Here is a 144,179-nt window from a genome sequence, read left to right as displayed (position 1 = left end):
TCTTGGTGTGCTCCAGAGCCCCCATGCTGAGGCACACTGCCCCCCAGCTGGCTGAGGAGTACAGTGTGCCTTGAGACAGGGGAGCAGGCAACCCTTGGCTGGTGCTTCTCTCTCTCTGCATGCCTCAGTGCAGGGGCTCTGCTGCAGAGTCCCCATGCTGAGGCATGTGGAAATGGGGGGAGCCTCTGAACTAAGGCACATTGTGCCCCAGCTGCAGCAGAGCTCCTGCACTAAGGCATATAGAGACTGGGGAGCGCTAGCCCAGGCTGCCTGCCAGAAGCGCCACTCCAGCCAGCCACTCCATACAGTGGGCCTCAGTGCCAGGGCTCCACAGCACAAGGAGACTAGGGAGTGGGGATTCCTGGGCTGCCTTCTCCTCCCATCTCCACATTTGTTCTGGTGCATGTTATTTTGATATGCTTTGCGCTACTTTTTTCCCCTGGGTTTTGTTTACCAAATGGGAAATCCCAGTAGCAAATTTTGCCCCTGTGCCACACACAGTTGAACATGCACTGCATTCTGTTTGTGGCACCACAAATTGCATGTGCCTGCAAGTCTGGACATGCCCTAGGAGACTATTTGGTCTCTTGGCCACTTTCTGGGCAGCTATGACAAAATTTAGCTTTCTGAAATAGATGTGTGGTCACTTTTTGGCTTGTTTTCTACAAAGACTTTTTTCTGCATTCCTTCAATATTTAAGCGGAGTGGATGGAATATAAATTATTGCCGAAGCAGTGTTGTTTCTAGTTTGAGCAAAGGACTGCTGACTAGGGCACTGAATTCTATTGCCAGTTCTATGTTTTGAACTGTTGTGTTTCCTTTGACAAGTCTCCTAAGTTTATTGAGCCTTAATTTGAAATGGGTACAATAATGCTTACTTTGGATTATCATAGGTGTGTTTGGAACATTAATGTATTGTGTATAATGCTTATGCCTGGGTAGCAAAAGGCACAGTTCCACATTGCCCTGTTTGCAGATGTAAGGTTTTGTAGAGAGCATGGGGCAATGGACTTACCTAATAGACAATTTTTTTTTTCTCAGAATGATCCTAGTTATAGCTCCATTTCCTCAGCATGACCCCATTTCCTCAGCATAGCCACTCACTCCCAACCCATAGACCCTCACTCCCGTGGCCTCATTCATTGATGTTGTAACCCCATTTGGGGTCACAACCCACAGTTTGGGAACTGCTGGTAAGACATCTTTGCAAAGAGAGGCCAGTTCATGGCCAAGTGACTTCAGCCTCCCTTACCCAAAGAATGCCAGAAGCTGTTTTAGCTTTCAGTACTAGTTAAAGCTCTTTGTTAAAGATTCAGTAACCTCACATCTTCAGCTAACAAGCTTTGAAGCCCCCACCATCAGGGTCCTCCAGAGACAGGGGGAATAAAAGATTCAATATAACTGATATTTCTTAAAGGAAGAAAAAAGTTGGTTTCTTTTTAAGTGATGGAGAGAAAACAAAAAGCAACTGATAGACTTTTCTTGTACATTGTAAGGAGAAAAACAACAGAGACACTCAATGAAGACACACCCAGGTTCTGTCTTTTATGGTCAACTATAGAAGAAGGAGCCAAGCACTATGATTTTGTGGCAAAACAAAGACTAGAAGTCATTTCTGAGCCCTAACCCTATCCCTAGTATTAATTCATATTTTGAATCTGCACACAACACATCCTTCCTGTGCCACGGTTAGCTGTTCTGAGAAACAATTGACGGATGAGGGTTTTTAATTAATGTTTACCAGATACTTTGAGATCTTTGGAAGCCAGCTCCTAAAATATTATTAAGTATGAAGGTAAAAAGTATGACAAGTCTTATTTCACGGGACTGGGTAAACCCAACTCGTATTTTAAAAGTGGCTTTACTGAGGCAACTGACAGCTAACTGACAGTGCATAAATACCAATATTCAGAAGCAAAGTAGGGCATTTAGAGTCTTTTTTTCCCTTTCTATGTACAAATAGTAATTTTCTAGCAATCTGGATGCTTTGAGGCCTGAATTTATGCTGTGGATACGCAAGTGTGTACATATAGACTGGGCATGCACAGTATGACAGCACATTGTCTGGGTATGTACGTGGCTACATATGCACATACCTGAGTGTAAGTCCTGGAAAGGCTAAGGAGGAGTGGGCAGAGATGAGAGGGGAAGAAGAATGACATCCAGAAGGACAGGTCAGACATTACCCACAGCCCTCTCCAGCACTCCTTTTGAGGCTAGCTAAGTCACTGCCCCTTGCATTAATAGCCACTGGATAAAAGCAGCATTGCAGTGCCTAACATTTAGGTTTCCTGATGCTTAATGAAATCCACAAGCCCAGTTTGATGCCCAGACAGCTTATAAAAGCCCAAGAAGATTTAAACACAGAAGAATGAAGTTCACAGAAGCCAGAAAGCTGAATAGGGAACTATTTAAATTAGCTCACAGGAAATGCTGAGCAGAAGGCCAGGACATACTTCTCAAAGGTAAGTAGGTGCCTAACACAGCTCTGGGATGAAAAGGAATTGATTACCTTCACTTGGGGATTCACAGCTGTGACATTTTTCTTGAAATTAGGCACATAAGCCTAATCCCTTCCTCCTGAGAAACCCAGTAAGAAAGGAAGGTATTGGTGCCCTTATGTTATATCCAGGATTCTAGTAATTAGAATACTTGTCCCAGAAAACTCTCTCCTCCTCCTGCTTTAGTTCAATATATATTAACCTGGCTATAAAAATGAATGGCTAAGGAGGAGGGCAATAGTCCCCCTCCAGGGCTGGGCAGCCCCCAGAGTGGTGGCTGAGGTAATGGGGGAGGAGGAGAGAGTTGGAGTTGTAGGGATTAAAATTCATTTCTTCCAGGTAAACACACCTCCATTAGGCTGTAATACATTCTTGGATGAACCTCTTTTCCTCGTGTTGAAGCTATTATTTTTTTGTAGCATAGTTTAATGTATATTGAACTAGAGACCATGTAAGGCTGTTTTTCTGCCCACCTGGGAGACCTAGTTCTCAGCCCCTTTGCTAAATCAAGAAGATTAAGAGCCTAAATCAGGTATCCTACACTCTAAGGCTACGGATAGACATTCACAAAGTCCGAGCATGAATTGACTCAATCATTGAATGTTAATCTAACCTGCAGAGATTGGTTCCCAAGTGGACAGATGTTCCCTTTTCATTCTGAAAAGGCAGTGGCTCAGGCCAGAAGCCCAGGGGCACTAAGGCAGCCCTTCCCTTCCCCAGGTAAGCTGAGCTGAGGGGCGGCATAGCCAGGCCTGAGTAAGACTGATGAGGGGTTTAAACCTGAAACTTTGGCGTATGAGGGAAGAGGGAGCGTGGCCAGACCACTGTGGCAGGGCAGGAGGAGAAGGGGAAAGCTCTCCTGCCCCAGTGGCTTCCTGACAGCCAGGAGCAATCCCAGCACACTGTGCTGCCCAGCCCCAGAGGGGCACTCTTCCCCCTCCTCCCTCTCCTCCACCAGACAGGGTGAGGACAGGGGCTCTGTCACATGCTGAGGGAGGGCCTCTTCCCCCTCCTTCTCCCTGACGGCCACCATGGGGTGGGAAGGGGGCTTTGTGTTAAGCTGCCCGGCCCCAGAGGGGGACTCTTCTCTCTCCGCTTCCTCCCCCCGCCCCTGCTGCCTGGGGCATGGAGGGGGACCTCTGTGCAGTGCTGCCCAGCTCAGTCAGGGTGGAGGGAGTGGTTGTAACTGAGCCGCAGCTGCTGGGGGTGGCCCTGCACCCACAGCCCAGCCTGGCCTCGCTCAGCCCTGGTCAAGGCAGCTGCATGGTGGGGCTGGGCTCTGGGTGCAGAGACATCCCCTGCAGCTGCAGGTCAGTGATAGGGACGCTGAGCCTTACCAGCAGCACAGCCCTGCCCGGCCTGGTGTGCGTGGCCAATGACTGGCTGGGCAGTGGGCTAGCCGGACTAGCTTGGCGGCACCAGAGGGCCCAAAGCCCTGTGGGCAACCTCCACAGGGGTAGTCTGCAAACCCACAAGTCCTTGCAGTGACTGTGAGCTGGCCTGGTGAGCCATGATACAATCTCCAGTTTACGTATCATGTTGGGACTAGGAGTGAATTAGGTCTCAGAATAACTCAGGTACTGTTAGGTCTTAGGCAGTTTTGCATATGATTACTGGCCAAAATTTGGTAGTGCATTACTGATAGATTTTACTTGAAGAAATGTAGACATCTCCAGGTTAGGGGAAGCTAAGCAGAGGATCCTCAAAACAAGGTTAGTGGGGTAAAAAAGTTGTACTTCAGTGTTAGATCTAATGAATGATTTTAAGCTGGTCTACACTGCATCATCCATGCTGCCACTGGCATCCACACTCAAGAACAACCCTTCACTAACACTGGAAATGTAATGTGCAGCTGCTTTCAAAGATGTCTCCCATTCCCCATTGCTACTTCTGAAACATTTGTCTATTGACACCATAAGAATCTAGATTATCTGCAGATATGTCATAAACTGAATTTACAGCAAGTCTTCTGGTGGTTGTTCTGCCATGTGGAGTTCGTGGTCACCTACTCAACCAGGTGCCAAGAACTGGAAAATGGATATAGTTCCCTTAGGGGTGAGTATTACAAGTTTCATCTTGTGTCAATACCTGGCTCCAACAGATCCATGGAGGACTGAAGGTGTCAACATTGAAAAGGTGGATAACAAATTGACTGTTAATCAGAACTGTCAGTCTGCCCACATTTCACCTTCATACATCTCCACTAAGAAAACAATGTAATCATTTGCAACGCTGGATTATTGGTACATAGAGCCATCTGACAGCATCCGACAGCTAAATCCTGTGGCGTCAAGCTCCATCTACCTGAAGTTTTAGAAGTGCACCCTATATTTCTCCTTAAGACATGTGACAAGAACCCCTATCCTCATCAGCTTATTCCATCCCCAGTACATGTAACTATCAAAGGACACAAGGACACAAGGGCTGCATACAGACGAGCATGGCTGTTTGTTTCCTTGAAGACAAATAGCAGCTGGGAGCCTGGCTTGCAGTCAGAGTGTGGTTTCTGCTGGTCAGGCTCTGGTTTGGGTAGTATGCAGTACTGCCACATGGACCACCATGCTTTTTTTTTGCTATGGATTTTTTTTGACCCTGGGATCTCCCAGGGTCAGCCTCCCCTTGCTGCCCCGCACCCCCTTCCGCTGCAATGTAGCAGCATGGGGCGCACCTGCATGTGTGATATGTGGCAATACAGACAGGTCTGCGGTGCCAAATACCACCTGTCTGTCTTGTCTGGAGGTGGCCAAGGAACATATAGTCAAACAGTCCTAGATTCAAAGCATACTTAGGAAAAACCTTTATTTAGTAGATTGGGAAGGATGCAGAGAAGTGGAACAATTTTGAGAATGTATAGATCATGTTCATACCCCCAATTTAGTGCCTGTGTTTTCTGAGAACTCCAAACCTGGGGTTTGTCTTTGGATGGGTAGCATATTGTCAGAAATCCTAACAGTCAGCTCCCACACAGTCTGAGTGGCCAGTTGGGATATGTCAGGCTTCTTATGCCTACCTGCTGCCTATCAGGCTGAAATGGCCAACGGGGCCTCTATTTAAGTTCACCTGTGGCAACTGAATGCAGATTTCCCAACATATATGGGGCCTATAAACGTGCAGGGAGGCTGCTCCAATGCACTATAATTATAGAGTGTTGGAGCAGACTAGATTAATTGAGTCTCCTGGAGTGTGGTAATTATAGTGCTCCAGCAGACTCCAGCATCACATGTGTCAGTGTCCCCACACTGAAAAATGGTGGTGGGGGTGTTTTGACTAAAGCTCATTTGACAAGCTTTAGTTAAAGTGCCCCGGCACCATTTTTCAGTGTGAGGATGCTGATAAATGTGATGCTCCTGGCTGTTTAATTAGAGCAGCTCTCAGAACCATTCTAATTAAAGCATCTCTCCGCCCCCCACCACACTCCTGGAGCACACGTATAAATGCCTTATGTGCTTACTCCTTTGTTCCTGATCACCTATCTCCTGATTTTTTATTTCTTCCTTTGGTTCCTGCCTTCTGGGCTTTGGACTTCAGGACTTCTGACTTTGGACTTCTGGTTCATACCTTCCGGTACCTTATGTCTCCCACTCCCAGTCCCTGGCCCTGGTTTACTTCAGAACCTTGGCCATTACCACTAAATCAAATCATGTATGCCCAAGTTCCCTAACAATCTATGGACAACATTCAAACAGTTGGTTTAAAACAGAAAGGATTAATTATCTCATTTCCTATTTCCAACCACTTAGTCAACTCAACTACCCTCTAAATTCTTAATTAAAAAAGGCCTAAAATCCTTATCCTACATTTTATTGTACTTCATAATCATTCAAACCTTTGACAAAAGTGTCCTTTGCAAAAAGTTAATATGTTCTTGCATGAGCCTTTTAAACATGATTCATTTAACAATTGCCATATTAAGGCTTTGATCAGGTAGTTTAGTGTTGCTGTTGCATAGGAAACATGCTCCCTCATTTTACTACCAAGACGTGCCTGGAAAAGAAAACTTTATAAAAATGTAATCAATTACACACTCTAAAGGTCACCATTAATAAAAATGAACGTGTAGATTATTAAGCTCATAGAAAAAAAATCACTAGTGATACTTCTGGGTGTTATTAAAGCCAAATATTCTAAAATGCAAGTATAATGCATTGTCTGAAAAAAAATCAGACTCCTTGTTCCCTGTCGTAGAGGAAAGACCTTCATAACTTAATGTGGCTACATCACTATTTGAATTATGAGATCTTTGAGAAAAGTTGCTTCGTAAATTTTCATCAATGTAGCTGCTCATAATGTAACCTTCAATGCTTCACCAGGATAATCCATTTTTCCAGGGTTATTGTGATGCTGCCTCCCTTTCCAGATAGCATTATGAGATTTAAGAAATTCTTCAGTTCTTTCAATTTCTCTTCTTTTCCACACTAATCATCATAAAAGTGTTATTGGCAAACATTAATATAGGAACAGTGCAAGGAATGACAGAGACATCATTAATAACCCAACTTGTCTATTAAGAAGAATTCAGAATTGCTAATTACGATATTTCTAATCAAAACTTTGCTTAAAAAAATCCAGTCATTTTCCCACTCGCTTAAAAATTCCATCCAATTGACCTACACAGTCTTACTTCTTTTATACTTTAATGAAAATAAGCTGTTGGATATATATTGCTGATGTTGTTGATCCAGAATTGGATTCTGATACACTTCATTCATGAATAGTCCCAGAAGTCAAATGTTAGGACCTAAATTTATAGAAAGATTTCCAAAGAAATATAATCCCAAAACACTGAACCTGTTCTTCATTTATATAAATCCCCCTTTACAGAATTCTGGCAATATAAAATAAGCCTAAACTATGTTTAAATATAATTTGTGCTTTAGTTAAGATCTCTCAATGCTGCCAGAGATATGTAAATGAGAATCAGGCCTAATATGTCTGAGTTCTATATATTTTCTTTTGCAAATGTTGCTTTGTATGGATATAAAATCAGATATTTATATTTATGTAGTTCCTATCTTAACCTTTCCAAAGACACTTATCAAAGCCAACAAAACAGATCAACGATTTATTGGTTAACTCATTTTGGAGAGAAACAAGAAAAATATTTGACATATAATGAAAGATAGAATATCTTACATAATGCCAGCTACTTCATATCATCAAGGGGCTTTTTTCGGGGGAGGGAAAGAGGACAGAGGAAAGGCATTGGAAATTTCAGGAAGGAAACACATTTCAGGCCTAACTATAGATATGTTATGGACATTTTTTATTAAGAACTGAAAATTGTAAGTTCATTATTTGAGTACAGTACTAATACTTACAGAAGTATCTATGTGTGGTGTTTATATAAATGTCTTAGAATTCTTTGTGAGGGCACCTTTTTAATGCTTTTTCTATATAGTTTTGTTCTAATAGGTCAGGACTGGAGCTGTGTGATACTACCATGGCAAATTGTATATATGGAATATAGTCTGTTCCCGTGTAGTAAAACATATTGTTTTCTACTGCCAGTTGAGTCTGCAGCCATAGAAATAGTAACCAAATTTACTTTGATAAGAAAGTTCTTTTTCTGAATCCCTTTGCCTTCCATAATTATAACCATAATTATAGTGAACTTTACAGTCTACTTTGAAGTCTGAATGGAAACATATTCAGTTCCAAAGGAGTTGAAGTCCTTTAGCACGTCCCAGGATATAGGTGTAGATTACTCCCTGTATTGGTAGAGGCACTTACTCTGAGACAGAGAGGAACTATCTGTCCTGTTCATTGACCTGTACCCCAGTTACAATGGATACTATGTACTGCAGTGTACAGAATTCCTGTGCTGAAAGTCTGACGTTCATTTTCCTCCCATCCATTCTCCCACCTTAAGCTTGTTTGGAATGGCACAAAGCTAATAGAGTTAGCTCTCCACTCTCCACTCGCCTTGTGTTGGAGAGTATTCATTGTGGGGGAAAAACCTCTGTCCTCCAGCCCCTTTGCATCAACATGAGTGAACAGGGGCCAAGGTTTCCATGCAAACATCAAAGTGGACTGTAAAGTTCCCTGAATTTCAGTATGGGTCTTCTGCATCTATTCTTCTGCATAAACTGATTGAGAATTGCTTCCGGCTCAACATAAGAAAAAACTTCTTTGTAAGTCAAGTGCCAAGGGTTTGGAACAGGCTCCCCTAGAGGTTGTACAGTCATCCACCCTGATGATCTTCAAAAGGCGTTTTGATACACATCTTGCTGGGGTCATCTGATCCCAGAGGTCTTTCCTGCCCAAGTGCAGGGGGGCTGGACCCGACGATCTGTATGGTCCCTTCCAGCCTCTAACAACTATGAAACTATGAAACTATGACAGTGAGTAGCTAGGCTGTTTAACACAATAGTCTACAAAGTTATTGGTAAAACACAGATTCTTTTCCCAACTATACTATGTGAAATTTATTCTGAATTTTTTTCTTAGCGTTTTAAGAAAACTGATTTGCTCTAGAAGTCTCACAGCAGTGTGTGAAAAATAGACACTCATGAAAAGAGCGCGGAAAGTTTGTCTCTAAAATACAAATAATTTTGATCTTCATGAAGACAGAGACTCACGGAAAAATATTTGAAATGTCTTGGAGGAAATCCAGTTGGGAGCCTAATACTAAAGGGAATGATAAATAGGCACACCAAGAACAAAATATTCAGGCATAGTTATAAAAAGCAGATAGTTTTATGTGTGCATGTAAATCAGGAACATCCAAAATGGAGACTTATCTTACAGTATCACATGGAGACTTTACTACCCTGTGCTTAATATGAATATATCCTCTCTCTCTCATTTATCAATTGGATTTTTTTTTCTTTACCTTTCTTTTCTTCCCCAGTTTCTATTTTGGCTACTTTTTAATCATCATGGTTCCAATAACAGCAAGAACCTTGTTTTGACCAGCTTTTAGCCTCATGGATCAGCAGCTATGCTCCATCTCGGTTAATGTATACTGTATATCATAAATCTGATCCTGCTAGGGACAGAAATTACACATAAACCAGTATCAGTGTTCAGAAACCAGTTCCAAGCTGTAACACAACAGAAATTCAGTTCACAAAAACTACTTTCAAAATGGCCAAAATCCATTTAAAATAAACCTGGATGGATATAGTATAAGACTTAATTGATTTAGATTAAATCATTTTACTGAACTTCCATCCTAGATCTCCCCCAAATTGAAGGTGATTTACATTCTCCCAGCATCCCAGATTGCTTTGTACCTCCCTCACAATCCCCCGCCTCCCTTGCAAGGTAGGCAGGCTAGCCTTGGGCCAAGGTGTCTGCTCCAGCAGAGCGAGAAGGTGTGATGTAGCACCCCTGACTTCAGGCCTGAGGCACTTCAGGCATGTGGCTGCATTTCTAGAATCAAAAGTGAATGTCTCTTCACTTGCTTATTACTTCAATCTACACAGTTTAAACTAACCTGCAAAGCTTGAATTGATTCAGCCTTATGCATTTTGACTGTCTGTACTTAGGTGAAGTCAATGGGAGTGTGACCACTCACCTCAAGCAGTAGGGTTAAGCTTTCTATTTCCAGATAGGCATGAAATACGTTCACTTTTCAAACAAAGAAATAAGACATTCATTAGTCTGTATTTAACATGTTCTCTTTTATGAATGATCTGTACAATTTATTCATCAGTTTAAGCATGAAACTACAAATACTTAAATTAGTTTGTGTGAACTATATGGATCAGGTGTATTTATAATTCTGCTCAAACTTACTACATTTTTATCACCTATTCAGTTGAAACTGTAACTGAAAAATATTCCCATATAATATACTTTGTGGGTGAAGCAAAAGAGGAATACCTACACAGGGAATTATCACTCTAAGGAGATTTCAGCTTTGTTATCATGGGCATGAAAGGTGGAGTGCAAACTGTTAAGTAATAAAATGGGATTTCAAACTAATTTTAAAGGATTTACATCATACCTTGTTTAATAAATGATGGAAAGGCTTTATTTACTATAAATACTCAAGATTAAATGAGCCCAAACTAAATCAAAGTATTTAGCTATAAGGTCATAATTTCTCACCAAACAGGTGGCAGAGAGATGGTCTGTTTCTTTTCAGCTTCTCAAGACATCTGGGCACATCCAGGGCTAGATTAAACTTTTAGTGGGCCTTACGTAAATAAACTTGTGGGCCCCGGGCCGGTCGAGACCCCATTCTCCAACCTGTTGCTGCTGCCCGTGGGGAGCAGAGCTTAGAGCCACTGCTAAGTGGTAGCCACTGTGGCAGTGAGGCCAGCAGAAGGGAAGGGAAGAGAAGGGAGGCAGATGGGGCCATTCACGCCACTGCCACAGAGGCAAGAACCCCGGACTCCACCCCCCACAGCTCAAGGCCCTAGGCATGTGCCTTGTCTGCTCATTATTGGTTATCAGAAAGTTCCAACATGAATGAATTACTACTAAGTTTAGAACACAGCAAAAAACTAATTAACAAACAAGGAAAATGCAAGGTTTCTGAGGAATGTCCTTGGAAGAACAAGGGAACCACTAAAGCAAAACAAGAGTAAATCAGGAGGACATATCTATCACGTATGGAGAATGACTCTTCCTGCACATAAACATGAGTTAATTGCAGAAGAAATATTTACCATACTAATTAATCAAGGATAAACATTTCACACAGCTACATAATAGGCAACTAGGAGCCTCCTTAAAGTTATCATGAATACAGTAAGATAAGCTGTCAGTGTTACCTCATTATTTCTTCTCAGGTGGCCTAGCTGCAAACTTTGATCCTCTGACACTATACAATTATCATCAGTATTTTGTATTTTAACTTTTATGAATAGGCCCCAGCTTAGTGTGAGTTTCACAGTCATCAACATACCTAAGAGTGTGAACCTTTAGAACTGGAATACAAATAATAAAGATCTTATTTAAGGGCCATTCAGGTTACTAGAAATCTTCTTTTAGACTTCAGTGGCCTCTAGTTCAGATCTTAAGTTTCTTATCTGGCAGTTGTAGCAGTTCCATATGCTCTGGGGGTTTAGCACTAGGTAGATGTGCAACCTATATTGAAGACAGGGTTACATTTGCACTGTAGGGCTAAGCACACAGTCAAAAACCCTTAGGCTGAATTGATTCAGTCTTAGGAGGTTAGTCTTAGGTGCAAAAAATTGAATGAATAAGCAAGTGAACAGACATTGATTTCTGATCCAGGAAATGCAGCCACATGCCTGCAACGGTTCAAGTCAGAAACCAGGGGGTGATAGAGCATGGCTCTCTGGCACGTAGCCAGGATGGGCTGTGTGTTCACTTCCTCTTCCTGCTGCCCCCAAGATCTCTGGGATTTGCTGTCCAGACTCACAGGAGCAGGATGCTGCAGGTTGATCATCACTTCTGCTTCCTGCTTCCTGCTTCCAGGTGCCTCGGGGATTTGTAGTCCACAGTCACAGCCAGCACTAAGAAAGCAGGGCAGGGCAGCTCCATACTCGGGAGAAGGGAAGTTTAACACCCCCCACTTCTCTGACCGCAGACCCCAGTAGGAGTTTGCCTGAGATGGGGCCAGTGGGCTATCCATCACTGCTCCTTCTAGAGGCAGGGCCATCCCTGCTCTCTGGACGGGACAGTACAGCCCAGCTCAGGACTGCAAAATACTTGGATGCTGGGGGACTCTGATTTAATTTGAACCAGGAAGGGGTCTGGATAGAAGTTTTATAAATTGGTTTGACCTAAATCAGTTAAGTCTGATACTAGGTTCAACCAGGTTTATCTTAAACCAGTTTCAGCCATTTTGAAACTGGTTTATGTGCACTGAACTTCTGTTCTGTTACAGGCTTAAACTGGTTTCTGATCACTTGAAAGAGTTTATGTGTAACTTCTGTTCCTAGTCTAGAACTTGTATTTTTGAATGCATGGATAAGTAGCTACCCAGGAGGAAAAATTCATGTCTGGCAGTCCATGTTTTGGAAAGGAGAAGAAGACATGTGAGTGTTGTATCAAGGCTGCTAAGTTCTGGGCTCCAAAGTCTTAGTTACATTTTTTTTTAATATGCAAGGATATATGTCTCTAAATTGGCTTTCACAAATGCAAAAAACTTGTTTCCATTAGAAGTTGATAAAACTACTAAATTATGGCAATTACAATACAGGGTGCTGAGTATTATTAACCCAGTGCTTTTAGTTGCAGATCAGCTTACGACCTTTTAGGAGGCACTGAGTATTTTGTGTGGCCAGACACTTTGTGATAAGCAGAACCAGAATCCAGGCCCCTCATGATCACATTTATGAAGTTCCTACAAAGCTCACTTCCCCTTTTAAAAAAGCACATCTCGTGTTCTCTGATGAATCACTTCAGGACACCTTATAAAGGTTCCATTTCAACTATCTTTCAGGTGTAAGTGTTCACCTGAGTCAATATATCTAACACAATTAATTGAAACAAATCTATAGATATTAGCAGCTGCAGCTTTTGAAAAATGCTTCATGGACAGAGACCCATTATCACCCCCTGTGCAGTCACATTTTCACCTGCACATATAAACACACAGACACTCATACACAATTCTGCAGCCGTTCTCAATAGCCTTCATCCTACTTTAAGCCACCTGTCAAAACAGCCATTTAATTAGGTTAAGCTGTCTGGCTTTGTGAAAAGGTTTTACTGTACTCTGTTCTCCTTTCCATAAAATTAATAGTTTGACCAACTTCTAAGGGAGACGGGTTTTCATACTTATGAAAGTAAAATTAAATCCACCTTTGCCAAACAGGATTTTTTTAAAAAAACCTCTCCGTGTCTGAAAGTTTGAAAGAGGCACTTTATTTGTTATATTTTTTCTCTGGTCCCAAAGTACAAATTATGTAAATGAATATAACTACAGCTGCAGGGAAGCCAGACTTGTAGCATGTAGCAGATATCACCCCTGCAGTTGGTAGCAGTGTTGCCAGATAATGAGCTGATCAGAAGGGTCACACTGAACATTGCACAATCTATGTACTGTCCAACTCTGTGAAGGATGGACAAGTTCTGCAACTCATTCTGATCCCACCTACACCATGGGAAACAAGGGGAGTGTTTTCTGTGGCTGTCTAAAGAAACATTGTGTAGTTTTTTTTGGCTCAAAAGATTTCCTAACACCATCTTAGCTGGTGATGGTAGTTCTTTGGTGGCATCAGACTGTTGACTTGACATGCACCAGATCAACACTCAGGATCTCAATATTGCGCTGTTAGACAGGAGGGTGTGATACAAAATTATATACACACACACAAAATACACAAACACTCTATGGGTTCATACACACATGCACATACATAAACACACTTCTGTGGCTGTGTCAATACTAGGGGTAACTTGGTGCTCAGGGTTACTTGAGGTCCAGGTGCCCTGGGGTTCCTTAGGGTCACTTGCAGCCCCAGGGCTACTCGGGGCCCCAAGGGTTATTCAGAGTCACTTGGGGCTCTGGGTTACTTGAGGTTAATTGGTCAAAGGAAAAGCTGAGAGGTGGCAGAGCTGAGGAGCAGTGCCAGGGAGAAGCCAGTATAGAAGCCGGGACTGGAGGCAAAATAGACAGGCTGTGGGGGAGCTGGGGAAGCAGAGAGGTATGGGGAGAGGGAAGCTGGGGCTGGGGAAGCCAGGGAGTGGATCAGGGAAGCTGCAGGTGCCAGGAACCAGGTCGGGGAACCAGCCAGAGAAAAACTGAGAAGAGGCTACAAGTGCCAGGGAAAAGCTGTGGGGGCTGGGGAGAGGCTGTGGGTCCTGGGAGATGAGTTGGGTGTCAGGAAGACACTGTGGGTGCCGGGGCAGAGGCTGTGGGTACCAGGGAGACTGGGAGGAGTGGTGGAGCTGGCTGGGGGTAACAGCCAAGGCCATGGAGAGCCGAGAGGATGGAAGACAGTGGATGAAAGCAGGGGCTAGAGAGAGAAAGTGGAGAGGCATTAGAGTGGAGACAAACTGTGAGAAGGCAGGGGGATGAACTGGGATGTGGCAGAGTCTGGAGACAGCAGAGGAGCTGCAGAAGCAAGACGGGAGGGTGAGGCAGCTAGCTAGGAGATCCGGCCGGGGAGAGAAATTGGAGGTAGCTGGGCAGAAACACAGATAAGACTGAGAGAGAGATAAAGCCAGGAGGTGGAGCTTGGGGAGGGGGGAAGGGAGGGAGTGGGGGTAGAGGGGAACAGAGCCGAGGTGAGGGGCAATGGAACAAGCCGGAGGGAGACAGCAGGGATCAGAGGGCCAGCTGGGGGAGGCAGCTGGGAGATGGAAGCAAAAATGGAAGTGGAGAAGATAGCCAGGGGAGATGGGGCAAAGAAAGACTGGAAAAGCAGCAAGATCTTCTTCTTAAAGGTATACTGCATTATCTTTCTCTGCTTCACTCACTGTTTTGCAATCTTACTACTCTAAGTCTTCCCCTACTTTTGCATCTTGTCCTTCTGAGAGAATTGTTCTACAGGAATTTCTCTTCTGGGCTTGAATTTTACTTTCAAGTCCTACCTTTGTAACTTTAAAATCATTCTTTGAAATCCTGGCAATTTGAATGTTCTCTGGGGATTCATGATCCATTTACTCTGTTATTCTGTGGCCATATGCAGACAGATGAAATTTCTGATATCTAGTAACAATGGCAATTCCTTTTCTATTTGATCATGATTTTCCTGCTTTGGTGTCAATGCTTTCAAAACCAGCAATGCTGCTCCAACTGTCATTGGTGAAGGATCTACTTGCAGAGGTTTTTGTTTTTAATTATTTTAAGGCTTTCAATTCCAATATTGGCTTTTTTGCCATATTTATTACCATTTATTATCCTTGCCATCAGCCTCAGTTTGTTGAATTAAAGGATTCCCCAGCTAAAACAAAGACAAATCAATGTAATAATCTAGTTAAGTGCAATGAACACGTCTGATTGGCTAGGCTAATTTGCAGCAAAAAGCCTTAACCAAATTCCCAATAATGACACTGCCAGATGGGTGGTCTGTGATTTCTGCAATTCTAGCTCTTCAGGCCTAACACACTTTTTCTTGAAGGTTGGTGCTGAACCCTGTATCATTTTTTATCCTTGCATGCTATTACTGTCCATCTGCAGCCAGAGATTCCTGGTGGTCAGTCAGTATCCTGCTCTGAACAAGGTGGATCCTTTGTACATCCACACCACCACGAACACCAACCGCTTATCAGTTCTCCATAGAGCAGCTGCATAGGCATAAACACAGTGCTCAAACATGAAATACTATAAACCCAGTGTGGTTCACCTTTATTATCAGTAGTTCAGCAATGCAGAAAATTCAGCCTATTCAACCTCAGTCAAACTTTCTGACCATCAGCATGGAATGCAAGAAATGTTCCTGGATGTACATCTCTGGCCTCCAAAAGCCTTGCCTGAACAAAGTCCAGGTTCTATGAACTGAAAAACAGTAAGAAACAGCCTCACAAACTTGCAACTACATAGACAACATCATTCCTTTTTTAATTCAGATGCTCTTTGTCCATCTGACAAGGGCTCCATTAGCTTTCAGGATGTAAGAAACAACTTCCTCATTGATACAAATCAATTACATCATTGCATTAATTCCTTTTATCACTGTGGCTTTCCCTAAACAGAGTAAATACTCTCCATATCCTTCTCATCCAGTGGTGCTCAAACTTTTTTGCCTGGAAGGTTGGGTTGGCAGTGCCCAGTCCATCTGCAGGCCCAGTCCAGTCGAGGTTCCTGATCTGGTGCCTGGGCAGGCACAATAGGCACTACCTGGCCATGTGGAATGGGCCAGGAGCCAGGCTAGGCCCAACATAGCCCTGCAGAGGAAAGCAGTTTGACCTAGCCTCATGGAGAGGGGAGGAGATGAGGCCCATCCTTGCGGGGTGTGTGAGGGGGAAGCCGCATCGCCAGGTCCTAACCAGGCCTCATAGGGTGGAAAGGGCATAGCCCACCACAAATGTGTGAGAAGTTGGTGTGACCAAGTCCTGGTGGGGGCAGGGTGGAAAATAGAATGGTCATGCCCTGACCATGACACACAGAGATGATGGGCAAGCCCTTGGGGGGGAGTGGCAGGGTGTGGCCAGGCCCCAACCTCGCCCACAAAGCAAAGCAGGTGTGCCCCCACCTCAATGAGAAGGAAGGTGGTATGGCCCAGCCCTACAAGCCCTCCCCCTCTACGCAACACTGGTCAGGCCACAGCTGGAGTACTGTGTCCAGTTATGTGCATCCCACTTCAGGAGGGATGTGGACAATGTTGACAGGATCCAGAGGAGGGCCACTCACATGATCCAGGGACAACAGGGCAGACCCTACAATGAGAGACTGAGGGACATGAACCTGTTCAGCCTTCACAAGAGAAGGCTGAGGGGGGACCTGGTGACTGTCTATAAACTCACTAGGCGGGACTAGAAGGGTTTGGGAGAGACTTTGTTTTCCCAGCGCCCCCTGGTGTAACAAGGAATAATGGCCATAAGTTGTTGGAGGGTAGGTTTAGATTAGACGTCTGTAAGAACCACTTCACAGTTAGGGCGGCTAGGATCTGGAACTAACTTCCAAGGGAAGTGGTGCTGGCTCCTACCCTGGGGGTCTTTAAGAAGAGGCTTGATGACTACCTGGCTGGAGTCATTTGAGCCCAGTTTTTCTCCTTCCCAGGCGGGGGGACTTGAAGATCTACAAGGTCCCTTCCAACCCTACTTCTAGGATTCTATAATGGAAGCGGAGTATGAGTCAACCCTGATCCAGAAGGTGGGGTTGTAGCCTAGTTGCATCAGGGAGAGATTACAGGCTGGCCTAGCCTACCATGCCTGGCTTGGGGTTTGGGAATTTGGCGGGGGGAGTGTGGCCATATTAATGGCCATTGCTTCCCCACCACATTTCCTGACCCATGGGGAGTCCCATGGGCTAGATGTAATGTCTCCCTGGGCCACATTTGGCCCAGAGGCTGGAGGTTGACTGTTTGGTCATACATGTCTTCTTCTTCCAACACCTTCTCTCTCATGTCCCTTTCCATTATATCTCTCCATCTTATCTTTGGTCTTTCTTTTCTCCTTCTCCCTCATAGTGCCATTCTGATAATTTATTTTCACATGTATTCTTTCACATTCCTCTGAACATGCCCATACTGTGACATTCTTCTCTCCTGTACTTTCTCAGATGCCTCCACTACCTCCACGGATCCTCTGCTGGAAGTATTCCTCATTTTATCCATTTTCATCACTTCACACATCCATTGGAGGCTTCTCATCTCTCTCACAATCAGTCTTCTTTATTGAGTTTTCTTCAGGCACCATGTCTATGCTTGTACAGTAGAGCTGGATGCACATGTCTTGTAAATTTTCCCCTTCAGCTTCACTGATACTGTCCTGTAGCATAATATTCCTGTCATCAATTTCCAGTCCATCCACCTTGCTGTTATTCTGTAGCTCAGCTCTTCATGTAACTCTGTATTCTGCTGAATGGTTGACCCCAGATACTAGAACTTGTCAATTTTTTTAACATATTGCTCAATCATCACATTTCCAACATCAGGTACCTCAGAGAAATTATAGTGCATATATTCCATTTTGAATCAACTAATCCTCATTATTCTTCCCTCTTGCACTTCTCTTCATTGGTCCAAACCAGCTTCCACTTCTTCTAGAGAAGAGGTGGGCAAAATATGGCCCACAGACTGGATCCAGCCCACCAGGCCATTCTATTTGGCCCACAGGGACCCTAAAAAAATTAGAAAATTAATATTTATCTGCTCCTGGCTGCCTGTCAAAGATGAAAGGAGCCAGAGGCAGTAGGACCCATGGGAAGCTGGCAGCAGAATCCAGCAGCCAGGCCCGCCTGGGCTCACCCTGCCTCCCAAAACCACCACTCCTGCCTCCTCCCAGCTGGAAGCCTCTGCCTAGCAGAGGCTTCTGGTCCGGGATCATGGGCCTGTTCCTTCTTCCCTGTGCCAGAGAGTAAAATTCAGATAAGAACATGGGGAGTGGGGGACAAAGGGAGGCAGGGGACAATTGCCTCAGTCCTTGGGGCTGGGCCAGCTCCTGCTGAGTCCTGTGATTGTCACCATCTAGCCAGGAACCATGTGGAGCCAGAGCCCTGCTGAGGCAGGCAGAAAAGCAATGGAAGCAGCAGTGGGAGGAGGGAGTGGCAGCAAGTGGGCACATGGAAGCACAACAATAGCTGGGTGGGGACACGAACCTTTACCAGTGTCCTGGGGCTGGTACAACTGGGGCCCAGACCAGGGCAGCAGAAGCACGGGGCATGGGTGGTAGGGGTTTATGGAGCTCAGCTGTGCTGTGTCAGCAGGGAGAGAGGGGAGCCAGCTAAGCTCCACAGATCCCCTGCTGGCTGGGACCTTGTGCTGCTGCTGCCCCACTCTGGGCCCTACTGGCACTGGCCGCAGGACACCAGCATGGGTCCCACGCTCCCTCCCAGTTGTTGCTGTGCTCCTGTGTGACCACTCACTCCTGTCACCACTTTGAGCACTTCTCTGCCTGCCTGCTGGCTGCTTCTGCACCAAGTGGCTCCCAGCTACATGGCCAGACCATGGGACCATGAGGCCTGCACTGGTAGCCCAGGGCGAGGAGCAGGAAAGGTGTGTGTGTGTGTGTGTGTGTGTGTTTGCATTTGCGCAATGACGGAGGGAGGCAGAGAGGGAGGGGGAGAGAGAGAGAGCAATGAAGGAAGGATGGAGTGTGTGTGCGCACACATAAGCGCAGTGGGGGAGGGGGAGAGAAAGAGCGAGAGAAAGTGTATGTGCATGTGTGTGTGTGTACATAGGGTGAGTCCCACCTGCACATCCTACCATACAAATGCACCTACACACATCCTTGCACTGCCATACATACAGACCCCAAACTCAGACCCCCTCATACAATGCCCCGAGGGGGCAGGATTCAACAAAGGTTGAATCCCCTCCCCCCCACACATACAGGCCCCCCACAAGCCCCATATCCACCCACACCGCACATATTCACACACACAGACCCACATGCTCCCTCACCACCTCCTACACTTATCCATCCCATAACCCCCCCACACCCACACCCTTTATCCCCCAGGCACCCACAGCCCCCCAAAAACTTATACCCAACCCCATTCCCCCACAATATACAAGAGTAAGACTTAATTTTAAGCTATTGTGCAATCACCTCTATGTACACTACACAAACACATGTAAATCAGGACAAAAATATATATTTTTAAATCAAATTAATGAATGTTGTAGATGTTTGACTTTTAGAATATAATTTAGTGTTTTTCTGGTTCCGAGATGGAAAAAACCCTTGCTGAAAGAAGTACTTCTTGGGGAAAGAGGAGGGACTTCTGATGACGATGGTTGGTGGGCAGGGGGCAGGACTTCCGGTCAGATGGTGACCAGGGGGCAGGGCACGTGTCAAGGTGTGGGGCTTTCCATGTGGTCCTTGACAGCTTGCCAAAACTCAATAAGCAGCCCCGAGCCTAAAATAATTGCCCACCCCTGCTCTAGACTCTCACTGCAAATACCCACTTTGTCTACAAACATCATATTCCAGGGTGGTCTCCTCCTTATTTGTTCCATAAGTATATCCATCATGACTACGAACAGGAATGGGCTTGAAACTGACCCATGATATATGCCCACCTTCACCTCCAAGCTCTTTGTCTCTGCTAAACTGCTCCTCATTTTTCTTGTACATTTTCAATATGTGTCCTTGATGGTTCTGACATATTTCTCCATCACCTCCATAACTCTCAGGCACTCTCATATTTCTTCCCTGGGTACATGATCATAGGCTTTCTCCAGGTCAATACAAATGAAATGGATATCTTTGCAACTTTCCCTGTATTCCTCCATAATCTGTGTTCTTGCAAAAAACAAATTCATGGTACTTTTCTCTGGCATGAGTTGATTAGTGGAACACTAATACCATTAAAAAGGAGAGAGGGGATCATTAACACTTTGGAGTGAATAGTTTAGAAGGTATTAAGCAAATGATAATGAGCCATGAAGTCAATTGACTCCCTCACTGCTGCCTGAATAGAAATGCTGCTGCCCCTCCCAAACAGTTAGCTTTAAATTTTGCCTGAAGCAGGATTCAAAGTAGAGTCACAAGTACATCAGTACTGCATTTCTCTCTCCCTCCTCCCTCCACTGCCCCATTTCACTCCTGAGGACATGGTAGTTTCATGGTATGGGCTAGACTCTTCCTATATTTTCTCTACTGGAAGCAGAAGTGCTCCAGTCTCATCTGATTTCTATCTGGAATTATCCTGAACCTATTGAGATAGTTACATATAGTTACATCCTTTTCCTTAATCTGGACCGTAGCTAGAAAGCATACAAGTATAATTGCTTCTGAGGGGCTCGCTGGCAGTGACCTAGCCCAGGGGTTTTGAAAGGGCAAAAGATGATTGGAGGGCTTGGGATTCTCTTTCCTCACCAATCAGGCCCCAGAAACTCACCCTCTGTGTCACCTGATTGGCCCCTTGGGTCACCTGGAGAGAGATAAAAGGGGCAACACAGCTGACTCAGGGGAGACCAGTGAGGAACCACAAGGAAGGAGCTTCAAAGAGCTGGCAAGAGCTAAGCCAGCAGGGCAGGAGCAGTTGTACCACAAGATCCTGAAGGAGCAGGACCTGCAGGCAGCAGTTGGACCCTCAGCAGCACAGCGTATGGCCCAGCAGGAGAAGCTCCCCGCTGGGCTCTAGGATTCCCTACGAGAGGCTCCCCACCTCCAGCAAGGATCTGAGCAGCAATCTGAGAGGTTCCCAGCTCTGCTTCCAGCTCCTCCAATCAGAGGCCAGGCAGCTCGACATGAGGCCGGGGCTCCGGGAAGGTCAAGATGCCTAGCAGCCTAGAGCAGCATCAGTATTGGTGGATGTGTGGTAGTGTTTCTGCCTACCAAGTGGGAGAGCTGAGTTTAAATCCTAGCTTGGGAGATTTGGGGTGAATGAGCTAACAAGAAGCAAATCTTCCTGCAGTAGAAAGGGGCCATTGTGTTTCCCCCTCCAGGTACCTTGGCCCTACATTTCCCTTGTCATTTGACATTTTGTGCCTCTTTATATTTCACCAACCAGTATTGTTTGTTCTGCTGTTTGTATTTTACATTTTGTTAACCCTGTCTTTTGTCAATGATTGCAAGTGTCTAACCTTTGTTGAATCCTGCCCCCTCGGGGCATTATAGTGTTCCCTATACCCCCTGGTTTATACTGGCTATGTTCCCAGTACTGTTCTCTCATTAAAAGGTACATGGTTAAGTCCCCATTGGTGGTCTGGCTCTGCTCTATAGGGGGAGGAGAGTCCCTACACCTCCCACAGCGCTTGTGCACCTGCTTTGATCCCTTCAATTGGAGAGGGGGTACCTCTTGGAGTACCGCCCAGGTTACATGCTGTTTAATTACTTTCTTTGGGGCGTTTCCTCAATTGCAGCCATCCTGTACTTTTCTGTTGGTGTGGCAAGAAGGAGTTATTTTGTTTTTATTGAGGTGCATTGATTTGCAGGAAAAAATTAGCCTAAAATAGGTAAAGCAACCTGCTTATGTTTTCTCTTTTTGATATGCTTGACACTAGACAGCTATTCTCTACAGTCCTTCTCATATAGTCACCTGATTCTCATATAGGAATGGGAATGATTTCTGGGCTACAGATTACTTAATTGAGGAAGTAAGTTATCTCTTTCAACTTATTCCACTTTCCTGAAATACTTTTAGTTTCAAAGTCCATATTTCTTACATTTTTCTGCATGAAAGCCATAGTTAATTGGTTGTTTTTCTTTTTTCTGATGCCATGTAGTTTCTTGATTTAGAATTCTCCCACGAATGTCCCCAGGAGAAAAAAAAATGAAACAGGATTTTACTAAAAGGTTTTTCAAATATACATTTCTCTCAGCAGTTCATCTCCCCCTACTCTGTCATACACACATGAAGGAGAATAATCTCTGTCCCTTACTTATACAAAGAGTGTATCAGTTACCTAACTGTGCATGAATAAAATACACTGACTAGACCTCTTCTTCTAAATTTATGAGAACAGAAAAGTTTCTATCCAGAGTTTGAGCTACAGGGTATATTCTCTGCAGAGATCGAACCGTATAACTTTTATCCCCTAGTTGTCCCAAATTGCCACTTCCAGTAGTCTAAATTTCATTCACTGTCAATAAAGAGTCCTATGCAGGATGACATGACTCTAGATATTATTCTGTTTTCTTATACTGCTGCATTGCTGCATGGTGCTTTTTCTTCATTAGTCACTTAATGGATGTGCTCAGTAATATCTCGAATTTAAAAGGGGTTAATTGGGCACACAGGTCTCTGTGAGTCACGCACTTGACTGCAAATCCAGTGATAATATAAACAAGAGCATTTTTTCATTACAAAATCCCTAGTCATCATATAGTGTACAAGCCACGTTGGCATTTTTATGACAGATGTGGTATTATGTTAGGCTATTATTATAATCTATCCATAATTGTTGACAAAAATGTGTTTAACAATCTGTAGAGTACTTAATTCATTCTGCTAATGATTCCTTTTAAGTCAGAGAAAGAAAAAGACAGAAAGAAAGAGAAAAAGAAAGTGCACTTTTCTCTCAAACACTTTACAGGCACATGACTTTTTTTTATAATTCATTATAAAAATGGGGGTTCCCCTCACCTATCTCACATGTACCCGAATTGAGGCTCTGGAGAGTTACAGAGAAACTACAGGCTGAGGTGAGCAGGCTTTGGGAGTCAGGGCTGCAGAGGATTAAATTGATGGGTACTTTCATTCTCCCCAGAGCCAGACACCTAGTGCAGAGACATCACCAAGGCAGCCGAATGGAAGACAGTCACCTCCACTGCCAGACAGCGTGAGGCTGTGACTGCCTCCACAACACAACTGGGGAACAGATATGAAGCCCTGGCAGCACTGAAGGATGATGCAGCAGAGGAAGTCGCTGGGGAAGACACATCTGCAACAACCATGCAGGCTGAGTGACAACCAGACAGCTGTAAGAAGAGACATTGGGTCATTGTGGTGGGCGACCCCCTCCTGAGAGGCATGGAGGTTTGCTGCCTTCCTAGTGCCAGGATCTGAGACATCACTGCGAGGATTCCTGACCTCATCCAGCCCTCCAGTTACTATCCCATGGTCCTCGTCCATGTGGACATGAATGTTGTGACCAGGAGTAGTCAGACCACATCATGAGTGACTACATCATGAGAGACTACAGCTCTGGGGGCTGGGCTTAGGAAGTTGGAGGCACAGGTGGTCTTCTCAACAATCCTCCTGGTCAGTGGTCACCATCAACATCAATACACCTGCATCAGAGAAGTCAACCTGTGGCTCCGGAGTTAGTGCCATTGTGCGGGTTCTGGCTTCTACAACCATGATCCGCACTTCCATGAGAGAGGTATCCAGGGATGAGATGGTCTTCATCTTTCTTCTAAAGGTAAGAGTCTGTTCTCTTACAGGTTGTCTGATTTCCTCCAAAGGGCTTTAAACTAGGTTTGTCAGGGGATGGAGATGTAGTGGACAAACAGAACCTAGGTTCAGAGAGCCATGAGCCGTACACTGGATCAGCCCAGGTAAGCACTAAGGGGCCCAACAGACATCAGGATTTAGAGGTACCAATGACACCCATTGGGAGGCTTAAATGTCTCTACACTAATGCTAGGAGCATGGGTAACATACAGGAGGAACTTGCATGCCTGCTTTCAAGCAACATCTTTGACCTGGTTGGACTAACTGAAACCTGGTGGGATCTTACTCATGATTGGACAGTAGGCATTGAAGGTTATAGCTTGTACAGATGGGTTAGAGTGGGGGAAAGGGCGGGGTGTTGCTCTCTATGTTAAGGAGCAATATACATTTAAAATCAAGATAGGATCAGAGGAGAGACAAACTGAGGTACTGTGGGTTAGTATGCAAGGGGATATGGGGGAAAGGGACTTGGTAGTGGGGGTCTACTATAGACTGCCACACCAGGAGGATGAGCTAGATCTGGAGTTCTCCAGACAGCTCACAGAGGCTGTATGGTCAAAAGATACAGTTATCATGGGTGACCTAAACTAACCTGACATCTGCTTGGAGGATCAGTCAGCCAGAACTAATCGTTCATGTCGGTTCTTCACCTGCATACAGGACCTCCACCTAATGCAGGAGGTATACAATCCCACTAGGGGGAATGCCTTGCTGGACTTGGTGCTGGCTATGGGGGATGACCTGGTGAGGGATATGCAGGTACAAGGTAACCTAGGGGATAGTGACCATTGATTGACTGAGTTCACTATCTTGTGAAGGGTGGGAAAAGTAACCAGCAGGGCGGAAGTGCTAGGCTTCAGAAAGGCTGACTTCAGTTTTCTCAGGAAATTAGTTAGTGGGGCATTAAAGCTGAAGAGCATTGACAAAATTGGGGTCCAGGAAGGCTGGTCGTTCCTTAAGGAAGCAATCCTTCGGTCACAGAAGGAGGCAATCCCACTGTGTAGAAAAGGGTGGGTTCATAGGAGGTAGATACTTCCTGACTAACCTTGCTTCTTTCTATGACCAGGTCAATAAATTATTAGGAGTTGAGGTAGATATCATCTACTTGAACTTTAAGAAGCCCTTCAACATGGTATCACATCCTATTCTCATAAATAAATTGAATGGCTGTGCCATAGATGATTACACAGTCATGTGGGTGGCAAATTGGCTTAAGAGTCATACCCAGAGAGTGGTGGTGGACATGTTGCTATTGACCTGGAAAGATGTGGGAAGTAGGGTCTCCAAAGCTCGGTCCTTGGGCCAATTCTGTTCAATATCTTCATCAGCGACCTGGATGAGGGTGTGGAAAGCACTCTGTCTGAATTTGCAGATGACACCAAACTATGGGGCAAAGTAAACACACTGATGGGAAGAAAGTGAATCCAGGTGGACCTGGACAGGTTAGAGAAGTGGGCAGAGAACAATAGGATGCAGTTCAACAAGAACAAGTGCAAGGTACTGCACCTAGGGAGAGGGAATCACCAGCATACCTATAGGCTGGGGGATGAAGTTCTCAGCAGCACAGCAGCAGAAAGAGATCAAGGAGTCATTGTCAACTCCAATATGAGTCGTCAATGTGATGAAGTAATTAGCAGAACTAACCGCACTTTAGTAGGTGCATCATGAACAGGTCCATGGAGGTGATGCTCCTCTGTGCAGTTCACAGCTAGAGTACTGCATCCAATTCTGGGCACTAGAATTCAAGAAGGATGTGGACAACCTTGAGAGCATCCAGAGAAGGGCCACTTGTATGGAAGGCCCTATGAGGAAAGGCTGGGGGACCTGGACCTTTTCAGCCTCTGCAAGAGAAGGCTTAGGTAGGGATCTTGTGCCAGTATACAAATTTATTTGGGGGGTGGGGAGGGGAGAGGAATCAGGGAATAGGAGATGCTCTGTTTACCAGAGCGCTCCTTGGTATAACCAGAAAAAATGGCCACAGACTGATAAGAGAGTAGATTTAGGTTGGGCATCAGAAAAAAATTTTTCATAGTTAAAGTTGCCAGAATCTGGAACGGGCAAAGGAGGTGGTGCCATGCTGTGGGGTGAGGAAAGCTGCTGCAGACCATGACAGTACTGTGGAGGCTTCAGAGGGCTCTGATCCCCTCTGAATCCTGATGCTGTTGTGCTCAGTGCAACACATCTCTGCCTACCCCACAGCAGAGCAGGTGGGGTAGGCAGAGGGATTATTTCCCCTCCTTCTGACATCCAATGGAAGGGGCAGCAGGGGGCTTATTTCACCACTTGCCCCAAGCAGGGAGTGAGAGGTGGTGGCAGCAATCGAGGTGGGCAGACCTGACTGCAGTCCCCTCCCTGCCCGCTGTGCCCCAGGGGCCATGCTGACCCACCACTGGAAGACTAGCTCAGCTAGCCCTGCTGTTGGGACAGGGAGGTGGGATTAAACCCCTCTCTGGCCAGTTCAGCCAAAGCTACTGGTCAGGCTGGCCACGCGCCCCCCCCCTCCCCCCCGGAGAGCTTCTCTGCAGCCAACGGCACACTCTAGTTCACCCAGCTCCTGGCCTGAGCAACTGCCTTCATGTGCCCACATTTCCTCAGTCCACAAGAAATATCTGTGAGTATTTGTACATGACACAGCATTTAATCATTAAATTTACCATGGCTTAAAAATGTTAACCCAGGTTAATTTGGTGCGTTGTGTTTGTGTTTGCATGACACACACTTTTAAGTGACTTAAGTCCCGTGTGTCATTCCCCGCAGATTCCAGCAGTGGTAGCCAAATACTTTTCTAGCTTATATCCCCACCCCACACTCCCACCAAATGAGTAAAGCAAGATCCCTGACACTTCATCAGGGCGGGGAGGCAGGAGCAGAGGCAGGGCTGCTACAAGGCAGGAGGGGTGGGGGTTGCCTCTGAGGGCAGTACAGGGGCTTGTGCTTACAGAGGCTAAGTGGCAGGAGATGCTACCAGGTGGAAAGAGTGGGAAGGGGAGCTGTGGCCAGCCTCATCCCTGTGCTACGTCCAGGTGGGTTTTTAAATGCAAGCCAAATGTCTGGGATTTCCTCCCCGGGTTTGTTGTCAATATGGTTGCTGCTAATTAGCACTACAGTCTCCAGAATACCATGTGAAGTGCATGCCTGATTGGGAGCTGAGTTTGACATTTTGCTTTGCTCTGCTGGAAAAGCAGGGATGACTTCCTATCAGAATCATAAGGGAGGGCTGGGGAGGGGGAGTAGGGGCTTTGGGTCAGGAGTGAGGGATACCATGGGGTTGGGGGGTGGGCAGAGGGCTGCATATCAGGATCGTGTGTGTGTTCTTACAAATATCTCCAATGCAATAAAGTTGCGTGTTGGCCTCTGGGTAAGAGAACAAAAGTGATGGAGCTGTGCCAGAGAGAGGTGATAATTGAAATGTAAAAGCTTTCCACAAAGCCTGGGCCTTTTAGTGGATGACAGACTGAAGGACTTTCAAGGTAGGTAGCCTGCCTGAGTGGGCAAATCAGGGTTTTTTTCTGTTCAGGGAAGTTCACCAACACTTGAGAAGTGATGAGGTTTTTACCTACTTGCCTGTGCTTTTGGCTGCATTGTGTGTGCGGCTGCTTTATCCTTTACCTTTGTAAAGGATATAAAGAATCATAAGGCAGGGCTGTGGGGGAGGGGAAGGTAGGAGCTCCTTGACATATTAAGAGGCATGAGTAATACCATTAAAATTTTAAGTCAGATGCTGTATAAAACATAAAACAGTATCTTTAGTAATGTCACATTAATAGTTATGGCTCAAAGCATATGAAGTGTGCATTAAAAGTTAATGCAACTTTGTCAATACCAGTCATATTTCAGTTACCTGAGGCATTTGGACTTGGGATTCGATATTAAAGTTAGTGCAAAGTAGATGTCCAAATCTCATAGCAGCTTTGAATCTCTCAGCTTAGGTCACTAAGATTTGAGTAAATAAAGCAGCATCAAATATAAAAAATTCATTCAAACCTAGCTGTAGTTGGCGATACGATCCTTCTCATTGACCTAAGCGGAGACATGCTTTGAACCATGTTATTAATTAATCACCTGCCCACTGAGCCCTGCAAGTACAGGCACTGGCCCCTGTGCTGCCCTCAGAGGCAACCCCTGCCCCTCCAGCCCTGTAGCAGCCCCGGCCTCCACCCGCCGTGGGAGCAGGGGGAGGAAGGGAGGGATGAGCAGGAGCCTAAATAAACAAATAAATAACCCAGTGGCCAAAGGCCTGAATTACAGAAACAGCGCAGCGCCCCGTGGTGGCAAAAGACAGTAGTTACAAGTCTTTGCGTCGATTACTATCTGAATGACATAAATCCATAGATAGGGTGACATAAGCAGGGATTGCCACAAAATAGAACATATCCAAGTAATGTTAGTGTAACATGCCAAAAAGACTTTTAAAGTGGAAGGAAATCCCATTCATGGAAATACAAACTCAGTTGTGGCAGCGTAAATGGGAAATCACATATGATGTACTGATGCCCTGTGTTGTTACAAATCAGTTCAGCCTAAGCTGGTTAGATTAACCTGCATAGATTGAATCAGTTTAGGCTCTGGTTTTTGAACGTCTGTCCCTAGCTGAGAAAAACAGTCAGTTTCTGCAAAGGATAAGACATTGAACAAGTACTTGGCATAATATGACTGTCATGCTTGTAGATAGAGATCTGCCTGGGCTCTCAGTCCAGAGGGTTTTTTTGAGTTAAAAGTCTTCAAATGTTCTACTTGAACTTGATAAAGGGCCAGATGTTTGCACACTTGCTCATACCTATAGTGCCTTATTCCACAAGGAAAGCTGACATCAACTAATATGTGATAGAAACACTTGTTGAATACTGTGCTACTCCATGAGAATAAAAGTGTCAATATGATTTGCTATAATATATGTTTTTTGTCCTGGCTGTGAGCCTTTAGAAAGTAGGTGATGTTGAAGGGCTTTGAGCAACAGCAAAATGTCATCATGGCTTCAGGAATCCCATGTGCTAGAGAGAAAGAGCTGTTCACCTTTCTCTGGTAGTAGAGAATCCTTTATTTTAACCCTTCTGGGGAGACCTGAATCCTGCACACAGATGGGTTAGCAGCTAAGCCCTGTTTCTCTTCACACTTTCAGCTTCATACCAGACAGTCCACCAAGGAAGTCCTGACTTCATCCTCAATAAATTGAGATGAAATGGGAACCAAGTTCTATTCTTAACTTCCTATGATGTGAATACAATCACGTGCTTGATACTTGAGAGTCATTCTCTGAAGTCTTCCTCATATATCTTCATTTTCAGGTAGGCAGGGCTACAGCTGTAATTCATTAGGGAGGAACACCAGAATACTAACACTGAGGTCTTGCCTTCCTGAGGGAATTTTTTGCAGCATGGTAACTACAGCTATATAAATTTAGATATATGCGTAGTAGAGGAACAAACCAAGACTAAGACAAATGCTAAATTTGGTGTGTAGGAGATTAAACTATTCTGATACTAGCCCTACTATGTGCTTACATGCAGAATGTCTGCATTAGGGATTTGGACTGACTTAACCATATTGCCACTAGCACAATTTCCTTAATATTGATAAGGCTTAACTAACTTACATATTTAATCCTAGGGAAAAAGCAGTTGATGTGTTCTCCATAAAAGTCAAAGCATTGAAAAAACAAAATTAGAAATTTTGTGTAGTCAGTTGACCTTAGACGGTATTCAATAATAAATTATTAAGGGAAAACAATCTTTTTCTAGTCTGTATAAACTGCTATTTAAGTTAGCATCAACAGAGAGATGGTAATCAATGACATGTATATATTTTCCTTAATGTAATGCTCTCCAAACATGGTAGAAACATTAACTAGCTAAAACTCTGAACATTGTATTATTACTACCCATTTTATAAACACAGAAAAATGAGTTACAAATAGGCTAGTAACCTACTCAAGATAACCCAAGGGAACAGGAGGAAATTATGGAGACTGGTCCCTTAGTCCCCTGCTGTAAATAAGGCATTCCATCTGTGTTGAAGAACAAGAAATGCTTCTGAAATCCCAATAGGTGCACCTTCTGTTATATGCAAGTGTATATGTAAATGGATAATAAGGAAGTTCATGAATTTTCAATCTTTTCTTTGGCTATAGGGATGCTACAACTGTTAAAATTTACATGGACTGTGAGAGTATTGAAAATAATTTGATGTCAAATTCTTACCCAGTTGCTTATCAAAAATAAGTTAAAAGTAACACTAAGGACTTTGGAGAAGGGTAGTGTAGGTAAGCATAGATGCTGCTGGCTGATGAATAGGGGACTAGATGGAGCCATCCTTTCTATATCTTGAGTACAGAGGCTGCAATTCTGCCTGAGCCTGATACAGAAGTGGTAGAAGTATCCTTACCTCCTTTTCCCAAATGTATACCCAGAAGAGGAACAGAAGTAACTGGCTTCAAGTGAATATTTTGTGTAAAAAGTTAGATATAGGATGTTCAGAGGCACATGCATGCAAATGAATGACAACTTTATTCAAAATATGCATCCTGGCTTATTTCAGAATTGCATCCTCAAAATTTTCAATAGGAACTTCCCAGCAGAGTATTGAAATAGATGACAGAGCTATTACATCATCTAAACATCTCATGAGCTGAACATGCATTGTAAATACAATACTAGTTCCTTACATGCTTCTGATTAATGATCAATATTTTTAGGGCTGCACAGTAAAGAACTAAAGCATACTCTATTGCTCTCTCTCAGAGTTCTTTTATGTGTAATTGAAAAAAGGAAATATTTTCTTATACTATTCCTTAACATTAATGTGTTGATAACACAGAGGGAAGAACATTGCCTATTAAACGAGCAATGCCATATTCTGTGAAACACTGGTGTTTCCTTATGAGTCTCCAGTTCAAATGCTGTTAAACCTTCCCTGTTTATCTGAGATGATTTGACAAAATCATAGTCCAATGCGTCCTGAATGGCTTACTGTTTAATATATTTTGCTTGGACTGAATTCTTGAAGGTTATTTTCGTTGTTCAGATACCATTTGAATACATGCTTTTGAATCCTAGGTTCCCAGTGGTCTTAAATAGTCTCTCTCAGTTACCCATGTAGCGATGTTGACTTGAATTGTTTACACAGTTCAGTGTACAGTGAAACTTGTCTTAAGTACTGCCCTAGAGACCAGAAAGATGTGCTGCTTCATAGAAATGGTCTTTAGGTAAAGGTCAGGTAAAACTGTATGAGAAGCCTTGGGGATGTTCTAAAGTCATTGATTTAGACAGGTTGCTGCTTACTGGGCATGGGTTCTTCAGAAAAGTCAAGGTTTAGGTAAGGTAAATTGTCAGCAAAGGGGAATGCAAACTTTATCAGAAAGCTATTACATGTACCCGTGGGCCTCTGAGGTATAGAACAGAAAGCAGTCCAGCACAAATGTGTGCAGAAATGATGCGGGGGCCCCAAGAAAAGCTGAACAGATCTGATCTTTCAGAAAGAGTAGTACTATATCCCAAACTCCTTAGGCACATCTACATAAGATGCTTAATGAGCAGTAGCCTAATAACACTGTGCAGTAATGTGATGAGCAAAAACCATGCTAATATGCTATTGTGCAATAGTATTAAGCTATTGCACAATAAGCACCACTAAGAAACTATGCACCAGCGCTAATGCGCAGTAACTATAGTTACTGCACAGTTAGTTAGTACTTCATTAAGCAAATACTAAATTAAATGCTCAGTAACTACTGTGCATTAATGAATCTGTAGATGAACCTCTTGTGAACTGACTCATTCTCAAGAAACCAAGGTAGATATGCACACATTCTTTATTAATATGAAAAATGCACATCTCTGAAAAGACATGGTCTGGTGCTGCTAATAAAAGTTCTTCACTCCTTTAGACATATGCCAATTACAAGTTGCAATCTGTCTTCATATAGCCATATTCTTGCTAACCTAATGAGAAGGTACTCCCCACTCCTCTCACTAGTTTAGATTATGCATAAATGAAGGTGGCACTGATTGTGCTTTGGACAGGACCAAGATGTTTAAGTGTTCTTACTTTCTGGTAGTCCAGAGAATGATGACCTAATAATTCTTCTCATCTGAAATTATTGTGAATATCTCACTTTGTGTCTGTGAGAGCCCCACGTCCAGTCTCCACTACAACTGCAAAGCCCTTAAGACTCAAGGATACAAGCCAATGTAGCATTTAAGGGAACTCTGCTGTGCCAGCATGTACTCTGTGTAGCCTGAGATGAAGCCTTATGCCTTTTGTGCATTCTGAATCACTTTTGTGTGCCTTTGAAGCCAGTGTCCATAAAATGAAAGATTAATGAGATCATCTGCAGCCATCCTTCACGCAAATAACATTCATCCCGTCATCACTCTGCTTCTACAGTCATGACATTTAGTCTGCTTCACACAGCGCACTCTGATATTACAGATTGTGCGGGGTCATTTCTCCCAGCATCCATCTAAAACAAAACAACAACAGTGAAACCAAGAACCAGCAGGGATTTCTGAAAATGCTTCCCCTGCATTATGTTCTCAGCCTAACTGCTCACTGGGGTGAGCTTTGAAAGACAGAATGCATGTTCCACTAAGGATCTCCTCTAGCTTTGAAGGAGTTAATTTCTTCAAACTCTGTAACATACGTTTTTAAACTTTACATTTAACTAGCCACATCAGACTGACAAAGTAATTTGTTTGAGCAAACTACGTTTGCAGAAGTATTTCCTGACTCTTTTTCCCTCCTCATTCCAGTTTTGCTGGAAATTGATACTAAACATAACTTCTCATACAAGGCTGCATAAAGGGCATTTGTGTAGCAAGAAAGAGCAAGGGGTGGGGGGAACTAACAGAAACTGACTAACTTGGATCAGTACACACATAATACAGTCTTTAATGTACAGGAAACTGCAGGCTCCTATACATCTATTGAACTCTTGTGTTAGGTGATTTATATCAAAGATAGCATTGCATTCAGGTAGATGTTCACAGGGGCTGCTTATTTTGGTTAAAGAAAAGTTTACAAATCTTCAACATATAGATACTTGTTTCTTAACTGACCATTTAACACCATTCTTCAGTTTTTTATTGCAAGTCCCTTGATTAGAGAAGCCCTGTGATGGCTTCACGGAAAATAAAGGGAATCAGTCTGGTCTCCTCAGTCACCTGAGACCCATAACTGCCTGTCACAATTCTCGGTCCGTGCTTCACCCCCCTGTCTTGCATGCCACACCTTGGTCTTACTGTGTAGGTTTGGGAGGCAGGTTGCAGTCAGTGGTTACTCTCACTGGATGTATAGTTCACCAGGTTTTCGCCCGTTGCTGTTTCTGTCCTATCCCCAGAACAAGTATCCCACTCTGTTTTCTCTCTCTTTTCTCCCCCACCCCTTCAGTGGCTAGCCTTTCCCTCATGAGCACAGCCTTGTTGGGATTTCTACTTTATCTGTCTAGATCCCAGTTCTCTGAAAGGAGCCATTAAGTTAAAGTCCATTGACTCAGTTGCATAATCTGGGTCCAGCACCCATTCACTGTCCTTCATGGGCCAAGGCCCCCCCGGCCACACCTCTGCCTTGCCCAGGCTCTTCTGGGACCTCCTTCCTTCCATCACAGACCTATCCCAAACCACCAGATTTGCTTTAAAACACAGGGTCCCAACCACAGGGTTGGCTGCCGGGTCATGGCTTCCACTGCTGGCAGTCACACGCAGAATTATGGCTGGGGGGTGGAGCAGCCCCAGGAGGGAGGCAGCCAGCTCCATACACCCCACAGCCATGGCCACACCCAGCAAGGCGCTACCCACACAGCAGGTACTGGGGCCCATGCCGAGTTAAGCAGGACCCCCACCCCCACAGCCCCACAAAATTTGTGTTTTGGCTGGGAGTGGGGGGGATGTAGGCGAGAAAAAGCCCGGGCCAGAGGGCGGGGAGGCAGCTCCACTGCTTGCTCCTAGGAAGGACAACAGAGGCCTTTCTTCCCAGGCAGCCACAGCTGGGGTCCCCCTCTCTTTAAGTGTTCCCTGTTGCCTATGGCTGTGGTGCCCCAACCCAATCCAATCCTTGCAATGCCCCTGCCACATAAAAATTAAAGTTAAAAATGCAAACTGAATGTGAACATGTAAATTAAATTTAAGTAAGTATGCAGATTAAACTCAAATATGTAAATTAGATAGTTTGCCAGTGCTCAGTATAAAAAGGTTGGGAAACACTGCTTTAAAATTTCCAAGCAAAATAACTTAAGCATTTGCTCAACAACAGAACAATCTTCTGCTTCTAATATGGTGGGGGGAAAAGGGAAAGGGAACAACAAAATTGTATCCTGTTTAATAAGTCTTCTCTTATTATTTGAATCTCACCAGTAGGCTGCTTCACCCCTTTTCACATTCTCCTCTGAATCCCCTGCAGCTGTCTCACCCTTCTTCAAGATCAAGAGTCCCTCGCCTTGGCTTCACTGGCCTTCTTCAGCTTCTTCAATGGTCCCTGACTCCAATCCTGCTCAAACACTCTTCTCCCATCCCCACCCATCCTCCAGTAGGGGTTTAAGTAGCCAGGTATCTCTCTCTGGTCCACCTCCAAGCACCTGTGAGGGATCTGCTAATCACTTTATTGGTGAGTCATTAAGCCACCTCTTGTTTCATCTTTGAGGATATCTGCCCTCTATACTCCAGTCCGTGACCCCTTCTCTTCTTCCCTTCTCTTTAACCCTTCTGCCCTCTGTACCTCTGTTTCTTTCTCCGCTGTCTAGTAAGAGGGCTAGGCTTCCCTCAATAGACAGGGAAATTAATCTTTGCCTCATGGCCCCATTTTGTTGGCTGCACCAGTATAGAGTGGCTGCAAACCAGCATATAATCTCCATTCATGGGAATATCTATACTAAAGCCAAGGGATAGTATATCCACTTCTCTTTCCCCATCCAGAGAGCCTGTAGCCTTAGCATAGAAGTTAATGATCAGCAGAGATCCTAGAAAGATGTTTTCCACAACAAAAGGTGAAAAATGCAAAATTTGTGTTTTTACAGAGAATCTTCAGAATTGCCCCGGGGGAAGGGAAGGAAGGGGAGAAATTTACTGAAAATAAAATGCTAGTTCCCCAGTGGGAGCCAGCAGTCTTTATATCCCTGCAGCAGCCCACCAGGGGAGAAAAGCCACTGGCAGGCAGGGAAGCAGCCAAGATGGCAGCTGCTCCCTCCTCTTTCTGATGCTGATTGGTTGAGAGGACTGCTTGTCATGTGGTCCTGCCCCTCTCTGACAATCAGAGGCAAGGGGTGGGGCTGCATGATAGAAGCACTCTCAGCTAATCAGTGGCAAGGTGTGGGATCACTGAAGGGCACCCCTCAGCCAATCAACATTGGTGGGGGGGCTCACCTTAGAAAAACACGGCTTTTTATGGGGGTTTTTTATTTAATCTTTTATTATTATTATTATTATTATTATTATTATTATTATTATTATTATGGAAAACTAGGATCCCTGATGATCAGGCATAATTTTTTCTGTGTGAATCAATACTGGCTGTTTCTGGTTATCTTATTTTCCTCTAGGTAGTTCACAATAGATTGCCTGAGGATTTGCTGCATGATCTTTCCAGGTATCAAGTTCAGATACCTGGAAAACACAAAGTAAAAAATAAAAATAACTCTAGATGTGTATTCTAATATGTAGCATTGACCCAGGTACCACTGAGCACCTTGGGATTAAACATTTATCCAGCCTGGAAATTCTGCATTTATGGCTCTTTTGTCATTCTCTCTCATTCATATTCCTTCATTCTATATTTATCTTTCTTTTGGGGTGAAAACTATAAATAAGGGTGTAGGTTGGACAGATAAAAAACAGATAAACAGCCCCACACACCCTAACACCTTAAATGCACATGTATTAGAACTGAAATTGTATCCCTCCCTCTCCCTGAATGTATTTAATAGAGTAAAGCAAATGTAGAGGGGTTGTATGGAAGTGGAAAATAAAAATAAAATAATAGGTGGGGACTGGGTCATCATTAGAGACTCTTTTTTCTCCTTCAATTCAGTCCCAGCTATCAAGTCCAGTGAAATGGGTCTTGGTAATTGCAAAGCTGATTGCTGAATTGGTTTGGTGAAAATGCATACTTTTATTATGGCTTCTCCCTTTCTCTCCCACTGCTACGGTTCTCTCTCTCACTTGTTCACTCATTGAATCCACTGAAAAGACCCATGGAAAGCTGTTTTCAGCTAGTATGAGAGGGTTTTAAAACTAGTTCTTGACATTTTTGTGGCCATACAACAGTTGTGGTCATAGAGCAATTTTTTTCCATACTGTGATACTTTTTTCCAGATGACAAAAGGAAAACATCTAGTCCCAGGAAGGAAACAAACCAGACACACCTGCCTACAACTTTATGTCAGAAAGGGAATGTTTAGAGACAACAATACAGTAAGATGATATGGGGAACTCGGAACTAAAGTGTATTCAAATTGAGCAGCAATCTTTTAAATTGTTTGTGAGCCCCCTATTGGTTGTTTATTATATTTCAGAAGCCACAAAAACCATGCTAGGAAAGCAGTATATCTGATATCTGAGATCCAAATGTTATGTTAAGGGATTGGCAACCTACAATTTGTGATCCATAAAGTGACTGGATCTGGCCCTCAGCAACTCATGGGATTGGCAACGCTCTGCAGCCCAGGAAGAAGAAGGTCTATCATTCCTTTGTCCTACTACGTGCTTCCTTCTAGCTATTCTATCCACAGCAGCCAGGGCCTCAGAAGAGGTACCCTCAGGGTATGTCTGGATGAGCCTGCACATACCTCTTGCGACATTTCAAAGCAATTTTAAATGCAGAAAGCGGCAAGCTGGGAACAAAAAAAATGTTCCCTGCAATGCATATTCACAGCACGGACTCTAAATTTGGTATCTGGAAATCCAGGTATCAAAAAATAACCTATGGAAAAAAGCCTGAGGCAAACAAGTGGTGGGTCCTCCAGGGACACTCTGCTATTGGGGCAAAGCATCTCTGTGGTGCTTCCATTCCCCATGCATGCACCCTTTGTATGTGGGGCAAAAAGAAGCAGAGCAAGGCAGAAGTGGAACCCAGCCCGGGCAATGTCCTAGGTAAGCAGGGACGGGGTGGGGGGCTGTGTGGTTAATGGAGGGGTTGTGGGTGTGGGGTGTGGGGAGCAGCAGGGGGTGCATGAGGGTGGTATGGGGTATGAGGGGGATGTTGGGTTTGTGTGGGAGCCACAACATGTCCACCCCCCTCCATCATCTGCTGTGCCAGCCAGGCCATGCTGGTGGCAGTGCTGCTGGACTCATGGTCTGTGCAGGGAGAATGCACCTGACCCGACCCAGCACAGCATGGCCCACTAGCATGCCTTTCCACAGGACCAGGATACACAGCTCCAGCACCCACAGCTCCTGTCCAGAGACGCATGCTAGCTGGCTGGACCGGGCTGTGTCATGCTGGACACGTTCTTCATGAGGGTCAGGCAGTGATGCGTGGCCCCAGCACTGTGCCTGCAATGGGCCATGGTGCATAACTGGCTGACCCTCATGGAGAATGTGCCCAGCCAGTCCAATGGGATCTGGCCCACTTAGTGCACCTTTGGACAGGAGCCATGGATGCCAGAGCTGCATGTCCCAGTAATGTGCAAAGACACACTAGCAGATCATGCTGGGATGGGTTGGGACAGGTCCAGCTAGGTGTGTTCTCCTAGCAACCTCACACCACCCCCACACCTACCTACATGCCCCCAACCAACCTCATAACCCCCACTCACCTCCTGCAAACCCCACATCCCCCCATACCCACCCACACACCCCACACCACCCTCACTTCCACCCACATCCCCACACATCCCCACACCTCTACCCACCACCCTCCTGCAAACCCCACTTTCCCCCATCATGCACTCAGCATGTGCAGCTGCCAGACCTGCTGGCACAAGCTGTGGCTGCAGGGGCAGCTGTCCCCACATCCTGGTTAGTGAAGGGGTCAGCGGGAGCTCTATTTTTAATATGATGAGAAAGCCAAAAGCAAACATCAAAGCATATTTAAAATTTATTTTATTGTGATGATAGAGACACTAGTAGGCTTCCAAATTGCTTTAAAATGGTAAATATATCAATAAAACATTGCCCAGCTGATCAATCTCTCTATCTTTCTCTTGCTAGATAGATAGATAGATAGATAGGTAGATAGATAATGGTCTTTTGTTTTAATTTTGCAAGAACATAGGTTTTGGAGTATTTTAAAGAGTGAGTTTGGGATTTTTTTATCAGAGATTTTGCAGTTTTTAAGTAGAGAACACCTGGATTCCTGCTAGTAAGCCAAATGGCAGGACCCAGGCATAAGTGCCTGCTCAGGGCACTCGGGACCCAGCAGGAGGGCAAATGAAGTAGTTGAACTCCTGACCATTTGGGGCCAGGAGGACGTGCTTTGACAGTTCAAAGCAGGCTGCCACACTGAAAACATTTTCCAGGCAATAACTGCCCAGATCACTGGGCGGGGCACACATGGCAGCAGTGCCACACAAAGGCCTACTGTTTAGCCACAGCCCACTGGCAGTTGGCCCAGAGGTGCAGATGCCTCTTCTATGGCCATGTGGTCACCATCCACATCCGGCAGGAGTGCAGCCTTGAGGCTTCATGCTGTCACAGTTGGCAGCAGGTCATATCCAAGCAGCAGCCCCACTGCTAGACTGCTGCAGTGGATAGAGACCGGTGCAGGGAACTCTTGGTTAGGACTACTTCAGCAGTCCAACAAGGGGCTAATGTCCCCAGATACCAATTGCCTGGGTCCCAGAAGCTCCTGAGAGCAAGTAGCCCTGAGCTGCTCATCAGGGTACCTTTTTATACTGCCTACTCCCCTGGCTGCAGATCCAGGAGGAGCTGGGCAGGGTCATTTTTCCCCCAAGTGGCACAACTTGCCCCACACCAGAGTGCATGTCCAGGCACATGAGCTGAGGCAAAAATCCCCAGCATAAATTTGGGCTGCTTCTTTTTGAGCTGCTGCAAGCATATGTTCCTGCCTGTATGGATGCTCCCTCAGAGTCCTACAACCTGCCTTATTCTGTCTAGTGACTCTAGTCCCTCCACAGCATCTGCTGAGCCCCTAGCCCTCCTTCTCTGTTCTTATGGTGCCACCAAATTTAACCCTTTCCCTCACCACTGGCCATTTAAATCATTGGTGAAGGTAAGTGCAGGTGGCTTGGGCACCATGGGGATGGGGTGGAGATTTGTGGCCTGTGGCCTGTTCCAAGTCATATGCAGTGGCCCACAGTTGCCACAGGTTGCCTCCCTCCCCATTATGTATGATTAGTGAACACATTATGTGGTCCCCCACTGTGCCTGTATGCTTAGTCATCAGTTTTTTTCAACCAGTTATTCATTTATTTAATGAAAAATAAAATGGGAAATGGGAACCATTAGTGTCATGAGGTAAGTTTCAACAAAGTACCTGACCCTAAGTATTACTGAGGAGAAAAAATTTTTTAATTGTGACACAAAAAGCATCCATATTTTAAATCAAAATGATTTTTTGAGTTTAGGTTCCAAAAACATTTTTAGGGGCTGAATTTAACCAAAAAAGAATATTTAAATTTTATGGAAACAAATTATTTCACTTCTTGTTAGAATCTGGGTATGTGAAAATCTTGAGATGCTTAATTTCACCACAATTTGGGACAGGGATATTTTTTTAATGTCTTAAAAATGTTCTCGGACTGGTGAACCATTCCTACCTAGCCCATATTTTTTCTTCATTGTAAACACCAAAAGTCGCAACAGCAGCGTATCTCCCCAAATCATCCCTCTCAAAGTTGCTGTAACTTTAACAATTTCCAGCTAAAGTCTCTTTGGTAGCTTTCAGTGGTCTCAGTTTACTTAATATACATGTAGTACATGGCACAAACCGCAGCCTAACTTTAATTGGTAGAATCAGAAAAAAGCAAATTACCAAGGGTTGACTGCCACTTTGACTCATGGGGCATGTCCATACATGGAAGCACGTGCGCTTGCTGCAGCTCAAATAGAAGCAGTGCAAATTTGAGCCAGGGCTTTTTGCCTCAGTGCACTTGCTTGAACATACACTTTGTTGAGGAGAAAATCGTGCCACTTGGGGCAAAATAACCCTGCCCGGCTCCTCCCAGATCTGCAGGCAAGGGGAGCTAGAGTCCCGGGCCAGTACCTGTGCTGTCCTCCGCAGTATAAAAAAGCCACCCTGGCAAGTAACTCAGGGCAACTAGCTCTCAGGAGCTTCTGGGGCCCAGCCAATTGGTACCTGGGGACACTCTGCCTTGAGCCAGCTGGATTGCTGAAGCAGCCCTGAGAGTTCCCTGCAACTTTTATCCATTGCAGCAGCCTGGCAGTGGGGGCTTCTGCCTGACTGTGGCCTGCTGCCCACCTGCCAGACCTGGATGGGGACTACATAGCCAATAGAGGCATCTGCTCCTCTGGGCCAGCTGCCAGTAGGCTGTGGCTTCAAAGCTGGCCTCTGTGCAGCACTACTGCCATGTGTTCCCCCTGTACAACCATCTGGGCAGCTATCACCTGGAAGATGTTCCAGGTGTGATGGCCTGTCTTGAACTGTCAAACCATGTCCTTCTGGCCCTATTTGGCCAAGAGGTCAGCCACACCCAGCTGGGTCCAAGGTGCCAGCTCTGAGCAGGCAGGGTCCTGCCACTGGCCTCCCTAACAGGAATTCTGGCATTTCCTATTGGAAAATGGAAAAATCCCTGATAGAAAAATCCCAAAGTCAATGTGTAAAGCACCCCAAAATCTATGTTTCTCCACAAGTAAAACAAAAGGCTACTATAAAGAGAGAGAGAATGAGACAGAGACAGTGATCAGTTGGACAATGTTTTATTGATATATCTACAGTGTTAAAGCATGTCTCTTATCATAATAATAAAGTGAACTCTAAATACATTTCATGAATTCATGAATACATGAATATATATTTTCTTGCCCTCCCACAGTGGCTACAGCCCCCCAACAGGGGTTATGGCCCCCCAACAGGAGATTTGGTCCCCACACAGGAGTTACAGCCCCTCAACAAGGGCCAAATGGCTCCCACAGGGGCTACCATCCCCCCAAAAGGCCCACATGCCCCACCCCAACCCCCCGATTGCTGCCCCACCTGGCCCCATCCCCTGCCAGCTGCTGCAGCCTCACTGATGGCTGCACCACCCAGCCCCACCCCTGCTCCCCCAGACCCCTCAATGGCTGCCGTGCCTAACCCCACCCCCACTTGCACACCCAGTCCCTCATGGCTGCCCCCACAACCCCCAGTTGTGATGATTCTTTAAAGAAAAAAGAAGGAAAAAATAGAAGAAAAAAAGAAAAAATGGGGGCGGGGAAAGCTTCTGCTTACCCTAGAAGTAGGGGTGGGGGGAGGCTCCGGGGCCTTCTGACAGAAGGCCCCCAGGCAGCACAGGGCAGCAGGGGGCAGGAAGGCCTGGTCTGGGGCCACTGGGGCTGTCTCTCATCTCCACAGTGTGCAGGTGGGGCTGCAGTGACACCAGGGCAGCCAGACTGCTGGTAAGTGCCAGGGTTTGTTTTTATTGTTTGTTTGTTTTTTAAAAAATATGGGGATGTTGGGGTGGGGGAGCAGGGATCAGAGGCCTTGGGGGGGGTGGCAGGGGTGGGGCCAGTCAGAGAAGTGATTGGGGGGAGTTGGGGGAGCAGGCAGGGAGAGGGGCTGGGCAGGGAAGTGATCAGGGCCCGGGGTGGGGGGGTTGGCAGGGGGTGGGGCCTGGCAGGGCAGGGGTTGGGGGGGCTGGGGGAGCAGGCAGGGCCAGCAGGGGTCCCCCCCATGGTCCCCTTCTCCCCTCCTTCAGCCCCCCCCAACCCCTTACTCATCGCACTGGAGCCCTGGTGCTGAACACGCTGCCTGGCAAGCAGTGCATTTCAGCACCAGTGTGAGGGGCCAACCATAGAGATGCTGTGGCAGCCAGAGCTGCCTTAGGGGACTGTGTCTGGGACCATTGCCCTGCCCCACTTTTTTTAACTGTTTTTTTTTTAGACCCCTGGATATCCAAGGGCCAAATTGTCTCCCTGCACTGCAAGTTTGCACTGCAGGAAACATTTTTTTGTTCCTGCACGTGCCTCTTGCCCCATCTCAAAGGGGTTTGAGATGGGGCAAGAGGCACGTGCGTGCTCATCTGGACACGCCCATGCTGGGTTAATTTGCAAGTAGGCTGTAGGATTTCTTGTATAGAAAGGTATAGAAAGGTATACATTAGCAGGCTGGTCAGTGAAAACACATCCTACTATTGCTCATACTAGAATATGTGTATTTCAGCTGTTCTTTCAAAACGGTTTATAGCCATTAACAGATTTAGCAACATAGCTGTTGTAAATTATGTATTGTCATCCTGAATTTACGGGTAAGAAAACCAAGGCAGAGGCTATAATAAAGGTCCCTGTAGGCATATAACATAACAGGGTTCAATATCTATATCACTAACTCTAGAGCTTACTGTTACAGTAGAAGGTTGAGTGGCTTGACTATGACTACACAGGAAAGCTATAAGATAAACAGGGTAAGATCACAGAAAAGAACTTTAGCAGAAATTCTTCCGATGCCAAAGGGAAAATGTAAGGGTTAACTCTCAATCTTAAATCTATCACCTTTCACTGACACAGGCTTTTAAAAATGAGCAGAGAATGGTGGGTTAGGATCAGGCTGATAAATGGTCAGGAAACCTATAAGGAGTTGATTTCTAAGAACTAGGGTACTTTCTGAATCCAGCCTGATTTTAGTGGACAAATTGGAGAGAATCCAGCAGAGGACAATGAAAATGGTTAGGGGGCTGGGGGACATGACTTCTGCAAGGAGGCTGAAGGAACTAGGCTGATATAGTCTGAAAATAGAAGACTGGGGATGGAATTTAATAGTAGCCTTCAACTACCTAAAAGGTGGTTGCAGAGAGGAAGGTGCAAGACTGTTCTCAGTGGTGGCAGATGACAGAACAAGGAGCAGCAAGGAAAGCTAAGGTTAGATAGTAGGAAAACTTTCTCACTAGGAAGTTAGTAAAACACAGGTTACCCAGAGAGTTTGTGGAATCTCCACACTTAAAGGTTTTTAAAACTCAGGTACACAAAGCCTTGGCTGAGATGATGTAGCTGGGGATGGTTTGCTTTGAGAGGGTTGGACTAGTTCAGTATTTCTTGACCCATGGGTCTCGACCCAAAAGTGGGTTGCAAGAATATATGAAAGGGTAATGAACAAACTTTAAAAATGGATTCTCCTTTAGAGGAGAAAGTGTGGGAAACCATGGCCTTTTCCTTGCAGGTTGCAAAGGGCTGTTTCAGGCCCCCCATACCCTACACCCCCTCTTCCACACCCCCCACACACTGTAAAGCTGGGGCCTGGGGGCAGGAGTCATCAGGTAGGGAGTGAGGGGCACTGGGTTGGGACTGGCCACTAAAGTTTACAAATGGGTCCTGATACATAAAAGATTGAGAACCACTGAATTAGATGACCTCCTGAGTTCCCTTCCAAACCTAATTCTCTATGATTCTATGATTCTGAATCTAAAACTCACATCTATTGCAATAACAGTAAAGTTCTAGTAAAAGCAATAAATGAACTCAACATTCTTCCACACCATTAAGATATATTCCAAGCCACCAGCTGTTGAACTAGACAGAATGGTTTTCAACCTCCAGGGATATTAGTTTTGACCTTTAAGAACTTTTGATTTAATAATTTTGTGATGTGAATGAATTCTAATATTCAGGTGTCTGAGCAGGAGAAGCGGATGTTGGTTTGGTACTGCCTAGGTTGAGCAGATGGCAGGCACTGTGTCTGGGAAGAAGCAGTTGATATTTCATGTTAGTTATGTTTGCACTATGAGTTGCAATTAAATAAATGCAGTAGAAACGCATGCCCTGTTTTTTTAAAGAAGAAGCAGATTCCTCACCTGTTCATGAGAGATAAGCTATAATGTATTTTTAATGCACACTTTTTATCTCTGTTCAGCAATAAAGATGGTTTACAAAAGATATCCCAGCCATAAGGTAAGGTAAGATAATAAGTCTGATTTGTAGGTAGCATATGGGTCCTAAGATTCAATCTATTTCCCTTTTTTTTTCTTCTTGTATTTGCCTAAGGCTTTTGCTCTGTTTATTTGGGGTTTATTCCAAAAATGAATCTTAAAGACACCTCTTTAGATTGTGCATTGCTCCTATTATTAAAAAGGTGTAATTCAGACATCTGTTTAAAAGTCCCCTAATATAGCCTTAACAAGGACAAAACTAATAAAGCTCTAGACAATTATTGTGTTAATTTTACAATGTGGAATTTTCTCAGCTGTGTTAAATGGAAATGTGCTATTAATGGAAATACCATACAATTTGAAACCAGCTCCTGAAACTCAGTCAAAGACCTAGAGAGAAGCTTGCTTTTGTGTATATATAAATGCCAGTTCTCTCTCTTATGCCATCCCTCTTTGGCCATCTGCATAGAGAAAAAAATAGGCCAGCTTTTGTTTGGATTTATTTTTAAAAGACAAAGAGTGAAGCTAAGCCAGCAAACACAAATGGCTGTCACTGCAAAAGGACAGACATTCGTAAATTCCTGCCTAGTTCCCACTATAGGCACCTAAGTAAAAAACCATGGGCATTTATAGATGTGCTCTGGAAGGCCAGAGAGCGGGGGCATGGGGGAGACTTAATTAGAGTGGCTTTGAGAACTGCTCTAATTAAAGTGCCCAAAGCATCACATGTATCAGCATTCTGGTGCTGAAAAATGGCAGTGGGAGTGCTTTAACTAAAGCTCACTGAATGAGCTTTAGTTAAAGCGCCCCCGCTGCCATTTTTCCACATGGGGACACTGATATATGTAACACTGGAGTCTGCTAGAGCGTGGTAATTACCATGCTCCAGCAGACTCAATTAATCAAGTCTGCTCCAACAAATTGTAATTACAGACCATTGGAGCAGCCTCAATGTATGCGTATCGGTGCCCTGTGTTTTTCAAAACCTCCACTCAGTACTTGGTGCCTGATCCCAGAGGTACTTGGAAACCCTAGGCAACTCATCCTGAAAAACTGCTCTGGCCATTAAGCTGTGGATAAAAGGTAATACCACCTTTTCTTCTGGCTTTTAATGAAAGAAATGGCTTTGGTTTTTGAAGGCTATATCTAAGGTGCCTTATTCAGGAGAGACCTTGCTTCATGAAACCTGAGTGATGGGAGATGCCTCCCCATAGCCCAGAATAAGAGAGTGCAGGGTTTAATCATTCTTTTCCTTAGTGTTTCCTATTTGCTAGCCAAAGAGGCTCCCCAGGTCACATTCTGGCATTTGTGATCCCTTTCTTACGTTTCATATTACATATGGAGACAATGTGCCTAACAGGACTATAGGGTTTTGTTATAGTGGCAAAACACCTATAACACAAGTGCAGTAATACTGAGACTTGCTCTGCCAAGGTCCTTCCGTAGACTTAATACAGAAGTGTGTTTTTTCTCAGTCTAGGTTGCCAGTTTTTACTTTCTTTGACTCCACTGAAGTGCATGGCAACACTTCCATGGACCCTAGCTTTTTACGATGTTAGACTTCACTACTAGAATACAGAATTTAGGTTACCTTTCTTTCCAATTATAAAACAATTGGTTCCCCTCTCTACTTCCTGCACTTAAAATTCTGCCAGTAACTGAAAACTGGGACACAAGTTATGATTGCTATTTCTGACCCACACATAAATCAAGGATCCCACAGGCTGGAGTTTTTATTTGTTTGCTTTTTTTCTTGATCATTAGAATCTGCATGTAGAAAAACACAACATCCTTCCCTACTGGACCGATCAGAATCAGCAGGCAGACCCAAAAAATGAGATGCAGGAAGATAGGAACTGTACTTCCCTCCCCCTCTACTTAACAAAAAGTTTCAGATGTATATTTTTATGTGTCAGGTGACTATGTGAAATAAACACAAGAACTGGATTCTAAAGGAAAAATGATCCATGCTCCAAAGCTTTTAAATCTCATTAATCTTTCTGCTCGAAAAGCAGTAACTATACTACAGGTCATCACCTTACATCCCCATTGTTAATGAAAGCTGTCGGACAGGCAGGTTCTGCTAGCTCATTAAAGCTAATCCAGGAGGTTTAGGGAAGATTTTCCAAGGCACAAAGGGCAATTAAGTGCTTAATTCCCATTCCCACCTTTCAAAATTCCTTCATGTAAAATTACTCCATTTTAACATGGGCGTTATGCAGACTGCTTCCATACAATAATGATGAGGTTAGGTCAGTGATTCAGTAGATGATGTTCTCTGGGCCAGTCCTGGCTAATCTCCTTTATGTGTTAAAGTGACTGAGCTGCTGCAAGTCCTACCTGTCAGATGAGGCATTAAAACTGAAATCCTGGTCACTTATGGTAATGTGCCATTCCATGGCATTTTCTCATAAAAGGGAGGGGTCTTAGCTGTAATTTTCTGTTCAGGTCTCCAATTTCTGTTATTCCATTTTGTTCACGTAAATTCTCTTTGCAGTTCAATTACACATCTTCCCAGGTAGCAAATACTGCTTTGATCTAGATAAGTGCCACATTTCAAACTCAGACAAGGATGTGTCTTGTGACTAGAGATATATGACTATATTTATGTCTTTAGGATCAACATATGGGTTCCTGCCCATTTGCTGCCCATGGCTTGAAGGATTAAAGATTAGGGGCAACAAAGAAAATGCCAGGCTTTATTTCCTATAAATCATGCTTCCAAGTCCTTCTACTTAAATAGCCCATGTGAAGTGTTGTGCATTTTACTTCAGTCTTACAGCAGTGCTGATTTGGACTCACTTAACTATAGCCATATTTTGGGCTGATGCAGATTCACTGTAAGCAAAGTGGAGCAACAGCTACTCCCCAAGAATTCTCTGGTTGTTCTGGGGATTGGACGGAGGAGCGCACCCCTTGTTATATGGACACCCAGCTCTGTGACACAAACCACAGAGAAGGGCAGCCATGGTAGGTCTGTTCACTCCCATCTCCTTCTGTGCAAATTGTTCCCAAAGATGAGCAGTTTGATGACAACCATGGGTAGATCCAGGATCTTGGTGTGTATGCTGCTGAAGGGGGTGGGGCCTCTGTGGTCCTGAGAGTCAGTGAGCTCCCAGAGCTCCCTCCTGCTTTCACTCAGCTTTGGAGCTAGAGCCTAAGGGCTGCATGTTGCTGCCACTCATCCTCTCCTTCCCTCCCTTCCCCTGCTGCTGTATTTCTGGGTCGGGGACAGAGGGAGGAGGAAGACAGGGAACAGCAGCAGGCTCTAGTGCTACTTCTAATGGGGATTTGGGGCAGTCCTGCACCAATCAACAGGTGAACTCATCAAGTTCCCAGCGCATGTGGAGCTCTTGGGAGGAGCTGCAGTTACATGCTGGGAACTACATTGTTCTGAGAGTTCACTGAATGTTCGCCCCTCCTGAATCTGCCCTGTTTGCAGCCTGTGCATTTCCTCAGTCAGAGGCCTTGGCTTCTGTCTGTCTCTTGTGCGAAGTGTGAAAAGCAAGAGTGGGCGGGTAAAGGGCGAGTCCAGTTCAGCCTACTCTGACCCTCTATCATTTAGGTAGATTGGAAGTGAGGACTAGCGAGGTGAGGTGAATCCCAAACACTCTGGTGTTGCTGCTAGAGTATATTTCACATTATTTCCAAAACGTTCTAGTATATTGCTGCCAGCATTTGAATTACAAAGGAGCTCCCAGTGGCTGAGCACCACCCACCCCACCAAAAAAAAAAAAAAAGATAAAAGCCTCCCAGTAAGATTTGAAAATCATAACCTGGGGGTCTCCAATTTTATTAGAGCATTGTGATGGACAGCTCAATTTTTTCTGCAGACTCCCCACAAGTCAAAATGTAATTCGAACCCTGATTGCAGCAGCCCTGAAAGCCCTGATCCCCTCTTGCATACACTGGTTTTGAGGTGGTGTGACTATAACTGGTTAGCAAATTTCCAACATAATGTTGTTTCCATGAAGATAATTACATGGAAATGGATTAATTTGATCTACATTCCATAGGAGTATATTAAAATGATTCATTTCCATTAAGATGTGATGCTAAGAAATTCAACATAAGATAAAAAAATCAAACATCCTAACCATATTAAAACAAGACAAGGTCAAGGAATTATTTAAAGCATTTTATGAAAAAAACCAGACCAGAAATTCACTCCTAAGCAACGACTTATCACAATGTCTGTGTATAACATCACTACCATTTAAACAGGGATTAAATGGGATTTGAGTGATACCCAAGACTATATATTGGGAGAATTTTATCATTAGTCACTACTTGCCTGAATTTTTTCCCCTTTAATAATGTTTAGTGATTGCCAAGTGAACAGTTTGACTTGAGCCTAATAATTTTCCATCCTCTATTTTTTCCTCCATCCTTTTTTTATTTTGTCACATTATTTATTTTTCGACATAGCATTGTGAACTGTGGAGCAAAATTCTGATATCTGGTTACCAATATGTGGACACTCCTACACAAGACACTAAATGCTAATAAACTAAATGCATAGTATTAGTCTAGTGTGCATTCATGTCATTAATTTAAAGGCGTGCTCCGGTGCTACTGTGCAGTAGCACTGGTTACTGTGCATTGATTTAGTATCTGGTAATACAGGTACTAAACTTAATGTGCAGTATCTACAGTGCATTAATGTACATGTAAATACATCCATGTTGTGTAATTGGAAGTCATTAGAAGAGCAACAAAGAAGCAGGGGATTCTGAACGGATTGTTAGGAAAGATGAATGGAAATAATATATAACTTGTCTAAGAAAAAATGAACACTGCCTGATAGTATTTATAGTGCCTGAATGCCAAGCATTAAGGGAAATCAGATATGGAAGTAAAAAGATGAAATTAAGATGATTTAAAAAATAGAGTAGTTTAAATATGATCAGGGAAAACTTGAAGCCAGTCAGATACAGTAGTGTGATATCAAATTATTTACAACAAAATGCTAGAAAATATATTTTTAGGCACAATCGTGCAGTGGCAAAAGAAATTGACTTTAGATGATCTAATGATGTATGTAGAAAGGTACATGGGAAGGTCAAGGCAGTGTAACTAAAATGCATTCTTCTGCTAGATAAAACAGAAACTCTCTGAACTAAAAAAAAAAAAAGTGTCTTTGTACCATATCTGGAGCTGGAAAAAAAGTCACATTCAAGAATAAAACAAAAAAGACATATGGAGAACATCCAGCTGAGCAGATCAGAAGCAAAATGCAGAGCATATTCAAAAGTTTGTTTTTGCTATATTAACTTCTGTTTTGTAAATACATTCAAATCGTATCATTTGATCATTGAAAGAAAGAGAAAGACACTCACCACTGTAGAAAAAGCCTATGGATTTTGACAGAAAATCCCTTCTTTAGTCTTTTTAAATTTAGTTATGAGATTCTGTGTCAGCGATATAAATATATATAAACTTCTATCTGTTGGGCTGAAAATTTTACAGAAAGGATATTATTCTTTATTAAATGCTATAGGCTACTAAAAAAAATCTTGTTTTTATCATTATCAAAATCTGTAGGTTATTTACCTGTAGGAAGGACAGACCTTTTTTGGTCAACAACCAATTTAAAAATAGTCTGGAAGATCCTCTATTTTGAATCCTTGTGGTTTTTATCTTTGTGTATTATATATATTATTTGTTATGGAAAATAGTTTATTTTAAGCATTCAATAATACTTGATTACAACAAAACAAGCACACTGAACCTATAGCAAACAGTCAAATACATTGCAGCTATGTAGTTAGAGAAGTGATCCTCAACAAGGGTGCTGTGACACCCTAATGTGCTGTGAGATTCTTTAAGGGGAGTCTCTCAATATTAACTCCTACACATGATAAATGCAGAGCTTTAAAATAAAAATACTTAGCATCAAAAACATTCTACCCTGGTCTTCCTAAGTTCTTTGCAACAGAAGAATTGCTTTGTTATTTTTCCATAGTCAAGAAATGAGTGAAAGCTGAGAGTTGACATTTTCTGAGGAGTACCTTGAGTCTAAAAGGGTTAACTACTGTGATAGTGGTACAATTCTTGATACTATATGAGACAGAAGGGAAGAGCACCTTTCAAACAGGAAATCTCACACTTGCTATTTTTGAGAATGCCCTTAATTAAAAGCCTGGGAACTAGACTTTGTTCCACCTAAGAAACTAAGAGTTTTATTTCATTAATAGAAATACACAATACATCCTATAGAATGCAGGTGCATTAATATATCTTCTTTAAAGATAAGCATGTAATACATGCTTTTTATTACATTTGATTTGATTTGATGGATCCTGTGCCTTTGTAAAGGAGTGAAGATTTAGTCTATAAAATATCACTGAGATTAAACATCTTTCTTAAAATCAGAGGATGCGAAGATGATAATGACCTTAAGTATGCACCATTTTAAGAATAAGTAAAGATTGACCTCATTTTTATTTTTTACTGGCAGGGAAATTTCTCAATACTAATCCTAATCTATTGCTCTAGATATTTATCTTTACAGGAAAACTAAAATCTTTTGAGATATCTATCTATCTATCTATCTAGATAGATAGGTAGATAGATATTACATGAAGAAAATTCCAGCCAGAATATGGGAATAAAACTTCAGCAAAATACTATAAAACATTTGGCCCTAATAGAACACAAAAGCATCTTATTGGAGAAAGTGATTTTTTCTAAAAGAATCGAATAGCTGGTAACAGCTGACCAATAAAAGAAAAGGATTATGGAAAGTAATCTTGGATGAGGGGGTGAAAAGCACCTTGTTCAAATTCACGGATGACACTAAAATGTGTGGGGAAGTCGGCTGGAGGAGAGGGACAGGCTGCAACTAGATCTAGAGAGATTACAGGGGTGGGCGGATGAGAACAGGATGGGATTCAACACGGACAAGTGCAAAGTGATGCACCTGGGGAGGAACAATCGGCACCATACCTACAGGCTGGGGAACTCCCTTCTAGTCAGCAGAGAGGCAGAAAAGGATCTTGGAGTCATCATTGATTCCAAAATGGGCATGGGTTGCCAATGTGGGGACGTGGTCAGGAAGGCTAATCACACCTTGTCATGCATCCACAGATGCATCATAAGCAGGTCTAAGGAGGTGATCCTCCCCCTCTATGCAACACTGGTCAGGCTGCAGTTGGAGTACTGCACCAGTTCTGGGCACTGCACTTCAGGAGGGATGTGGACAGCATGGAGAGGTTCCAGAGGAGGGCCATTCGCATGGTCAGGGGGCAGCAAGGCAAGCCCTATGAGCGGAGGCTATGGGACCTGAGATGGGATCTGGTGGCCATCTACAAGCTGGCCCAGGGGGACTAGCAGACTATGGGAGAGTCCCTGTTCCCCTGAGCACTACCGGGAGTAATGAGGAATAATGGCCATAAGTTGACTGAGAATAGATTCAGGCTAGATATCAGGAGGCGCTACTTGACAGTCAGGCTGGAACCAACTACCAAGGGAAGTGGTGCTCGCTCCTACGCTGGGGGTCTTTAAAAAGAGGCTAGATAAACACCTAGCCGGGATCATTTGACCCCAGTACTCTTTCCTGCCCATGGCAGGGGGATGGACTTGATGAACTGCTCAGGTCCCTTCTGACCCTACCTACCCTACTTAGTATGAAACGATGGAAGTAATCTGTTTTCCTGTATACATGGGGGTGGATGAATCATTACTGCCACACAAAGGCTCAGGCCAGAATTTCCACTGTAATCTTCTCTTTCTGAAGGATTTATAAAGAGTAACATAAGGACCATGGGCAACTGGTGCCTCCTGAGTCTGGGGGAGGGAGGCACTCACAGAAGCCAGTCTCAGTGTTGGCAGCACCCACAGAAGCCAGCAGTGGTGGCAGCAGCAAGGATGGGGCTGGCAAGCACCTGCAGAAGCTGCTGGCAGGGTTGATAATGGGACAGCCCTCTCGGGGGGGCACATGCCCCCTTGTGCCCCACTACCAGTCACCTATGATAACGACATAGGTTCAGTATCAGTGGGTACATCTACAGGTGCAATTAGCATGTAGCAATAAATTCCGGAGCAGTTTGTGCGGGAGTTCATTGTTCCCAGTTGCAATATTTATGTGTGCCCGAGATTACAGCATGTTGAGCTGGGGTGGAGCAATGCTGCCTAACAGGGAGCCGAGGCCAGCATGGTTGGGGGTGCAGCCTGCTGGCCTACCAGCCCAGAGTGGTTTTGCCATGGCTCAACACGCTGCAGAGGGGCTAGCTGGGGCATGAACATGCTACAGTGTGATGCTAGGTGGCAGGCAGTCCCTGCACTGTAGTACCCTCATGTTCCAGACATTCCTGATCACTACCTATAGTAGTGACAGGACTATATGTATATTTTGCTCTCTAAATAGCTCCCCCATAGGATAGTACTTGTCCCAAATAGTACTGTTCTACAGCAGAGTTAATTATTTTTTTGTGCTCTGATAGGGGCGCATATGTAGACAGTAATGTTTCATTGCAGAGCTAATTAGTAAACTACACAGTAAAGTACACATGACGATGCCCCCAATTAGAAGTAGTAAGAATTCTAGTAAGAACTAGTAAGAAACAGAATCTGTTTCTCTGAATTCTAACTCTAAACTAATATTTTTAGTCCATTTTTTAGCCCAGACTAAGAAACTTTATATGTGTTCCTACAGCCAAAATATTGTTTGAATTTCTAAGATGGCATGTTTTATTTGTGATTACTATTTCCTATTCTAACTGCCACATTAGTGACCTCTAAACAGGGTCTGGGAACCATGTACAGTGACTTTCTGTTTTCATAATTCTTCTGTAATCTAATGAACTCATACATTATCTATAAGGATATTATAACAACACAGCTCCACATAGCTGAGATACTTTTGGAGCCTGAAAATTCTGTTACCATGAGCAAATTTTAATAGCTATAAAGGATTTGTATTTCCATTTAAAAAAGAAGACTACTCAAAGACAAGGGTCAAATCTTCTTTTTTACTCTGAATGTCCTTTGCTTTTTTGAATTTGTTGGACTTTCAACTTTATCTAAGAACCACCCTGAGCTCAAAATTTTGGAAAAAGAAAACATCCATAGACTAGACTGTGCTAAGATTGGTCTCATTAGAGACTTTGAATTCTTGTCCCATTGCTTAAACTAACTTTTATAACTCTTAAGGCTATAAACAGATGCCATCTTTGATGCAGGAACAGCTGTGCCAGGACATCTTGATCTGCTTCGTTGATGTCTATAGACATTGATTGGGGCCGTTGTTCCATACAGTTGGACCCTGCCACTTCCAGAGTTTCAGGGGCCAAATTGTGTGTGACAGTGGCTCCAGGTGCCATGCCCTGACCTGCAAAATGGGGAATCCCCTCTTTCCCCTGCTTATAGCTGCATACCATGAGTCAAGGTGTGACAGCATGATACGCATGCTTCCAGAAACCTGTGTAGGGGGATTCTCAGACCTCACATCTACAAGTGCACAGGGAAAAACTTCTACTTGCATACCACACCCCAATCGGGGGTACAGCAGTGTGAAATGCATGTCCTGGGTATACCAAGAAAATGGCTGCATGAGTGCATGACATTGATACTGATACATTTCTCTAAAGCATATAAAAGTTGAACCAAAACATTACTGGTGTTAAAAAAATAGTATATGCACCAAAAAATAAATTGCCAAGGCCAAAATATAGCAAATATAGCAAGCGAAATAGTGAATTCTAACATAAGGGATTTCCTTTTATTTCATATACATAAGCCATTTGTGACAGCCAAACAAGATTATTATGTAGTTTGCTTGTAGCTTCTCTATTTGCTGTGGTCATTTCAATCTCATTCTTGTAAAATTCATCAAAATCCAAATCCCATTTAAAGCAATGTTATATGTTGGAATCAATTTGGTTAAGGACCTCATCTGACAACACATTTATTCATAATTTCAAATTAAGATCGACCTTTGAAACTAACCAATACATGTCATCTTCTGATCAAACTCCTTTTGGTGGGTTATTGGAGCATGCAACAATTTGTCTCCAAAGACAAATACTGTATATAAAAGAAAAGCAATGTAAACTCTGTAGTTTGTCTTTATATACATACACAGTGGTGTGTGTTTGTGTGTGTGTGTGTGGTGTTCCCCAAATTTCCTATAATTTTTTTTTTTCATGAATAACAGCAATATCATTTGAAGGAAATTAAAATGTCATTTGCAATGAAGGCAATTACAAATTAAGCGCTCAGCAAATGTGAGTAGCAAATATTGAAACTTTTCTTTGACTACCTCCAGATACCATGACCATGAGTATTAAAGAAGTATCTAAATAGGGAGAGAGGTTGTTATTTTTATCAGTTTACTTGGTCTTAAGAATGTCTGTCTAGCATCTGGAAAACAAGGACAATGGAGATTAATATGCAGTTTGTTAGCTGAAGTGTTTGTATTTAATATATATATAGTATATGCTTGCAGCATATATACATATGTTACATAAATAAGTTGCAATATTAAGCACTTGAAATACCACATTTAAGGTTTCCTGTTCAGTGTTACTTCTTCTCTGTTGTCTTGAGTACTGAATAAGGCAGGAAAATTAGTATGTCAATTGACAATTAAGGATTGTTTCATAAGGCATGTGCAGGACTTATGAATCGCAGGGATGTGGAACTCCATATATTTAGTATTTCCAAGCTTTTGAGGGTTTGATTTTGCAACTTAACAGTCTTTTGCATGTAGTTTGTATGTATTTTCCTATTTTCCTAGTACATGACTGTGCACCACTCTCCCCATAATACATCATTATCACAGCTGGCACCCAAAATCTTCAGTACTGCAGCATAGACAACATCCATTTCAAATACAGGTTTAAATACACTATCTGGTTGCAGGGGAAAACTGTTATGGTTCACAGGGAGATGGACTGCAGGGTTTTGAGTGTGGTCAGCAGTGGGGTTATCAATATTGTCTAAATAAAATCAAAACTTATGTGCAGTAAAACATGTAAAAATGAAACTTGCCAGGTATAAGTATGAAATATTGGATTATATCCAGGGCAACACCCCACTACTCAGTGTTATGGAAAGGAGGAAGCTGTGGCCTTTTCTTATGTTTACAGAGATGGAAGTGATATGCTACTAGGAGTAGTGTTGTGTCTGAGGAGGAATGGACTTAAACTCTATTTCCTGTCCCAGGTGGCATGCTAAGAGAGGAAGGTGCATCTCTGGGACTAGGGAGCCTGGCTTTCTGCCCATCAGACACATAGAAACTGCTGCTCTGACAACTCCTGTTTCTAGTACATTTTGGTCAGCACGTGTTTGTCCTTAGATTGTTCATGGTCACTTATTAGTTTGACATGCTGTCACAATTACTCTACCAAACAAAAGCAAAAGAAAGAGAAAGAGGCACTTTTAATAACGTCTCTCTCAGAAAAAGATGAAAATAATTTTTCAAGGACAAAGAAAAGGCACTTCTGCAGCCTGAAGGCTATCTCCTTACCATGTATTAGAGATTTGCTGCAAATAACTGAGGTGTGAAAGCTTCTAAAAAATGTGGGAAAGGATCTTTATAAATAAATACAATGCCATTATCAGTTCCTTCTATAAAAACACAGTGCGTGACATTCTATTCTTTTATAAATTCCTAGGCATACAGAAATTGGTCATCTGCATGGCATTGTTTTAGTCATGTAAGTGCTAAGAAAAAAACATGCACAGGTTGCATTCTATTCTGTGCACATCGTCCAATATACCTGGATAGCTATGCACCCACTCAGACTGGTCATATACTCTGAGGACAAAATGGAAGAGATAAGCACTTATATCTCCCCCTCATCCCCAGCCAAATGGCTCAGGCCTTACCTTGAAACCATAGGTCCTAGTTTCTGGACCTCTCAAAATAGGTTAGAACCTGGGTCACTCTGACTGTCTAGTATGCCAGACAAACCATCATTAGGACATAGCTTTTTTGGAAACTGTTGCCCTAGGCAGCCAGGGGAGAGAAGTCTGCTGAAGATATCTGCGGCCAGAAGGAAGCCAGAGGGTGTGTGGCTCCGGAGGTGACTGCTGGCCTGGAAAAAAAAATCTGGGGTTTGCTGATTTCCTCCTGTTTTTCATGGCTATGAAAAAAATAGCTGACCTGAGCTGTGGTGGTTAGGGTGCTGGGAAGCAAAAGAGGTCTTGGTTGTACCCCACTGTGTTTGAAAACCCTAGAACTCAAGACTTCCAACATAGCATCACAGGTAGTGATGACTATAGTAAAAGAAAGACACGCAAGACACCAAGCTCCTTAAGTCTGGCAGGCATGGATTTTGGTCAACTACATTTCTAGGTTTCTAAGGCTACTACGTGTTCACAAAAGGTGAGTTTATTGGCCCTGGCCAAAAATGCATGTCTTCAGTTGACACACCTATTTAGTTGTGCTTATCTGATCATGTGCATAGGGATATGCATGAAGAAATACAATACTAACCTATGTGTAAGTAACTTGGGATGTAACACAACAAAAAATGCCATGTAGATGACCCAAGTTGGATACCTGGCATCCAAAAAAGAGTAGAATGCCACTCAATGGGTACATCTACATGAGACGCTATGTCACGGTTACATTGAGCTATGGTGAACAGTACATCGTTATGATGACATAATGTTGGTGGGCACTAACCATGACACCACCGCTACTATGCAGTAACAATGAGCTACTGCACAGCAGGTTATTGCTACTGCACAGTAGGGTTGGAAATGAGGTGTGCAGCACCAGGACTGCACAGTACTGGTGGGTGCTATGCAGTCATTTAGTGCTTGCTTTAGTGCTTTACCTTAGGTTTGCAATATGCAAATGAGCTGAAGAGAAAGGCAGACAGTCATTGAGACCTGGCTTAATTCTACAGTCAAAACAATCATATCAATCAAGAAGGAGCTCTCCATACAATAGAATCATAAGAAGAAACATTTTTTTGTGGAAAAGAAAAGGATAAAAAGGCAAGCTGTAGAAAACCAGGATAGAAGAGTAAATGGAAGAGATAAAAATGAGATTAAGGAGTGGCCCATATGTCATAATCCTACCAAGCATTTTTTCCAGAATCATCTGTCTGTTTATAGCTGAGAGTTTATCCATACATCCTACTAAAACAGTGTCTATGCACTTATTGAAAAAAATATATCTACGAAACAGCAATGATAGAATAGAGACCATATAGCAATTCACTACCACACAAGAGCCATACATTTATCCAGGTAGAAAACAGTTTTTCCTTCTTCCTTTCTTTCTAAATTGTTCATATATTTTAATTTTATCCCTAATAGCTAAATCAATCAGCAATATATTTTCTAAACCAATCAGGAGGCTGATAAATGAGAGACTACAACCGTCAGTCACTTCAGCATACCAAAATCCAATCTATAAAAATGATTGCATTTATGACTTCAATATGAAGTAAAAGAAGTAATATAACTGCAAGAGAAATTGTGAGTTAATCAGTATCTTTTCAGATTTGTTATACTTTGGAATTGATACCAAAGTTGGAGAACATGACGCTGTGACAAATGTTGATTACATTAAGTGTGTCTCTGGCTTTCTTGATGTTGTCATCCTCAGGTTCTGGGGCTTCAGTTGCTTTCGATATATTTATTTCTTGTACAGTGAAATGAGCATTAGATGTCTGTTTACATATGCTTCCAGAAAACCTTCTAATTTTAAAAAGGAGAAATAGAGAAAAAGAATCCCAAGAACTGTATATATGTTAGACCCCATCCAAAGCCCGCTGAAGTATGTGGAATTATTTCTAATGACCTCAAAAAAGTTTTAATCTGACTTCTAATTTGCAATTACACAGCTAGTATTTGCTATGTAATTGTAGAATCATAGGGCTACAAGGGACCACAAGGGCTATCTAGTCTAGAGCACCTCAGCTGGCAGCCTCCAGGCCTCATACAGCTTATGAAGGGTCAAATTATGACTCGCACGGCTACTGAAGCTGCTGTGCTGGTGAGGAACCGAGGAAGTGAGCACTGCTGCCATTTGCCCTCCACCCTTTTCCCTGCCACTGAATTTGGGGTCTTTGCTCACTGCTGCAAGTCAGATTTGTAGCAGGGGAAAAGGGAGGCAAGCAGCAGCAGTACTTGCCACTGGGTTCCAGAGCCTTGGCAAGACAGTAACTCCAGAAGTTGCACTGACAGGCTCCTGCATCACTGTTGGACGTGAATCATCTGGCCCACAGGGCTGCATAAATTGGACAGCCCTTATCTTGTCCAGTCCCCATAAAGAGAAAGGTTTACTAAACTATCCCTCACACAGATGCCTAGCTCCATTATTTTGGAAGTTTTTCCTGAGGTTTGGCAGGAATCTGCTTTCCTACTTCACAGTAATTCATCCTCATCCTTTCTTCAGTGGCTAAGGGAGGAAATTGTTCACCAACCTGCTTATGGCACTCTCTCAAATATTTAAGAACAGTTATCATATCACCCCTCAAAATTAATCTCTTCAAGTTATACATTCTCAGCCCCTTCAGCCTTTCTTCACTGATCTGCTTTCCAGATCCCCAGCCACTTTCACTGCTTTCCCTCAGATTCTCTCCAGTTTGTCCACATCTCTCTCAAAATATGGCTCCCCCCGAATTTGATACAGTACTGCAGCTGAGGTCCGACCGATGCAGAGGAGATAGGTACTACTATTACACACATCTTGGGTTTGACAGTTTTGCCAAGGGAATCCAAACTGACATCTACTTTTTTGCTAAACCACCACACTGCTGACTCATATTTAGTTTGTGATCACTGTAACTCCTGCTACAGCTCAGCATCTTTGCTCTTGCTTTCAGCTTGTCCGTCTATTTTTAACTCACACTTTTGATTTATTTTTTCTCTGAAGTTCCCAACACTTGTCCTTCCTAAATTCCTTTAGCATTCATAGCCTAGCTGTCCAACTTATCAAAATCATATTTCATTTCAATTTTGTCTTTTAAAGGTTTTGGTGCCCCCTCTGTTTTCTGTCATTTGTGCACAAACTTAGTAGGTTCTCCATTCCTTCATCTAGTTCATTAAACTAATTTGAAATTGCTTAATTAGACAAGCAATTAATAAGACTTGTATGGTTAAAAATCCTACAAAGCAAAGCAAAACCAGTGGGGAGCAAACATGCCATAGAGATACCTTTTAACACAGGCTTACTGTATTGCACTATAGTGTTGCAATATAGTGTGCAGTGTGCTACATTCTCTACATTTGCCATGGCTGACATATAGGTGGCAAAACTAAATCTCCACCAACCTTCCTTCTCTCCTATCCCACTTATTTCTCAGAAGTCTCTAACGTTCTCAAGTGCTGGAGGCCACAATGGGGACAGCCTTAATATATCTGAACTAAAGAAAAGGAATCTTTTTTTTTACCTTTTCATTTTTGAGTTATGGAAATTCAGGTTCTGATCCTATAAGCTTCTATGCATTGAAGTCATCTAGCAGCAGTCAATATGATGTCTTGCTGTGAATATTGAGGGTGCATCTATACATGATGCTACATCGCCGTAGCAATGCACTATGGCAATATAGCATCCGTGGACATCTATTCGTGACCTGCAGTTATGCCGCTGTAGTGATGTGTTCCCCCCCGTGTAGCATGCTGCTAAAAATAACCATGCACCACAGGTATGGCACAGTATGGGCTGTTACTGCACTGCTATTTAGTACTTCTTAAATGAAGTACTAAATCATGGTGCGGTAACAATGTCTCCATAGCAAGACGTGTAGATGCACCCTGATGTAAACAAATGTTAGCAAATACAATAGCCAGTTTTCTTGAACTGGTTTTGGTGGTCAGATTGTGTGGTAAATACATAATTGACTAGTTTTAGCAGATATTAGTTTACATTGGTTCTATTGACTCTCTCCATTTTCTTTTAATTGTTTTTAATGCTCATGTATAAGTCATACAGATGTAACAGAAACTAACAATGAAACGGCAATACAAATTTTGCATGAATGAGAATTGACACAATCTAAAATAAACTAACTGTCCCTCAGAGTGTCATGGATGTCGATGTTGAAATGCATACAGAATGATTTGCAAACGTGCATCAGTATCTGGAAGACCAGAAGATATCTAAAGAATTTGATGCAATACCCTTTCTCAGGCAAAAATTCCACTGACTTCAGAAATATGCCTATAATGTAAAGGGAGGTAAGCAGATGTTTAAGTGTGCCTAGGCACGATACTTATGAATGGAAAATAGTTAGAATGCATGTTCGGTAGCAACCGTTCAATATCAAATGCTTCAGCAGTTTTATGGGATTTTTAAGTGCTCAGTGGATGATAATAGAATGATTATAATCACCCAGAGTATCTTTCCCTCCTCAGATTTCTATTTCTTTTTCTTTTCTTGCCAGATAAATGTAATTCATATATGCATGGTATAATGTAGTCTTCTGATTGCCTGTGGTTCCAGTGGTGCATATCCATGAATGAGTGAGGTAGCTAATATCATATTTCATATATAAAGGGGCACTAGAATCCTTAAGTAAGAGGAGCGGTACAGTACATTTTTTTACAATCAGGTGCAAAAACAAATTTGGCTAAGGTTAGAAAAGTACCCTAAAAAAGCTTATATTTAATATACGTTAGCCTGTTCTTCTTCTGTCATATAAGTCATGATAAAGTTTCAATGAATAAACACTGGGACTGCTCACACTACCATGCATTGTAATATTGGATTATATCAACTCATTTATTTTCTGCAATTCCTTTTTTAATTGGAAAAACATTCAGAATATGTAAAGCAAAAGAATTGTACCCTATATTGTTCATAAACACATTTTTCAAGTAAATTTGGATTCCAAAACATTTATTGTTAGCAAGTGAAAGTGTGAACATAAGAAGCAGTTTATGAAACTGATACCAGGTGAACTTATAGTAGTGTCATTATGAGTGGAATCAGGTTTTGACTTTTAAGTGAGTAGGTAGAAGCTACACTGACAAGTGTAACCAAAAAAAAAAAAAGCTGGCATAAAGAGGTTTCACTTTTACAGTCTCCTTTTTTTACTCACAACCACACAGCCTGCATTTTGCTCCAGATGATTAGGAATTGTACATATTCTGAGATCAAGCTATAATTTTATCACTGCACTGACCAGAATATATTCACTGAAAAAAGAAAATTATCATTTATATTTTACAACAGGGCTACCCAATTGGCATCCCATGGGCTACATGTAGGCAGTAAGCAGTTAACATGAAACTCATGGACCTGACAGCTTCCTTTTCCACTGCTGCAGCAGGGAAGAGCCTATGGGTCTGAGTGCCACTACGACTGCGGAGGAGAGGGGATGGATCCTGGGAGGGTCTGCCTTGCCTGTACAGCCCATGCATCAGGAGTGGGGATTGTATGTTACTGGCCCAGCCTGTGTGGTGGAATGGGAATCCCATGGGATGCACCCATGTAGTGTGTGGCCATTATAGTATACAGCCCCTGGCCCTGCCAACGTTGGGCAGCAGTGCTTTACCAAAAGGCAATCCACTTTGAACATCCTGTGAAAACTCCATTAACTGTAATTTGTCATTACAGTTTTATGTACCAAAGGTAGATTTCACCTGAACACTGGAGAAATGTTGGGAAAAATTTTGAACCAAAGCAGGTCTATCTTGAATGACTATATATGCTTACAAAATATGTGTGCACACAATTTCATAACTATAGAGTGTACAGGTATATTTCTTTTGATTTGCACATTCAATAGAAAGAAACATTTCTACCTACGATGTATTTCATCTCTGTGGGACAAAATATACTCTTGTTCTTGAAAATCACAGAAATCACATTATTTCATAGGAAATGTGCTTTCTTCATTTCTTTGGAAATATTCTTCTGTCTCAGTTGCTGTTCCACAATCACACTTTTTGTGATTGTTGGCTTATTACGTGGTGATGCAGATCTACTTAAGCTGTTCAGAAAATTTGCCTTTTTAATGGAATCTTTACAGCAATTGTGCTTTTCCAACCAGATTCATATTCCACTTGATACCTTAGGCAATATTCATTGTTGAAAATTCTAATTATATCACAGAGTTTATCAAAGTAGTAAACACAGATACATATTTGGGGTGAATCTTTGATCTAGATTGTGTACACAGTTTAGTCCTCAAAATCACTTTATACTTATTACAAAAGGATCATATTTGATAAGCTGAATTGTTGCTTTTCACTGGTTAATCATAATGGTCTTTGTGAAAATAAAACATGTATAACACCCCTATACACAGAGAAAGAATGTACTCCATGATATACAGAGTCAAATCTGATTCAGGGTGTGGAGATGAACAAATTACACTGCATTAAAAGAGGGAGCCAGCTGCTCTGCAGTAATTTTTTTTTGTGCCTGTTCTATCCCAGAGTAAATGGAAGCTAAAATAGTGGCAACTTAACTGTATCATATCCAGAAGCAATTTGCCTTCATTTACTGAAGGACAGAAGTGCAGGTATGATATTATTATCAAACTGAAAAGTGCCACTCCCTCTTTACTTTTAACTTGGTATAATTTGTTCATCTATCCATCCACTCAGTGAGAAGTCTCAGACAAGTTACACAGGTTTTTTGTGTGTAAAAAGATAGAATTTGGATTGTATACCATGTACACCAAACTTCCAACATGAATTTCAGTTGTTTTCAGAAAATGTGTGCACCTGTACAAGTAGAGAATGCTTGGCCAGGTTCTGAAGGCATAGACATACACTATGTACTTGCAGGCATGCATAAAACTGTATTCACTATATGCTTTCATCTCTATATGCACTTTATGTGTTCAGCTTTAAAGTTGAACATGTGGCTCATTATGAACTTTGTGTTTTTCTCTATACAAATTTTATGTTGTTTTATTTATATCTGTATGTGTATGTGTGTGTCTGATGAAGGCATATGGAATTACTCAGTCTTAAAAGTTTGATTACAGGGTGCAGACAGAAGTGCAGATCCAAGCAGATCCAGGTTTAGCCCAGACCAAACGGAAGTTCACTGTTGGTTCCAGGGGAAGGGAATCTAGTGTTGGCTGGGAGCCTGCAGCCAGGCACATATAGCAATGGCCATAGCTCTCTGCCAGTGCTCGCTGTTTCCAGAATGGGAGGAGCGAAAAGCAGTGGAGGGAGTTCATTCTTGGGATCCCCAGCTGGTGCTGAGGGGTGGGATGGGTGAGTTGGAGCCCCCCCACCTCAGGTACCCCACCCTGTAGGGGAGCTGAAAAAAATGCAGGCTGAACTCCTTTGACTCCCTTTCTCTCTTACCATTCTGAAAACAGCAACAGGCCGGGAGCTGTACAGACACAAGTTACAAAAGACACTATATTTTTAAACATCTTTATCTGATACCTCATTCAATGACGGGTCAGACTTTCACCTGATAGGCCATTTTTGAAACTATCTGCAGCTGTGCACTTGTGTTTGGTCACAGGTATGGACTGCTTTCTGTGACCGGATCAGGCAAAAATTATGACTTCTGTCTGCATCCTTACTATTCTACATTAAGCAGAATTAAAATCCATATATTATAATTTAATTGAATGAGTCTCCAAATTTGATATTGGAAGAATTCACAGATAGCACAGCTACATTTCAATGGACTTTTAAGAAAACTGTTCTCTAACTTCTGTTAAGAAAACATTGAAAATCTTCCTTCTTCAAATGTCACCCTTTATTTTTCATTTCTTTGGGTTCCTCTAACTACTGATCATAAACTAGGAACTTTATACTCATGCATGCATACACACATTTGGTTAATATACCAGGCAGTTTTATAATGTTTAAAACCAGGCATGTGAGGATTAAATTAGTTTCTCAGACTAATACTTTTGGACAATTCCAAAGTTAGGTAATTGAAGAGTCAAGAACTACTTCCATTATGAAAAAAAAAAAAGGAAAATATGTTAAGTGCTTGGTTTTGTTTCAATTTTTGGTCAAAAACTTTCATCCAGATGTTCACTTTAAGGCAGTGTACCAATAGTCGGGGAGGTTAGGGATAGGTTAGGTTGAGTTTAAAATAGCCACCCAGTCTAAGGTAAGTTGTGATGTGGAAGGCTAGGAGAGGGGCTGTGGGAATTGCGGGGGCAAACAGGAACTGAGGTGGGGAATCAAGACATCATGGGGGGAACAGGAGGAGGGCATGTGGGGGGTATGTGGGGGGGTTGTCCATCCAGGGGTGGAATGAGGAGTTGGGAGGGGATTGAAAATAGCCTGGTGCCAGGCGGGAGGGTAGGAAAAGCTCAGACCCTGAGCTGGGGCCAGTGGGTGGGGTTTTCCAGTCCTGGGGCTGCACTGGGACCTTTACAGAAATTTGGGGCAGATAGATCAGGCTAAAAATGGCCAGCCTGATCTAAGTTAGGTGTACCTTGGAGGTAGGGTTAACTTAGATTACGTCAGCTATTTTTAGACAGCTGTAACTGTCCTGAACTTCTGTCCAGTTTGAACTTAGATGGACCTAACTAAGGATCTAAGTGTGAGGTCTACCCCTAGCTGAACTAAGTTAGATCAGGTGGTCATTTTTAATATGATCTAACCTCCCCCTAACCTCGCCAAACATCTGTGTGCACCCTAACTCCTTTGCTGTTCTCTCCACAGACCATAGTTGGAGAAGAAGGCAAGTTGATTGCAAGGAAGTATAAGAATAAATTCTGAGGAATCAAAGGCTCTTGTGAAGCAAGCAAGGACATGGGTGTGTTAGTTATACACACCTTTGAAGCAGTATAAGTACGGAGGGCTTAAAGAGAAAGAAAAACTCATCAATATAATGTCAAACATTTGAAAATGACTTAGTCTCTAAGCATAAAAAGTGTGCAGTTTTAAGGCCTGATATACAACTAATGCTATATATAGCACTGCAAGTTGGATGTCTTTTATCCAATGCATAAAGTTCTTGTAGACACATATATTTAGTCATGACTTATGCAAAAGATTTTACAGGCCTATGACTGAATCTTGTGTGTCCTGACTCTAAGGTAGGCATAATTTTGTGGGATTTTGAGAAAATTCAAAATTTTCAGGGGCAGAAGGAGAAGTATCTCATTCCCAGATAATAGAGTAAGGCATAAATGGCAGGTGACAAAGTAAAAAATGTATGATATATTACATGGCTCTACAATTTTTCACCTGAACTGGATATCACCCCATAATGCATATATGGTATGTGTGTATGTGTGTTGCTACTTTCATGTGCCTGTATTTAAATACTGTTGACACTCCTGTCTTGTGATGTAATAATTTCCTTCTTTGCACATCAAGATGAGAACTAAGATTATCTTTCAGCAAATGAGACCAACAAATATTTCTCATTATAGGGCAAAACTGTTTTGAACACAAAAAAATATATAAAATGAAGAAGTTGGTCTATTAGAATATGAAGAGAGAGCAGATGCACAGCAAAACACATAAAAATATGCAAAAATTAGAATTTAGAAGCTAGGATCCCCTCCCTTCCCCTTCCCTCTTCTCCCATTCCTATTTCCCTTTTCTGGATCAGAAATTCATGTCTGCATGTTAATTAAATTGCTCATATAAACACAGAAGGATTTCATTTTTTAAAGACGTTTTTACTGAATACGTCCACAAGGTACTGTATAGCGTAGAGTGAGGTTTTGAAGTTAACAATGTGTGTAACATGGCAGGTCGCAGAAGATGGATGATGCAGGCTTCAAACCACTTGCATGCCCATGTTACAGATAAAATATACCAAGTACAAAGCAGAACCAAATTTGCATGTTTCATTTAAAAACAGTTTTATGATAATTATTTTTCAATTAATATACTTGATGCCACTATATTTGGGACCCAATAATGGTAGTAATTTATTCAGTGCCTTGTCTCTTTCTGAAAGGATCAGAATTTAACTCCAAAGGGAATGTTTCCCTAGAATCCCCAGTACAGTCAATACTTTTTTCATTCCCTCTGTGCTAATTTGCTGTGCTAACTAAAAGAACCATCTTACTGAAGAGCAGAGAGTACTATGTTTGTGCAAAAATGTCACCAATAAATGTTTTACAGGTATCCCCTACCATCCCCTGGGATCAAAACTAACCTCTCCTTGGGAAGATGTGAGTTTCAGTTTCCTAGAATTATTCTTTGTGTAAAAAGAGGATCAGACAGCACCCAATGCTAGTTACTTTAGTTTTTGGCGCTAGCTTCTGATTTGCTTTTCCATGTAGCTGGAAAGATAAGTCATGAGTAAAACTACTCTTCTCATATTCTAAAGTAAAACTTTAATGTCTCTTTGTTGTAAGTTAGATCAAAGAAATGCTATAAACAAAGGATGCAATGGAAATTAACCACTTCACTGTCAAAAGCCTAAATTGACCCTGCTATTTAATGTCACTGATAAAGTGCCTTATATAGTCCCCTAAAGGTTACACATACAACATACTGTAAATCAGGTTTCCTTATTTTCAGTATTACAAATAATTCTTTCCCCAGAGGGAGAAATGTTCTCACTCAAAAGAAGGATGAAAATGTTTGAGGGAAAAATAATGAGCTATTCCAGCAGGAAATGGAACTATGTCTTGAGCTACTTTATTGCCATATTTTATGTCAGATTTGCTTTTTTTCTTTACTAGCCAATGGGAAAAACTCCTAATAGGTTTTCAACCAAAGGGAAAAAAAATCAAATATCCCTACAGGTTGGCAGAGGGTAGGTTTAGGTTAGATATCAGAAGGCGCTACTTCACGGTCAGGGCGGCTAGGGTCTGGAACCAACTTCCAAGAGAAGTGGTGCAGGCTTCTACCCTGGGGGTGTTTAAGAGGAGGCTTGACAATAACCTTGCTGGGGTTGTTTGACCCCAGTACTCTTTCCTGCCATGGCAGGGGGTCGGACTAGATGATCTGCTCAGGTCCCTTCCGACCCTAGAAACTATGAAACTATGAAACTATGAATCTGCTAACTTCCTCTCCAGTGCAAGCCCTATAACATAAAGACGTGTGTACCAGGTGTTTGTTTCTGCTAATAGGTTACAACATGCCATGAATCTTTGTTACATGGGGAATAGCAGAACCAATTTGCAAAACAAACAACTCTTCAGGAAATAAAAAGAGTAAAAATAGCATATTCTGTCATGTTTTCAAGGTATTTAGTTTACATACATTTAATTTAGCCTCTTAGGCCCTTTTTTAATTCCCCAGGGCAATTTCTTCCATACATTAATGTAAGGCAGTGTTGTTCAGCCTTTCAGCCCTGTAGCATGGATGATTGGTACGGCGCCAGATCCCATGGCCGGGGTCAGTTTGCAGGCCAGATCTAGTATGAGGTTGGTACATGGGGTTAGCCTGTCAGTCTGTACACACTGGCCTGGCCTGCACACTGAATCCAGAGCATAGGGCCATGTCATTTAGCCCACAGGGCTTTCCACAGGACTAGAAATCTGGTGCCAAAGAAGCAGTTACAACATTTGTTGTCACAGTTTAATTAACACTGCCCACAGCTCCCTCACCACCAAACTTCAGGATGTGTAAGTTTGATGACATAGCTCTGTGTGCTGGATTCAACCTCCAGGCTGGAGATTGAGCACCACTGATGTTGCTTTATGGGTATATTATAAATTATGGCTAAATCCTATTCCAGCTAATCAGCACCTTAGTGGACTTGTGCAGTCAGCTATGAACCTATTCTACACTGTCTGATGTACTGAAAAACAGTTATAAAAAGGAGCTTCCTCCAACTCTTTGCCTTTCATCACATAGTCCTCAAGCTGAAAGGGAGATGTGTCACAAAAGTAGGCATGTTTTTTTCAGGGACTTGAGAAGGGTGGAATAGGATAATAGGATTTCACTTATGTACCTAAGTCAATGTAGGTATCTTCTAGGTGGAACAGGATCAGGCACAATGGGTCATATTTTCAGCAGCATGCAAGTCAGGAGCAAACAGATTTCAATGCTCATGTAAGATCCTGATTTGTGGAAATCAGGAGTTTCACGTATACATTTTCAGAGTCTCTAGATGAATTTTATGTGTAGACTTATGATACTTCTCCTTAGTGTGTGCTAGCTAATTTTCTGTTTCCAGAGCTTACACTAACTAAGACTACTCCATGCTATGCAGTTTTACTGTAGGCTTTTGTAGTATATTCTGCATTAGATGAAAATTAGTCATACCAAGTTAATATTAAACTTCTAATAACAAAAGTATCTCTGTCAATATTTTTTTAGCATAGGCTCTTTTTAGATGTTTTATAAGACTCAGACTTCAGCTAGTTTCCATTCCTGCTCATTCAGATACATGCAGAAATTAAGCTTAAACTGTTTGAGTGATCATGGCAGCTTGTATGAAACAACTCAAATTCTTCTGTAGGTTAAAGTGCATTAAATTGTTAGGAGGTGGCTAGCAGAGCTGGATAATATACTTTCAAAACACTGTCTGAATACTTGTGTGAACAAAACTATGAATTGTATAGACCAGTGGTTCTCAACTTCTATAGACTCAAGCACCCCTTTTTTTCCCCCTCTCCCCACCTCCCTAAAAAAACAAAACAACAACAAAAAAAGAAGCTCTAAGTTTTCACTAATTTTTTTGATCCTGGAAAAATAATACAGCAATTCTTCTGTAGAAAAGAACTCACAAAGACCAAAAAAGCTCAGAATGTTTGACACTATTAATGAAATCTCTGGATCTTGTGTGTATGTTTGCTCACCTAATGGTGTTAATATTGCATGGCACCCCCAGGGTACCCTTAAAAGGATCGTTTTTGAAACCCTGGTTGAGAATCACTGGTGTAGACAATATTTTCACCTCTTTTCAATATGTATTTGTCTTCTTTTGCACAAGGACAATCATAGAAAACGAGTTCAAAGAACATTCCATGCCAATATGTATTTGCACAAGTTTGTTTGTTTTTACCGAAAGTGCAGGCATTGCCATGTTTGAAGTCTGATTTTCTTCCCTCTATTTGTAAGTGGCTCTATAATCCATTCATACAGCATAAGAAATTGCTTAAGACTTAGGTGACCTGTTCCTATGCCTCAAATAGTAATAGTCTAGACATAGCCAAATTGAATAGTTCACTCCTGGGTTGAATCATATTTACATGGATAGTCGTATTTATATAGGAAGAATATGTATAGTATTTAAATTTTTTTTGTAGATTATTCACAAATAAAAGGGATAAGTTCACTAAATAGGTCATTTGGTATGACTTGCTCACCTAACTCTAGTACCTGTGATGTCTTGAAGCCTAGCACAGATGATTGTCATTAAGATAGGGTGATGGCCTTATGATGTCAGTCATCAAATCATAAAATACCAGTACTGGTTGCTGCACTAGAGGTTGGGACCCACAGTCAAATATGTGAGATAGCTTTGCAAATCAAATGTACAGCTAGCTATTGTAGTGAAATTAAATACTACATCCATGCCCAGAATGAATTCACTGACTCCATCTAAACAAACTCTTATGTATATAGCATGCCACATGCGTGCATGTCTCACTGATTATCTTGTGGGGCCTTGCCAGCTACAACATATTAAACACACAGATCAAAAATACCAACCTTCTCTCAGTTCTCTTCGGTAAATGGGTCACACAATAGCAAAAACACTTTGCATAGACATTTCTACCTAAAATTACACAATTTGAAATCATATGGCAGCCTTTTATTTAGCAAAATTTTAGTGACTTTACTATTACAGTAGCCACACAGGTTGCCTAAAATACCTGTTATAGCTGGAGAAAATAGCAAATATACAGAATATAGATTGGAATTCCAAAAGGTGATTATAAAAGGGGTTGGAAGGGAGGATGTAGATCCTTATATAATGATTGTACTATGCTCTCTATCATCAAGCGTCTGATTCATCTCTTCATTGCAGAATAGAAATGTTTTCATACCACTTTTGGAACTGTACACTCAAAGACTCCTTAGGCTCAGGGATGGTGGGTATGACAAAATGCACAAAGGAAAGGATTGCAGACTTCTCTCCTAATATCAGCAGCCAACTTAGTGTAACCCGAAGTTTTCCAAGTTTTAATTACAAGCCCACTTTTAATAGACAGCAACTTCCATTGGTCCCTTGTGTGGTCACTTTAGCAAGCTTTCTCTCTGATTACCTTCCCTCTCAGACAAGCTTTGAAGAACTAGCCTACATGGGTCTTTTTTTTAAGGAGCCTTATTATATTTGTCTAGTCTTCTTCCTCTGTATTATGAACTTTTGCTTGTCCCATAGGCTCAGGAGAAAAAGTGAGCCAAAGTGGAAAAAAACAGGCAAAAAAACCCAACAACCTTGGAGAATCAAATCCCACCATTGAACCGGCAAAAGATCCAAAGCTCTTGGCATGCAGAGGAGTCAATGGAGCTGTTGGAATGCAATGCGACTTTCAGAGCAATATCGTGTTTTTAATGTAGCATGATGGTCTATGGAATATGTGTAAAGTTTAGAGATGCAGAAGTGATTCCAAGTGATAAACTGAGAGAAGAAAAGAGCAAAATCTAGGCCCAAGTACTACTTATTTTGGAAATAATCCAGAAGGACTCTGGATAAAAGAAGAGGGAATGAAACACATGGGGGAGATTTGTTTCCATTCAAATTTCTTAACAAATCACAGGCTTAATTAGTGCTCAAGTATATACACCTAAAAAAAATGTGACTTTGAAATGTTCCCCGTGCCCCAAACTGAATTCAGGTTATAGCATGTCTGAGGAATGATCTTTCTCAGTTACTATATTATTTCCTCTTATTTCTCTACACTGAACTTATCTGCAGTCATTAAACCAACCTGGGCCTGATCCAAAGTCCCTAAAAACCTGGAGACTTTTAATTGAGATAAATGGATTTGGGATCAGCTGTTTCAATGCACAACAAATCCTAAAGAATTTGGACATTGGTTTTCAATAGAGGCAAGGATTAGCATCTCAGAAGTTCAGGTTTTATTCAAACATGACAGGTGAGCAAATTTCTTCTCTTACAAGAGAAAGTGACCTGATACCTGATAAGTATCACGGCAACCTGATAAGCAGTAAGTACTCTCATCTTCCATTGAACTTGGCCACACGTGTCATATTCCAGTTGGCTGAATGCAAATCTATATGATAGTGTGGGGATCTTTTCAGAGGAATTCTTGCTAATATGAATAGTGAGCACTCAGATTTACTGCTGTAGGTTTGCATTTTCCATTTTCAGACATGACAGGGAAAAACCCTATAAAAGCAGTACTTTAGGAATACAAAAAAACCCCCAAAATTTAAAAAAATTAAAGAAAAAACTAGTTGGAACCATGAAATATAGAGGCAGGTTTAAGTGACAGATGGGGAACAGAGCTATTCCAACTTGCGTGCATGTCAGAAGTCCATTATGAGTTTGGGTCTGAAGCATTATACTCATATTATCTGAACTGTCTTGGCCAATCCCTAACAACCCTATTTTAATATGCACTTATATCCTTTACTACAAGACTACCTAGGAACCCACATTCCTTAAACAGCTTCGACAGCAAAGTGGTTAATGTTTGAAGAATGAGTCATTCTTTCCTTTGCCATGGCATTGGGTTCTTATTGTACAACCCTGTACAGTACTTCAGCAATATATTTTTAAAGATTTAAAAAGCAAAATGTTACAAAACCATTTGCAATTAACTTGAAATAGAAAAGATAGCACTTTTTTAAAATCCCATTATATAGTACACCGTATAAATTACAGAGTATTCAAATGCACAAACGCATCTGTGTAATATTTATCAAATGTAATTTTTGTGTTTGTGTGTGGGTTTATTTTTTTTCCAGAGTTTTTAGTCACAGTTCTACATGCCTCATCTCCCCTCACTATCACGTATGACAGTGCTCCAATTCTGAGACGTTGCTGTTGCAGTATCTCATGTTGTTGGGGATGTGGCAATCTGTGTAGTTAATGCCCCCATTTGGGGTATAAATGGGCTGCAGTCTGAAATCTCCTTTAAGGAGTTGATCGTTATTTAAGGAGACAATCTGGAAGCTGGTTTCCGTCATCTCCAGGATGGAGTTGTCCTTCTTGGTCCCCGCCTCGCAGTAATCATCTTTCCGCCGGCCCCGGTTATATTTCCACTTCTGAGAGGTGTAGCGCCCCTTTTTGTGCATATGCCAACAAAAGATGCTGAGCAATACCACAAGGACAAATATCACTGCCCCCCCAATCAACCCTGCCAGCAGAAATGGAGAGCCCATGTTTTGAGAAGTTGTCTGCTCATGGCTGGAGGCTGTGTTGCTGCCATTGTTTAAATAAGAACCCTTGGTTGTGGCTTCTGAACAGACAGTGTCTTCTCCAGCCCAGTAATTATTATAAGCATACAGTGGAACCAAACAAATCCGATAAGTGGATTTGGGCTCCAGATTTACCAGGCTTAAGTGTTGTTTCTCACCGCTAACTTTCTGTTCCTGAACAATGCCCCCTACTGGACTGTGACCCATTTTAACCCATGTGAGTTTGTAGGACATGACAGTAAAAAAGGACATCCAGTTTACTTGAATACAAGTGTCATTCACAAAATGAATGAAGAGTTGAATCCGTTCGGAAATGGGAGGTGTCACCCTTTCCTTGTCCTCCCTGGTAGGCACAGTGGGGAGCGTGGAAGTGGCGGGTGTGAGAGGGGTGTGTTTGCTACTCAGGGTTGGAGTTGATGAAGTAGGACCCAGTGTGGTTGGCAAGGTTATACCAGGAGCTGGGGTGACAAGTGGCAGACCAGGAGTGGTGGTTGGGCATGACAACATATTCATATTGAGCTCCCTGACTGCCATACCTCGGACCTGTTCTGGTCCCTGGCACATAAAGCCCCGGACATTGATGGATGAGGGAATAAATTTGAGCCACTCAGTGACCCATTTAATACTGCAGTCACATAACCAGGGATTATTCCTCACAGTAAGTTGCTTCAGGTTGTGGAGGTTATCAAAGACCCCTCTCACCAGCATCCGGAGATAATTGTTAGAAATATCAAGCCGCTCCAACTTGTGTAGGTTTGAAAAGGCTGTAAGTGGTATGTGGTTTATCTGGTTGTCCTGCAGGTAGAGCCTCAGCAGATGTGTACCTGGAAGATCAGGGGGAGGGTAAGTTAGTGAATTCCGTACTATTGAGAATTCCTTGAGATTCGACAGGTGGCTGAAGGTGCCCTCAGCAATGCCTTTATTGGTAAGGAGATTGCCATCCACAATCAGACGTTCCAAGCTTGTAAGATTCTGGAAAGCCAAGTCTGAAATAATGGCAATTCTGTTTTCGTCCACTCGTAGTTCTTGTAAGTCCACTGGAAGGCCTACTGGTACACTGCTTAAATGATTCTTGGACAAAAACAGAAGCTTGAGGCTGATAGCTTCCCGAAATGCCCCATCCTCAACACCTACAGTAGAAATGGAGTTGTCATCCAGATGCAGCTCTTCCAACTTCAAGAGCTGAGCCAGGGCAGCCCGAGAAATAGTCTGAATGTTGTTTTCCTGCAGGTGGAGAACCCTGACATTCTTGGGCAGATTCATGGGGAATTCATCCAATTGGTTGCCATATAGGTAGACCGTGTGCACAGACTGGACATTATGCAACTCTGCAGGGAATCCAGCATTATTAATTTGGTTATTATGGAGGTAGAGTACGGTTACACCCTCCGGTATCCCAAGAGGCACTGAGGTCAAGCTTCGTTCATTACAATAGACAAAGTTTCGATCACAGCGGCACACTTTTGGACAGGCCAAAGTTTTGGAAACCTGCATGTAGAGCCCCAAGGAAAATATGAGCCATGATTTCAGGAAAACAGCCCAATCTGAGGGCCACATTCTAGTCCATGGGCCCATTTCTAACTTAAAAGAAACAAATTTCCAAAGAAGGAGAAATAACAACAATGCTAAAGCACAGGTAGGAAAAATGTAGGTTGGTGAAATTGGTTTCTATTTGTGTCCAGTGTTCGGGCAAGAGGTAAAGTCTTGGACGCTAAATGCAGAATAATCCTTTTATAATTGGTCTACCTCCTGCTTTTCATAAGAAAGCCACAGTCTTATTAGCCAGGGTTACATATTTTGCTGCCTTTCTCCATGTGTGTTGAAAGAAACAACAGCTGTGCCTTTGCAGGGGAGCAATTGGATATTTAAAGCTACCAAAAGCTGTCTGCATATAAGTCGGTAGGGTAGACCAATACGTCCTTTCTCTGCAGTGAAGGGGTGGTGCACTCAGCTTTCTTCAGTCTACAAGGTCTTCATTTCAGCCTGGTGCAGGATCTAAGAAGCCTGTTAAAAGTAAGAGAAGAAACTGAGTAATATGAAAGGTTCACCTGCAGAGAACAAGCTTTTGGAAAACCTTCTGTGTACAGGATGTAGTTATTATGGCATTTTGATAATAGGTACAACTATTAAACAATGGATTGCTACTGCTACAGAAATATTCTCATCATGGATTTGTTCTAGAATCCCTTGAGGTAATGGAGAGACTGATTTCGAGGGAGGTTGAATGGATTCCTTATTTTTATACAAATCTTTTGTCCTACCAAAATCTACTTAAAATATTAAAACTTTTAAGTTTTACTAACAATTGTTAAAACTTTTAAAGTTTACTAGAAATGTTATCATAAGTATTTTCTCCATTTGAGGGAAAAAGATTATTCTCACACCACTGAATATGAGGAAAGTTATAACATAGATGTTAGTGGGAAAAGGATGTGGTCTAAATTATTTAATCACATTGTATGTCCTTTCTTTCCACTTAATCCTCTTCTATGAGCTACTGTTTCTGTTACTCCATGCTGCCCTGCACATTCTCTTCTGTTCCATTGCCCAAATCTTAATTATTGTACCTAATGTAAATGGATTAGCTGCCTATGGCCTGACATTTCTATTAACACCATTATCAGTGAAATTATTAATAATGATGGTATGTACCATGCAATCATTAAACTTCAGCATTAAAATGCCATAGTAAGGAATAAAATTGTTTGCTCCTATCACAGCTATGCTTTCAGCGTGTCAGCAAAACAGTAGCATCTGATATTTACAGGTTTGGATTGACTAGCAAATCCCTTAGTCTTAACTTACATGAGGTCCTGAATATATCTTTATCTCCCTTGTTTGTGTCTCTTATTTTTCTTTCTGATATTATTTATTATTCAACTTTATATCTGGTGTGCCATATGTCCCAGTTGGTGCCCTTGGGAACTCTGTGGATCTGGAGTTTACTCTGCTTAGGAGCCAAAATATTATAGTCTTATGATGGGAACACTTGTTCTTCTTGTATATTATTATACTTATTTGAAAGCTCATCAGGTATTACCCCAACGCTGAAACAGTTTGAGGTAAAAAACAAGCACTAATGTAGTCTTGTAGTCTATTATTATGCATCCAAATGGTACATTTACCTTATGTCTGTACTGTACGCTGTGCTCCTATAGAAATCAAAAGATTAGCAAATGCACTGCTCAAGGCTTTCCTCTCCAGCAGACCTCTTTCAGTTAAGAGTCATTGCTTTCCAATTATATAAAATGACATGATACTGTAGAGAAACTCTAACAGGATTCTAACATGAGTTGAAGTGTGACAGTTCATCCTCTTTTAATATGGCTGAACTCCCATCTAGATCATATTGTCCTGATTGGTCATGACATTTGTATTTAAAATGACAAAAGGGCTTGCAAGGCCTTCTTCAAGATACTTGGGACCACACAGAATGGCAGCAGCTTCCTTACTCCTACTCTGTGATTAGAAATACCCAGTGTCTCTCTAGTATCTAAGGAAAAGAACATACTGTAACATATAGTACTGTCACTATTACTTCAGTTGCTGAAAAGATAAGTCTTAATTCAACGGGCATGCTGAACAGCCCATCTGAGGAAGGGTTGCCAGATAACCACATCTCCTATATGTCCAGGAAGGATACAGTAGGCCCATCTACACTATTTTAATACATATTAGCCTATTTTAATATTCATTAAAATGTAACTAATGCACATTTTTCAGGTACCTCACAATGGAGATCCTAGATTTAATATTCTTTACCTAAAGTGCATTAATGAGCATATAGACGCATCCTGTGTCACCCTAAATTGGGTTTAACTGGTACCTAGGTCTTGTGCCACTCTTCATCATAGGAATGAATTTCATCCTTATAGAGAAATTATATGAAAAAAAGATTGTAATTCTTCCCTAGAAAAGTGTTTCAGCACACCTAATGCTATTAATACATAATACACCATTATGTATTAAACTGAGAAGATCTTTGACTGTCCCGTCACTTGAGGACCAGCACTGCTGCACTCAAGAGAAGCAAGTGCCCTTGGGTTTATCTCAAAAGTGCTCTTTTGTTTGTCAGGTTTCACATTCATAACTCTTTTTAAAAGTTTCCTGAAACACGGTTTTTCACCTCATCCTGCTGAGGAAGTGAGTCATTTTATTAATTCCAGTATCCTAAACTCCAGCTAGCAATGCTTAATAAACTAAGACTATAAAACCCAGAATACAGAAAATAGGTATTGTCACTCTGTAACCACTGTTGATTGTATTAGCAGCAGCACAAGGACAAATCTAATCAGACGTTTATGACTTCACTGTTAACTATAGTGTGAACGAGCAAAAGGATAATAAGGATGCAAGGAAATGGTTGTTCTGCAATGTATTCTTAGCATTATAATAATAAAGTATACTAATAATAATTTCAATTATTACTACTTAATGAGTAGTACTTAATGAGGATACTTATTATTAATAATAATATTCATATTATTACCCGCCATCCAAATACATTAGAGCTGCTCCATATAGATCCATGTGTATATTTGCTTGCCTCTACCCAAAACACCATGACAGCTAAATCAGATTTACCCATTAAAGAGGTAGGAACTTTCCTTGCTTAAACATGTTAATACTGCAGGAGATGTAATCAAAGTTCAGTCTAACACTAGGCAATCATGTCCATGATTTTTTGTATCCAGTAGATGCATGAAGTGATCAAAGATCATGGACTAAATATAGACAATGGATTTATGGCAGATTATAACCTGTCTACCATCTGATACCCCAGGTAACCTCTCTACAATTTACCACCTACATTCCATCACCAGATCACCATTCCCCTTACCACCACCCTCACCTCTCTCATCCATTGTCTCTCACCCCCCCGACACTCACTGCCATGCATTTGCATTTTCACAGACCTAAATTCTTTCATACTGGATTCCACCCCATCCAGGAGAGCACGATACAACTGCAGATGCTCCCTCTGCCTGAAGAAGGGTGATTGTAATCGAAAGCTTACACAGAAGAATATTTCCAACTATTTTAGTTCATCTAATAAAATATATCACACTTACGCAAGGAACCTTGTCTGCCCATGTCCTTATGACAACATAGCTACAGCCAACACCCTCAAAAGCTGGAATGTACAAGAAATCGACTGACTATCTGCAAGAGAACTGCTCGCTTTTGGGTTTAGCATGCTGGGAGGGAAGAAAATCCTGACACAGTATTATTAGCTCCTATGATGTTATTTAAATGCAAGTTGTGATCTGAGTGAGGGCTGTGGCAGAGGGGAATGGGTTATATTTATGAATTACAAATGCCATTGGTTTGCAAGACCCAGCCATTGGATTTGAAGCTATGAGCCTCTGACAGGAAGATGAGCAGGTTGAATTGTGGAAGGAAAAGAAAATCTATTGTATTTATCTTAAAAGAGAATGATCAACAAAAATATACCTCACACATAATACATGTGCCCATAATCACTTAGATTAGTGTTTCTCAACTTGTGGGTTGTTCCCTCTCCTCCCTCCAGCCTGTGCCAGGCCAGATTCACTTTGCTACCACCCACAGGAGATGGAGCTGCCTCAGCCTGCGCTCTGCCTCAAGTGGGACAGGGGCAGCTGGGGGAGTGGGGGGAGGCAGGGGGCAATGGGCCAGGAGTGAGGGGCCCCAGCATGGCCAGCGGGGAGAGAGGGGGACACGGGACTGTGGGTCACGCACCAGCAGGGCCAGGGGGTGTGGGTTGGGACAAGCCGTGTACCTTTGCAAATGGGTCCCCATTGGAAAAAGTTTCAGAACCACTGACTTAGATAACACTGCTGTTTCATTTTCTATAACCCCAGATAATTTATCTTTGTCATTTTAGAATGTGCTGTCTGTGGCTTCTATAAAGTAGCTAGCACATTTGAGACCCTATACAATAGAAATAATAAATACTAATTAGACTCAAGGGTCACATAATAAGGGCTGAGTGACCTAGTTTGGAATAGATGAGACTACATGCCTACATAAAACAGATACCTTCATTTGAAAATTGTAGCTTACGATCCTGATTTGGTACATTTCCTGATAAAGAAAAGTGCCTAATTGCTTCTCAAAAGCATTGTCTCCTTTCAAATACCCCTCCTTAAAATTTCCTTTTTGTTATGACTAATATTGGCTGGAGAGTACCAATTATGTTCCATGGCAGCTTTTAAGGTTTCAAAATCTGCTTTTGTTCTGCATTGGAATAAAACCTTTATAACATTTGGACAAAATATATTTAAGTGGCAATGTCTATTTTGGGATTGAAAAGATGAGGTTTGTATTTGATTTTTTCTTACTCTCTTATTAGATATGACCAAAGAGCGCTACATCTCACAAACGTTCCCACTGAAAACTTCATCAAAATCAATATGGAGATATAGTCCACAAAACACGTTTGCTTCAATGGATCAACATAGTTCAACAGAGAGATATTTGACTGAAAATGTTTCAAGCAGCTCAAGCAAAAAAAAACTATGCAATAATTAGGCAGCAGGTGAGCTAAGACCAGTGTTTAGCTTGCTGACAAATATTCCTGCATATTTTTGTGTTTTTGGATGAGTCTGCCAGTCTCTCTTTTCTCTTGTTTCATGCTTGAGTTACAAGCTTTTTCTGATCTGAAACCATATTTTTGTACCATGCAAGTAGAGTTTCTAGTGCACTGGGATTCTGGTTCAGTGACAGGATTCTTGAATACAACAGAAATAATAATAAAAATAGTAATAATAGCCATGAAAATAGGAACCTAGGAGTTCTGACCCCTTGTCTGATATAGTATCTACTCAGCAGCAGTTTGCCTAGAGATGCTAACATTTTTCTAAACCTGAACCTTGCCCATTATAAGTGAAAATGTAAGCAACAGAAAAAAAAAAAGACTTGACAATAATCTTCCCTTTTGTAGATCTATTACAAATGGTTCAATCCAGTTGTGCATAAATCTATGCTAAATAAATCTATTCCATTTTCCAGTAGAATAAAGTCATTATCAGGCCATGATTTTCCCCGCAATTTTAACAGGGATGGTAAGAACAAGGCTACTATTCACAGAACTGAATAACAACAAGAAAAAGAATCTGATGACATTCCTTTGAAGCTACCATAGTCAGTGTTACAGCAAGCTGGACCTGTATTCATATTATCTAATAACAGAAGATAATTATGGAATAATACATGGTATATCCCTCTGTCTTCATAAACAGAACTTACATATGCAATTCCCAAAGTACATCTGCAAATGAATGAACATTATGTTCTGCTTTATTGATTAAAAGCCAAAGACTATGATTAATTGTATATCTTACCATATGAGTTATTTGATTTTGAAGTTGGAATTGAAAAATGCATTGCATAAGACTATAATCCATGCATCAAGGGCATAGATCAGAATATAAATGGCAACATTACTCAAGGCAGTGGTGTGCATTTGCAATAAGCCATCTATGGTCTGTGTGTGGGGTGGGGAGGAAGACAGTTAGAGAGGGAGAGGCCTTGTGCAGACATTCAGTTTTTCCAGGGAGAGTCGCTGGTCTCCTAAGACAAACCACATGTGTACAGATATTCAGGCTTTTATTCATAGGGTAAAAATGGCTACTCCAGGAGAAAAATAACCTGGGAACAAACAGGGTTAAATCATTCTGTTTATCCTGGTATAACAAATGTGTGTATATGCTATGGCTTGTCTCAGAAAAGAACACCTTCTCCCCACCCCCTGCCAGTGAGACAGTGGTCACATCTACACAAGACTCTGACTGATCAGTTGTTACTGTATGGTCATTTAGTAATCACAGACCCACATACTAAATGTCTGCACCATAACTAGAGCTACTGCACAGTAGGATCCCTGCAAAGCTTCCTAGCAATGCTGACTGCGCAGTAGCTCATTACTACTATGCAGCAGTGTTGTGCCATGGTTCATGCCACATGATGCTACTGCGCAGTAGTAATAAAATACTGCGCAGGAAGCATTTTGTGTAGATGTGGCCAGTGTGTTGCTTGCTGGACTCTGTTGGTCCAGAACACTGTCTTGGTAATCCCTACCTTGCACTGCAGAGAAACACAGGCTGACCTGTAGAGCATGCTGAGAGGTGTGCACAGCCCCGTTGCCCCCCAGCTGCACAGTGTCAGCACTTCAAATTCTCCATTCTTTAGGGCCTCCGCATTCAAATGCCTGTATGTGCAGCTCTGGGTAAGTTCCTCTATACAGACAGCAAGCCTGAGAGAATTCTCCCAAGTTATTTGAATGTGTGTACACAACCAGACAGAGAGACGTAATGAGAGATGATATAAAGGTAAGAGCCGAAGGATGATTTCACCCTTGAACTCCTTTTATTATAAAGGATACATCCCTTTTTAGATCATCATGGCATCTTTACACATGCTGTAGGGATGGGGTGTGAGGTGCTTTATTAGAGAGCCACTCTAATTATGCGCCATCAGCATCTCTTGTACTTCAAAATGGTGGCAGGGGCACTTTAACTAAAGCCGCATGATGAGCTTTATTTAAAATCCCCCTTGCCACCATTTTGAAGCACAGGGATGCTGAATACATGAGATGCTGAAACTTCTGGAGCACACTAATTAGCATGCTTCAGCAGACACGCTGTAATTATGGTGCATTGGAGCAGGTATCCCACATGTCTACAGGCATGCCATGACTAGTTGCCAGGGAAAGAAAAACATAAGCTTTCATCAGGCAAGTTCTGTAGACACAATGTAGTCCATGGGGGCAATGTTTTTGCAAGTTAAGGATTTCCAGTGAAATACTGAGGCTTTATCAAAGTGACTCATTACATTTAGGTAGATAATTCCCCCTTACATCTTTCTTTCACTCTTTGTTCATTGATCAGAACATTTCTACTTTTGCTTCCTAATATGAGCTCATAAACATACATGAAATGCAGACCTGGATGAATTTCAAAAGTGTCTGGGCCTGCACTGCCATGGAAAGGTTTGCATATTCTTGGGGAAAGCTTACAAAGTGGTACTGGTGACAAAGTATATGCTTAAGGAGGCTTCAGACACTGCATCCTGCTATAGCTCTTTGATCTATTGTCAACTAGAGCCCTACAAATTAATAAAAAGAGACTTTTTCTCATCAGAACACAAGCTTCAGGAAATCCTTTAAAAACATGATATCATCTCAGGAAAGAGCTATATCTTTCAAAATTCAGATTCAGATTCCTTCAAGTTGACAGTAGCCCATGGAGTTCTATTTCTACTTGTCATTAGGGGATGTTCAGCCAGCAGTAAACCTTCTCCCCCCACCAAAAAGGGGCAGAGCAGGGAAAGCAATGTACTGTAGCTCATTACTATGGTGCAGTAGCATTAGGAAAAAAACTGTTTGGTGACAGTACTGAATAGTAACACCAGTTACTGCACAATCATTTAGTACTTGCTCATGTAGACACAGCTGGTAAGCATCTGCATGTGTAGACGGTGACACTTGCTGCACAGTAATTAGCTCTAATCTCAAGGTAAAGGGTCTTGTGTAGATGTGTTCACAGTGTGGGAGGCAGTGTGGCAGATGGGAGTGCCAGCACATCGAGGGGCCTGCACAGTGCATGGCTTGCAGGACCCACAGATTACATAGATGTTTCCCACACAGAATGCAGCTCTCGTCCACTCAGAGGTTGAACAGCCCTGCACTACATCATTGTAACTAATGAGTGTCAAGACTTCATTTGCCATTGTCATCACTCCTTAGCTGATAGATGGGAATAAAATGGTATTAAATACCAAAGAAGTATATTGCTTACTGTGAACAATATGTATTGTCATTCACTATTACTCACCCCAGCTTCTCCTTCAGATATCCTTCATATCTTTTCTAACCTAATGTAAGTGTTTGGGTGTAGAGAGTCCAGGCTCTGGCAGAACCATAAGATGGTTCTACAACTGAAAATCATTCAACAAGAGGTTTATGCCTATAGCTTAATTTGGGGACTATGAACAAGAGGACCTCGGCTGATCTTGGTTGTTAAAGCACATAGATATAGTGAAATGAACAGCATATATATTGCTTTTCAAATAAAAAACAGTATCTTCTACTGCACTCATGAGCAGAAACGAAATCAGTTCAACATGCAGGGGCCAGAAAATAGGCTGTCATCTTTTGCATTAACTGAAACTTCTGCATGGCCTTCAGTGGCAGCCCCAAGTCTCTGATAGCTGAAGCATCTATTTAGGAGGAGATATCTATATTCTCAGAATAAAACTGCTGAGTGCTGTTTCCTCTACCAGACATACTCCAGATGGTCACCACCATGACATTTTCACTCCAGAGAGAATAGGGGAACAGATGATCCCCTCCAGGAATGATATTAAATGGAGTTCCACATCTAGTAGGAAAATGCTACTGAGCAGACCAGTTGGTGTCTTTATTAACCTTCCCCCAAGGCCAAGTTTCACAGACTGTACCATTTTAACACTGAACAACTCTAAATTTTACAAAGGTGTGTGTGGGTTCAGGATGTTAAAAGAGTGACTTTTTATACATACACATTTAAACTCTGATTTCAAATCATAGGTAAAATGGCTTGGATGGGTGTCATCTTAGTTTTTTGCTTTAAGTACAACTCAGAATTAGATATATGTGGCACCTATACACTTTCCCAAAGAGTCATGTATATCAGCCTTCCTGCACAGAAAACTAGTGGTGGTGGCACTTGAACTAAAGCTCATTGAACAAACTTTAGTTAGTGGTCCTGCTTCCATTTTTTATTGCAAGGACACTGACACATGCGATGCTGGAGTCTGCTGGGGTGCGGTAATTACCACACTCCAGCAGACTCGATTGATCAAGTCTGCTTGGACGCACTGTATTTGCAGCATGTTGGAGCAGCCTTGATGCACTTGTATAAGTGCCATATAGTATGCGTGTTAAGACTGAGGGGTTGTAGAAGTGGGCTGAGAGAGAAAGGGAATTTAAATGTTAAGCCGGTTAGAACGTTTTCAGCAAAATGTGTTTTCACTGAAATACACTGTTTTGATGAGAAGGTAAGATTTCAAGGAGATGCATTGATTTTGATGAAGTATTTAGTAGGATTGTTTCGGAGACTCTGGGCTCTTTGATCACCTTCTCACAGAGTGTGAGGGAGAATTAAAAACCTGACAGTTCGGATTCAAAAATGGATGCCTTCAGTTCGGTTCCATTTTATAGGAACTTTCAAAAGATTTTAAGATTTTATTTTCATTCCATTTTGAAACCTTGTAAGTTGTTGCAAAAAATGATTATTGGCTTCCCACCAGTTCCACTTACATGGCAAGAGAGAAAGAGAGAAATCCCTTGTTTGCATTCTTGACCCTTCTCCAACAGATTTAGATCTTTCAATGACAAAAGATGGGCATGTCTGGTAAAATTAATAACTCTAAATTCATTAAAACAATTCCCTTTTCTGAACACAAATGCTCTGTACTACATTTAGCATAATGCATTTTGTACTGAGGAAAGGGAAGGCAACCTGCTGTTTCTTTGGAAGCAAATTGGTCTCTACCTATAAATTATTCTACACAGTGAAGCAAACAGTTTGCTTTTATCTAGAGATATGTGGGCAGCCTGGCAAAATGTCTGTGGATAATTTGAAAAAGCTGCTTTTAGTGACCTAAGTGACTAAACATTGTTTCTGTGGAGACAACATCTTGACATATTTTAAATGTATTTAATGTTTCTACATTGTTGATGAGATTCCACATTGTAATGAATTAGTTTGCATAGGGGTATCATTCACTCAGGGTCTCAGGAAAATGAGGATGGGCTGCCTGTTTTCTGCCTATTTGAGGCAGATATATGGGAGGGGGCAAGGGTAAATTTTAACCACATCCCAGCCCTAAAGTAGCTTGATATGTATAAGCCATATTCACACATACATCCTTCCATCTCAGCTATAGAGTTCTTTCCTGCTCTTTCCTGCTTTGCATGCAGCTCCTTCACACCTTTCATTATTATTCCATAAGCACTGCTAAAGGGTTATTAAGGAAGATTAATACTGCCTACATCCTAATTGCTTCTGAATATTGAAGGAACCGATCAGTGATGCTCTAGGTATCTTTAGGCCAGCTAGAACCCAAACCCAAAAGCACACCGCAACCTCTCAAGCCAGGAAGATTTAAGTCTTGAATAAAAGAAATATGAAGCGGGGTGGGAGGCAGGAAGAGGGACGTAGAAGTTGTTTTTGTTTTGTTTTTTAACTTTTAAATCATTATAATCAAATAACCACTTGTCAGGAAAAAATATTGATGATGAAGAATGTACAGCTAGTCTTTTGCGATACCCACCAGCTTCTGAATGAGTGAATTATTAACCATCTGTACAGTACCTCAGCACCAAAGGTTTCGTTTTGCTGTTTTCCCCAGTACTTTTGCACCTCCACATTATATAAAATACAATATTCTCTCTATTTCAGAAGCAACCCTCCAGAGCCTATCACTGTGTGAACATGGACCATGATTAGATTTCCAGGTACTATTGGACTAAACTAGGCAATAATAATGCCTCTTTTTGAATCTATTTTGTAGACACATTAATTCATTCTGTGGAACTCTCTAAAACCCACTGTTTCTGTGGACCATACCACCAGCAATAATATTCATTGTAACACTGAGGTGAAGAAATCAGGGAAAGGAAGAAGTACATCGGTTTGCAAATTGCAAGGAAAAATCACTTTTAATAGAATTCTTCTAATCCTATTAATAACTTTTTATATAGTTTAAAACAAAAAAGTGTTACATTTTATATACAGAGGGTTTTTTTTTTCTTTTTTGTTTATCAATTTTATTTTTTTACTTGTTTTTTAACTGGTTCAGTATTTTCCCATTTTCAAACAATCCTCAATGTACAGGAGATTTCAGTTCATTTCCTGTGTCCGCCATGCACTATTGCTATCTGTGAGATATGGGGCAAATCACATAATCTCTCTTTGGATCATGGAGGGTAATAACGTTTCCTTTCCCCCAGTTTTTGTTTTTATTGTTTAAATGGTAAGCTCTTTGGGCAGAGACTGTGTATGTACACAGGTCAGTCTAATAAAACAGAGCTCTGATCTCAGCATTAAATACAACAACTAGCAGTACATGCCTTCCTGCTCCATCCTGCACAAGGCAGCATTGTTCCTCCTTTGTTACTTTGTCACATCTAGTATATATATAGACAATACAGTAAGATAATAGGTCTAGATATTTGTATAGTAGAGAGATTATGGTAACACAACAGGTAAATATCTAATTTTCTAATATCTAAATATCTAATTTTCTCTGTCAGCTGTACTGAGCAAGAAAAAGGACCCTGCTGTCCATGCATATTTATGCATAAGCATCCAGCAGCAAAATAAACCCCTGCTATTCAATTCTAGACTTTTAAACGATTGTTGTGTTTGCCCAGTAACAATTGTAAAACTGTTTGCTACAGAGCCCTGCTAGGCTCATCTTGCTTGTGAAAGCAGAGACTTCACAATGAATCAATGCTGACAGAGACAGAAGAGAGCACAAAAAGCAATTCGGTTCTGTCTTTCAACTTCTCCCTCCACCCTGGGAGATCTGTGTGTGGTTGCATTAGTGAGATCAAAACTGCCAGCAGGCCCACAAACAACACCTCCTAGCAGTAGGAGAAGGAGTATTCTACAGTTAGTGCCTCGCAGCGGGTGAAATTCAGTTCTGTGCACCAGGCCAAAGTGAGGCTTGTGCACCACTTGTACTCTCTGAATAGCTTCTAAGTGAGACTTAAATGGCACAGAAACCTTGAGATAACCTTCTGTGCAAGAAGTGCAAGAACTGCACCCTGCACGTGCCAAGCATTACAGACAAATGGGCTAGCTGCAAAGTTGTGCTGCCTTGTCCCATTTTCCAGTACGATGATTATTCCAAGGCATCATAATAATAGTTAATATTTTGTATGTATGTAGTGCTAGACATATTCACATCTCAAACTACATAATAAAACCTGGGAGTAGCTGCCTAATAATACCTTAGAGGTCAGACAAAGGGATATAGTAAAAAATGGGAGAGGTGAGTTTTCCCAGGTCCTCTGGCAACAAAACAGTTTAGGGCTTCTTACCTTCTTGTAAAAGATATGTGTGAATCATAATGAAAAGGAAATAACCATTGGTTGTTCACGTGTTCCCCATCAGTTCATAATATAGGCTTGATGATACCATGTGATTTTTGAGGGATTTCTGTCACTTTCTTCTTGCAGGTGTAAGAAAAACAACCATAAATAAAAAACGGGAAGCAGGAGATGACCTTTTAAAAGCAGAAGCTTGAAATATGCCCCCCCACCACCCCTTGATTGACAGTAGGTTTGGAAACCACCAAACCAGCTTCAGCCAGCTCAAGCTTGCTCTGTTCTGCATTCTGTAACCCAGCAACAGCACGTAGAAGGACCCCAGACTTGTGGAAATTCCCCAAAGATGCGTGTGCATATATGCCTTATGTCTATGTATACTTATATTTGTATATGTATGACCTGTTAACATAAAGAGTACTATCAAACTCAGATTGGGGGATCTCTTTGTTTCTGGACGTTGAGTACCCCTCTGCAGAGCAATAAACTTGCATACCGGACACTCCCTCGTTCTCTGCCTAATTGATCGCGGCTAGAACGAGCCCAGAGACAGGACGTGGCCAGTGGTTATCGGTGTATGAGCACACCCTTCGTTGTATGGGTGCTACGCAGTAGCTGGCCAATTTGCCTGACACAGGATTGCGGGAGAGAGATAGAAAGGTTGACGATAGATTATCAGGGCCTTCTTGGATGTGTATCTACACAAATTTTTGTAGTTTGGGCACATGATCTTCATTTCTATTCTTATATTCAGTGCTGTCAAACAGTATTACTCCGTTGTTACCAATGGAAATATACTGGTGTTAAACTGCTGTGAAGTATTACTCAGATCCATAGCATGCTTCTAACCCCATCCAGTTCTGAACCTGCTCAATCTAAAACACTTTTCCTGTGGCATTATGGGTTATAATGTAAATGCACCACAATGGCCAAAGGAAAGGCCCCTCACTCAGGAACAATACATGGTAAATGTAAGAGCTGAGATAGGAGGCATAGTACATTCTGGTCAAAAGTGGGAGGTTGTGTATGGATGTAGGAGAGGATTGCCACAGCCCTATAGAGATTTCAGGCTATAGTAATGCCCATGAACAGCTTGATAAAGACTAAGGTAGCCATTGGTGCCGCTAGGGAGAGAATTCTGTCGCTAACAGCAGCCCCAAAACCCAGACCACAATGTGTCAAAAAGTCACTTACATTCTTTGCTCTCCTCCAATCAGGAATTAGGCACTGTGTTACTAGGCATCTTATCTGATGATTTACAACTAAGTGATATTTCAACTCATATTCTGAATGTTGAAATTCTTATATAACTGTTAATGATCAAACAAAGAAGCAAGAAAACAAACAAAATAACTGAACACACAATATACTATATTAATTATAGGCAGTTAAGGTTTGTTCATGGTTATTCCATAGGGGGAAAGGGGGAAAAACATTAAGGAAGAATTTATCACTTTTGAGATTAAGGGTTTGTGGAAAAAAAGAATAAAAAGTAAAATGATAAAAGGAAGCTTCCAGTTTTGCCTTGAGTTCTAGTTCCTTATATAGCAACTTTTTTGGTTTAGCTTTAGAGAAAAAAAACCTCGGTAGAATGAAGTGGTGACCTCAGGAAGAGTTGGAACATATCATTATGGCCTGGACTCATGTCTTCCATGACCTTTGAACCTTCCCCAGAGAGAATAAGCTAAACCACAAGTCAAATTTGAACTCCCTTGCAGAATAAGTTTTTGAATGCGGGGTTGGGTTTGAGCACATCTGTAATTATTAGACTTTCTAAGCTTTAAGAAAACATCATTTAACTCTTTACTCCATTTTCTGTCTAATACAGATGCGACTTTTTTCTTCATTTTCCTGCTCAGACTTTGGAGAAAAGGATGCTGGAGCTATCACTAAATAAAGTTTTAGTCTGCTAACTTGTTAACTTATGTCTTTAACTTTTCAAGGTTGGAGGAGATTTTTTGTAAGAAAAACCATCCCTTCACCTCCCTGAACTCAGATATTTTAAAAGTCGAATCTCTGACAGAACAATAGGAGCTATAACTGAGGACCTGCCTCAGTATGAAGGAAGGTTTCAGAGCATGCCAATCCTAACTTCAATTCTGTTGTCAAACTTAAATTAAGAGTAATTGAAATCACTCTAAACACTTTCTCTCTCCTCTTGGTGAATAAACCCTTCAAATCTTTATACCTGTTATGGTTTACTCAAGCTATAACTATTTCAGTCTTTTAAATCTGTCTTCTCAAGTCCCAAATCCATCCTACCAGGCCCTTTAATCATCTGAGCAGGCCCTTTTTGTTATTCTTCTCTGAAATCCTTCTAATTGATCACTATTTTTTCTGTTATTCAGACACCCAGAACTAAACACATTATTCTAGATACGGTCTTGACACCTGTAGTACAGTCAGTCAATAAATGGAGAATAAAAATACCAACTGATTTTCTCCATATCCGAAAAACTCCACTAATCCTGCTTTAAAAGAACAATTCCCCTCTTTTCATGTACTTCCAATTCCTTCCTGTATGAATCAACCCAAACCTTCCTTCAGTAACTGAAGCATACTTGAAACCTGATCTAATTTACAATGGCTCAAAAACTGCCTTGTCACTAAAGAATAATTGGTGACTGGTATTTCAGCACAGTTTGTAACAAGATGTTGTTTTTCACCTCTGGATCACCATTTCTAATCCAGTGTGAGCTAGTGGTATCCAGCCAGAACCCATTCAAATAGATGACTTGTGGCATGTGTAGAATGAGATAGTGAATTCAGTCTATTTTTAAGAGAGACCAGTTTAAGCTCAAAGGAAGAGTTAATGACTGACAGTCAGGAGATAAGACATCTTTTTCTAGCTCTGATACAGACTGTATAATGCAAAGCAAATCATTCTGAGGCAAAATGTGGTCCTTCCCCTACACAGATGCTCAAAGGAGTAGGCAGGAAGAGCACTCCCTTTAGGGCTAGGGACAGAAATTACACATAAACCGGTATAAGTGATCAGAAACTGTTTCAAATCTGTAACACAACAGAAGTTCAGTGCACATAAACTATTTTCAAACTGGCCAAAACCAGTTAAAATAAACCTAAATTGATGTAGTATCGAACTTAAGTGATTTAGGTTAAATTGGTTTATTGAACTTCTGTCCCGGATCTCCTCCAGATTCAAGCTAATTTACAGTCCCTCAGCATCCCAGATTGCTTTGTATCTCCCCCACAAACCCCCGCTCAAAGGATGGGCAAGCTAGCCCTGGCCCTAGCTGTCTGCTTCAACAGAGCAGAGAGACATGCACTATGACCCCCAGCTTCTGGCTGGGGCCACTGCAGGGATGTGGCTGCAGTTCCAGAATCAAAAAGTGAATATATGTTAACTTGTTTATTGGTTCAATCTATGAGGCTTAAACTAACCTGCAGTAATTGAATTGATTCAGCCTCAGGCTTTTTGACTGTCTGTACTTAGCCTACCAGTCACAGAGAAGACTGTTTCAGTCCCTATTATTTCCACTGAATATTTTACCCTATAGCTCCTGAGTCAAAGGCACCCCAAAGAGTGCAAGAGCAGTTGGTAGAGATGACAAGGCTCAAAATGACTACATCCTTTCCTAAGCAATGAGCACACTCCCCCTGAACTTCAAGAAGCTCTAAGCAGCATTATTTTATTTCTGTATTAATTTCACTTTCTAGTCGACACTGTGCTCCAGAACTGGGCTGGGATCAGGCAAGTTGAATTCTCAGCTTGGCCTGACATTTATCTACTGTGTGGCTCCAGGCAGTTATTTTTGTTTCCTTTCCCAGTCTTTGTTTGTCTTCCCTCTTTATATTATAATCAGCTTTTTAGGCAGGACAGTAACACTGTACCCAGCACAAAAATTGTGTGCCCTTAGCATTCAGATTTTTAAGCATTTGTCTATATCCACAAGGGCTAGAATTGTGGAAAGGAAAGGAAAGGCAGGGAGAGGAAAGAAAAGGAAATGTGACATTCTCCCACAGTCACATGGTTCCAGGAACTGTGGGTTTAATAAAAGTGACAGGTATTACAAGATTTACAATAAAATAATGAAAATTGGCAGTATAGTAAAGAAGAAACTGAAATCATCTAGAAAATTCATGGATTTATTAAGTTTTACATGAACATTAAGTAAACATGACTGATCAAGCCAAATATCTCATTTGGCTTCGCACTTGAATATTTATGATAACCCTACTCCCTGAGGATAATAGAAGGTAAAATGAAGCCAAAACAGCATTCCCCATTAAACTACATGGGCAGCCTGCCCCAGATATCTTACTACAAGGGTGATAAAAACAAGATAAAGTATCATTTGCTGACTTGTGTTCAACAAGGTAAGATCCATGTTGGAAAGGACAAAGTTTGTCAGTAGCACAATCTACGTTGACTTAATAATACAGTGCAAACAGAACTCTAATTTCCTGGTAGATTTAGTCACTTTCCCATTTGTTTTGGGGACTGAATTATCAAATTTGTATTCTCTAGTTGCACATCTACAATTTTCATACACCCTTTCCTAAATAAGCACTTGTAGGGAATTATTTAGCCCTAAAATTGCAAACCTAACTCAAGTAATTGCCTTTTTGAATTCATATATATGGACTTGAAGGGCTCAGTATGTGGATGCCATAACTAACTTTTGCAGTCTGTGCAATAAGATGGCTGTCAGCAGGGAAGAGACTAATTCTCTGGTTCATTTAGAAGTCATAGAAACATAAGTCTGGAGGGACCTCCGAGGTCACTGATGCCTGCATGGTGTCACCAAGAGGCAGGCAACTGTGTCACCAAGAGGTGCCACACTTGTGATCCTTCTGTCCTCTTTTTGGGGGAAAAACTTGTGCCTCTAGTGTACTTGTTCTAAGCAAAAATTAGTTACTCCTCATAAAAACATTGTGACAGGTATTATTCTCCTGCTCTTATAGGCTGAGCAACTGAGACAACTGGGTCCAGCTGCACGACACTTTAATGCATATTAGCCTAATTTAATGTGTATTATAGGTGTGCACCTACACATTTGTGCTCTTAATGTGCATTTAAAAAAGTGAATTTAGGTTATTCACACTAAAATTTGATATCTTCATTTAGCGTAAATAGTTAAAGTGCATTAATGAACATGTAGATATATTAAAGCACATTAACACTGTATCTGTTGATTGACTTGGGACTAACTTTAGTTCCAAGTCAGTCTACACACAGCATTAATGCTCTTTAATGCCAGCACATGTAGACATCTGCCTAAACCTACTTAATGTGCATTAAGCTAATGCACATTAAATTTAGGTGTGCTTACATGCATGTGTAGAGACACCCATAGAGGCTGTAACTGTTTGTCTCACTACTGCCTTTGACAATGCTGCAGCAGCATATAGGGCTTGCCTCAAGATACTGAGTTTGCCCAAGGAGAGGTCCCCAACAAACATAATTGTTGTGGCAGAGTTGCAAGCTACTCTCTTTGAAACTCCAGGATGCAGGGCATACTAGGAATAGGGCTGGGGGCTGTGGAAAGTGATGAAATAATGCTATATTTTGCAGACTTTTGAGGCAGCAGAGCCTCCTATAGGCAGTTTAGATGTGACTACCTCAAGAATAGAGGTCTCCCTTCTGTGCCTGAAGCATCCCTAAATGGGTAGGACTCACTGAGGGGCTTGCCTTTGTCCCCCTGAGGTTTGTCCTGTGCCTATGAGAAGTCTTTGGCAGGGAGCTAACATGACTTCCCTAATATTACAAAACTGAGACAGTAGCAGAACTAGCAATAGAAGTCAAAAGGTCCAGTCCTCTAGTTTGGTGTTCAGTCATCTAACCCACATGTTCTCTCTGCTTAGATAGCCATCTTTGAAAACTTGCCTGCCAAGGACACAGTCTCTGAATACTCCAGCTTGGCTGTTTTTTCTTTCAGTCACTAGTACCAACCTCAAGTAGTCACTCAGTGCAAGCATAGGTCAGAGGACTGTCATCACAGTGGGAAATTCAGTTTAATGAAAGTACTTGCAGAAATCCTTTTGTTTACTAAAAGCATGTAAATGGATAGTGTGATTTACAAGGTTACAAGGGAACAAGAGCATGAGTTTCCCTTGATGCTGTGGTTAAGAGAGCTTAGAAACTATTGTATTGCATGACACAATAGTAACACTCATTGCTGAAAACCACAGAACCAATTCAGCTGCATCTTTTTAAGTCCTAAGTATTAGAAAACATGCTGGTTTCACCTTGTTCTCTTTGTGGGAGACAAGACTGCATTTAAACATTTAGAAATTAGTAAGTGCCTAGGGAATCTTTGTGGCTTTTTGGGTGGAATTACAAAGACAAAGTAAAATAAGGAACTTCCAGGTACTATGGCACAACAGGAAGTGTATGAAAGATTTAAATCTTGGATACTGAGCCCATGTGGTGTCAAAGTTCCTAGGCTTTATTGCAGCCAGACTTTAAATTCAGCCAGAAATGGGAATAGTTATAGCATGCGGCAGACATTTTACTTTAGCAACAGCATGTGTAGCTGAGATCATTCAGGTGACTGTACAAACTTGTTCCAACCACAAAATTCAGCTGGAAATTTTGTGTCAAAAATAAGTTTTCTTCATGATTTCTCACAATTTCTGCCATGGCTACATGGTGGCTGGAAACATCAAAAAAAAAAAATCTTCATTACTATTGGAACTGGGTTAGAAAAAAAGCATAGCTATCTAATAAATTGCACTTACTGTTTTAGTCATGGAATTGCCCTTGGTTCAAAAATCATAATTTTCAAAAATACCTTCTTTATTTAAAATCATTCTATGAAATGAACCCTGACTATCTTTGCTAAATCACCTACTATTGGATCTGTATTACTTTATTGTGGCTGGTTACATTAGTCTGCCAGAAGTCACGTTTCCCTTAATTCAACAGGCATAACTTTTATATAAAGTTTTTTGGGGCAACTGCTCAGAAAAAGAGACTTTAAAATTAACTTTAAATGATAGTTTATAATTCATTTTCATAATCTTTTGCAAAATTCAGTCACACAAATGTGCCTAGAAATTATGGAAAAAAGATTAGTAACACGCCTAAAGTGAGTATTGTAAAAATTCAGATAAAAGTACAGAGTAATTTTTTTCACGTGTTCATGCTCCTCTGCCCATGATGCCAAAAACTGTAGGGAGAGAAACAGGCCAATTTATTGTGCATTGTTTTATGCTTATGCTACAGCATTTTGGCACTTCCATACATAATTTTGGTCAGGGTCAGGAAGGACAGGGGCAAAAAACAGGGACATAAACATACGAAGAGAAAGGATCCATATACTGCTTAGAATTTTCCAAAAGATTTAGTTGGACATAGTTCCAACATTATCTAAGACTTATGGAGAAAATGTCACAATTCTGCTTGCCAGATCTGAGAGTAAAAAACAGATTTTTATCTTACAGTTCTATATGTTAACAGGACAATATTTTAGATCAGAATTTAGTTCTTGGGCTTATAGAATCTACCATGCTAGTATAAAACACACTGTACTTATTTCTGCTATCATTTTATTGTGCATGGTTACCATGTTAATAGTTTAGCTTTTTAAATATTTAATTTCAGGTTTTTTATCAGGTTTTCTTATGTTTTGCTCCTTATACATATTATTACTATTTGTAATAGGCTTATAGAAATTGTGCTTCGTCCCAAATTCCTCAAAAGATTGAAGGGATGGAAGTGCTGTATAACTAAAACTATAATTGGTTTATATCAATAGGAGGCAATTATCATGGATACCTTCTTCAGGAGTGTTGTTTGTAACTACCCAGGGTCTATGTGGGTCCCTTTAAAGCCAACTAACAAAAGAATTGGACTGTTCTTATTTACGTTATTACATTCAGTTAACTGCAAGGGAAGCCAATCATATCACTTGATTTCCACATTTCATTTTATAATTCACAATATGCACCTCAAAGTCTTATGCAGTGATTCTATTGCAAACAATGGCAGTTCACAAAAACAGAGTTAATAATTTGTGTCACTTCTGTAAAATAGGAGGGATATAAAACTGCAACAGAACACTTTCAGTACATTAGAAACGAAGCAAAAAGGCAATTTTGTTCAACCTTCTTGGGACTGTTCTGAGTGATATTGAGCATAATAAGCTGGAGAACAATATTTTGAAGAAAACATTTGAAACTTTGGTTTTACAGAGTCAGTTGATTCTGTGTCAGGCAATTACTGCTGCAAAGGCTTGAATAACAATGCAAGATAACAGGGCTCATCAGGTACATAGGATACTTAAGTGTTTAATTCCCTGTTCAAAATGAAAATTTAGCCTGAAGTTTCAGCTAGGGATGCATACTGCGTAAGATCTAACAGCCATGGTTCGATTTAGTTTGAAGTAAGGATAAAACAGTGTTATATGTTAAAGCAAATGTTCTAGTGTTTGCCAGTCCAAATTTTTAATCTGCTTTTTTATTATCATTATTATTTTTGTCCTTGCATCTTTTTGCAAACCAGAAAGAACCCAGGAAGAAATCCAGCCAGGAAGAATCCAACAGTAACAGAAATAAGTGAAGAATTGAATAATCCCTTATCCCCCAAATGATAAGAATGATTTCCCAAGATACAGACCCAATTTATTTTTTCCAGGATTCAGTCATTTCCTTCCTATTCTCCCTCAACCCCCTTTCCCTTCCTTTCTCTTGCCTGCTCCTAACATTACGCTGACTCCAGTGCATATAAAGATGCTCATTGATTCTAATAAGGAATAGATTAGTTTTGTGACCATTGTTTTATCTTTTTATGGGACCAGTACAAATCAAAGTGGTACCCTGTTTCCCTGAGAAAAATAACCATATTACATGGTTGGGAATGGGTTCTTTGATTTATAATGGCTCAAAACAGAACTTCCATTTTCTTTCTTGTAAATAGAAACTGAAAAACTATTAGCTTTAAATAAGCTCCCCTCAGGCTTGTGAATTGAACATACTTTTTGTTTTCTTTAGTATGTGGATATTCTTCCAAGATGGCATCAAAGAATAAGGAACCAAAAAACATCCCCCATTTTTCTAAAATAGATCTTCTGTACCAAATAAATGGACTTAAAGACATTCAGGCTGTCCCGATAGCAGATAAAAACCACACTTAGCACTTACTGTAAACATAGAGTGCTTTTCATCTTTCAAGCCCATTACAAACATTAACTAATGAAGCTCTAGTCCAATAGGCAAACAACAAATGGACAATTCAGAAAACAATAAAAATTAGAACACCTATAAAAACTTAGGCATGTGGCTAAATCAGTTCAGTAAGTTCAGCCAAACTTCATTTCTGCAGAGACTACTTTGTGCTTCTACTTCCAGCAGACACCCACCTGCTGGGAGCTGAATGCACATGGAATCTTTTGACCTTCTATTGATTTTAATCAAAGGTCTGTTTAAAATGTTCCTTGTTTTTTTCTTTCTTTTTTCTTTTTTTTTTGAATGTCTGGGTTTCATGATATTAGACACCTATGTAGTAATCACGGTAGAAATGAATAAAACAAGTAGAATGATGACAGTGATAAACAACATCAGTAACTGACACTTAAAAGGGTTGGGGGAGAGGGGATTTTCAGGAGCCAGGTAATAAAAAAATCATAGAATTATAAAAAAATCAATTTACTTTTAAAAAAAAGAAGAGAGAGGCTATTAAAAATTGCAAAACATACAAAAGGTCAGATTCGAATTGGCCATGTAGGTGCCTCAGTAATGACTTATATGGAATTTGGCACATCAGAGAGGCAAGAATCTTCGTGAGTGATATCTTTTATTGAAGCAACTACAAGGTTGGGATAAAGTTAGACAAGCTTTCAAATGCAAGTCATTCTTCATCAAGTCACTTGAACTTGTTGTAAAATGCTGTGTTTTACATCAGACACTCACTGGTTAACTTAAAGAAATAAGTCTGACTGTGGGGAATCAGAGCTCCCCCTCAAAAGTTAGTGACTTCTGACACAAATATAAACAGAGAGGTGAAAGGCGATCCCTCCCTCTGACCCTTCTCCCCCTTCCACAGCCCAGGGGTTGGCAAAATATAGCCCATGGGCTGGATCTAGCCCATGGAGGGACTTTTTCTGTCCAGCAGCAGGTCCTTCAGCCCCACCTGGCCCAGGCATGGGGGCCGACCAGACCTTGGTATGTGCAGCTGGTCTCACTGCCCCTGAGGCATACAGCAAAAGTAGGGTGGTGTGACCACCAGATTCAGATTCCCAGAAGTCCCAAAAGGAAAGTGACTCCTTCCAGCTACCACTGCCAGCTTCTCTGCCACCAATGAACCTGGCCCTGTTGCCTGGGCACCCCAGCCTGTCTGCCCCCCCACACACTGCCATCGGTAGGTGTCCTGGCTTTAAGTATGTGACTCCCCTATGAATATGGCTTTAGGAATGTGACTCCTTTCCTTCAATCTGTCTTCCAAGATGGCAAAAGAGCCTCCCTTGTACCTCTAACTCATGCATCTAATTTTTAAGGGATAAAAATGGGTTCAGGCACATCCCTGCCTCTTGTGGTCCTAAAAGCTCACTGGTTTAGTGGGCACCTCTAGCAGCTAGATGGTCTGGATTACCTTGGGAATTACCTATCTTCCCCATTAGCAAATCTAGCTATTTAAAGCTCTTAATCTGGATCACCCTCCTGGAGAAAAGCACTTAAATTTTAGGTGTTGGAAGATCTAAAAGAGCCCTTACGAGGCTGTTTTGGAAAGGAAAGCCACATCTAGAAAAAAGTATATCAGAGCAAGAAAAGAGTCTGTGTAGTACAACTGAATGAAGGGTATGGTCTTATCACAGGACCTGTTCCACTGCTTAATGCACAATATGCCGCCGAGGCATGCAAACACTGACACCATTAAAGCGATGCAAAAGCACTTAGCCTGCTTTACAGTGCCATGCACACACACCTCTCGTTTTGTCTATACATGTCAATAGCTGTTCTGGAATTCAGAGGTGCTCTTAGAACATCTGCTACTTTGTTGGTCAATTGACCATTTAAAATAACATGCAATGAGAAAAGGAAAATAATATTAGGTCAACTAAATTTAGATATAGAAATTGATGGGACAAAGAAAAGGCATTTCCATAATTGTACATCTGTCTGTCCATTGAATAGTGAAGGCTGGCTGCACACAGTACAAATGTGAGAGTTTATGAAAAACGTCCTAAGAATTCTTTTAAAAATAATTTGTATTTAGCAGTACTAAATATAGAAAGTATATGGAGCTCCCACTATGATCAGTGTATTGAAATCAAGCATGTTGTTATGGAGATGGAAAAGTCAAAGCCTAATTCTATTTAAGAAAAAATTAGGGGTAAATAATATTGTGAAAATATTTCAAGGGAAAGCATATGAAGAATTTAATAAAGTTCTTTGTTTTCAGTCACGTAATCATAACAATTCTAATGCTTTAGCGCTTTCTAAATGCCAAATCATTATTTCTGCCATTTACAGATTGTGAGTATGTTAGAAAAACAAGAAGTTTCTAATTTCAAGAATGAGTGCCAAAATTGATGAAAGATAGAACAATAGCAATCAGGCCTTGAGTGAGGTTGGTCTAAGAGATGTTTAACATATATATTACAGCAACACTTCAGATGGAGGTAGCTTTTATATCATAAAAATAGTGTAAACATTAACCAATCAGGAAACTTGCTGTAAGGTTTAAATATCATTTCATTTTGAAGATAGACAGTTTGAGGCAGAAACATTAAGCTCCATAATTCAGAGGTTCTGATCCCTCAGTTTCTGTAACTTCTTCAAAAATGTTTATTCAACAAAAATGAACTGTGTTCCAAAAATATATTTATACTTATTAAAAACTTATTAAAAACTTTGATAATAAATATTTCATTTTGATAGAGTTCAAATATTAATTTTGTACTATTATTTTATCTGAGAAAGCTGAATAGGGTTGCGAAAATTATATATTTTGTCAAGTCAAAATGAAGCATTGCAACTTTATCAAAATGACATATTTAGATGGAGTTGGAATAAATATTCTGTTTAATGAACAGTTCCAAGACTGCTATTTTTCATCCTGACTCAAGAAGAAACATGAAATATTGAAATCTTAGAATTCAGCAACCTTCATTCCCTCAAAATTATATGAGGAAATAAAAAGTTTAAGTTTAGGGTAAGGTTATGGCTAAGATTAGTAGTGAGAATTGTATTGCATGACCTTAAAGATCAGCTGCAATTTGTTCTGTCTCCCAAACTGAAGTGAGACAGATCAACATTGTTCATCTCTAGATTTTTTCTTTATTTCATTCATAAAATATTTTTTTCTTATTTTATAGTTCAGAATTACTACTATTACAGAATAGTATACAGCTATAGATTAAAATAGCATTGTTTGGGATTAACTGACTGAAGAACTTGGAAATAGGATATCTGATCTCTTAATTTAGTATATTGATTCAAATCCATTTGAGATTAATAACAACCATCCACACATTATTACAAGTGCATTAACTGAGCAAACTGGACAGCTATACACAGCACAATATCTGTTTCATATGCTGTTACTGGGATCTTCTGATGCCAAAAAGTTAGCAAGCAAGGGCCACAGCTACACGAGCTGCTGATTGTGCAGTCATTACTGTGCAGTCATTTAGTACTTGCATGCACAAGCACTAAATGACTGCACAGTAACCAGAGTTACTGCACAGTAGTGTCACCAAATGGCCTTTAGGTGACGCTGACTGCACAGTGCTCATTACTACTGTGCAGTAGCAGTGTGTCACGTGTCATGACATGTGACACTACTGCACAGTAGTAACGAGCTATTGTGCAGTCAGTGTCTCATGCAGACATGGCCAAAGAGACTACATTGCCCCTGACTTACAAAAGGTCCCTCTAGATCAGGGTCGAGGAACATGGTGGAATGATATATATGAATGGATGAGAGCTTGCAGCTGCTATGCTGTAGCTCTTCCATGTCCATCAGTTTTCACAACTGCCAGTTAGATAAACCAGCACCATAATCACTATGCATTGTAAACAAGTAAAATGAATAAACCTTTCAGATTCAAGAAAACAAGGTGGATAAATAAAACTAATGTGAAATAATTTAATTGTCTTCATTCTTCTTTTCCTTACCAAGTGATAGAAAAATGAACTACTTATCTTCCTTCATTCGAAAGTTATGGGACATAATTTCTCCATGCACATGGGTTTAGCAATGCTGGCCACTAGCATTAAAGGGAGCAATGTGACTAAAGGCCCATGCGTGATAGTAACAATCTGCTCTGTGAAGGTATTGCAGCAAAACTGAAAACACACACACAAGGAAATGGCAGCAAAGGATAGAAGCAGTGTCAATAAAAATTCACTGGTTCAGACTTTGTTTGAAAGGACCCATGTTCGGCTATTCCTGTAACCCAGGATATCTCCTAATTAATAAGGAGAGTCTGTGTGAAACAAGCCTTCAAGTGGTTACTGGAGCAGCTGAAGGTGGCTGACAGCCTGGCACAGGCCCCAAAAGGTAGATGCAAAACACTTCTGTGACAGTGCTGAGTAGATGACCTGGAAGTACCTGGGCTAAGCTGAAGCAATAACCTTCCATCTGTACATTTTACTATGTCAGTAGATAATTGACTAGTTGGAATGAAACTCATGTCCCTGTTTTAGTAAACAGAATAGGAAATATGTATATTTGCATTATACAGAGATATAATTGTAATATACTCTTGCATTACAAATCAGTTCAATAGAAAGTAGGATTTGTTTTTTTCTGACAAACAAAAAGAAAATAATATGGCAAAAAAGATCTAATTACAGCTTGCTTTATGTTAAGTACAATTCTACTGTGCAATAGTCATTCGATATTTTTACAGTTTCTTTATTCCTGTTATCACCAGCAAATTTCTTTCTCCATAGCAAATGTGCATTGAAAGATAATGAGACAAAGTCAGGGGTGCATATAAGAAAGGCTAATGCAGTCTAAGATGATGTTCCTTATGTTATTTTCTTCCCCACCGTCCCATATCTTCTAAGTTGCATCAGAACAGACTCTCTACATACAGATAGAATTTGAAGTGGTCTAAAGGCTGGATTTAATGGGATAAATCTGGTCCAAACATAATGGAAATCTATGCTGGTATAATAGAGTGACAGAGAATCTAATTTATATCACCAGTACATTTCAATTGAGCTACAAACAAACTAAATCTACGGGAATCTATGACGGTATAACTTACATCTTGTGGAGTGAGAAACAGAGGTATGAAAGGAAAAAGGCAACCTTGTGGAGAGAGCAAGAAAGCATAAATTAAAGTAAGCCTCCCTAATGTGTCTAACACAGTGATTCTCAACCTTTCAGACTCAAGCCACTCTAAAATGTTTGTGAACTGAGCAGCGTCCTATTTCATAAACTGTATTTATTATCTCCTTGCACAGGGACTGGGCATGTATGTGGGGAGGGAGTGGCCACGCAGGGGTAAATCTGAGCCTGCACTTATTTTCTCACACCTTTCAGCACCCTTCGAAGGAGGTTGTGGCACCCCAGGGTGCTGCAGCACCTTGGTTGAAAATCACTGGATTAATGTTCCTCAGTCTTACTAAACACTGAGGCTAAAGACAAAAAGCCTGAGCCTGAATTGATTCAATCTTTGTAGGTCAGTCTAATCTGGCTAGGCTGAAGTGGTTTGTAACCAGACAGACATTGACTCTGGACTGAGGAAATTCAGGCACACGCCTGCAGTGGCTCAGGCTAGAAGCTGGGGGTGCTACAGCAGCCCTCCCTTCTATTGCACAGGGCTGAGCTGAGGGAGGCATGGCCAAGCCCCGGCAGGATGTTCTGATTAGGGAGGGCTGCCTTCACCATCCCAGGCTTTTCCCCACTCATTGCTCAAGGGGCAGGAGTGTTACCAGCCCCCTGCTAACAAACTGAGGCAAGGCGGGCGGGGGGTTCAGTGGATATATCTGTTGATGATACCAAACTTTTCAATTTTCCTCCCTGCTTCTTTATAGTTTTTGCAGCAAAGTGACAAGCAAGCAAGCCAGCGTGGGGCTGATAACAGTGTTTATCACCTGATCATCAAAACAATATTTTCACTCCATTAGTTCAAACTCTTCTTAAACAGGTAACTAGCTGACATGTTGATTAATTCCAAACTGCCCTAAATGGTCACTGTTCTGTCTGCCTGTCCCAGTGAAACTGGAGACAAACACACACATCTTCATTAGCTAGCATACGACATGCCCGGGGTTCATGGGGCTGGAGCTCCTGCTGTGGGAGAGGGGAAGGAAGAGGGGTGGGATTTCCTGCTTAAGCACAGAGCAGTGACAGGGGCTAGGGCAGGGTGAAACAAGTCTCTGCCAGAGCTTCAGCCAGGGAGCAGAGGGGATGGGTCAGCTCTGCTGTAGAGTGAAGAGCCCCACCCAGTCCAGAGATCATGCCACGATGCAGGGGGGGAGGCCTGGGACAGAAATTGCATAAGATTTCATAGATTTCATAGACATTAGGGCTGGAAGGGACCTTGGAAGATTGAGTCCAGCCCCCCACCCAAAGGGCAGGAAGTCAGCTGGGGTCATAGGATCCCAGCAAGATAAGCATCTATTTTACTCTTGAAGGTGTTCAGTGTAGGTGCTTGAACCACCTCCGATAGCAGGCTGTTCCAGACCTTGGGGGCTTGGACAGTAAAGAAATTCTTCCTTATGTCCAGCCTGAAACAGTCTTATAGTAGTTTATGACCATTCAACCTTGTAATCCCTTGGGGCGCTCTGGTGAACAAACGTTCCCCCAGATACTGATGGTTACCCCTAATAAACTTATAGATGGCCATCAGATCACCCCTGAGGCTGTGCTTTCCAGGCTATAGAACCCCATGTTTCACCATTAGTTCAGGAACAAGTTATTCTGATCTATTGAACATCTGTAGCCCCAGAGCTAGGAAAGCCCAGCCACCCATCCCAGCCTTGAAGCTGCATTTTTTTTATCCCCCAGCACCTTGACTGGGATATTTTTAGTGCACCCCCCCAGCAGACCCTTCCCTGCAGAGTCAGCCCACCACAGACCTACAGCCTCCCCATCTCACCAAACCCACCACAGACTTGCCAACCTCCACCATGGACCCACTAGCTCCTCCAATCCTGCCCACAACTGCCCCAACCCTGATTTACTTAGATCAGATTCCTGGCACAATTCCAAGCACCACTGAACATGTGTACCAGATAGACCTGATCTATGCTGAAGCAAGCCATGGGGTTATGGATTAGGTGCAGTGAATACCTGCATGTATCCCGAGTTGTATAGTATTCCTCACTTCCTATGTACCTACAACAAAGTGCATATAGCTTAGCTCTCCATGGCAAATAAAGACTTAATAGAAAACTAGGTCTTTATAGCTAAGATATAAAAAGAACTTGTCCATGCAAAGGAAGGGAGAAATGGTTAGGGTGAATGCTGCTTTTGAACTGAGACTGTAACCCTGAGCTAGGAAACCCCAAGTTGGGAAATATTTTTATGGTAAATTTCAATGTTATGTCTATTATTGTGACCAAGAAATAAGGTTGTCTCCTGAAAAACAGTTACTGAATACCTTATCCCCTCTGTGTGTGTGTATGCTACTTAACCAGACTATATTCTGTTCTCTATTTGCTGTATTTACCCAAACCCAAGACAATCCTGAATTTAAAGTGACCCTACCAAAAATTAGATTCTGTATGTGGAAAATTTATAAAGATGTTATAATTTTCCATGTATAGAATCTAATTATTGGATTAGTGGGGGAAGTAGTCATAGGGGAGCAAGTGGTAGGGGAGGTAGTTGTAGGGCCGGCAGTATGGGGCAGGCTGTGAGGGGAGCAGTGGGGGCAGGTGGTAGGGGACAGGCATGGTAGAGGAAGGTGGGGGGAGGAGACAGCTTGCCCTCTGCTGTTTGTTCTCCCCCCACACCTACCCTGCCTTGTGCTTGCCCCTCCAGCAGCCTGGGGACCCTGCCCCACTCTTCCTCTCACATGCCCCATCTTCCCCTTCTCCCCACTGCACACTGCTGTCCTTCTCTTCAGCTATTGCCACTTCCCCTTTCCCTGCAACCCCACCACTTACCCTTGCTCTGTGCTGGCAGGCTCCATCCCTACTGCAGCCTGAGGCACAAAATTTAGCCCCAGCCTGGCCCTGTGGCAGTGCAAGTACCAAGGTAATAGAAGTTTTCCCTAAGCAATACATCAGTTGGTGCTCCTGTTCTGTAAGACTAGGTGTTACTGAAAACACTGACCTGGTATGGGTGGCCAGCAAAGGGAAAGAGGAACTGATTTATAAATGCGTGGAATTTATATTTTATTCTGTGTGTGTTTACATAAATGCACACACACCGAATATCTGCTCTCTTAGTCTTTCTGGGGAATGGCATCATATAAATAAAAAAACAAAACAAAACACAAATTCCATGTTAATGCATACCACTATAAATAAGGAAGAACTCCTAAAATGCCACCACTGTGAAATCACAGTTAGAAGTCAAGGACATTTCACTGATTTTTTTAAACATATGTATTTATTGTAATGCTGAGATGGATTATTAAACAAGGTTGTTCTTTCCCTCCCCCCTTTCTCCCCACCACTTAAAAGCTTTTTTCAGTCACCTTTAAATTAGATAAACTAGCCAGGAATCTAACACAGAGGAGTGGTTTAAAAGGGGTTAAGGACATAATATTAATGTTGCAGCCCACTGAGGTCAGCACTTTCTGAAGTTATGGTGGTTTCTAATGCCAGAAGCTATAGAAGGTATAGCACAGGAGAGAGCATTATTATAGCAGCACGATTCTCTCTGAAAACCTGTCATCTTCTGTTCTTGAATCTTTGCTAATGCACAAAGGTGATGTGCCCAGATAGAGAAAGAATATTTTTCAGCTTTTATGTGGTGGCTATTAATATAGATATTATTATGCAATAAATATGCTGCTACTGCTTACTTTCACTTTTAATCGGCATGGACATAGGAATTTTTCATGATACCGTAGTTTCTATGGAACCAAAATCCCACATTGCTTTTTTTCCAGGCAAAACTCCCAATTACCTAACTCAACAGGAGTCTCCCTGAGAAACAAAGCAAAAATTTAATCTCTTAGGGATACCCTGGGATGAATTCTATGCTACATCAAACCTCATTCGCTGAGCTCAGTACGCTAGCATAGAGTATGCTTGAATACTGAATTTTGTTTCTTTTGTCTGGCTCTGCTCTCACACTGATTTGGTATACTTATAGGTTCACTGGGAACATAGGAGTTACTCTTGATTTTTCTCACCAGAAGGGAAGCGGGGGGGTGTGTGTGTTTAGTAGCTGCACGATGAAGATGGATTGCTGATATTTACCACTGGATTACCATGAAGGTTGACTGCAAGAACAGAGGCAGCCTACGCTGTATGAATATAGGACTTGGCCTTTCTCTAGCATGCCATCATCAATACTCCCTTCTCTTCTTCTGACTTGATCCTTCAAGCCACACCTTTGTGTCAATTCTTTTTTTCAGAAAGTTGCCCCTATAACAGTTTGTTTACAGGGAGAGATAAGATGCAATCAAATGGCCCAGCTTTGCAGTTGATGAAGAAGGGTTTGGGACTATGGGCATTTTCACATGTGCTCTAGGGGTTAAAGCACCCTTGCCATCATTTTGAAGCATGGGGACACTCATACATGAGATACAGAGGCTGGCTGGAGCACGGTAATTACCACATTCCAGAAAACTCAACTGAGTCTTCTCCTATGGGCTGTAATTACAGCATATCAGAGTAGTCTCCCAGCTCGTGTATAGGCATCTTATGTGAGCAGATGCACACAGTACTGGTGTAGTTGGTAATGTGTGCATCCTACACTATCATTACCAAGTACTACCCAGAGTGCTGCTGCATGTAGATCAGTGATTATAAACCAGTTGCACTAGAACTATGGCAAAAGAATCTCTTTGGGGGCTTGTGGGTAGCTTTACTGTTTATTATTTGAAGCAATGGCAGAAGTAGTTTAGTATTTCCTATGAGGCACTAGCTTTTAGGCATACACCAAGGATTCATACATCCTGCCTAGTAAAGTGCACAGTCTAGCTCTCATCTCTTCTGATTTCAGTGCATTTTCCTTAACACTTTCACAAACTAATGAGCCAGTCTGGGCAATTATACTGAAAAATCCAGAACTGTTAACTTCTTTTTCCTATCCTATCAAAGACAAAAGAGAGGGACCAAGAAGAGCAAAAGAGAAAGGAACATTCTATCTCTCTTCCCTTCCCCCAGAAAACTTTAGCAAATGCCTATGAAATATGAACTTTCATTTCTACCCAGGAGAACTTTTACAATCTTTTCTCCAATGCCTGATGAAGGTTGTTTGTGCCCCAAAGCTTGCAATTAAAAATTTTCTTTTGCAAAATTCTTGTTGGCCTAATAAAAGATATCATCTATACTATGAGTCCTGATTGCCTTTTCCTCTAGACCAACACAGCTACAACCTGTATACATAATCTCTAGTATGGTTGTTAAAGGTCAGGAGTAGAAATTCAGAAATACACAAGTTCAAACCTCTTCTGGGCAAGAAGGGTCTAAAGCCCCTAGTCAAAAATATTCTAAAACCTTGCATTAGGTTCAGACCAATAGTTTCAGTTACCCAAATCAATTTCAAGCATCCCCTGTTTCTTAATTAACTGCACTACTTCTGGTGTTCTTTAGCCATGTAATAAATATCACCTGTAATTGGGTAGATTTACTAAATACCCTAATTAACTTGTAATTTCATTTGCCATGTCTATCAGAATGATTGGATTTAATATAGTCCCCCAACATTAGCATATTAAGGTCTTAGGGGTTTGCTTCCACATCATGTGTAGGGATTTCTACTTCTATACACTTCTTCTCATTAGCCATCTTGTTTTTGCTCCCATGTTCTACAGCATCATCCTTATTGCAAATTCAGTGGCTGAATTTTACCTTTGGTTCTGAGAAGGATTAAGTGACTTGGCAAAGGTCAGAAAAAGCTCTCTGTTCTTCAGCTTCTCTCTCAGGACCAAGAAAATGATTTTAATTACAATATTTATTCAAATATAAGATGATGCTCAATATAAGTGACACTATAAGTGACCTTAATAATTAAATTCTATATATGGAAAATTTTAGATTTTAAAAATAATTCTCCAGGCATATATAATTTAAGTTTTGGAAGGTTTTCATGAAACACCACCCCTCCCCGCCACACTGCTACAGCAGGGAAAACAATGGCTGGGGGTGGGGAGAGGTCAGGTGGCCCCTTAATCTTTGCTCTGCCTACTTCTTCTCCCTACGGCTTTATTGTAGCCCTGTGCATCCGCCCACCTGGAGGGAGGGAGGGGTGGTGGGGGGAGAAGGCAGAAGCTGCAGAGGGGAAGCAGAGTGAGAGGGCAGGAGGCTGCTGCCGGTCTGCCTCTGGCCCTGACCCAAGCTCAGGCCCAGAGTCAAAACCTCAGCAGCTGTCTGCTCCCCCCTCTGCTTCTTATGTGAATATGACAAGGGGCCTCCTATGCTGACTGGCAGGGGAAACTTCATTTTATATTCTAGTAAATATGGTACCTCATTTGCAGGGGTGTTAGGAGGTTCAGTTTGTTGCTGTTTATGCAGTGCTTTAGAAAGGAGAAACATTAAGCATGACATCCCCATATCAGCAATTAGCAGCAACTTAACATTACAATCAAAAAGCAGCAATGCCACCTCTGAGCATGTGGCCTGTCCCTCACAGACTCACCTGTTGTCACTGATTTAGGCTTTGCCTTCACTACAAGATTTCAGCGTGGCTACATTGCCTAGGCAGAGACAAGATCATACCCTATAGAGACAACTAGGCTGTGCAAAACACCATCATTTTGTTTCAAAGTGCATTCCACCATTTTGAAGGGACAGTATTTCATTTCAAAGCACTGTCCCATTTCATTTCATAGAAACTGTTTAGCTGTTTCAACACGTTTCGATGTTTCACCCATAGGATATAATGGGGAATCATGAAAATGCTTAAAACGTTGTCATTTCCTGCTGGATTTGGTTCAAAATTGCAGGTATGGTAGCCCCTTCTGAGGGTATGAAGCCTGCTAAGTTTGGAGGAAATAGGTGCAGAAGTTTCTGGGAAACTGCACCTCAAACTCTTCAAAGCACAACTCTTGACACTTGCAGGCAGTGGCAGCCTCCTCTCATCCAGCAGAGATCCAGGGGCTCGCACCACCAGGAGGAGTCCAGCACAGCCCAGCAGCCCTCCAGGGGGTGTAAGGCCCTGGATCTGTGCCCCAGATGAGAGAAAGCTGCCACTGCTGCTTGGGACAGGCAGCAGGAACAATTATCTCCGGTGCTGGGCTCAGCCCTTGCCTGGTGCCAGTCCCAGGCAACAGGGCAGCCTCTTCTCATCCAGGGCACAGATCCAGAGGTTCGCACCACCAGGAGGGCTTCCAGACTCTGCTGGACTCCTCCAAGGGGTGTGAGAACCCGGATCTGCACCGGATGAAGGGAGGCTGCAGCTGCAGCTGCTGCCTGGGACAGGCGGCAGGAGCAATTAATTCCTAGGCATCCTCCTCTCATTAGTGTCCCAGGCATCCTCCTCTTATACGGGGCACAGATTCAGGGGCTCCCACCCCTGGGAGGTCTGCTGGGATATACCAGAGTCCTTCCAGGGGTGCGAGCCCCCGGGTCAGTACACCAGATGAGAAGAAGCTGCTGCTGCAGACTGGGACCAGTGCTGAAGCTAAGTAAGCCCGGCTTCGAAACTTGAAACATTTTGAGTGCCCTCATTTAGTTTCGAAGCTGTTTTGAATCCTTTTGTTTCTTTATGATTTTGCTGTTTCGAGCTCAAAATGTATCAAAACATTAAAGAAGGTTCAAAATGAAATACTTGGCAACATTTTGCCCAGCCCTAGAGACAACATAACTATGTAAGCAAGCTCTCCTTCTCACATCTGGATGAAATTCTGCTGTTCAGGGAACTGGTTTAACTTTCCTCATAGAAAAGAACACTAAGATGCCTGGCTGCTGTAGCACTACCTCTGTAGTTAAAGCAGCAGCCGCCACACAGAGTAGATAATGTTTTATATATTAAGAAATAATATATTGGTGATAATAAGGAATATGAGTAGATTATATCATTACAGTACTTTTTGCTATTACTCTGCCATTCAAATTACCATGGTGTTAGCCTTACTACTGGCTAATGGAATACTGATAAGAAGAATAACTGCTTTTTTTACTACTGTTTTTCATAATTCACAAGAGCAGCAGAAAAAGAGGGAACACTACAATACTGACAAAACTAAAATAACAAATTCAAAGAAGAAAGGCACATAGCGGCTGCATGCACATATGTGTATGTAGATATACAACTCTGCCAGAGATAACTCGATGTAATGCAAAGTAGCAGTTCAAATAAGCTTTAATCAATGCTTAAACCTAGTAAGCAGATGAAGAAAAAAGCTACATGGTATTACAGAATGAGAGGATTAATGTAAGAAGACTGAAATGTAAAGTTTTAAATAACGCAGTTGCCAAGTTGCTGCACCTTGTACAAAAATCTAATTTTTAATATCATGTATATATACAGAGAGAGAGAGAGAGGGAGAGAGAGAGAGAATCAAATGCTGGCAAATAAAAGCAGAAATAATGTCATGGAAGTTTGAAACAGTGTTTTACTTAGCCCAGTTAAAGACAATGGCCAGCACAAGATCCATTAAAGAAGGTAAAAGAAATTCCTACTGGATACAACCTGTCATCTATCAGGAAATTTCTTCTTAATTCCTGAGCAAACAATGGTTGACTCATGCCCTCATTTCTTTTCAATTTTATATTTTATAAATAAGGATTTTATAATTCAAATAAATATCTGATGCTCTCTTGAATGATAAATATATGACTTCACTGATATCTTGTGGCAATGAGCTCCACAGATCAATACTTCATTGTGTAAATAACATACCTTCCCTATAATTTTTACATCTTTTGTTTCTTATTTTCATTGGATAGTCATTATTCCATGCATAAGAATGAGGTAAATGAGAATACTCATATAAAATCTGAGCAAATTTTAGAAGTCTAAGTTAATGAGACTTGTTGATGAGACTTACAGCTGCAGTCTCTTTCATCCAAGCATCTCAAAGCAATTACAAAAATGAATCTTCAGTTAAGCTTCAGAACACCATCTTGACATAGGTCAATATTGTTATGCCCATTTCACAGCTAGATAAACAAACATAACAAAAGGTCAAATGATATGACCAAAAGAATTAATGAGCTAGTGGCAGAGGCAGGATGAAAGAAGTGATGAAATCCTAGCCAGTTGAAATCAATGGCAAAACTCCTACTGGCTTTGGTGGAGCCAAAATTTATCTTAATACATTGTTCCTCCTCTTAGAACTACAGCACAATTGCTTTTCAAAGCATTTTGGTTACTAAAGTTTAAAGATTTATTTTCCCTAATGCACTTCAATATTATTTCACAAAAGTGCTCATCCTGCATTATTAGAATATAAAGTTAAGGCAGTAGAATGATTTAAAATTTACCAGCACTATAATCCCTTTAAATTGTTCCAGCATAACATCAGCTTATTACAGGGAATGAAAATGACAGTATAAAAACAAAATTGAATCAAGTAAACTATAAATAAAATCTGTGTAGAAAGCCAGACCTCATTTCAGGCTATTTGCACCAAAGAGCATGAAAATAATGTATACCATTGAAGTACCTGACCCAGAAAGCTTTGGCAAGTTTTGTTTGCTTTGTAAGGGATTCATACCACTATATGTTCCTGGCCCTCTATTCCAGCAAGTTATAAAACAAATAAAATGTTTTATAAAACTTCTCCCATTCAATCATCAGAACCTCCAATCTAATATGGAGACGTGAATTTTCCTTTTTTTTGGAAGCAACAAAGCCATGTATATACTTCCTTCATATATTTTTTTTCCCGCTCTTCCTTGTTTCTTTCTAGGAACACAGGACTGAAACGGACCTCCTAGGTCAGTCGGCCTAGTCCTCAGAAATCACAAGCAACAGTATAATAAACATTTTTTCAAAAGGATCCAAATAAAAATCTACTCTAACCCTTCTTGCACACGACAACTGCAAACTACCCCATAATAAACTTCAGATTCCTATACTATATTCCAGGAAAGGAGCAACAAAGACAAGAACACCAGTGAATGCCTTCTTGTTCTTATCATTTTGTAACAAATATTTGCAGGGTCCAAACTTCTAAGGATATTTTTATACTTATAAATCAATGGTAGTCGCACCAGGTTAATGATTTTTTATATTTCTAATAACATTCTAATGATATACTATTATTATTATAGTGATAGTAATATTATTATCTAATGTTTACACGTTTTTCAACCAGTAATGCAAGATCTGGTGATGCAGCAAGGCATATATATATATATATATATATACTACCACTGCCATTAAATCTGGACAATTGCCTACTTGCATTTCTAAGATAATGTTATCACTATTAATAATCTTAAAGAACTGCTGAGTTTGAAGACACTGCATAAAGCTGTAGATAGCTGTATAAAGGTCATTATTTTTATAGATAAAACATTAAGAGAACTGGAACCTCCACACATGTGACTTTATGCTACTATATGTTTACCTTCAAAGAGCCTGAAATAAATTTGACAGGAAGAGTACTTGCAAGATGTACAACACTATATAAATGACACTCCAGTGTGAGCTAAGTTTATGACTATATAAATATTGATGTTATTAATACCATCTAAAGTATGCAAGTGCAAAATATACCATCACATTATTGTATGCAATGTAGCAGTTTATGTTGGCGAGGCATTTATTCTATTGCTGTAACATCTGTTTTAAAATGATTTGTTGCATTTGAGTTCCATGGTGAGGAGGGAGAAGACCGTGATGGGGGAAGGAAGGCAAAAGCGGTTCAGAATTCATTGACGAAAGATTTCACAGTACTTTTCTATATGCTTATATACTGTGCTACTTTGCATGGTAATAAAATTGGATATATCATATCTACCTATCTTTGATGCACATATTCTCACTGAAGTGAATGGGAGCTTGGAAACCCATAAGCAATGGGATAATTGATGTTAAAACTCAAGTATATACATAACAGATCGTATAAATGGGAGTCTGGAGAACAGCTCTGCCAAAGGGCAATGATCTCCTGCTACTATTCAAATGCCATGTGTTCCCATCATCCCATTTCATTTACTCACGTACAACTCTCCTTGAAGACAATGCTGTTGATGTTCAGGCATAGTAGTAACATAAATCCTGTGATAACCTATCCAGGTAACTTCCTTTCTTCTCCACCAAATTATTTAATCAATTTATCATAAAATCATAGAAATCAGACTTGGGGAAGTTCCTTATGCCAGCTACACCAGCCACTACCGTTGTAGGCCTGTTTCCAACCCTGTATTCATCAATGGTTTGCCAAGTCTAATTTTAACTGAGCCCAAAAAAGCAGTTTCCACCATTTCCCTTGGAAGATTATTCTGTGGATCTCACCACTGAGAATGTTGTCCTGATGTCTTGATTAGCTGACATACTGGCAAAAGGACAATCGGGTCATAGTGAATGAAACAAGTGGCCTGATTTTCTGATTAAACAGCATATCCCATTGAGTTCTACTGGATCTTCTGGAGACTAAAAATAAGCCTTTTTATTAGGGCTATGGTGTCTTCAGGGCAGAAATGCATATGATGAACTGGAGTTTATATGGCTAAATACATGCTTAGGAATCTACTGGTATCCTGTTTCTGAAATTTCCTGTCAAAATCCTTTAAGTTCTGAATTACTGTTACTTACGCTTGTTTGCAATTGCAAACAAATATCCAGTAGCAAGTCTCTGGATTATACACATAACTTTGTACATTGATTGAGATTACAGGTACCTTTGACAAACTGCTGCTTTCTGATTTAGGGGTATATTCTCCGCCCAGAACATACGCAGGTACCATTAACATATTGAACAGCAATAAGAGAATAGTATACTCTTTGCTAGAGAGTTTATGGAACTGTTCAGCAGACTTACAAAACACTAAACAAATTATTCTATGGAACAAGTCTGCAGGTTACAATGCAGCCTTTTGTTAGAACAATATTCTTGCTTAGGAGAAGAATTATAAAGAACCCTTTTATGGCTTAACCTTCAAATTGTTAAGAAAGCAAAGTGCTCAAAAACTGCTGCCTCTTGGATCTTGCACTTTTAGGGCTGGTATGCATGCAAGAAAGATCTCATTTTATAATTCCTTCTAGAAGTCAGTCAGCCGTACCACCACAAGACAAGAAAGGAGAGTTGAATTCCAGTCTCCCTTTTAGTCAATAGGAGTTCTTGCACTAATGTCTCTAAACAGATATTTCATCCAGGCTTTTGCCTTCCTAAGTACAGGTTAAGTGTTATCATTGTTAAAGGAGGAATTAAATCATTGTATTCATATACTCTGGTGCTGGAAGTCATAACCCCCCCCCGCAAGAAAACAAATCTGAGTTATTCAACATGAATGAATAACGCAGATGACAATAAATCATAATTAGTCTGTACAAGGACCAGAACTCCTGTTTTTGCTTCTGGTTCTTTTTTTTTTTTAATTATTTTCTTGTTTTGTTTGTTTGTTATTTTCTGTGGGGAGGGATGGTTTGCTTGCTTGCTTGCTTGCTTGGGATGGTCAGTGGCTTTTTCCCCCCTTTTTTGTGAAATTCTACTTTTTGAAAAAAAATTCACTCCAAATCACTTTTTTTTTTTTGGTAGAAAAGTCATTTGGCATCGATTGAAATATTTTGTTGTTTTGTTTTGATTCCAACATGTATATATCTTGTGTTTTTATACTACTAATAATATTACTAGATGAGAAGATAGATGCATTTGGAATTGAAAAGTCATTTGGAAATAAAATACCAAACCATTTTAATGTTGAGAGAGAACAGTTGAAGCTTATCTACATGCTTTTCTTTTCAATGTTTTATCTAATAGAATTCAACTGAAATGAAACCTTTCCTTGAGAGGATTTGGTTTGGACAAAACAGCATTTTCCAAGAGAAAAAATATTGTATCAGAAAAATCAGATGATAACACTAAGGTCACAAGTTAAATCCAAGACCTTATAATCAATTTAAGGAGAAAAAAAAACAGCTGGTGAAAGGTGGCGTTATCTTTAACCCATATTAATCTAGGAGGAGTTTGGAACAAAATTCTCCTACGTTCATCAATGGCCCAGATCCTGTACTAAAGTAAATTGACAACGCTCCATTGTATCCAGCCAAACTAAACTAATCTATGCCAGTTGGGGATCTGGCTTAATATGTTTAAAATGATATTTGTGGTAACAGTTTATTAGGTAGAATGAGTGCTGGACTGCCCACTGCTCTTGAGTGCACTCCAATATTCTCTAGTTACTTCTTTTACCAAAGGATAAATCATTAACTGGATTTCACACTTATGCACCACTCATGAACAACTTGAGTTTAGAGGATGATGGACATGGTACACTAGCAATCACTGCAGGTATTGCTTTTAGAGGTGAACTATCCAACACTGGCCTGATTTCTCAAGAGGATGCACCAGAGTATTGGTTTAGATGTGCCAATCTAATCAGGTGGCCAAAACCACTCTGATAAACACATTAGTTTTCATTTAGGAAATTGTTTCTGCCCCTTCTCTCGTCCTGAGACCTGGATTTATTCTGAAAGCTTTTGGCTAGGGAGAGCATTGCACTGTAATTAATGCTTCAAACATATGAACAAATGAATAAAAACATGAAGAAACACAGAAAGGTTTTTTCCTTTGAAAATTCATTTCAATTCCTTCCATGTCTCTGGACAGCAAATGCTTTTGACAGTCTATATTTTGCCACTGTTTCATTTAATAATACATATCGACATTTATCCTGGGAGATCACTCTGTGTTAAATTCTCATTGCACAGCAGCCAACCTGCTGTCCATTTTTATGATTCGTATTATTTTTTACTGTTATTTTGTGGACAGTACCACTAATATCACAAAAATTAAAGAGCAAGCTAGAATAAGAACCTAGATTTCTACTAAGAAGAAAGCAGTGGTTGCTATCTTCCTTGTATCAAACTACTTTGGAGTTACACCTTAGCAGACACGGAATAATTTTTCCAATGAAGTCTATCTCAGTGGAAACCTGGCAGCATTATGTGTGATGTTACATGTTTTACATGATGAAGACAGTTAAAATAAATTCTTTCCATGTGTATTTCAGCAACAAAATAAGTGAAGAAATAATAAATGTGATCAGTCTAAACTGGTCATGTATATGTGTAAGGCAGAAATCAATGTACCTGACATCATTTGGGGCTTTTGATGATTGTACTAGACCCTCTCTCACATGCTGTGCAGCTGCAGGCTGCACGCCAGAGCCCAGCAGTTCTGCCACAATGCTGTCCAGGACTGCCTGGTGAGGGCCATCCTGGCCGCAGAGGTGGAGATCTCCGTAAAACGTACCATCCTGGGCTGCGAGAGCCAGATGTGGACATCGTGATTGCCGATAAAGAGGAAAGAAGGTCATGATCATGGAAATGACCATCCCCTTCAAGAACCAGCACCAAGTCTTCACTGATGCCCGGGCTTGCAAGCGGGAGAACTACGCCCCACTGACTGACATCTTGAGAGGCCGCAGCTACGACGCGATGGTCGATGTGCTCATTGTAGGAATGCTCAGAGCCTGGGACCCCAGCAACGAGAGCATCCTGCGTGCCTGCTGCATCTCCCACTGCTATGCCAAGCTGATGTGCTGCGTCATGGTGTCCAACACCATCTGGTCCCGCAACATCTACGTGGAGCACATCACAGACCACCGCCAGCACTCTGACCCCACCAGATGGACCGCCGATGGACCAGACCCAGAGGGCATCACCTGAAGCCCCCTCTGCACCAAATGGACTTCACTTCGAGAGGATTCTTCAGCAACGGGCCACCACGCTCCACCCAAAGAGGACCCCTGGGATGAGACTCTATATGGACTGAGACACTTCCTTCGACCTACTTCTTCCACCATTGCAGACCACTGTACAGGTTTGTGTGTTTCTATCTTCTTTCTCTCTCAGCATCGTGAACCCCCTCCCTCCCCTTCCTCTACCCCCATTCCCCCCACCTCCGGGCTTAGTTGGCTAACATCGCATTTTCTGTAATCTAGTTGCGTTCCCCTCCTCACCTCCATCCCTCTAATGTTAGTCCCTTGCTCAGGCGATTTGTATTTCCCTACTGGCTCTGTCATCTTTTTGAATTCACAATCCCAAACATCTCTTAATAAAATTCAATATGTTCTTAAAATGTATGGAAAATAACTTCAGGCTCTGCCACCATCAAACTGAGCACACATGGATCACATATTCTCTCAAAAACAGCAGGTAATAGCCACCAAAATAAAGGATATTATTCCTGATTTACACTGCTATAACTAAAAGTAGAATCTAGGAATTAGAGAAGTACAATGGAAGGGCATGGAAATTTATTTTAGGTTCACTAATTCATTTATGTGCACAAAGGGCTGGCTTGATGGAACATATTACACACATGGGAAGGTGGTTATGATAGTGCTCATTACCATTATTTACACTTTTATAGTATTTCCACACTCTTTCCTGAATTTGTTGGGCTATGCCATGAAGTTTTGAGACCAAGTGCATTCTTTTCTTCTGTATATTGCAAAGTCTAGGAAGTAAGGAAGCATAAGGAGAAATAATTCAGCTACAATTTAAGAGCTACAAGTGGTGCTTTTAAGGTGGATTTATCTTATTCTGGTGTTAGTTTCTTATGCTACTGAGTGAGACAGAGCCCTACCTACTTTAGTAACAGAAATACTAAAGTAGATAGGAGCTCCTCTGGGCAACAGTGTCAGGTATAAATTAAGAATTGGCTGAAGCCATATGATAGTGGTGCTGGTTTTTTTTAATCACAATTCAATCCCTTCAGTATAATCCTGATCTTTGGCAGTTCTGGGTCTATTCTGCAGACAATGGACCATTCAGTCAACATTATATTGCATTTTCAGAGGTAGATAAGTAATCACTGTCACCTGGCTTGAGATTCCCTAAATTCCTTTCTGCATATTCTTTAAATGAAGACTTGAAACTAAAAGATTCTTGCCTCATGTATAGCTATATAAATCTCAAATAATCCCACTAACTACATTACAGTTAATCCAGATGTATATTGGTGTAATTAAGAAAAGATTCTTGATATAGGTCCCATTAATCATACTCTGGTTTTCAATTCCCCACCTTAGTTTCTGTCCCTATCAGCCTCTTTGCCTTTATGAAAACTTGAAGCCTCAGAATATTTAAATTATATACGGTTTTCATTTGTATCAGGCAAGTAATATGCAATAATGAGGAAGGTGGTTTATCCACTTCATTGCATTCTCCGTGATGCGGTGCATATTAGGAAGTAAAGGAAATTAGGATTCTTGTTGTTTTGTTCCACCAAGTAAGCATGCATATACAGTAAGAGGAAGCTCCATTATGGGAAATGCTTGCAAAGCAAGCAATGTGCTGTGAGCAGGAGAAATAAACTTTTAGAATTAAGAAAAAGAAAAAAAAAGATTTGTCTCTTACTAGAGCAACCTCGTCTTAACACTCAACATTAAACCAGCTTTGAACCTATAGCTTTTTCTAATCCTATAGATGCCTCCCTAGCATAGCTCTCTTAATAAGAAACATTTGAAAGAATAGGATCACAGGTCCCTGTAGCCACTTCTCTTTTATCTTGGCAGGAAAAACTGGGTTTTGTTATATATTGGGTTATAAAAGACAGAGAGACAGAGTAGAATCTGGATCATTCTTATCCAGGTGGTTCATAATCTGCTTAATTTGCAGCAGGTTGCTGAGTGAAAAATGAACAACTCTTTTGCTTGTTGTGGCTTTTTTTTCCAAGGGTACCATTACTCCACTCAGCTGGAGCACATCACTGTCCTAGCAGCTGACTGTAGAACTGGAGTCCTCTGAAATAAAAGTGGGCTCCTTCATGGTCCTACATAGCTATGTGTTGCGATTATATGTGACCCCTAGTTGCAAACCCTAATCTTTGTAAGGACCAGAGAACCTAACCCTACAAACTAGCAGGTTTTACTGCACTGTATCTTCTAGTTTTAAAATAGTACAAATTAAGAACTACCTTTTGGGATCCATCAGTCCTCCCCCAACAATCCTACCAACCCACCCTCTGGACCTACTCCCCTCCCCACCTGGAAGACCTACTACCCTTCCCCATCCCACTTCTACCTGATCCATTCGCCCTTCTCCCTCCTCTGAGTTACTTACATCATGCTCCCCACATGGTTCCTGGAGAAAGCAAATAGCTAAACATGCTGTTCGTGGTAGTGGCAAACTTCCATGTACCTATCTGGCAGGGGAAATATCATGACCACTCAGGTGGTTTTCCCAGTCACTGGGGATAACTACTTTTCTGGCATGGTGTAGCACCCATGGAGGTAATGTATAGTTAACCTCCCACTTTCATTTCCAGTAAGAAGATCTTGGCTTTATACCCACTTTATGGAACTGGGAGACTCCTCCCTACCTTGCTTCTGCAGCCATATGGCTAAGGACAAGCAAACCTCAGGGGGCATCCGAACCCTAAGCCTTTGGGCTTGGGCCTGCATGTAGCATACGCGCCAAATGATTTGGAAACATCTGAAGCCCCAAGCTGAGGTGGAAGATGTTTGCTGATAGCAGGGCCACATATGTTCCTTGAATGACTCAAGGATTTGGAATTGATTTTGCTGATTTGGCTTGGAACACAAAAAATTATCCTTAAAAACAACAAAAAAACCCAAAACAAACCCCCCTCCTGGTTCAGGTCTAGATGGCTTACAGGCTTGGTTCACACCTTTAGTCACTGCTCTTACTTGCAGCACAATTGATCTCATTTTGATATTTAACTCTTCATCCTGACTGTTCACACATATGAGGTTATCGCTTGTATAAAGATTATCCATGCTCTCACAAATAATTGTTAGTAGTAAATTGTGCCCTAAGTTTCAGCTTCAAAGAGGTCGTCGTCCAGGGTTTAAAACTCTGCTGAACTATATCCATAAGTCTCCCATCCTATATATTAATTATCTTCTGATTGAAAGAGAGCCCATTGAGATACCATGGGAATCCACTACTATGACTTTGCGCACTACAGCTTTGTGAAGAGGCTTAAAACCTACAATGATTAATAACATCTAAAAGTCTCGAATAGAATAGAATAGAAAATGACTCATTATTCCTACAATCATTTTAGTCTTCACTGCAAAGCATAGTTTTTTATGCCAGCAATAATGAATATAAATATATATTTTCATATAATAACTGTTTCCTAGGGTATTACTGAAGTTTCTGATGGCAAAGAACAATTAGTATTTTATCTGCTAAGACACCACATCAGCTATCAGTTAACCTATACTTTGATTCCCACTTTGTTTCAGGACAATAATACAAGTCTTGCTGTAAACTGTAAGATTAAACATTCCCTGGCGAAGCAGCAGCAAGTTCTTCTGTGATATTGGCATCTGTATTATCTTTAGCACTGTAATAGCAAGTTGCTCACACTGTTCATATCTCAGTTCAATGACTCCAGTATCAAAATATAGACAAGTACAGTCTTAATTGAAGTAAAAAGAAAGTGGCAAACCAATAGAGGACATCTGGCATTATCCCACATCCCCCTCAGTAGAGTATTGCTGTAGCAGGAGAAAGTATTTAATTCACTAAAACTGATCAGTTAAAATTTAATGCAAGTGCCAAATGTCTTGAGCTGCATTGATAAAAAACATTATGTCTGTAATCTTCTGTCACAGAGATGAAGGTTAGTCTGGTAAATATTTCAGAGGCTTATTACATGGCCATACCGGTCTGATGCATAGAAGAAGTAAGATTCATTACATATAGCAGCTGATGGAGTCTGAAAAATGTCATGGAAAATATGTCAGTTGCAAAGAGTCCTGCTGTTGCTCTAATAGTAATAGGAGAAATATGAATTAAAATAAAGAATAGGTTCCTCAATAAATTAAATTATTAAATTCTGCATTTTGTAAGTGAAACTACAAAGCTACCCAAAAAGCAGCTAGGGCAGAGTTCGGTTTTAGATCTCTACCATGGGAGTTCCTGCATCTACCTGAGTCCATGACCTATAAAAACAGGGAAAAGATTTAGCCCACACAAAGCAGACATCAAAAATATTCTTCTTCATTGTGTTTATTGTGAAAGAATGATAATATCTGTCTTTTCAGCTGTACAGTTGGCAGGTCTCTATTTGTTCAAATGACATTTAGGGCACAAACAATGGCAGTGCAACCTTCAGAACTGTGACCCTCTTTCCCCTGTAAATACACATAAAGATAGAGAGCTGGCCTTATATAGCTCAGATGCTGGTATAGGTTTAGTTTTTACTTCTGCCAGACTCAGGTTCAGATATCCAACTATCATGATCTGGTGTAGCCCTGAGGGTTATGCTCTTTTACACAAGCTAACCATTAATCCTTCTGTGGTGCTGGATAAGTCACTTACTCTATTTATGCCTTGGGTCTCCTTTGGTCAAATGTAGGTTTCAATATTTTCAATATATCCTTTCTCCAAACCTTTGGTTCAACTATATAAATGTTAATATTTTTGGTGCATGGCCTGTATTTTTTATGCATTTATGTAATGCCTAACAAAATGGGGCCCTGATCTTAGCTGGGACCCATAGAGACTACAAATAATAAAAACAGAAGGAGAAAGAACTTGAAGGTAAAGGATGGTTCATTTTATTTACCTAATCAATCTTTGCACTTTCCATGGCAACCTGGAAAACAAGGCCTAATTAATGCATCAATTAATGGAGAATGTTTTATCCAACAGGAAAAGACTTGAGACAACTATTCATTTCATTCAGACCACCTGGTAGCCATCAGATAGAAATAATTTCAGTAACTATTGGTTTCAACTGTGGGCTGCATTTCAGCTGGGAGAAACTTAAAAGGTTTCATATCCGAAGGGAGATGTCCTTAGTTATCTGGATCCATGAGTGAGCCTTAAATATACTGTTACAAGACTGCTTTATGAAATCTGTGTCAAAAGATACAATACTTTGTTGAACAAAAGAAAAATATATTAATAGAAAAAAATATACTAGATATTGTTTTAGTCATCACTTTGCACTTTCTTTCATGGAATATCTAATAGGAGACTTGCAAACATGCCAAAATCTGTTCCCTATGAATCTATAAAAAGATTTTTTAAAATGCTTTCAGGTAAATTTTAGTGCTTGTGAAGAAAGGAGACAAATAACAAGTGAAGAATAAAATGATTAGGCAGTATAGGTTTCCTGAGGCAGTTCTGTCAATGTAACTCAGTTCCACATCTGTCCTGAATCTGTCCAACAATGCCAGTTTGTCCACTATTTTCCCCATGGGCTCAAATAGCCAGCTGAGGCTTGACTGAGGCAAGCCAAACTCATCTGTCTTGTGTTTTACGTTCTAATGGAATCTTGCTCTCAAAGCATGACGGGGTAGCCCACAAAAAGCCACCTTTCCACTGGAGTTTTTGCCTCTGACCTTTTTCACAGTCCTGAAAATTGAATCCTGATCAGACTCTGTGCTACACTCTTTTCAGGACTGTTTGGCACAGGAAATACTAAGTAAACTTACACATTGCCTCAGACATTACTGATATCCCCTGGGTAACATGTACAACATGCAAAAATATACACACTCATACAGCAGGTACACCAATCCCTAGGATGACCCTTACCCTTGAAGCCTGTTTCTTTGATCCTAAATACCCATAACATGTCAGAAGTGAGGGTCTGGGCTTCAGAGACAGGGAGATTTAGACCTTCACACATGATAAAGGATATATATATAAATGTTCCCCACATCCGGTCTATGTTTAGGTTGCTTACTTTATGTTTAGGTGGGTCTGGGGTCAGTTGCCAAGTTTGTGGTCAGCTGGCAGAACAACCAGCTAGCGGGGGGGAGGTAGCACAGCCCTGGGGACAGGGTGAGTAACTGGGGTTTTCCAGCCCCGCAGGCTATGCATTCACAAGATCAGGTTAACCTTTTCCTAGATTGGATTAACCATTTCTTGATCTAAGTTAGTTGCACCTCCATTTTTTGGCTGAACTAACCCCTCTGAATGCCTGCACAACTGGGTATTTAGATCAATGTAATCCTGGTTAGGTCATTCTCAATGTAACACCTGTATGTACCCATTGAGGGTTTCTATAAACCCCATAAATTTAATCTGTTTCATGAACAACTTTTCATCACCTTACTGTGTTTACAATCCAGTGTCAGGTTCTATTTCACCTTCAGCTGCAAGTGAAAAAATAGCTTGTAACATCCTTGTAGAATCTGATCAGTATTTGAGGTACTGGTGATTTAATCAACAGGACATGCTAATGAAATGGGATGCAGCATAACTTTACTTTGTTTAAATGTAAGATGATCATTTCCTTTAGCAATTTACTTGTAAACAGAAACAGCAGATTAAAGTTATAATGCTATTTTCATCATGAGGATAGCCATACCATCCCTGTCTTTCTTCTAACTCATTCTTTCAGTATAATACAATAGAACTCTGGCCCATGTTAAGTGAGTGACATAGGAAAACTGAATCTATAAAATGCAATCAGGCAGTCAATTATGAATTTTAAAACAGCATGTTTTAACTATAATGAGCCTAAACTCTTCCCTTTCATCCGCATATGCAGGGTGGACTTTTTGCACTTAGCCCGTAAGAGAATGAGGTTATGGCTTAGCGTATGGGGGAGCGATGAGGATACACAATTGTTCACCCATCTCATGAGGACTCAGATCTGAAGTTAATAGAGTCTAAGGTCCTTTTCACTTTGATTCAGCATCTATGTGCACTCGTTCCTTAAGAGTATGGTCTAGGGGACCTCACAGACCTTTCTTTCTCTCCTGGCTCCCACCCATTTCTTTTTCATGGGAATGAAGATTTGACCAATATGATTAATAGTGCCTATACTATTAAAACGGTGATTGTTAGGAAACTGATGTCCTTATCGCTCTGAAAGCTAATTGTTTATCCTTGTATTTCAAGCATAGATTACTCACATTCTTCCTGTTTTTTCCTGGTCATTCTCTAGTCACTTTCCCCTGCTGGCTCTGATCCTGCTTTTGCACAATGCTTTAATTTTGGGGTTAAGCACACAATATGGGCAACATTTAAACCAAATAAAAGCTTGTTTTTTTGGAGAGATAAATAAAAATCACTGAAACTTGCATTTTTCTTAGGATTTATAAAATCCTATTTTTACAAAATGTAACATAAGGTTCTAAATACTCCTAGCAGTTACCCTTTGCTCTGCAGAACTGGGAGCTTTGTTAAAGATATCCTTTTGGCTGGATGTCTCCAAAGAAGCTGAACACTTCCAAAGTGACCTTGTGTCAGCCTGTACTGTGCCTTGTGTAAAAAAGTCAGAGCTTTGCCATCTAAATGATAATACACGTCTGGAAATACAAGCACCCCAGCTAGTGCAAAAGAGTAGACATTTTACATTTGAAGAGCGTGAAATGCTGTCTCCAGCCTTTGTTCTCTTCCAGGGCACAACAAGTACTCTTTCTGCCTAGCATGGAAGGGGTTAAAAGAAGTAATGTCCTGTCAGACATGGTTCTCATTCAACCAAAGACAAGAAATAGGGCTTTGCTTAAACACATCTTCTCAGGATCACTGTACATTGCCTCAGCAAATATAATACAAAGTAGCCTGTGAACTGGGACTGATATTATCTGAAATTCACCTGTGATTATTCTTTTACACTGTATTTGAAGAGGATCATCTCTATATAAAGAGTCAGTTAGGATGTGGGACATCATCTCTTCGTCAGCACATGTATAACCAAGCCATCAGCTTGCTGCTTGTAAAATATGATCGCATATGAGATATTGATGGCCTAAGGGAAGTTCTGAATAACAGAATCATAATTAGAATACCAATGCATTTGATTCAATAGCATTTCCATCAATGTCATGGAAAGATGAGTGTTTGTGAAATTCAGAGTCATCATTGTCTGTCTGTACAAGATAACTTATACATTTACAACTTTGGATAAATGAAGGGCAAAGAACACCAGCCAAACAATTCCAGCCGGTGAGCTCCTTATCCTTAAGTTAGTCGCTGTGTCTTATAGTAGGTCTGGGTCTACTCAGATCTGTTGCTAGCACTTAACCTATGTATGCTTATGCACATCTGACTACTTTTAGTCAAGCAGGCACCCTGCCTGTAAATCAACAGTCACAACACGTTGGAGTGTATGGATAGTTTGCTAATAAGAAACTTTTACAGGAAAAGAGAATCTGGGTAGATCCACAGTTTTATTGCCAGGGTTGCTGGCAGAAACTCTAACATGTCATTTATTCCATATTTATAAAGGTCCTCTGTGTGGATCTGACACTAGAGAAGAATGTTTATCTTCTGTGGTTACAGAATGTATATCCAGAAATTGCATCGGATACTAAAAATTAACTTTAAGACGTTAAACTTTTACCAGCATAGGTGACTGGAAACTAATCAATACTTGTAATAGAACAAAGTGAGGTTCACAAAATCTGTCTATATGCATAACAGAACAGAAGTTTGGCATGTACAGAGTGGTTTAAAATGGAAGAAACTGGGCTATGATTTGCTACCCCCCAACCCGCCCCCCCCCCAAAAAAACCCAACCCAAACCCATAGGGCAAATGCACATTCTGTTCAGTGATGATCCAAATTATGCTTCAGAAAACCATGTAACAGATCGATTTCACCATGGGCTTTTTGAATGTCTGTACTTAGACTAAAAGTTATTGATCAGAATATCTCCATGCAGAATGAAAACAATGTTCTTGTTGGCCTTAAGGTATCACTAAGCTTGATTCGCTGCTCTCTCAAACTGGTATTTCATTTGTATAATTCACTACAATGTCTGAGGGACACTATTGATATACCAGTGTAACAAGGTGGATCCACAGACCCAGTATCTTCCAAAGAAAATGGTAATAATGCAGCTGCACAAGTCACTACAAACTGTACTAGATAAAGCATTGCTTTTGGGAACAAACCTGTATTAAGCACAGCAGTAAGGGAGAGGAGAACTGCAAACAGATTAGAAAATCGAATAGGTCTTTTCCAGTTCTAAATTCTGTGATATCACTAATTCCCCTGTCACACCTAGTCCAATAAAATGTTTGATGGTAGATATGAGCTAATTAGTCTGCAAAATCACAAGGAAATGAACTTGCTCAGTGGTCCTTTACCATTCAGAATCTCTCAAAGGGTTTCTTGCTCCTGTGTGGAGATGCATTTGTGTGTGGTTTGTAAGTATGTATACCTAAGTATATACACATAGGTAATTCTTTATACACAATATTTCATACCTAGAAGATACTCTTCAAGCAGCACATGAATAAAGCAATTAAAGCAACAGTACTGTCAGCTGGTCTGCTGCAGAGACTATGCAAACAGTCTCTAGGTGGTGATGGGAGACTTGGCACTGTTTGTAGCACTCAAAGTATGAATTTGAAAGAGAGAAATGTCCATTGTGTTTCCTTATTGCCTAACCATTTTCAGAGCTGTAATAGTAGACACTTTTCTCTCTGACTAAAGACTGTTATTGTGTTATATACCACTGGTAAAGCAAAAGGCACTGAAATTATTTTTTTTTCCAAATGATGGAAGTAATTTCTCAAATAAAAAAGACTATGCCTGGCATGATGCATTTTACAATTTACTGCTGAACTGAAGATCAACTTAAAAAAAATTCTCTTCATTGAGCAATATGGCACAGAGCCAGAATGAGCTATTTCAAAGATCACTGTTGGGCACATACAAATTGATACAAAGAATGTAGCAATGCTGTTGAGAAGAACTTTTTTTTCTTTTTTCTTCTTTTTCTCTGTGCTGTTAAATTCATTCAGAGTGTACTCATCTGCAACATTAGGTAACTGTTTTTAGCCTGGCCTTTGCTCATTTCATTTTAAAGGTACCGAAATGTAGCATCCTGGACAGTAGCACTTTTTGAATGCACAATAAGAAACAAATGGAAAAAGTGAAATTCATTTCCTCTGGGTACTTTAGAAGACAAAATGTCTCAGGTGAAATCTCTTGAAACATTTAAAACAAAACTGGACAGTTTACCAAGGAAACTACTGCAGGGGAAAATCCTGAGCTAGATGACCTAATAGGTCTTGTTCATCTCTAACTTCCATGACTCAATTAATAACATAGGGCCTACTTATAATAAACCAGTAACAAATGCAATATGCATGTGGGCCAATAATACATTAGGCTGGAGGCTTCTAAACCCCATGATCCAAAGCAAACATTTTAGGCAGTGAAATGATAAAGCTACAGACATTTCTGGGCTACTTATTTATTACAAAGTGATCATTAACTTTCCAACTGATACAGGACATTTGGGAAATAAATGTCAGTCTAACAGAACTTGTAAGTATCCGTAAAGACTAAGTGGTTAAGGATAAGGAGATTGACAAGTCCTGTTCTACCATTTCTTTAAACGGGGTGGCTCACTAAAGCAAGACAAACAGGATCTGTTCTTATGTAGCTATCTCATCAAGAATACACATGCAGACAATGGGGTACCAGTGATGTTGGAGTTACTGCCTACACACAAGGCCTTTCCTTGGCCTGCATCCAGGATAAAGTATAAGGAAATGCTAAAATATTTCTAATCTATGTTCCCAATTTTTGAAACATTTCACTTTTTTTAACAAACAACATTCCAAGCACAAAATAGGACACCAGATCCTGATTATTTACTCCCTGTATATGTATATGTATATGTATATGTACATGTACATGTACAGGTACATGTGTGTGTATACACCTCCCCCCCATTAGGGTTTGCAAAGATATTGTCTGATCTATACACAGCATTTGTACCCATATAACTGTGTTCTTTGGGGGCCTGATATTTTATTAACAGTTTTACTAGTCTAAACCTAGTGTCAACACAGTGGTATTAGTATAAATGTATCTTGTGCCACTGTGACTTTTTCTATGCCTTTATGGGAATAAACTACATGGATATAACTGGAGTCACAATGTTGGAATTGTTCCATCTTTAGTCTTACAGTTAAAAGAATAACATTTGTATGTAAGCAAGCCCTTTGTTCATGAATAATCACCAAAAGAAGGAACACATAAATATAGGTGGCATATTAATAATACACATAAGAAGCCCAATCCCACCTGAGATGTGAGAGCACTTAAAACTTTGCAACCTTGGTCCACAGTCCAGAGCCTTATGAAAAAGACTATTACCCATGCAAGTAATAAGTATTAATCAGAGAAGTCTCATTTATTGCTATGGAACTACTCAAACTACTTTTGAATTAATTTTGTTGGACAGGGACTGTGGTGAAGAAGTGAAACATTCTCTTTAATCTAACTTTCCCTGTTGGTTTTTTGGTTAAGCAGTGACATGAACTGCCAGGTGCAGTTGGAAATGACATTACCTTACAGTAAGAATCTATTTCAGTCCTGATAAGGTGTTGATAATGCTTTCCATTCAGGACTGTGACCTTTGCTGGCTTCAATGGGTCATGTACTATTTGTGTACATTTTATAGCAGGTACTGCAGGACAAACGCCTAGTACCAACTAGCACAGATGTTGCCGAAGGCAGAAATCACTGTGCATACAGGCCGAACAGCTTTACAAGCAACTATGTTGAGGACCATATTCTGTTATCTTATGGCTTGTACTTTTCACTCGTACTCACTGATGTTGATCAGAATGCAACCCCCAAAAAGTATATAATAGACTTGACTTTATTCTATCATAGCCACTAGCTCGTCAAAGGAAAATTCATTTGATGTCTGTTTGGGGTCCATTTTTTGAGGAGGGGTAGACAGGATCTTAATTAAAGTATCCATAAAATTAATAAAAAGACTTGGTTTACAAAGTGAAACAAAACAAAGCCAATCTAAGTAGTCCATATAAAGTGTGTTAAGAAGTGCAATAATGAAGGAATCTATGGGTCGTCTGAAAACTCTCACTTAGGATCAGGTCTCACACAAGTAAGTGTATGTTGGATCAGACCTTAGATTATCTAGGCTTTATAAAGTTTTCACCCCAAATATATTTCAAAATTATTCTTTTTGTTTCACTTTCTATGATTGTGGTCTTTAACCCACAACTGTCACAGAGAATTAGTTTATTAATTTATCAGTTGAATAGCTGGCCAGTGATTAATAATTATGAAAGTGGCCTTTTGACTTGAAATCCATGACCTTTTGGTGCTCATTCTTTTTAAGGGCCAGATCTTGCAAAGTGCCAATCAGTTCCTGTAAGATGCAGAGCACCTTTTATTTTCTACTCCCTTAATTGGGGGCTGAAGTGAGTTCAGCACCAGTCAAGTTTGAGCCTGCTTGAAGTGCTTAGGAGTTTTGCTGGAGTAAAGTCTGCGGGGGCGGGGGGGATCCATTTCAACAACACTGTTCTCTTGAGTGAAGCAGGAACACTAGAGTCTACACACTTACGTAAACGCACCTTCACATTAAACTAAGCTGGAGAAGGTTTCTTTAAATAAATAAATAACACAATTCTAAGTTGAAGTATAATATACAGACCTTTATGTAGCAAAGTTACAAGCACAAGATTTCTTTTTTTTAAGATGTTTTACAGATCTCTTTATGAATCAATAGGTTTTCTGGAATCCTGAGCAGAATGTGATAGATTTGTTTTAAAAGGTTGCTGGTGTTTAGATTTGATTCAGTTCAAAGGGCCATGTCATAAGGAAGAATCAAATGAAAATAAAGACTGCTACTTGTGTACAGCAATAATAAAAATGGAAAGGTATGGGAAAGGTCCAACAATTTGACTATCCACATAAAATCACAAATTCATTACAGCATTTTGAGATTTCACTGCTTGTTGCAGCTGAGATTTATTTAAGGGGAAATAATTTTCATTAAAATAGTTCCACAGTTACAAACAGTGGATTAGATTATTTTGTTTTCTGGGAAAAATACATAAAAAAATAAAGCAATCCTTCCAAAGAATAGGGTTTCAGGACTCTTTCTATGGTTCCTTTTCTTTAAAAAAAACTCAGTTAATTGAAAGGAATTGGTCACACACTGTGCTGGGGGAATTAAACATCATATCTTCGATGTATGTTATTTTAGCCTTTGTCAAAATAATAACTAAGTAGGGTACCTTTCCACTCTTTCAAAAAAATCATAACATTTTCCAAAAGAAAATACAATTTTGCATATATTTCTAAGGCAATTTGAACTCTTTCAGTTTCTTTAGTGAGTAAATAAATAAAAATTCCAGAATGGCTCCTGCCCAAAAGGAGAAAAAAGAAACACCTGACATTATATTTGCAAAAACAATGCTATTCTCCCACCAAGCTAATATGCTGCTCTTAAATTCTCAACTGCTGTTCACAGTAATTAACTAAAACATGAAATATAGATGTGGATATACAAGAGACAAATTAGTATTGGGAAGCTGGCTTTAATAAACCTCTAAAAGATACCATCTGTTTATAAAGCCACCCGGCTCCCCATCATTGCTTTCCCGCATGTATTCCTAATTTAGACCCGGCTGCATTTTTTCTCTTTTTAAAGAAAACCCTGATACTATAAAGTCTATTTACAGTATATCTGGTCTGAGTGTCTGTTTCAAGTTTTAGTTGTTATGTAAGCACTCCGGGGCAATAAAATTTCACTTACAATTGGGAGGTTTTTTAAACATCAGGTGGACAAAAATGCATTGCTTTCATTATTAGCCTTGACTAATACTTAATCCTCCTTTTCATGAATGCTGATCATATTATCATTCCTCCCTGGAACAGCTGTCTTAGATGCCTAGTGTTCTTGAAGTTATTGGTACTTATTTAGACTTGGATTTTTTTTGTTTGTCTCTTTCTTCAAAATGCTCTTAAATTACATTGCCAATAGAGCACACTACTTCTGGGGGTTGCAGGTGAGGTGATTTGCAGGTATGAAACAGCAAAGCAATTCACAGACTGCATTTTCAATCTGCTTTCAAGAAGAAAAGAGAGGAAAAAAACCACCATTGATTGTACACTTCTCACAGATAGAGGTCACTAATGGACTGAATTTGAATCAGTGTGGTAGAAGCCACAAACTTATATGAAAGTAATCTAGTGAGAAAAGGAACTCGGTGTGAGATTAAAGAAGAGGTAGCAGAGATGATTAAGGAAACTTTCACCTTCACAGAAACAATATTATCTTAAGTATGCCTTCTTTCCAGGTTATTAAACAAAAAGTGCAGTTCATAAAAAGCCTGATATTGTGGCATATATGAATTCCTGTGTGGTTTTTCTGGAGTTTGTAAAGTGCAGCACCCCCCCCCCACACACACACACATACACACATGCACTACCCTCCCTTTAAGAAGGGATGGACAAGTCAGACCTCATGAGATCCTGCACTTTAGCTATTTGCTATTTTAAGCAATTAAAGACTAGCACATTCCTGATTCTCGACTGAAACCATAGCCTATGTAATGCAGATTCCAACTTGGAGGGTATAGGGTTGCTTTAGGGAGATGCATCTAAATCCTAAATCAAACTATCCAGCAGGCCAGGATATAAATGTGACTTGTAACAGTGGCTCAAATTAGATCCAGACCCTCAAAGGCAAACATAGATAAAATCACACCAGATGAAATACAGGGTGTGTACGTAAGGAAAAGAGAGGGAGGATGGATCTCTTCTGAACACGGCGTGCATTCGAACACAAGTTCTCTGTCGTTACAGGACTAGATTTTGGAGAACACTGATGAGAGTTTCAGTCAGGTAATTTTATCAGCATAATATTGACACGGTGATTGGAAATGCTCCGCTCACACAATTTCTGGCCTGCAGTGTCACATTTTTTAACAGCCTCGCTACCATGTCTGGCTAGAGAATAATTTTTTAAATGGCAAATCTACTACAAATGGAAAAGAAGTTCAATGTCCATGTGCAATGTCCTTTCACAGGCAAAAAGCAGAAGCATATAGCAGACATATTTTGAAACTCTTCCAATATTTCCGTATGGATGCCTCCTCCTCTTTATATATATTATTTCCCAGAGCAAGAGCAACTATAGGATTTTATTATCATACTTCTTTTAAACTTGGAAGTGGGAGTTTTTAGAGCACATCTGTTGTATCTTGCTTGGTGAGGCAGGGCCATGCTCCAATGATAGGATTGCACATGTTGACTCTTTAAGAGATTGAGAGAAAGGGGGTGAGAGAGAAACAGAAAGAGAGATTTATTGGTGCAGTAGCCTTAAATCAATTTGGAAAAATGCCAGAACATTTTTCCTCCTTTTCCTTTCCAAAAATACCTACTCCTATCATTGCGTTTCCTCTGGATCCTCTGGATAAAGGGTGCGTTTGGCAGAGACTACAGCAGTCAATGAATGAAGTCTGTGGGAGTTTTGCCTAAGCGAGGACTGTAGGATTGCCGCTCCTTGTATTAGATCAGTCTTGGAATTTGAAGTGGTTTTATTAGTTTACAAGCACTGAGAAGTTAGATGCAGTAAATAAACCTCTGTGTGTGTGACAGGGAGATACAGAAATCTGCCTAGATTTAATAAATAGTTCTTCTGCAACCCACCCTTTCTGTTTAGCAAGGGATCTGTATGGCCAGAAAAGCAGCAGTTGAAGAAATCTAATCAGCACCTTCTACACACCATACAGGCTTTTACACAGATTTGTTCCTTGGACTTTATGATCTTATTGTAAGCTTTAAACAGATTTCCTTCATTAAAATTAACTAAAAGCTCCTGTTGACTGATTTCCACTCTGACAAGACAGTGAATGGTTTTTTCCCTTAGTTTGCTGCTGATTTTATAATGGGTTTTTATCTCCCACTGGAGAGGTCTCTTCTGCTCTTTGATTTATTTTTTCTATTTTCCCTTCCTCCTTTCCTTTATTCTTATTTTTCTGCTTTTCATTGATCATCCTCTATATGACTTGCGGCTGCTTGGAACTCTCCAGGCAATCCCCCCTCCCCACCACCCTCCCCCCCTCCATTTATGGAGCAATTGATAGGGATCCGATGAATTCTGGTGCCATTTACCTTCCCTTCTCTTGCCTGTTCCACTTGGGTTTCTTTAGGCTTGTCAGCAGTGAGCCATCTAGTATTTCTTCCAGTCTAAGATTATCTGTTAAAGTTACTGTTTTCCCAATGGATTCCTTTCCCCTCCCCCCCCAAAAAAAAATCAGGTTGCATCCACCACACACACACCACTCCAAAATTACAGCTCAAGGGGGACTCTAGACATCCTGGTTTCCCTTCAGCTTTTCCTGAAGCTCTGCCAAGAAGAGATCTTGGGGTACATGGATGTGTGCGCGTGTGCGTGTGCGTGTGTGTGCGTGTGGGGTCGGTCTTCTGTAGAGATGCTAAGGTGCCACCGGGCTGTAGAGGACCACGACAATCCCTGGCGCTGCTGAAGCGTCGCGCGTCGCGATCCCTCCCAAAGCCGCTCGGACTGAGCCGGAGCGGAGGCTGGCCACGGAGCTGCGATTCGCAAACTGGCGGAGAAGAGCCGCGAGCCCCTCGGAGCACTTGTCACATATTGTTCCCACATCTGTGCCGCTGTGCGTGTGCGGGTGTGCCGAGCACACGCCGCACACACCGCACACACGCACACGCACACGCACAGCTGAGATGGCTGGTGATATTTCTGATACAAAACCTGATCCCGGATCATTAACTTTCCCTGCTTCTCTGGAGTTGCGGTGGGGAGGGCGGGAGGGAGGTGTGAAGCGCCAAAGTGGCGGGCACGGGAAGGAGCAGGGGCAAGAAGAGAAATGAAATCCCAACTCTACCTGGCAGGCTCTGGGAGTCCTCGTCCGGCACCGATCATAATCCCCCTCTGCGCCTTTTGCCCCCCGCACCAAAACTTTTGCGGCGGGCGCTGCTGCTGCGTGTCCGCGGGGCTGGCGGCGGCTGGCGCCCTTTGCAGTATCCAGTGCGGCGCGGGCGGGGAGCTGCCGGAGCCCCAGCCCGCCCTGCAGGTCCGCTTCCCCGCAGGCTGGCGCGTGCCTGTGCCGCCTCTCCGGAGCGATCCCTTCTGCGCCTCTCTCCGGCCTCCCCTACGAGGCAGCGGCATCATCCTCCCCCTTGCTCCTCCACCTCCTCCTCCAACGCGCAGCCCAGGGCTCTGGCATCCCCTCCGCGCTTTCCCTCCGCGCTTCTCTGCCCTCCCCCCCGGTTCAGAGAAGACGGAGCCGGCTCGCGCCCGGCAGCTTTCCCCGGGGCCGGCGGAGGCGGCAGGGGCCCCCGGGCCGCGCTGTCCGGCGCTCCGGCGGCGCGGGCTGCTCCGCGCTGCAGCGATGCCTCGGCTCTGACTAGTCCCCGGGAATGTGAGTCGTGCCTTTTCCCCCCCGCTCGCTCTCCTGCCTGCCTGACACCCCAGGGAGATGTTTACAGTAATGAATTCAGTTGATAGCCATCTCCACCCCCCCCCGTCCTGGAGTCCCTCCCACATTTCTGGGCTGAAGAATGCTTGGAAGGCAGGGCTGCAACCTAAAGCTTTCCAAGAGGCAAAGTCAGGCGAGGCTTTTAACTCATCCCTGGCTGCCGGCGGCTCTGCGAGCGGCGGCTCCCCGCGGCCGTCCTGCCCTGGGCTGCGGGGCCGGCTCCCGCGGGGCTGGGAGCTCGCAGCCGCGGCCTGGGGCTCATGGCAGCCCTCTCCCCCGCGAGGGAGCTGTGCAAAAAAAAAAAAAAAAAAAAAAGGAGAAAGGAGGCCGGGCTGGCAGAGCTGCCGCTCAGGGAAAGGAGTCCTCGCCTGGGCGCAGAGGGATAAGACTCCTTCCAGGGGGTCTTTGCAAGCTGTGGTGCGGGGAGGGGGGCTTTGCAATCTGCAAGAAAGGTGCCCTTAATAGGAGTCTCCACCAACATGGCGTTATTGCATGTGCAGGGAGCCTCCGATGAGCGTCTCTATCTCCCCCCCCCCCCTTTTGTGATGAACTTTGATCTGGGAAATAACCAGCCCGGGCCCCGGGGGACACGGCGCGGGGCTCGCACTGATGCCCGCCGGGAGACGGGCGGTCTCCGGGCCCAGCCGGCCTCGCGGGGCCGCAGCTAATCCCCACCGCCGGCCTTCTCCGGAGCCAGGAACACGTTTCTTTTTCGTGCACGTATCCTGCGCTGTCTGCACTTGCTCCGCAGCGGGGGGAGAAAGGGAAGAAAGAAAAGAAAAGGCCCTCCCAGCTCAGGAGCGAGCTCCTGCCATGCTCTAACAAGTCCGGATAAATGCTCTGCTCCTTTATTTTGAAGATCACTTGCACAAGAGAATAGGCTTTCCGGAGGGGGACTCTACCTCGTCTCCTTCATTATTCAAGAAGCGCGGGGCATGTTTTGTGGGTTAAGTTACGCCGGAGCGGAGGCGGGAGGGGCAGGGGAGCGGGGAGGCCGAGCTGATCGATGCCATGTGTCCAAGCCTCAGGAAAGGCGACTGAAACGCCTCCGGGGGGCGGCGGGGTTTGTTTCCTTCCTTGTCGCCCCTTCGGCTGAATGCGAACTTGGCTCTTCCCTTCACCTGGGCCGGCAGAGCGAGATGGCCTGCCCTTGGCTCTCAGCCCTTGTTCCGCTTTCATCTGGGGTCTGAATTATTCAGTGTCGAGGTGCCAGCGCCATGCCCTTTGATTTCCATGCCATTCATAAGAGATGGTTGGGGTGGAAGGGGTGTGTGTGTGTGTGCTGGACGGCTGGGCCTTGTGTGTGTGTGTACTGGGGGGGGAGGTGGATGGATGGGGTGTGTGTCGTGTGTGTGTGTGTGTGGGTGGTGTGTCGTGTGTGTCCTGGACAGCTAGGCTGTGTGGGTGGGTGAGTGGATGAATAGAGTATGCGGGGTGTGTGGGGGTGGGTGATGGTGCGTGTGTGTGTGTCTGTAGTGTGTGTGTGCTCCTTCCCCTCTCTCTCTCTCACGCACACACGCACACACACACGCCACGTTGCCTCTCCTCCCCCCCCGTGCCCCGCAGCCAGGCTGCGCAGCCCCGGCGCACACATGGCCGTGCCAGGCGGCGGGGCGGGCGCGGGGCTCCGCCGCCCCGGCGCAGCCTCCCCGCCCGGGCAGCACAAGCCCCCGGCCCCGCCGCCGGCCCTGACCTTGATCTCGCTCCAGATTCGCCCCACGGCGCTTGAGTGGGGCGGGGCGCGACGGGGTGTGCGGCCAGCCCCGCTCCCCGCGGGCTCCTTCCCCGGGGAGCGGGGCAGCGGGTGTCTGTCCCGGGCGTGGGCGTGTGTGCGGGGGGGGGGGGGGGGCTCTCCCGCACTGCCCCGTGCGGGCTCACGGCGGAGGCGGGCGCGGGCCGGCTGTTACCTGCTCCCGCCGGGGCCCCTCCTCGGCCGGGCCGGGGCGCAGGCCGGCGCGCTCCCGCATGGCGCAGGGTTAAGGCTCACCCCGGGGCTCTTCCCCTGCGTGGCTGCCCGCGGGCACGCCGGGCCGAGTCCCTGGGCTCCCCGGCCGGCCGGCGGGCGCGGGCTGCGGTCTTCCCTTCCCGGCGGCTCGGCTCGTGTCCAGGCGCGATCCCCGCTCCCCGGCGCCAGGGAGCGCCGCGGGCTCCGGAGCGCGGGTGCGGGGCGGCGAGCGAGAGGCTGCGGCGGCCCGAGACGCCCCTGCCCCGCGGGCAAGCCTCAGCCTCAGCCTCCGCGCGGCAAGCAGGGGCACGACCGGAGGGAAAGGGCGGTGGGGCCGGTCCCAACAGGTCTTCTCCGGCTTTAGAGATTTCCCATCTCCAGACACCCCTGCCCCGCTCTCCCCGGGCGGGGGGTGACCTTTGAGGGACCCACACGGCATGTCCATCCCTTCCCCCCACCGCCCTGCCCCGTCCCCCCGGCGCCGCGCCGCGCCGCGCCGCGAAGGGCACCAGCCCACCCCCAAGCCGGGTGGAAAAGCGAGCGTTGCCCCGTTCACACGGGAACTTTACAGGCAGAGCAAAGAGCCGCCACCAGCCAGCTGGACCGCGGCGGGCCCCGTTCCCTTCAGGGGCGAAGACAGCATTTGCAGTGCGGGGTAGATCACGGGAAGCGGGAGGGAGAAGAGCCGCCTCCATGCAGCGCCGCCGGCTGCGCGCTGCTACCGGCCGTCGCCGAGCTTGAACCCCGAAGATAAAAGAGGGGGAGAGGCAGGGGCATCCCCAGAAGGGGTTGAATGGGAATGGAAGGAAAGAAGGTGAACACACACACACACGTACAGACAGACACACACAAGGACAAACACTCGCGCGCGCACACCCGCACAAACAGGCGGGCGCACACACGCACACGCTTCCCAATCACTGATGGTGCCCGCTGGTAAAGAGTTAACACCCGCTGAATGGGACCCACAACTTGGAAGTGGACACGTTCCCTAAAGCCGTGTTTTCCAGAGCCCCCCGCGTGCAGCGGTCACTCAGGGGGGAAACAGAGCCGGGAAAATGCATCTGATCTGCCTTTTCTTTTCCTTTAAAAGGTGTAAAACCAGATTGGACAAAGTACAAGAAGGAACAATGCTGTAATAGCCAGAGATTGACCACAATAGGTTTTTCCTTCTCTTTAACTTCTCTGATGTAAACGCAAAATCAAATAAACTTCCTTAAAATCGTCTAATATGCACGAAATAGTCTCCAAAACCGATGACATAAGTAGGCAGCGTGGTTCTGCCTGATTGATTCAAGTCTCACTATCATCATAATCATTTCCACCACCCAGCTTGTATACAAAACAGGAAGCTTTCTAAACTCGACAATCACGCAGCAAAGCCCAGAGAGTCATTGTAAAGCAAGACAAGCACTGTGCTGTTGAGCAATTGCTTGTAAATCCCTTTGCTTTGCCAAGGTGGCAGTATAGCACAGGGTTAGGACACTTGGAACAGCACAAGGAACATCAGCATTCAAGAACATATTTCAGGATGTCTGATGACTACTTACTTACCTTTTTAAAACCTCCCCCCCACCACTTCGTTTTAGCTGACTTTTCCTCCTCTGAATTATTAAACTTGGTTATAGTTTGATTGCGGAGACCTTAGACAGCATCTGTTTCTAAAATTTATGAAGCATCTTCTTTTCTTTCCTTTTTATCCCCCTCTTTTTTAAAAAAAAAAAACAAAATGCTTTGCATAACTGCAAAGGAAATTAACTGAAAGGGGAATGTAGAAGTATATACTTTTTAAATTACCTGTCATCATAAGTGGACTTAGCCTGGAGTGATGTTCCAGTACTTCATACTAAAGACCATTAATGAAATTAGTTTTAACAGGTTAAAAAAAAAGAAAACTTCATAAAAAAACTCTTCTTTTACAGAAATGTGTTGAAATGATATTTGCAGCTTGCAAATGGAAGATAGAATAAAAAGAGCTAGAGGTATTTCTCTTGATTTACTTTAAGAAATAATCTGATCCAAAATATTGTGTGCCTTTTCCTTTTAATTTAATGGGCTTCAGATCAAGACCTAAATTCCAGGTTTAAATGGGAGTAACTGGAGGATAGTGATTTGTTTACTGATTTCTGGTGAAAATGTATATATTTTATATATAAATTAATATACTAGTCTCCAGTTACTTCCATTATATATATATATATATATATATATATATAATACACACACACACACACACACACACACACACACACATATATGGTGAGGTTTTGAAGGAGAAAATGGCCTTTTGTGGGCAGGAAAGGACAGAGAAATGAAAAATAACTTGTGAAGAAAGCAAGAAAAAAGGGAAAGGGACAAACTTCAGGAATATAGCACTGACTATTTGAAAAGTCTAAGGCCTTTTCCTATAGGTCAGTCAGTGAGCCACATGCTGCATCAATACGAGTCCCTTAGCCAGGTAAAACATTCTATTTCTGGACAGAAATAGTCATTTTATTGGAAGTTCAACCAAATATGAGGGGCTCAGAAGAAGCCTATTCATCTCCAAGGGCTTACCAAGTTCATGTAATGCAGTAAAGCTATTTTAATTGTTTTATTGATTTAAGAATTAATGAGTTTGTTTTATCAATCCCAGAATTCAAAATATAATTTGAATGATTAAAAAGCACAGTGGTTTGTTGCCATACACACTATTCATTTTGGAGCTATCTGGGATACTTTTTCTTCCTTTTCTCCTTTTCTTTCCTAAATCTATAGGTTTGATTAGGAAAATGGCTTAGATAGCAGTATTACCTAGTAATACTATATACAGTGCTGTAGATGACTGTAGTGTGGGCTATACCTCATAGCCTTGACCTATTCTTTCTTTACTCCAGTGGGGTTCTGCATTTAGCTTTTGACAGAATCATGACAAACTGTGTCTGAGTGTTGCCTTTGGCCATCTGTAACCATCTTCTCCCAAAGACTCAGGCATCACAGGTGTCTTGTGGTTTTCTTCTAAGCCTAAAGCAAGGGTGTTTCAAGGTCTCCACGATAGATTCTTATTATATTTGGATACAATCTGGAGCAATTAAGTTAGCTGATATGATACCAATCACAGCTTTGCGCCCAGTGTACAGCTAGAGAAATGATGCTCAGTATTATGTCAGCTAATAATGGTTTAAGTTCCTACAGTGAAGACAAAGATGTAGATAGATTACCAGTCGGTAATCTTAATTTTTGTGCCAGAAATAGCTAAAAATTGTAAGCCAAAATAGGAAATAGCTAGAAATTGTAAGCCAAAATAGGTTGAGTTTGGGTCTAAAATTAATTGCACCTGAAATTCAGGTTGTTTCAACATCTAAATAATTGGTTTCTTAGCATAAAAAGTTGAGTGAGCCATAGTCCTTCTCCTTCAGGTTTTTAATATGTACAAAACTTCAAATGAAAAAAAAATGAAAGCCTGCTTAAAGATAAAGATAATTTGCCTGATATAGACAGACTGGTGATGAAAAGTGCTTATTTGTGACTTCATGGCAACCCTTATGGAATCTGGAACTGTAAGGAAATCCTGTTCTTCACAGTGAAAACTAGACAATAAGGTTGTTGCTAAAATACATTGTCCTCAAAACCATAGAGTGCCTTGTACATAGCAGAGCCAGGTACTGAATTAACAGGGGAAATTGTTCATCTCTGACTACAGCCAAGTCTTTATCCATTCATAAATCAATCCAACATACTGGTATACGAAGCACACTCTAACAGCAGCATATAAGGAAGAAAAACCAAACTATAATATAAAAACTATAACTAAAAATCACTCCACAGAATTCATTATGTTGTCCCTCATGCTTCCATCTTTCCTCTTTCACTCTAAGGGAAGAAGGGCTAGAGGACACACAATCAATATAGTTCTAGATATAGCACTAGCTTCTGACCACAAGGCCATCTGCACTGCTTCCCAAGGGACTTCTTCTGATTTTCTGCTGATGAAAACAAGATTCACTTGCACTTGCTTATTCACAGATTCTGCAGACAGAAATCAGTCCTTTACACTTTTCTCATGCAGTCTGCTTTCAACAGGTTTCAATGATCTTAGGTATTTTCAAGGGGACTATTATAATTATGAAAGGAACATTTAAAATTATTTAAGAGCATCTGGTATTTTTTGAGCTCAATAAGCAAAGTGAAAGAGATAGAGAGAAAGAAACTTTACTCTGAGGGCAACCTATCTATTGCTGGAGATGGAATGTGAGAGCCAGGACTGTGAATTCCACAAGCTCACTCCATTATGTAAAATTTTAAATTCAAATATCGTAAATAAGATTTGCTTGTTATTTTGTAATTAGGAGAATGGAAGAGTTCCACCAGACATATCAGACTCTGAGAGTTACTAAACTTTTTAAAAATGTTTTCCCTTTTTTTGTAACCTGGTTATAGCCCATAGATGTTCAAAAAGTGAAGTGTTTGCTACTGCTTATTTAGTGGCTCCAATAGCTTTGAAAGCATGTTCCTCCTATCACCTGGCCAGAGGGAGGAAAACTGCATCCATACCAACCTGGTTATTGGCCAAATTCTGAGAGGGAGTGAGGTCTTCCTTTGTGAAAAGACCTGCTAAAAGATGTGAGGGTCTCAGAAGGCACAGAGGAACAACATATGACCTTTAAAATACCAAGGATGATTGAAGTTCCTCTTCGAATGTTAAAGGTTTTTGTTAATGCCATACCATCAAAAAAGGTTTATAGATATATTAGAAAGTCCAATTCCCGTCGCCTGATGTATGTGTCTAATCCTATGGACCTCCACGGAGCTACTCACATAAGACAAGCAGGCTTTACTCCATATCTGTTGCAAGGAATTCTGAGGTCTTTCCACCAGCTAATGTCAAACCATCATTCAGAACCAGATACCAAATCTTATCTAACAGTTTAGAAAGAAAAATGTTACTTCCCTATTGAAATCCATTGAACCGTCTCTGGAAAATCTAGAACAGAAATGACATTTTTTAAAGATTATGGCTTTTTGATGCTTTCTTTTTAAAAAAGTTACTGTGAAACAGATGGTAAAAAAGAAAATCAGTATATCATCAATTTTCTGAGGAAGAAGGCCTAATGATAACACCTTGGACATCAGAGCTCATGTCTGGAAATCAAGATGATGCCACTACACACCAGAGCGCCAATAAGCAAGAAATAAGCAAGATGTAGTACAGTCCATAGTTCCAGAAGTCCAGAGTTCCAATGTCTCTTTACCTGAAGGCAGAAAAAAGTATCGTTGTATTACAAAATGATCACCAGAAAGAAAAGCTAAAAAGCAGACAAAATGACTAAGCAGATGGCATCTGTTTTGCATCCCAATAAATTGGCACTAAACTTTCAGGTCTTTGAGAGGATTTTAAGGTAGTGAAAATGTCTTGTAAAATAATTTGTTTAGCTCTTCAGCAGTACAAAGCACCCACGTTACAGATCTGTGGACAGAAAAGGAAAGTTAGAGCAGTCAGCACCTTTTCAATCAGTTTTTAAAACAAAGAGCTTGGTTTCATTTCACATAATCCTAAACTTACTGCCAAAATCTGGTAGGAAAGGGTTTATGCCACTTTAATGGACGTTTTATAGGCAGGAAGACCTTGCTTTCTGGACTTATGGGACCTGTTGATAGAATGAATGAGGTTCGAATTCTGACTAGATCTACCAACATTCCTCACCCCTTCAGAAAAATATCCCTGGGTGGCAGAAAAATAGAAAGGAGGTAGTTTAATGAGGTGTGAGTATTATATTGATGTAGAAACACACTGCTAAAAGGTACAGGGCTGCATCTCATATTGATACTATGAAGAATGTTTTGTCATTGATATGAATTTTTCATAATATCATTTTCATTCTTGAGAAGGGCTGGGAATGATTATGGATTTTATTAGACCTTTGGGACACTGAGAGAATCTGTCTGGTGAGAAAACTCATTTGTAAAATCTCACCAGGGTTGCAAAATTAGTGTGAACTTTGGGGTAGTCAGGTTGGGGTAAACTTTGGCAAACGATAATTTTATCTCTCTTATTCCTTCATTTCTCTGTTGTTCTTAAGTTGGTGACAAGTCTGGAGAGATCAGCCTTTTTCAGCTTTACAATTTAGACTCATGTAGTGTGTGATAGAAATCTGATCCTTTTATTTAAAGAAAACAGCCATATACCTGCATAGCACTTGTGAGTTTGGACAGATCACACCTTAATATTTTTCCTTCGTCTTAACCAAGGAAAAACTGTACTTATTTCAGTTTGATTTCTTGACTTTGAATTACAGCAAGTCTTTCTCAAATCACAGTGACTTTTGGTTTTCCCTTCCACTGATGTTGTCTATTTGGTGGCTATACATTTTGTTAGCCCTGACCTTTGGGCTTACCTAATCGAACGCTACATATATGCTGGTGTCCTGAGCAGAGTAGTTATTAAGAACAGTCATGAATATATCCCCAGGATAAACTAAGCCTTTCCTTTGCAACATAAAATGTTCTTACTTTTTGTGCTTCAGGCAAAAAGAATGCTAAGAAGTTATAACTGCATTTTATTAGGGTAAGAGGAGGCAGTGAAGTCATCCCTGAAGAGATTCAGTTTGAGTATTTAATAGTTTATTGGTGACTTCTAGTGAGGCTAAATTATGAGAGTGAGGGAGGAGAGCTTTTTTGTGACTGACCCATATATTTTATTTTTTTAAGCACCTGAGTGACTGTTAGCTTTTATTCAGCAGAAAAATGACTGGTCACCAGCAAGTCAAAAATAAGTTGGGCTCCAGCTGTGGAAATGTACTTGGAAGTTGTGCATTTGCTAGGCACAATGTAAATTCCACAATTGAACAAATAGACTAATGATATGTCTCCATTGTTATAATTCTTTGATTTTCTCTGGTCACTAGTTAACACACTGCTTAATATTGATCATCACTGCAATTTTGTTTTTGGCCATGCAGGGGTTCTGTAGCAGCCCAGGATCTCACAGAAATAACCAGGAATGGAGAATACAAACCCCCACTAAAAATACAGACACAGACTCTGTTACTATAAGAGTTCTAAGACTAATAGATGACGTAGCCCTCCAACTGCTAAAATCACACGCTTGAGCAGGACTGGTGCATATTGTAGAGGACAATGGCTATCATATTTCAGCTGATACTTGAAACAAAAATAAGCTATGATTATTTATCTATAAATTAAAATTTATTAGCTGTAAAAAAATACCACTCCATTTTTAGTATTTTTATTACTGTTTTACATTACTATTGAATGGTATCAGAGATAGTGAATGCAGTGTTGTGAACACAGTTGAGTGAGCTACTGAGTCTCATTGAACAGCTCCTACAACTTGAACTCACAGCCACTGCATATTATCTAGTTTCAAGAACTATTGCCCAAAACAATCAGGGAAAATTATCTCCTGGTGTGGACAGGCAAGCTCAATCAAGTCATTAAAGCTGTGACCATTTATATGAGATCATAGAAAGCATAACTTTTATGACAATGGGTCAGAATATTGGCATAGCTACTCTAGCACAGCTACTTCTGGCATTGGCCAATATCTGACACATTAGAAACATGCAAAAACCCATAAAGTACATGGGCTATTGTTCAAGTCACAAGTCTTGATTTAAAAAGCTATGGATGAAGAAACAGAAGTCAAGGAAACTTATGATCTTATTCTAGATGAGTGCCCAGTGAGGCACCTTTGTATTAAATGGCACATGAAGAACTGTTCTTTTGTTTTTCATTATTTTTCTTAATGCTCATATTTTGTGAAGCATGCAAACATGCATACATATGCACACAATTGGGCTATTAAGACTCATTAAACACATTGATTTGTCTTTCTTCTTTCTGTTTCTCATCATTCATTAATGATATACAATGACTTGCCTCTCGATCCTTTTAAAATCTATTTCTTTATTCCTCATATTTTATTGTGAACAAAGAGGAGTCTTATGCCATGATGGCCCATCAAAGTCATAATTACATTTCATTTGTCTGCATTGAACTGTCTGTCATCTGTTAGCATTTTGAATCCTCTATATGTCTTTCTGCATTTGTCTGCATTCTTCCTCATTATTTACTGTACTTTGATTATCCATTACTGATTGCTAAATGCTTTCTTCTTTCTCTGCTTTTAATTTTTGTGGCCTGTTATCAACACTGCAACCTTCAAGCTATTCCAAGGCAGAAATGTTGGTGGGTTTTTTTATTACAGATTTGTTTTGCAAATATATTAAACCACACTTGTTTACGCTATTCATGCCAACATTTATCTACATGACCAATCTGCTTACGCAGTCTGCCAGAACAAGGGAGATAGTTTGGTTAAGCCACAAAACTGGGAATCAGGAGCTGCCACAGCTCACAAATGTCCTCTATGTATGAACACCCTGCCTGAAATATAACCTGTAAAGTCACACCCTCTTTCAAAGCCCTCCTCATTACCTACTTCTGCTGCAAGGTCAATTATAAATTGTCAACTGGCTAGGCTAGGTAGGTGGCCAGGTAGAGAATAAGGGCTGCTGATCTTATTTATATATCTGCTTTAGTTTTATCATTTATTATGATTTAGTTATACTTAATAGTATTTTACCTTGAAATCTTCTAGTTGCCACATAATAATCATGTCTAAATGTCAAATGCAACTCTATATTCCTATTGTTGTTTCACTTGTTCTCCTGTCCCTTTCCCTTCCAAGGGTTGATTAGATCACATGTTGTGTCTTATCTTAATTTAGAAAAGTAAGCCCTTCAGGGAAGAAGCTGTCTTTTAATATGGTTAGTGCATCACTTAGTGCAACTGAGTCCTGAAAACCTACTACAACATGTGACGGGCTGGCTGGCAGTGACCTGGCCCAAGGGTTTTGAAAGGGCAAAAGATGATTGGAGGACTTGGGATTCCCTTTCCTCACCAATTTGGTAATGATTTGGCCCAGGGGTTTTGAAGGGGTAAAGATGATTGGAGGACTTGGGATTCCCTTTCCGCATCAATCAGGCCCCAGAGACTCACCCTCCATGTCCCGATTGGCCCCTTGGGTCACCTGGAGGGTGATAAAAGGGGCAGCATGGGCTGACTCAGGAGAGACTAGTGAGGGACAACAAGGAAGGAGCTTCACAGAGCTGGCAAGAGCTCAGCCAGTGGGGTAGGAGCAGTGCCCCAGAAGACCCTGAAAGAGCAGGACCTGCAGGCAGAAGTGGGACCCTCAGCAGTGCGGTGCACGACCAGCAGGAGAGACTCCTCACTGGGTTCCAGGATCGCCTGGGAAAGGCTGCAGCCAGCAGGAGAGGCTCCTCTCCACTCCAGCCAGGGTCTGAGAAGCAACCTGAGAGGTTCTCAGCTCCTCCAATCAGAGGCCAGGAAGCTCAACATGAGGCTGAGGCTCTGGAAAGGTCAAGAACCTCAGCAGGCTGGAGCAGTGGTGGCTGTGTGGCAGCATGCCTGCCTAGCACATGGGAGATGTGGGTTCAAGTACCAACTGAGGTGACTTGGGGTGTGTGAGCTAACAAGAAGCAAATCTTCTCACAAGGGAAAGGGGCCATTGTATTCCCCCTTTGTCCTCCTCCAGGTACCAGGGCCCTATATTTCCTTGACATCTTGTGCCTTTTTTATATTTCACCAACCCATATTGTTTTTTCTGCTGTTTGTGTTTTATATTTTGTTCACCCTGTTTTTTTGTCAATGATTGTAAATGTCTAACCTTTGTTGAATCCTGCCCCCTTGGAGCATTGTAGTGTCCACTATACCCTTTGATTTATGCCGGTTTATGTTTCCAGTATTAAAAGGTATATGGTTACGTCCCCATTGGTGGTCTGGCTCTGTTCTAAAGAGGGAGA

At 41.6% G+C, this 144,179-nt stretch overlaps 1 protein-coding gene across 2 annotated transcripts; it reads right to left on the bottom strand.

Annotated features, from left to right (window-relative positions):
• Positions 1 to 63,396: 63,396 nt before the first annotated feature.
• On the bottom strand, positions 63,397 to 134,529 carry FLRT2 (fibronectin leucine rich transmembrane protein 2). 2 transcript variants are annotated; one of them, XM_090033845.1, is made up of 2 exons: positions 134,398 to 134,529; positions 63,397 to 73,993 (listed from the first exon to the last, which is right to left on the bottom strand). In XM_090033845.1, the coding sequence occupies exon 2, from the start codon at positions 73,562 to 73,564 to the stop codon at positions 71,579 to 71,581; it is 1,986 nt and encodes a 661-aa protein (XP_089889971.1). In that variant the 5' UTR covers positions 73,565 to 73,993; positions 134,398 to 134,529; the 3' UTR covers positions 63,397 to 71,578. The 2 variants fall into 2 exon arrangements, with proteins under 2 accessions (XP_089889971.1, XP_089889970.1); XM_090033844.1 differs by having other exon boundaries at positions 134,318 to 134,447.
• Positions 134,530 to 144,179: the final 9,650 nt, after the last annotated feature.

This window comes from Crocodylus siamensis, chromosome 2 (genome assembly GCF_052110815.1).
Source record: "Crocodylus siamensis isolate JL-2025a chromosome 2, ASM5211081v1, whole genome shotgun sequence".
NCBI lineage: Eukaryota > Metazoa > Chordata > Crocodylia > Crocodylidae > Crocodylus > Crocodylus siamensis.
Note: the sequence above shows the minus strand (reverse complement) of the source record. Positions and strands in the feature narration are given on the sequence as shown.

Coding starts and splice junctions, on each gene's coding strand:
- FLRT2 (XM_090033845.1), bottom strand. CDS start 73,564: ATGGGCCCATGGACTAGAATGTGGCCCTCAGATTGGGCTGTTTTCCTG.